This window comes from Sorex fumeus, unplaced genomic scaffold (assembly GCF_029834395.1).
Source record: "Sorex fumeus unplaced genomic scaffold, SorFum_2.1 ptg000014l, whole genome shotgun sequence".
Classification (NCBI taxonomy): domain Eukaryota; kingdom Metazoa; phylum Chordata; class Mammalia; order Eulipotyphla; family Soricidae; genus Sorex; species Sorex fumeus.
Genome location: NW_026606071.1, coordinates 4,137,396 through 4,281,574, shown reverse-complemented (window position 1 = coordinate 4,281,574; position 144,179 = coordinate 4,137,396). Strand labels below are relative to the sequence as shown.

Sequence of the window (144,179 nt, the reverse complement as noted above, 5' to 3'; positions counted from 1 at the left end):
GTTTGCCTTGCATGCAGCTGTCCCAGATTCAATCCCCAGCATCCCATATGGTCCACCCTGTACCCTGCCAGGAGTAATACCTGAGTGCATAGCCAGGAGTAACTCCTGAACATTGCTGAGTATGACCCCTTCACAAAAAAAGTTTAAAAAATAATAATGATCTCTGTATTTGTTTTATCCAAATTGTTTCCCAAAGTCAGCAACAACATAGTGAGTCAGACCAGGCCAGAAAATGTCTCTGGGGATAGTACAGCAGATTGGACACTTGCCTTGCATGCAGTCAACCTAGGTTTCATTCCTGGCACCACATATGGTCCCTTGAGCCCGCCAGGAGTCATTCCTGAGTGTACAGCCAAGAGTAACACCTACCATCACCGGGTGTAATCCAAAGACCAAAACAAACAAAACCAACAGTGTTGGGGCCTGAGTCATACATAGTACAGTGAGTAGGAAGTTTGCCTTGCATGTAACAGACTCCGGTTTGGTCCCAGACACCCAGTATGGTTCCCCCGGCCTGCCAGGAGTGGTCACTGAGTGCAACCAGGAATAAGCCCTGAGCACAGCCAAAAACAAACAAAACAAACAAACAAAACCCCAGAAAATAAACCTCTGGACCAGAGTGATAGTATAGCAGATAGGGTGTTTGCCTTGCAAACAGTCAACCCCGTTTTATCCCAGGACTATATATGGTCCCTGGAGAAGGACCAAGAATAATTCTTGAGTGGAACACCAGGAGGAAGCCCTGAACACTGCCAGATATGGCCCCAAAACAAAAACAAATTAACAAAAAAACGTTTCCTACTTTGTAAAGTGGGTAAGTCACTTGCTTTGCAGATGGCTGACCCAGGTTCAATTCCTAGTACCCCATATAGTCTCCTGAGCCCCACCAGGAGTAAGCCGTTAGCATAGAGCCAGGAGTAAGCCCTAAGCACCAAAGGGTGTGTCACCTTGCCCTCAAAAAAAAGAGAAATAGAAAAGAAAAAACTCTATCTCTTAAAATTATGCTCTTAATATTCAAGATCAACCAAGTAAAAGAAAGAATACTATTTTCTTACACTGTGAAACAGCCAGTATTCAAGCTTGTTAAAGAGATGCTTTAGCTTCTCATTTTTAGTTGAGGTCCTAATCTCTTAAATTTTGGGTCACAACCCTATAGCTGACTCCTATAAATGAACTTGGAGAATTACACACACACAAAATATTGCTTCAAAATAAATTCATTATCAGTAAATATTTGATTTAAATAACTATTTTATGTGCCCAAAATTATATGAAAAATTTTGTTTTTAGTTTATTTATTGAATTACTGTGGGAAAAGTTACAAAGCTTTCAGGTGTAAGTCATGCAATCATCAAACACATTTCCCTTCACCAGTACTTACTTTTCACTACCAAGAACCCCAATATACACCCCCTCCCACCCTCCCAATGCCTGTGAGGCAGCTGAATTCTAGTTAACACTCTATGTACTTTGATTAGATTCATTGTTTCGACAAAAGGTGCACCATTGTTATTTAGAGTTTACACCCCCAAAATCAGACCTGCTGAAAAGGCATTGTGAAATAATTTGTTTTCTACAGCTGGTTACAAGAACCAAATGGTGGCTATCGTGGCCACGAGATTTTGGATTTCTGATATTTCACTTATTAAGCCTGGAAGTATTTCTGCCGAGAGTCAAATAATTATGAGATTGGTTTCTGTGGCTCTGGAGCCATGGCCGTGCTGGAGAGCCGCTCGTGGGGGCAACTCGTGACCTCAGTAGGGCATGAAGGACAAGCCGGGAATGCCCCCTTTCCCATGAGATTTCAGTTGCCCCATCACGACCGACTCATACCTGGCTTTCCAAAAAGCTCTGAGACGGCCGCCATCTTGCTGTCCAGAGGGGAAAAGGCGGAAGGGAGCAACACCCTTTCCCTTTTGGGCAGGCATGGTGGTGTGTGGATTAACGCATAGTCCATTCACTTTTCTGCCGCAAGCTGCCGGGCTCTGCATTAAGTTCTTGTGCTTCTGGACCCATGGCAGTGCCAGGGAGCCGCTCGTGGGGTGCAACTCCTGACCTTGGTAGGGTGTGAAGGATTAGCCGGGAATGCCCCCCTTCCCATGAGGTTTCAGCTGCCCCGTCACAACCAGCTCATACCTGGCTTTCCAAAAAGCTCTGAGGCGGCCGCCATCTTGCTGTCCAGAGGGAAAAGAAAAATTTCTTGATAAAAAGAAGTCTCAAGTGGAAAGTTTTAGAAGCCCTAGACAACCAAAGTTACATTGAATAGATTCTAAATATACCTAGATATATTTTTAAATGAGTATCAACTTTAGTCTAATGCTTAAATAAAAGAAAAGAGTTGACACAATGTGAACTGAAAAGAACAGACACTGAAACTAGGCCATGGGGATATTATGTATTAAAAAAAAATTTTATATATTATTCCTTTAGGTCTAATTTAGTTCATATGACAGTGTTTTCTACAAAGTCAGTAATATGTTAATATACACACAAGAAAGTTTGAATAAAATCTAGGAAAAATTGTTCATCATTTTAAAAACCCACATGCTTAAAATCAGATAGACCAAATATCCAAGCCTTTGAATATTTCTTCTAACTTAACCCTAATATTTTGATATTTCAGAGGAAAATTAAGCGTGAAAAACAATAGAACTAAAATAAACAAAGTAGAGCTTTTAATTTTATTACATTTAGAGAACAGTAATTAGGCATTTTAAGGGATACTTGAGTTTATTGAAACAATAAGCATTTTCCAATATGTATTCTAAAGTTTGAATTGTGATTTGTATCCAAAAATATGGATTATCTTGAATGATCATTTAGCAATCAACAGCTTTTTGTTAGCTTAGCTTTAAAATCTGCTGCAACTCCCACCAAGTTTGCCGAGCTGTATATTCAGTGGAATGTGTATTTCCTAGTTGAAGATTCTAATATAATACCCTTAAAAACATCAGTTCTGCTGAGTAACCAAACTTAATCTCTCAAAACAAAGCATTTCTATTAAAATAACTTGTTTGGCATGCCATTAGAGTTGTACTATTATTAGTTTTAGGCAAACAGATGTCTTCCTGAATGAACTCCAAGGCAGGCATCTTTTTTTTCTGGCAAGTAGATGATATATTAAATTATATTTTAGACCAGTATGTTTATTTAGCCTTAAAAATAAATGCAACCTTTTAATTCCATTTGATCAAATTTTAATCTACTCTTTACAGTAGGTATGATAAGTTGATTCTTTACAATAGCAAGATAGTGAGATCCATGTTTTCTTATAGATATACTGGCCAGTGTCATAAAATGTTCAAGATCAAAATATTACTTTTGAGAACATCTATGTAAATTCTTATTAATATGAAAAACGTGTTAATACTATTTCTAAATTGTGTTCAGTGGTGTCAAAAATTAAATATCTTTCAACAATGCTACCATTTGTGGGGAGAATGGTGCCACCAGCAGGTCAATCTGTACCTGCAGGGCAAATGCATCAGCAGCCGATTGTGCCTTCAGCCTTCCTGATATCCCAAAATTGCTGCTGTGCCTTTGTCCAGACCTCAACAACTTGAGACCAAGTTTATCAAGAAATTAAAGGACCGAAAGTTATGTATATGCGAGCCACATCTACAAACCATCTCCAGCTCAGCTATATTATATAAGTTCATTTATTGGCATTTTTTCAGAGACCATAAATAAATCTCAAAAGAGATCAAAAGCCACAATTAACCTCAAACCCACGCATGGCTGAACAGATTGGGATAAATCAGAAGGGGATGGGTCAGCCTGGAGCCTGCTTAAGCAGAACCCCTGGCAGCTGCTTGCTCCTACAGTCCAAAATTGCTGCCATGCCCCTGACCTAACTCCACGTCTCAGGGAGGATCTCACTGAGACATAATCTACTGAAAATTCTGGTATTAGGGTTTTGTGACTGAAATCTCCAGGCTTTCTTGGTGCCAGGATGGGCTACCTTCCCCACCTCTCTGTACTTCTGGAAGCCTCAGCAGTCACATCCACACTCCAAACCTGCCACCCAATTGAAAATCTACTCCAGCCTTACCCTCCCGTTAAAAATACTGTATGCCCTGAACAAACACCATGACCTCTTAGTACCTATATTGCAAACCATAATACACAAAAGAAAATGAAGAGAGAGCAAGAAGAAAAGTGCCTCACATAGAGGGAGACTGGGGTTGGGGGGTGAGGTATTGGGGGATGGTGGTAAGGAAACAGGGGACATTGGTGGTGGAAGATGCACACTGGTCAAGGGATGGGTGCTGGATCATTATATGACCGAAACCCAATCATAAACAGCTTTGTAATGGTTTGACTCATGGATATTCAATTTAAAAATTTTTTTACAAAAGAAGTAATGTGGAGTTCATGCCCAATTCAATTAGCTTAATCAGAGGCTGAATAAATACTAGTACTCCTACATTAAAAAAAAATTCTACCATTTTTGAATACTTTTAAAATATACCACTCTGAAAATTTTTATAACATAGAAGCAGAAATTCTTTTTTCCCATTTAAATGTATATTTTAACATTGTTTTCTGCAATAAAATTATTTTTTTAAATTTACTGTCATGTCTAAAGCTAAAAGAAGAGTTTCTTAGACAATTATTTTTCATTATACAGTCTCATCTTTTCCACTTAGTAAAATGACCTACCTGAACAAATGATCACACACCAACATGCAATATTTCCCAATTTCCTTTGGCATAATGGTCCTATGACTGTTATGGTTTTTGGAATAGAAATCAAAGTAAGGTGTGCCACTTCTGGATCATTTCCTTAAAAATAAGTTGCTTTCTCTTTCTCTTTTTTTTAATCTTCTCTTCCTCTCTTCTTTTGTCCTGTTCCTGTAAGTTGCTGACGATAAGCTAGTTTCAGCACTGGGGAACAAAAAATGAACAAACTGAAGGAAAGTAAATTTTTGATTGACTTTAAGAAAAGTAATTTACATTCCTTGAACTACAACTGAAATACTCTGAGAGATAGTTTTTTCTCAACCACTGCATATTTAATTTTCATTGTTAGAACCGCTTAGACTATTTGATAATGTGGTTAATCCATATAATTAACAAATACAATATGCAAATATGTTTCAGTGGTTTCATTTTTGTCTGCTGACTGGTTTAGGGACAGGTATAAATTTCAATCAATATAATTTAGGCCTAGTTCGGCCGTGAGATTTTTATCAGCCTCTCCTTCCTCATCCATCTCAACGCTGCCATATTGGTGACTCCTTCAGGGTCATGGGAATGAGATCCATTGTAATTACTGATTTGGGGATATCAAATATGCAACGAATAGCTTGCCAGGCTCTGCTGTGTGGGCGGAATACTCTCAGTAGCTTGCCAGGCTCTACAAGAGGGATAGAGCCTTTTGGGGTGGCCTCTAATCCCCCTTGTAGGTGTTCCCATGGTTCAAACCATATTTGAACCCTATCAAATATGGTGCAGCAATCCTGGAAATTGGGTATTAAGTGTCTTATGATGTGTTGTGCAGCCACGAAGTGTCCTGGAGCATGGCAGAGGCTAGGTAGTGGAGATAGTGGAGGTAGTGGAGGTCTCTGGTGAGGTATTATCTGGTACCGGTAGGGTGGGTCTTCTGTGCATAATCCAATCCCTGGGTCTCAGGTGGTTGGTGGAAGCAGACTGGGCAGGGTAGGGTGGGGCTCCTGGTTTTAATCCCTTCTTAACCTGTGGTTGGTGGGAGCAAGAAGAGGATCTCTGTCCACAAGTCTGTTGAGCCTGGAGTCCAAGGTCTCAGAGTTCCACTTATCTGGTTCTGTGGGGCTTCACTCGTGGAGAGTCTCTGCCTGAGCGTCCGGAAAGTGTCATGGAGCGTGGTGGCAGCTGGGTAGTGGGAGGTAGTGGAGGTAGTGGCAGTAGTGCCAAAATGAAGAAAGACAAAAATGATTGTCTGTACTTTCAATGCATGTATGCTGGCATCAGATGCATCCATCAAGGACCTGATGCCACAAGCACGAAAGATCAAGTACGACATCATTGGTCTGACCAAGACAAATCGCATCACGCCATTTTCAACACTGGAGAAGTACTGTTCCTTGGAACATGCAACAAAAGAGGCATCAGAGGTGTTGGTCTCCTTGTCAACACAAACTTGGCCATGAGCATTGATTCATTCAAATGCCTAACAACCCGAATTGGACATTACACTTGACTACATGTGACTCACTGCCGGCAGTTTCTATCTTCGTTGTCTACACACCAACATCCAATTATGATGAAGGAGAAATTGAGAAGATCTACATGGAGCTGGAGAAGTTCTATAAAGAAGACCACACCTTCTACAAGATCATTGTCGGTGATTTTAATGCCAAGATAGATCAAGAAGATCAGCCGAAAAACTCCACATCAGGACTCATGGCCTAGAATGGAACGAACAGGATGAGAGACTGTCTTGGTTCATCATGTCGACCAAGACCATCCATGGTAACTCACAGTTCCAGAAGGTCAAATCTAAACGTTGGATATGGGAGCCTCCCTGTGGACGGCTCCACAGCAAAATTGACTACATCGTATTCAGTCGACGGTTTTGCCTGACCGATGTCGCTGTTATCCCAAAATTCCCAATGGGATCGGACTACCATCTCCTTCGTGCAAAATTCTACTTCACAGAGTGGGGAGAAAGGACTGCAAAGTTTAAGAAGAGAGAACTCCCAGAACGACAACCAACTGGGAGCTCTTTGGCACTATTGCAGAAACATGGGAAGATGCCGTCATTGACAACATTGACGAAGAATACAATCCACTGGTTCAGACCTCCATGATTGTGCAAGGAACGCCAAGAGAGAGATAACCACAAAAAAAAAAGCCTTTCTTCAAAAACTCTTGAGCTTCACTTATGCAGGAACCAGGACTCTCACTGCAAACTGCTGGGACTGCCCCAGCACCCAGGTAACCTCTGACTCCGGAAGTCATGCCCACAACCCGCCCCCCAGCGCCATCTTTACAGCACACAGCCACAGAGAAGAAAGGCCGCTGGGGGGCCTCCACAGCTACCAAGAATGCTCCTGGTCCCAAAGAGAGCCGAGATCACCGGGAAGTCCCAGATGAGGTAGGTGCCGCATCCCGTCTCCTCCAGAGGGAACACAGGTGACCATGAGCCTCTACAAGCATAGCTCGCTTATGCAGGAACCAGGACACTTACTCCAAGCTTACGCGGCCGCGCGACATCTTCTTATATATAAAGTGGTCAATGGAAAGTAAATTCTCCAACATTTCTCCCTGAAAATCAGGCTTAACTCTTTTACAAACCACAACACCGAATAGGAAAGAGAGAACAAAAAGGAATGCCCTACCACAGAGGCAGGGTGGGATGGGGATGGAATGGAGGGTGGGAGGGTTACTGGGATCTGTGGTGGTGGGAAATGGTTACTGGTGGAGGGATGGGTATTCAAAATAAATAAATAAATTTAATTTTAAAAATAAAAATAAAAAAAGAAAAAAAACTCGTGCTTATTCGCCAACATGGCTTGGCGCAAGCTTCAGGCAACCGCAAGCAAACGTCCAAGCTTGCAAAGCAGCATAGAGAAGCGATAAAGGAAGACCTCAAAGAGAGAAGAGCAGCAGTGCTGGTAGATGTGGCAGAAGCCGGGAAAAGCATTCGCAACACCTGCCTGTCCTTCACCAACTACAAGACCAAGATGATTGTCCTCTGACGTCCTGATGGATCACTCACATCTTCCAGTAGGGCAATGGAGAAGATTATCCATGACTTCTACTCGGATCTCTTAGATAGCCACATACACCTGCCCACATACCAAATTCCGCAGGTTGGATATGTCGTTCCCAACATTCTCCCTCCCGAAATCCGACACACCATTTCGTCGATAAAGAAAGGAACAGCACCTGGCCCAGACAAGGTCAGACATGAACACCTGAAGAAGCTGCCATCAGTACTCATCAATACCTGTCTGAATGCAAGTTTCCATCGCAATGGAAAACCAGCAGGACTGTACTACTATTCAAGAAGGTAGACATTCACGACATTGGCAACTATCACCCGATCTGCCTATTGTCTGTCATCTACAAGTTGTTCACTTGAGTCATCCTGAATAGGATTGGCAGAACAGTAGATGAAGGACAACCATGAGAGCAAGCCAGGTTCTGCAAAGGATTCAGCACCATCAACCATATCCACGCGATAACCAAGCTCATTGAGGTTTCTCAGGTGTTCAAGATGCCGCTCTGTCTAACATTCATTGATTTAAAGAAGGCCTTTGATTCTGTTAAGACAGAAGCAGTCATTGATGCCCTAGTCAATAAGGGCGTTCAAACTCAATACATCCGGATCCTCCGTGAGCTGTATTACAGATTCACTACCAGGATCTCACCATTCTACAAAGAAGTGATCATCCATGTAAAGAGAGAGGTTCAGCAGGGTGATACCATTTCACTGAAACTCTTCAGTGCCACCCTCGAGAATGTCATGTGTAAACTGGAATGGGAAGGAATGGGAATGAAGATAGACGGTCGGCAACTAGACCAATTCCCCTTTGCTGATGACATTGTTCTAATAACACCAAACATTAGCCAAGTGGCGCAAATGCTGGTCAACTTCGACCGTGAGTGTGGAAAGGTTGGACTACAGCTGAATCTCACCAAAACAATGTTTATGAGAAACAGTCTCGTTCCTGACGTTCCATTCACTCTCAACGGAACGAACATTTTCGAATGCAACAGTTATGTGTACCTAGGTCGAGAACTCAACATGACGAATGACCTGGCACCTGAGTTGCGTAGGAGGAAGAGAGTGGCTTGGAACACCTTCAAGAGTGTCAAAGAAATAGCTAAGAGGACGAAGAACCTCCAGCTCCGGACACATCCCTTTGTTTCCACTGTTCTTCCTGCATTAACATATGCCTCAGAGACCTGGGCCCTATGAAAACAGGATGAGAATGCTATTCGGGTCTCCCAAAGAGGAATCAAAATTTCACGTTTCGAGTATCACATTTCACTCAAATGAGAGAAAGAATCCAGAGTTCCGACCTCTGTCTTTGATCAAGAATCAAGGACGCTATCTCGTTTGTCAAGGCATCGAAAATTAGATGGGCTGGACATGTAATGACATTTGGAGATGGCCACTGGACTAGAACCATTACTGACTGGATTCCAGGGGACGTCAAAAGACCGCATGGCTGCCCATCTACAAGATGGTCAGACTTCTTCATCAAGACCCTGAATGATTGGTTTGAGGCTCTTCATGTTCCTAGAACAAACAGACACCACTGGGCTACACTGGCCGCAACAGGGATGAATGGAAACGTTACTGGTGCCCACTCAAGCAAATCAATGATTAACAGGAAGTCAAGTGATCAAGTGATAATTTAGGGAGAATCACCTCTATAACCAATTCTTTTTTGCAGGTATATGAAGACTTCAGATCTACTAACTCAACATATGGTACTGCACTCATAGTTATGTGTTTTTATTGCTGAATATATGCCCATGCCCAAACCAAGCCCTTAAAAGTTCTAATAATTAGACTTTTGTTGCTATTGTTTAAACTATCAGCAAAAATACTATCTATTTCTGAGCTTAGAGATACTAAGTTTTACATCAAAGCATATTACAACTTGGGGAGCTATCTTCGCCACAGAGTAGTTGATAAATTCATAAAAAATAAATGTCACATACAAACAAAAAGAGGAGAAAGAGAAGTGTCGTAATACTACTTAAGTTCCTACATTCAGCTGTATTTCAGCACTTATATTCAGAATATAATTAGAGATATATTCATACTGGGAATCCCATTTTTATGACCAATAAATACCCACTTTGCCCACAATTAAAAGTTGTATTTCTATAATTTTCAGTAAAATCACAACTAAAACATCTGTTGGTTATAGCTATTATATTTGACAGAAAACATCATCAACAGTTTTAACTTAAACATAGCTTTTAATTTCAAAATAATCCCCATATTTCCAAGAATGTCAAATGGAAATTATCATTAATCTACTTATTCCACGTGATCATTTTAGCTTATGAAAAGCTAAATATGTAACATTTTCAACTCAATGATATTGAGTGTAATTAGCACTACAATCTATTACTGCTCTACAGTTTTCAAAACACAGAAAATTTTACACATCGCAAAAAAACGGTTTCATTTCGGTATATAGAATGTAATTAAATGGCATTCTTGTTTTTTGTAATATATAGCAACTCTATACCTTATTAGGGCATTTGCCTTGCATGCAGCCGACCTGGGCCAACCTAGGTTCGATTCCTCCGCTCCTCTCAAAGAGCCCGGCAAGCTACCAGGAGTATCATGTCTGCACGACAGAGCCCAGCAAGCTCCCCATGGCGTATTCCAAAAAACAGTAATAAGAACACTCACAATAGAGACGTTACTGGTGCCCACTCAAGCAAATCCATGAACAATGGGAGGACAGTGCTACAGTGCTACAGTGCTACAGTGCTACACCTTATTTTAAGTAGTGAGGTAGGAATTGAAAAAAAAAAAAGAACTTTCAAATAGAACTTACATAAACAAATTATAAAACTAGGAAACTATGGATATTCCACTGAATATGGAGTGAACTAATAAAATATAAATTAAAACATACATATTTTAAATTGGCAGCTCAAGTTCCACCAAACAAAGACTCAGCAGTTTTGGCTACCTCCACTCATTCACTACCAAGTCATTAATAAATAAATAAATGAATAAATAAATAAATAAAAATCCGAGCACCCTATGGAAGGCAGGATTCTAAGCACTGAGAGTTTTTACAGAAATAGGACACTAATAAGTTCTTATTCCATTAAGAAGTTTTCTGGGGGCTGGAGAGATAGCACAGTGGGTAGGGCATTTGCCTTGCACACGGCCGACCAAGGTTCAAGCCCCAGCATCCCATATGGTACCCAGGGCACGGCCAGAATTCCTGAGTGTATGAGCCAGGAGTAACCCCTGTGCATCGCCGGGTGTGAACCAAAAAGAAAAAAAAAGTTTTCTGGGCTTGGAGGGACAGCATAGCAGGTAAGCACTTGCTTTACTGTATTTATCCCCAGAATCCCATAAGGTCTCCTGAGACTAACAGGTGTGATCTCTTAATGTAGAGCCAAGAAGTCCTGAGAAGAGCCAAACAGTCAGGTGTACCCTTCCCCTGACTCCTACCTCCACCCCCCCCCCACACACACACACAAAGTGAGTTTTCTTACATTATTGAATCTCCTCACACTATTTAATGTCACATTATCAAAATAATGTCACATTATCACATCCACCAACTGGCCCCCTGGCGCCGTGTAATCCCATCAACGGCCAAGATTCAGAGACTATAAAACCCAGCTCCCGGAAGAGAACAGCGCAGAGTCTCCTGCCCCCACGCCTGGCTGTCCTCGCCAGGGCCCCTTGGAGGGGAGCGGGTTGAGTTTTCCTCCCCGACCCGACCTGGGCTCCGGCAGCCAAAGACCTCCAGATCAAGCCACCACCATGCTGAGACCACTCTCCGCACACATGAAGGTACTGACAGAGGGACAAAGCCACATGGGTTCCGGGGCCGAGATCTCCAAGCCTACTCGAATTGGGGCTGAGCATCCTCCATCCAGATCCTCCAAATTCCAGTAGGCGGGGGTCACACCCACCAACTGGCCCCCTGGCGCCAAGGGCCAAGATTCAGAGACTATAAAACCCAGCTCCTGGAAGCGCGCGGCCGCATTTGCGGCCGCACGACATCTCATCATCTCATCCCTACTTTAGACAAACTGGCAAACTACGGAATGTAACCTGCCCACACAGCAGAGTCTGGCAAACTCCCGTGGCGTACCCAATATGCCAAATACCAGTAACAATGAAGGGTCTCATTCTCCTAACTCTGAAAGAGCCTTGAATATGGCACTTTCTAAAAAAAATCTCAGGGCTAGGACGAAGAGACGTTACTGGGGCCTGCTCAAGGCAATCGACGAATAACAGGATGGTTGTAATTGTGATTGTAATCAAAATAAGAGTCATGAGTTCTCAAGACTTAGCTTTTTCTCAAAAGCTAGTTTCAGACGGTCTAACCCATTTGGACAGCAGATATCACAGAGATCTCTGTCTATATCCTCTTTGCTACTTAAAATCTGGAGACAGGAATGTCATAATATATCAGTTAATTTATGCCAGCATAAATCTTAAACTACTTTCATATGGTCTAATTTCCATACAACTCAGGGCTTCTTCAACCTAATTAATCACTTAAATCACTTAACTTCCCTTTAGTCGTCGATTTGCTCGAGCAGGCACCAGTAACATCTCCATTTGTCCCTGTCAAGTGCTAGTGTAGCCCAATGGCATCTGTTCGCTCTGGGAACATGAAGAGCCTCAAACCGATCGTTCATGATCTTGATGAAGAAGTCTGACCATCTGGTAGGTGGGCAGCCACGCAGTCTTTTGACATCCCGTGGAATCTAGTCGGTAACAGCTCTAGTCCAGCGGTCGTCTTTAAATCTCATTACGTGACCAGCCCATCTGATTTTTGACACCTTGGCAAATGAGACAGCGTCCCTGATTCTTGATCTCGACGGATGTCGGAACTCCGCATTCTTTCTCTCATTTGAATGAAACGTGATATTCCAAGCATAGCTAATTATCAACCCTAATTATCAACATTTTTTCATTCTCCAAAACTTTCCCTTTGACCTATTGGAATTTTTATGTATTGTTAATTAATTTATGCAATAATAAACAAATATTATTTATAGACAAGACTGTGTTAAGCATAGATTTAACTATTTAAACTGTCCAATAAACTTTAGTTTCTTAAGCTTCTAAGTTTTGTATGCAAAACTTTCATACAAGTCTCCAGAACCCATAAGCTCAGGAATAAACCCACTTCTGCCCTAACACATTCAATTGTCAGAGAAGGAAAATAATCTTTGAATAAATTATCCAACATTAATCAGCATGACACTAACCTAATTGATTATTGCTTGTATCCTTAAAGGAATATTAATAAAGTAGATAATTATACCTTTTGTCTCTAAGTGGTTAAATGTCTTTCATAGCCCATTGCGAAAAAAAAAAAAAAAAAAACCTGACCAGAACCCCAAATTGCAGATGTTTTCTACAAACTCATTACTGCCATTCTTTTTTTTTTTAATTTTTATTAGTGAAACACCATGAGGCACAGTTGTCGACTTACAAATTTTTGTGCTTGGACCTCGGTCATACCATGATCAAATACCCATCCCTCCACCAGTGCCCACCTTCCACCACCAAGGATAACATCCCTCCCCCCTCATTCCCCCCTGCCACTGTGGTAGGGCATTTCCCTTTGTTTTCTCTCTCCTTTTGGGTGTTGTGATCAGCAAAAGAGGCACTGAGTGGCAAACATGTTCAGTCCAGTCTACTTTCAACCTGCATCTCCCCTCCTGGGAGGATCCTCCAAACACCCTCCATTTGGTGCTCCCTTCTCTATCTGAACTGTCCTTTCCCCTAGAATACCCGGCTGGCCTCTTAGCTATGGAGTAATCCTCCTGGTGCTGATCTCAGCTATTCTTGGGTATTAATCTCATACTTTGTTACTTTATATCCCCCAGATGAATGCAATCTTTCTATGTCTATCCCTCTCTTTCTGACTTATTTTGCTTAGCATGATACTTTCCATATTGTACCACTTGTATGTAAAGTTCATGACTTCATCTTTTCTAAGAGCTACATAGTACTCCATTGTGTAGATATACCAAAGTTTCTTTAACCAGTCATCTGTTCTTAGGCACTCAGGTTTCTTCCAGTTTCTGGCTACTGTAAAGAGTGCTGCAATGAAATTACTGCCATTCTTTTACTGTTTTTTTTTTAGGCCACATCTGGCAGATCTTGGGAAGCTATAATGATAGAGACTAAAGGAAAACAGGCAGGACAAAGTTAAGGATATGTTCCTAATCAAAGGAATTACCCTGTAGGGAAGGTCACAAGGGAGTTCTCGATGGTGCTGATAACATGGATGACCAAGGCCCTGCTGGATCCTGACACCAGAAGGTAATCAAATCTGCATCCTCTCCCCTGTTTTCACAGCCCACATTCTTGAAGCATAAGACAGAAATGTTCACCCAACCACCTTGGTTAAAAAGGTATAAGAGCAGAAGGGTCTCAGCCTTTCCTCAGAATCCCGCTGTAGAAGACCCCTCCCAAAATCTGGATGTTTCCCTAACTTACTCTCCCATCCTTTCTGTTTCCCCTAACTAAAGTTTTTTGCTGAATTCAGCCATTCTCTCTCTCCTGCCTCTTGCTTTCAATTTTGACTTCTTGAGGACAAGAACCCGAACATATGCACCTGCAACAGCGATAAAGGGTTCTGGGGATTGAATCCAGGTCATCTGGGTGCCAGGCAAGGACCCTAACCCACTGCGTCTTCCCTCCAGACACCACTTTACTATCACTCTAATGTGAACATTTTTGTTTTCTATTTCCTTGATACGTGTTAACATCAAAGCTTAACTAATTTAACAAATCCTATTTAAAGGGTAAAGTAAAAATGAACATTTAATAGACAATTATAATACAAGAATACATTTTTAAACTTAACTTTTACATCAGACTTGAAAAGATGACATGAGTAAGCAGTCACTAAGCATTTGTTTTTTACAGTCCTCTGCTGACACCTAGTGGAAGAAAATCAGGATTGCAGAGGTGTCAAGCACTATAAATTTTCACATTTAGAATAATAACCATCTTGGCTATTCTTGGGTGTTAGTCTCCCATTTTGTTACTTCATATTCCCCAGATGAACTAATTCTTTCCATGTCTGTCCCTCTCTTTCTGACTCATTTCACTTAGCATGATACTTTCCATGTAGTACCACTTGTATGTAAATTTCATAACTTCATCTTTTCTAACAGCTGCATAGTACTCCATTGTGTAGATGTACCAAAGTTTCTTTAAGCAGTCATCTGTTCTCGGGCACTCGGGTTTTTTCCAGATTTTATCTATTATGAATAATGCAACAATGAACATAGAAGTGCAGCCAAGTACCAGGAGGTTTACTCCATGACTTGGAGGCCAGCCGCACATGCTAGGGGAGAATGCAGCTCAGATAGAGAAGGCAGCACCAAATAAAGGGTGTTGGAAGGATCCTTCCAGGATGAGAGATGCATGTTGAAAGTAGACTATAGACCGAATATGAATGCCACTCAATGCCTCTTTTGCCAACCATAGCAACCAAAAGGAGAGAAAACAAAAGGGAATGCCCTGCCACAGGGATGGGGTGGGGTGGGGGGATGGGGGGGTGGGAGGGATGCTGAGAGCATTGGAGGTGGGGAATGGGTACTGGTGGAGGGATGGGTACTCAATCATTGTATAACTGAAACCCAAGCACAAAAATTTGTAAGTCTACAACTGTACCTCATGGTGTTTCACTAATAAAAATTTTTTAAAAAATAAAATTAAATTTAAAAAATAGAATAATGACTAGATACATATGCATGAACAAAAATAAAATGCCATAAATATGTCAATCACTCCAATTTTAGTATATGTGCTGCCGAAGCACACAGTGGTAGGGCGTTTGCCTTACACGCAGCCAACATGGCCGACCCGAGTTAAATTCCTCCGCCCCTCTCGGAGAGCCCGGCAAGCTGCCAACAGTATCTTGCCCGCAGGGCAGAGCCTGGCAAGCTACCCGTGATGTATTCGATATGCCCAACACAGTAACAACAAAGTCTCCAATGGAGACATTACTGGGCCTGCTCGAGCAAATCGATGAACAACGGGAGGACAGTGACAGTGACAGTAAAATATGTCAATTATAATATGGTCTTAGAATCAACTAGGTAAGAAGTTAATTAAAGCAAGTGAAAGGAGATGCTGTTGTTCCTCAATAATACCTCACCAAATTCCTTAAAAATTACATTACTTACAAGTAGCCATCTACTTGTGGTAAAGCACAAGTGGTCAAGCACAAGTTCAAATGATGGAACTCTGAGTTTGACCCCCTAGAACTGTTGCAGGTGGTGAGATAGGGGGTCCTGGTGATGCATATTGGGGGAAATATGTATTCGGCTCAAAGGCCTTTGAAGTCTTCAATCCAGAGAACCATTGAGATACGGATTTCCAGGCCCGGGACACAATGACTTCCTGGGAGATGAGGGTTGTGTGCTGGAACTAAGGCCTTGCCAGGAACAAGAAAAGAAGACCATCAACTGCTCCAAGCTCACCACTACGCTATGCTGTGACCAGCGATGTTGTTCCAGCTATAGCCACTGCCCCTCTGCTTCTCCTTTCTCCATCCCCAATACTTTATTTTGATTGATTCATTTTTATTTCTGGGTCTCTTTCTCCAACTTCTTAATTTTTCCATTTACTTCTCACCTTGAAAGTTCAGAGTACAGCTAGTAGGGAGCTTGCTTTGCACACCACGGCCTACCTGGGTTCGATCCCTGGCACCCTATATGGTCCACCAAGCCTGACCAGGAGTGATTCTTGAGTGCAGAGCAAGCTCTGAGGGAGGACCCCTGAGTGTCCACACACATAAAAAAAAAAAAGTTCACTTTTTTCTCACACTGCCCACTTAATCACTTAATCACTTAACTTCCCGTTAGTCGTCGATTTGCTCGAGCAGGCACCAGTAACGTCTCCATTTGTCCTGTCAAGTGCTAGCGTAGCCCAATGGCATCTGTTCGCTCCGGGAACATGAAGGGCCTCAAACCAATCGTTCATGATCTTGACGAAGAAGTCTGACCATCTGGTAGGTGGGCGGCCACTCGGTCTTTTGACATCCCATGGAATCCAGTCTGTAACAGCTCTAGTCCAGCGGTCGTCTTTAAATCTCATTACGTGACCAGCCCATCTGATTTTCTACACCTTGGCAAATGAGACAGCGTCCCTGATTCTTGATCATCGACGGATGTCAGAACTCCGGATTCTTTCTCTCATTTGAGTGAAACGTGATATTCCAAGCATAGCTCTTTCTATTCTTCTTTGGGAAACCTGAATAGCGTTCTCATCTTGTTTGCGTAGGGCCCAGATCTCTGAGGCATATGTTAATGTAGGAAGAACAGTGGAATCAAAGAGATGTCCCCGGAGCTGGAGGTTCTTCGTCCTCTTAGCTATTTCTTCGACGTTCTTGAAGGCGTTCCAAGCCGCTCTCTTCCTCCTGCGCAGCTCGGGTGCCAGGTCATTTGTCATGTTGACCTCTCGACCTATGTACACATAGCTGTTGCATTCGGAGATGGTCGTTCCGTTGAGAGCGAATGGGGCGTCAGGAACGAGACTGTTTCTCATAAACATTGTCTTCGTAAGATTCAGCTGTAGTCCTACCTTTCCACACTCATGGTCAAAGTCGGCCAGCATTTGTGCCGCTTGGCTGATGTTTGGTGTTATTAAAACAATGTCATCAGCAAAGCGGAGGTGGTGTAGTTGCCAACCATCTATCTTCACTCCCATTCCTTCCCATTCCAGTCTTCGCATGATGTTCTCGAGGGTGGCACTGAAGAGTTTCGGTGAAATGGTATCACCCTGCCGCACCCCTCTCTTGACATCAACAATCACTTCTTTGTAGAATGGTGAGATCCTGGTAGTGAATCCGCAATACAGCTCACGGAGGATCCTGATGTATTGGGCTTGAATGCCCTGATTGGCTAGGGCTTCAATGACCGCTTCCGTCTCAACAGAATCAAAGGCCTTCTTTAAATCAATGAACGTTAAACAGAGCGGCATCTTGAACTCCCAAGAAACCTCAATGAGCTTGGTTATCGTGTGGATATGGTCGATGGTGCTGAATCCTTTGCGGAACCCGGCTTGCTCGCATGGTTGTCCTTCATCTAGTGTTCTGCCAATCCTATTTAGGATGACTCGAGTGAACAACTTGTAGATGACAGACAATAGGCAGATCGGGTGATAGTTGCCAATGTCATGGATGTCTCCCTTCTTGAACAGTAGTATGGTCCTGCTGGTTTTCCATTGGGACGGAACTTTGCATTCAGACAGGTAGCAAGTGAAGAGCCGAGCCAGTGTATTGATGAGTACTGACGGCAGGTTCTTCAGGTGTTCGGGTCTGACCTTGTCTGGGCCGGGTGCTGTTTGTTTCTTTACCAACGAAATGGCGTGTCGGATTTCCAAAGGGAGAATGTTGGGAATGACATATCCATCCTGTGGAATTTGGTATGTCGGCAAGTGGACATGGCTATCGAAGAGATTTGAGTAGAAGTCATGGATAATCTTCTCCATTGCCGTTCTGGAGGATGTGATGGATCCATCAGGACGTCGGAGGGCAGTCATCTTGGTCTTGTAGTTGGCAAAGGACAGGCGGGCGTTATGAATACTTTTCCCGGCTTCTGCCGCATCTACTAGTACTTCTGCTCTTCTCTCTTTGAGGTCTTCCTTGATCGCATCTCTGCACTGCTTTGCGAGCTCGGACATTAGCTTGCGGTTGCCTGAGGCATGCGCCAAACCACGCTGGCGAATTAGCTCAAGAGTTTTCGAAGACAGGCGATTTTTTGTGGCTATCTCTCTCTTGGCGTTCCTCGCACATTCATGGAGGTGCTGAACCAGTCGATCGTATTCCTCGTCAATGTTGTCAACAATGGCATCTTCCCATGTTGCCGCAATAGTACCAGTTGGTGGTCATTCTGGGAGTTCTCTTTTTGAACTTTGCAGCCCATTCTCCCCGCTTTGTGAAGTAGAATTTTGCACGAAGGAGACGGTGGTCGATCCCATTCGAAATTTTGGGACAACAGCGACATCGCTCAGGCAAAACCATCGATTGAATATGATGTGGTCTATTTCGTTGTGGAATCATCCACCGGGAGACTCCCATGTCCATCGTTTAGGTTCTGCCTTCTGGAACTGTGAGTTACCATGAATGGTCTTGGTCGACATGATGAACTCAGACAGTCTCTCACCCTGTTCGTTCCATTCTAGGCCATGGGTCCAGATGTGAAGTTCTTCAGCTGATCTTCTCGGTCCTATCTTGGCATTAAAATCACCCACAATGATCTTGTAGAAGGTGTGGTCTTCTTTATAGAACTTCTCTAGCTCCATGTAGAACTTCTCGATTTCTCTTTCATCATAATGAGATGTTGGTGCGTAGACAACGACGATAGAAACTGCAGGCAGTGAGCCACATCTATTCAAATGTAAATGTCCGATTCGGGTTGTTAGGCATTCGAATGAATCAATGCTCTTGGCCAAGTTTGTGTTGACAAGGACACCGACGCCTCCAACACCTCTTTTATCGCATGTTCCGAGGAACAATTCTTCTCCAGTGTTGAAAACGGCATGGTGAGATCCGTGCCTTCTTATCTCGGTCAGACCAATGATGTCGTACTTGATCATTCGTGCTTGTACCATCAGGTCCTCGATGGATGCATCTGATGCTAGCGTACGTGCATTGAAAGTACAGACGATCATTTTTGTCTTCCTTCGTTGTGGCAGCCTAGGTCGGCCTTGAGATTTCGTCGGCCTCTCCTTTCTCATCCTTCTCAATGCTGCCATGTCGGTGAAGCCTTCAGGGTCAGGTGAATGAGACCAGTTGTAGTTACTGGTTTTGACATATCAAATACACAACGGATAGCTTGCCAGGCTCTTCCGTGCGGGCGGAATACTCTCGGTAGCTTGCCAGTCTTTCCCGAGAGGGATAGAGGCTTTTGGGGCGGCCTCTAATCACCCTTGTAGGTGTTACCATATTTAAGGTAAAGGCCCTCCCGTTGATCGTCGATTTGCTCGAGCGGGCCCAATAACGTCTCCATTGGAGACTTTGTTGTTACTGTGTTTGGCATATCGCATACTCTCTGTAGCTTGCCGGGCTCTCCGAGAGGGGCGGAGGAATCGAACTCGGGTCGGCCATGTTGGCCGCTTGTAAGGCGAACGCCCTACTGCTGTGCTATCACTCCATAGCACAGCGGGTAGGGCGTTTGCCTTGCACGCGGCTGACCTGAGTTACCATATTTGAACCCTATCAAATACGGTATGACAATTCCGGAAGATGGGTATTTAGTGTCTTATGATGTGTCGCGCAGGTCCGGAAAGCATCCTGAAGTGTGGCGCCGGCTGGGTAGTGGAAGTAGTGTCAATTAAGTGATTAAGTGATTAAGTGTGGTACTCTTTATGAGACTGATGTAGGCAGGTAGACAGGGAAGGCCCCCTCCCGAAGCAATGACAAAAGCCAGCCCTGCAGAAAATAGGAAAACAGGAACTAAGGCTTAATAAGACCCTCACCTGGCTCCAGCAACAGACCCAAAGAAGCTCCTGAAGGAACAAAAGGCCAGGAAAGGAATTTCAAAGAAGACCACCACCACTCCCATCCTCCCTGGTAACCTCCTTAGCAACGGACTTTTACCGGGAAGAAGCCTCACGTGGGGGCAGGTTGGAGAAACCCTATAAAGGCCACCTTGAACAAAGGAAGGGCACGCATATGCTGCCCGAGCCCAGGTGCTGCTTGCGCCCATGTGGCCGAGCACATGTGGTGCCTGAGCACATGTGTCACCCACATCTCCCCTCTTGAGATGTGTACTTTCATGCTTTTCTGTCTAATGCTAGGATTTGTGTAGGGGCTCTCTGCCGTTGGAGAAGCCTGTGTTCTCTCTTGAGTACGTTACTCTCTCTCTTTCTCTCTCTCCCTCAATCTCTCTCTCTCTCTCTCCTCCCCGCCCCCACCAGCACCTAAAAATCCTCCAAATAAAATCTATTTGTTTCACTGCTTGTCTACTCCTGAAATTCCTTTCTGCGAGGCGAGACAAGAACCCAGTAACCCTGGATCCCGGGTGGCAGAGGCAGGTGGGGAGAAAGTGACCGTCTTTCTCCTCCCCGCTTCACATAAGTCACCCGTGGGGCCCACCGACATCAAGGCCACTGTTTAGTATTGACTCTCCTCAGAGTAAAAATATGTAGCAAGTTATAATTACATTTTACATTTATGTACAGCATTTTTGTTCTTGAACCAATAATCATTTAGAAAATGTTTATTTGCCTCTGTTCCCTAGAAAAATTTAAGTCAAAGTTTATATGCAAGTAGACCACTGGAGACTAAGAGTGCAGGAACCCAGCAATAAATAAAGGAGAAAGGGGCAGGATAAGAGTGCAAACAAATATAAGAAGACATTTAAGTTGTTTAACTAGTCTCATATAGTGCAGTAGTCCTGTTGTCTTCCAAAAATCGGTATTTCAAAGTGATGTTGTCTGGGAAGCAACTTATCCATCAGATCTCACCCACCATCCCCTTTGTCTCACCAGGATGTTAAATTCCTAACATTTCTGAGCTACCCCAACCCCAGCCCCAGTTCTTCTAGTATGACTTGTTACACTGGTTTTAGCAATGAAAGTCCTACTTCCTGGGCAGTCTCTGGCAGACCCCAGTCTTTAATCACCTGAGGACTCCTCACATCTGCTAGCAATAGGTCAGCCTTACGGGTGGGGGTGGTAGGCAGATCTCAGGTCTCAAGGTACAGCCTGAGATGAGGCTCCTATCAGGCCCTCCAAAGCATAATAGCCAAGATCACTTGGGAGGCCATGAAGGAAGTCTAGCATGCTTTGTTTCTTAATTTTCTCTCTCTCACTGATTTGATCTGAAACTGAGGGTTATATTCAAAATTGACTAAAAATTTTTGTATGTCACATATTTTTTCAATTTCATCTTGAAAACACAAATCTGGGATTTTCTGATGAGCTCTTGTCTGAACTATTTTTCCCTGCAGTCTTTCTGGGCTTGTATTTTTTACATTAGTGATATTCTGCTCAATTGCCTGTATTGTGCCGCTGTGTTCTAATGGAATACTCGCCCCCATAACTATCTGCAAAGGTGTGACAATTGGAGGAGAGCAAGAATAATTGTTTTTTAACACTGATTATCTGAAATTTTTTTTCTCTAATTTGCATGCTACTATTTGGCTAGATATGACTAAAGATTTGAGGTATTTTTTCCTTAGAATTACTTTATGTCTTATTGCTTTGGTATTGTTGAGCAGAAGTAAAAGGGAATTCTAATTCTATGTATTTTAGCATCTCATTATTATACACAGAGAAGGTGAGAGAGAATTAGAGAGGGAGGAAAGGAAGGGAAGAATCTTCTATCCCAATTATTATGAAACTTCGCAGTCAGCCTATGGTGCTGAAAATATCACTATACAGCTCCACTTATGCACGTATACAGAACGGCATACGGAATGTTTGCACCCAACCTATATATATTCAAGGACCAGAGTGGTGGTACAGTGGATTAGGCAGGTATTTGCTTTGCATGCAGCCAACCTGTAGTTTGATCCCTGTCATCATATGGTCCCCCAAGTTTGCCAGAGTGATTACTGAGTGCAGAACCAGGAGTAATCCTTCAGCATTAATGGGTGTGGCTAAACACACACACACACACACACACACACAAAACCAACCTAGATATCCACCTCAGCAGATGTATAATATCCTGATGAGTCCTCTCCAATCATTTAACTCCTGTCTTAAAATTTCAGCTAAAAAGAGAACTGAAAGGTCAGAAATAATGTACAATGAAGAGTGAAATATAAGTTGCATATTGAGTATGTGCCAAAGCAAACAAATGGAAAAAATAAAGATGACAAAGATAATTTTAAAAAAATTTTTTCAGCTAATTTTTCTGATTTAGTTAGGAGGTTGTTTGTTTTAAGGGCCACACATGGCCATACTCAGGGGTTACTCCTAGCTCTGCATTCAGGAATCACTGGTGGCAGTGCTTGGGAAGCCATATGGGATGCCAGAATTGATCCTGGATCAATAGTGTGCAAGGCAAGTGCCCTGCCCACTGTACTATCTATCATTTCAACCCCTTCTGAATTATTTACTGTGTTCTTCTTTACCTTGGTCTTTCTGTAACTTAAAATAATTATGTATTATACCACTTGTACTGCCTCAGAATATTATTTTCTAAGTTTAGTGTCTTTTATTACTGGCAGTGGTTATTTGACTTGTTAATTTTTCTTTGAAGGTAGATTTCCTCAATTCTTAAAATCCTTCTAACTTTCCTTGTGTCATATTTTTAAATTTTTAAGTTTTTCTCTTAAATAATTATTATCGTGTCTATTTTTATTGTTTGAATACTTTTTCTGAAAAGCTTATGCAAACTTTTCCTTTGTGCAAATTATCAGTTTTTTTTTTCTGTTACATCTCCTTTTTTGTTAAACGTTTTGATTTTAGATAGTTGATCTAAAGCCTACCTTGGGTTTCTAATCTTTGGTTAGCAGCTCATGTTTAAGGAGGGTGAGGGAGAATCTCAGTATCCAATGCAGCATTAATTCAAGAGAACTGGCAAGACCATGTCACAGTCAGGTAACTCCTTGTTAATCCTCAGGTGTATCATTAATACTTAGAACTCTTATGTTAGGCTGGACAGAGTGCCTCTTCCTTCCATTGTCTGAAATAGTAATGTAGAAAGTGACCTACTTTATCTTTTCTTTAATACACAAAAGTATAACTTTCTTAGTTCAAATTTTTATCATGGCTTTTTATTATCTTTTTAATTTTTTTATATTTTGAGTTTAAATTATTATTCAGGCTTGCTTTTCCAAACCTGTGTTCTCCCTTGAATATGTATTCCAATCTCACTCCAGCCTTCATGCTGTTCAAAGGAAATTTTGTTCAATAAGAACTATCTTGGGGGCTAGAGAGATAGCACAGTGGGTAGGGCATTTGCCTTGCACGCAGCCAACGCGGGTTCGATTCCCAGTATCCCATATGGTCCCCTGAGCACTGCCAGGAGCAACTCCTGAGTGCAGAGCCAGGAGTAACCCCAGTGTATTGCCAGGTGTGACCCAAAAAGCAAAAAAAAAAAAAAGAGCTATCTTGGGCGAGCAGAAGGGTAAAAAAAAAAACTATTTTGCTTCACTAATAATAAGAAAAAAAATATTTAAAGTGATTATTTAATGGACCAGAGTGATAGGACAGCAAGTAGGGTATTTGCCTTGCAAACAGCTAATACAAACATCCCTGGCATCCCATATGGTCCCCCAAGCACGCCAGAAGTAATTCCTGAGTGGAGCCCTGAGTATCATGGAGTGTGACCCGAAAAGCAAATAAATAAATAAATAAATAAATTTTTTTAAAAAATTTAAAAAGCAGGGAGTATGATACTGCCAGCAGGTCAATCTGTACCTGTGAGGTGAGTGCATCAGCAGCCTCATGGCACCGTCAGATTTTCAGATACCCCAAAATTGCTGCTGTGCTTTTGGCCAGACCCCAAAAACTTGGGGCAAAGTTTACCAAGAAAGTAATTGGCCAAAAGTTAGGTATGTGGGAGACACACCCACAAACCACCTCCGGCTCAGCTATATAATTGGAGGCATATACTCTCTGGTTCCTGATTGAACTGCTTAACGGCCATGATACCAGAGACTCAGAAACGAATCTCAGAACCCAAAGGCTTTTGGCAGAAATGTGTCCTGTTCCTACAGTAGGTTACTGACGCTGGGCCACTCCAGGTGGGAATAGGTCTCATGCCTTGACCTGTTCCCCCTGGCTGCCCAGTGACTGCCATCCTCCAGAGGCCACTGGGCAGTCAGATTTGGGCCTGCAGTGACGAGACACATGGGGCCTCACCTGATGGGGGTGGAACTGGCCCTTTCTTCCACATCCCAACAAGACCCTGAGTCGCCGCCTACAAAGAGCTCTCTAGCTCCTGATCAAGCTGCTTAACAGCCATAATCCCAGAGACTCAGAAACAAATCTCGAAACCCAGCAGCTTTTGGCAGAAATGCATCTTGACCACATACAAGGTGGCTGCCGCCTCAGAGCTTATTGGAAAGCCAGGTATGAGCCGGCGGTGACAGGGCAACTGCAGTCTCTTGGGAAGGGAGGCAGTACCAGCTCGTCCTTCACGTCCTACCAAGGTCATGAGTAGCCCCCCACAAGCGGCATTTTGGTACAGCCATGGCTCCAGAGGCAAAAGGACTTAATCCAGAGCCCGGCAGCTTGTGGCAGAAAAGTGAACGGACCATGTGTTAAACTACAGCGCCATGCCTCCCTGAGAGGGAAAGGGTGTTGCTCCCTTCCGCCTTCCCGCTCCCCCTCAACCCTCAACCCCCCATCCCCCCGGCAGCAAGGTGGCCACTGCCTCAGAGCTTATAGGAAAGCCAGGTATGAGCCAGGGGTGATGGGGCAACTGCAGCCTCATGGGAAGGGGGGTGGTACCGGCTCATCCTTCACACCCTACCGAGGTCACGAGTTGCCCTCCACGAGTGGTTCTCCGGCACAGCCATATCACTAGATGCACAGAAACCAATCTCGTGATTATCTGGCTCTTTGCAGAAATCCAAAATCATTGTATGATTCTCATAACCAGCTATCGAAAACAAAGTATTTCACAACGCCTTTTCAGCAATTCTGATTGTTGGGGGGGGGGGGGGAGGAAATTCTAAACAATAATGGTGCAGAATTGGGAGGGATGGGGGGGAGTATATTGGAGTCCTTGGTGGTGAAAAATGAGTACCGGTGAAGGGAAAGGTGTTTGATCATTGTATGACTGAGACTTAAACCTGAAAGCTTTGTAACTTTTCCCACAGTGATTCAAAAAATATAAGAAGAAAAAAGTAAAAATTAAATTAAAAAAACTTTTAAAAGCATAGCTGTGATCAGAAATAACAAGGAAAAAAAGACAAAAAAGCAAAACAGGGGCTGGAGCGATAGTACAGCAAGTAAGGGCATTGGCTTTGCACGTGGCGACCAGGTCCGACTCCCAGAATCCCATATAGTCCTATGAACACTGCCAGGAGTAAGTCCTGAGTAACCCCTGCATATCGCCGGGTGTGGCCCAAAAAACAAAAACAAAAACAAAGCAAAGCAATCGTATAGGAGAAAATAATGTTAATGAGTACATAAAATAAACCAGAAAGTTTTTTAATATAAACCAAATACATACAAAATAAACCAAATACATACTTTATATTTTATGTAAAACACACATTAAATTTTAGAATTCATAGATAAATTCAAAATTCTCTAAACTCAGAATAGGAGGGCTGGAGCAATAGCACAGTGGTAGGGTGTTCACCTTGCATGCAGCTGGCCCAGCCGAGCTGGGTTCGATTCCTCCGCCCCTCTCGGAGACCCTGGCAAGCTACCGAGAGTATCTCACCTGCACGGCAAAGCCTGGCAAGCTACCCATGACGTATTTAATATGCCAAACACAGTAACAACAAGTCTCACGATGGAGATGTTACTGGGCCCACTTGAGCAAATCAATGAATAACGGAAGGATCGTGACCGTGACATTAGAATAGGAAATTAGCAATACATTGAACATAAATGGTCTTCATTACTACTTAATCTTTCCTCTTACATTTTGTAATTTTTAAGTATCTTACTACCATTAGGGTTTTTTCCCCCTTTATAGAACTCTTTTAAGCATTTTGTGAAAGACCAGTTTACTGGTGATGAATTCCTTGTATAAATAGCATTTCATTCCTCCTTCAAATTTGAGTTAAGTGGGTAGTCTTTTTGGTTGCATGGGAGGTCTTGTCATTCAGCACTTAGTATATGTCATGTCACTCTTTTCTGGCCTCTAGACTTGTTATGAAATCTGTTATGATGCTATGTTATTTTATGGTGTTATGGGGTAATATAAGTGTGAATCTTAGCTTTACTCTTGTTCATTTGGGGATTCTTTTTATCTTTGAATACTGCCATTTTACTTATAACTTATCTTGATATGCATAGGGATTTATTTTGTTTGGGTCTTTTTGAGCTTCATGTATTTGGGTGTTTAACTTCTTTCTCAGCCTGGGGATATTCTCAGCAATGTTTTCTTAAAACAGGAATTCTGGCCTTATCTCTTCTCTTTGTGGAACTTCTATGATATAAATGTTCTTCCTCTTCATGTTCTTCCCTATACTCATACTATTATCCTATTATCGTTATCTTAATTTTTTCTTCTTGCTGCTCTTTCTTGTTTTTGTTTTTGCTTATGGGGGTGGTGCACTTGGAGTTGTAAGTGGCTATTCCCACAAGTGCTTAAGTATTGTTCCTGGCAGTGTTCAGGGACCATAAGCAGCACCAGGGGTCAAACTGGGGCCCCTGCATAAGGAGTAAGCCCTCAACCTATTAAGCTATCTTCCCTTTTGGTATTTTTTGGTAATTCCCACTACTTTAACTTAGAACTCAATAATTCAATATTTGTCTTTAATTCTACCATTGGTCCCTTTATTAAACCTTTTCTAGTTAAGCTACAACATTCTTTGTTGTATTTTTTCCTACTTTATACTATAATTTGTCGTTGTTGAGATTTTCTTCCACTGCTCTTTTCATTTCATGGAGCACTATCTTAAAATCTTTAGGTAGCTTGTATGGCACTATTGTATTGTCAGTTCTTTGCAGACCTTTGTCTTGATCTATCTGAAAAAAAAAAAAAAAAGAGGTTCCCAAACTTTGACTTACCACCCACTTTTTAGATAAAAATCACTCAGTATTGCCTTAAAACCAACAAATTGCACCTCCCTCCAATTGCACCTGAGATCTCTACCAGCCATACACCACCCATAAATTCCTGGTCTCTTTTGTAATTTGTCAAGATAAATTAGAATGCTTCCACTTTTTTACAATATAGCATTCACATTTGCTATGACGCCTACCACTTGTCTGTAATCTTTTCATTTTCAAAAATACGTTGCTATTGTGTCCACTCATACTGCTGTACTTGAGGATTCCTGCCTTTCCCAGCACTCTTTTTACATAACTTCAGTGAGGGGTTGTAAGGTACTTAATTATATTCATATTTTAATTGACAAAGCAACAACTTTTTATCATCTCTATTCATAAAACAATTTTGTTTGCCTCCTGGACCACTAAGAAAACCAAAATATATTGTCACCCAGCTCGTAACTTTTTCAGTACAACAAAACCAAAGATGATCTCTACAGAGTCCAGTTATCTACTATGCATCTAATTATCTTAGCTACATTGTAGATCACAATAAGCTAATGACAGCATACTTAAGTTTTGCGTCCAAAAATATGATTTTGTCATAGGCTAATAATTGCTCGGTCCTTTGGCAACTAGGTCATACTAACAAAATTTTTGTGAAGTCTACCTACAAATAAAAATTGTTATCAACTTGTATGTTAGCCATGGGCATTAATGTTGAATTACTAATAAACAGCATCTGGTGTTAAATATATATATATATACTGTAAAATAAATAAAATATTCTAATTGCATAAGTGTAATATATGCTCAAAGTGTAGGTCTAAGATTATAAAAAAACAAGCTTATTTATTAATGACAAGATGCTATATTTTCTATACTCTAATTTGTCAAATGACTATCAAAGCCCTTATTTACAAATATTATATTATAAAGAAACTTCATGACAACGAGGATTTATTTGGGGGAAGGGTGTAGGAAATTGCCACAGACAAGTCTAGACTAATGTATACAAGCTTTTATATGTGTCTTCTTTACAAAGCCTACAAGCACCATGATCAACAGATTTTAACCTGGTATACACACACATAAACCTGTTTCTTTAGATTTGCAAACATGGTGTGTTTTTATTTATACTCTTACAACGCTATCCTAAGGATTACCCTGAGTAGTTGTCATCTTCTTCTCCTTCTTCTTCTTCTCCTTCTCCTTCTCCTTCTTCTCCTCCTTCTCCTCCTTCTCCTCCTCCTCCTCCCTCCTCCCCTTCCTCCCCCTCCTCCCCCTCCTCCTCCCTCCTCCTCCCTCCTCCTCCCTCCTCCTCCTTCTTCTTTTCTTTTTTTCTCCTCCTTCTTCTCCTTCACCTTCTCCTTCTTCTCCTTCTTCTTCTTCTTGGAACACAAAGTCTGAACCCTTGAGAACTGACATACCTGTCTTCCACTGGCATTTCTGCATATTTCTTCTTGTGTGTTACACAGGGCAGGGAACCAAAAGCTGAAGCTTCCTGTCATCTGCAGCTCCCTGACACCATGCCAGACTTTAGCATACTTCCCACACATACTTGCCCCAGGTGTTCTCACCCTTCCCAACCACATCTCATTGTTTCAATCTAACTTGTACATATTTACACACACACACACACACACACACACACACACACACACACACACACGCACGCACTTTGGCAACTGATATCTTCCAGACATCTGTTTCTTTTCTCATCACCCCCACAGCCCCTAGGAATTCAGCTCCATTTTTCCATACAATTTCAAGATCTAATACTTCTTTGGTCTCACTTTTTAAATTTATTTTGTTTTGCTTTGGGGTAGGGAGGGGGTCACATTCAGTGGTGTCCAGGGCTTATTCCTGGCTCTCTTTATTGATCATGACCCCTGATGGTACTGAGGCAACCTTACCAGGTAAGGTGCCAGGGATTAGAATCAGAATAGACTAGATACAAAGCAAGCACCTTAAACCCTGTGCTCTCTCTCCAGCCCAAGATCTGATAATCTTAACCCAGCTTTTCATATTTTAATCTAGTTTCTGTCTTTCAAGACTAAATTGTGTTGCTAAAGAAAATAAAATTAACAAGTCATTTATAAACTTAAAGTTAAGGTTTATAAAGATTAGGTTTATGAATCACTTGTTTCTAACACCATTTTTCTTTTATATAAACTTTAGGTTTATAAATCATTTGTTTCTAACACCATTTTTCCTTCCCTAAAATCAAAAGTAACTTGAAGGGAGGTATTGAAAATCTAAAAGAGACATTTAATTTGGTTTAATATTTGCATAATTAGCACTTTCACACACTTCAAAAGATTATGTAAACATATGGGTAGTCACCTGACTATAAAAATGTTTTTAAAGTCTTAACTGACAGACACATAAACAAATGTCTTACAGCTAGACTGGAGTTCTGTCAAGCAATCTGTGCTTTCTCCTTTTAATTTCTGTGTAATCTTGAATATTGCTATACCTTTCATCCCCAAATGTAATTTATGAACCTATATTCAGTTTTCATAATATCTATTGTCTTCACCATGTGATCTTCCTGGGGGGGAAATGGTACTAATTTCTCATGGAGCAAGAATTATTCATTGTAATAAGTAAAACAAATTTTATGCAGCTTCTTAAACTTCTCTCAGGATAATTTCCAGAGGATAGGTAAAGATGATGATTATGAGGAAAGAGGGGAAATGCAGAAAAAATAGAGGGAATGATGTTTGAATTAAGTGCCTTCCAGCAACCCACCCTTTATTTTGTTATACAGGAATTGTAGATTGCCAGTAATATATTTTGAGGTTATAAACAGTGAACTATTAATAAAGGTAATTGAATATATAATGAAATTTTACTTTAATGAGGTGGGTCTTTTGTTGGCTTGAGGACCACGGCCTGCAGCTCTCAGGGGCTATTCCTGGCTCTGTGCTCTAGAGTGATACTTGGCAGTGGCTCAGGGATGCTGGGGATAGAACCTGGTCAGCCACATACAAGTAAGCACCTTAACCCCTGTAATATCTCCTCAGTCCCTTTAATGAGGTGGTTTTTGGTTTTCTGGCTTTGGAGTTTGGTTTGGAGGCTACACCAGTTGGTTTAATAAAGTGTTCTTATTTTTGGTTTTTGTGTTTTGTTTTGGGGGCTGCACTCTGTGGTCCTTAGGGCTCACTCCTGGCAGTGCTTGGTGGACCACATGGGCTGCCCGTAATCAATCCCAGGTTGGACATGTGCAAGTCAAATGCCTGGCCCGCTGAAATCTCAAACCCCTTTAATTGATTTTATCTCAATGCATAATGGTTTGCTTTAACATTAACACCATTAATGAGGGCAAAATGCAAGTCTGTATAGTTGGAGCTTGGGATACACTCGACGTTGCTTCGGACTTACTCCTGGCTCTGTGCTCTGAATGGGGCTGAGGAGACCTTATGGGATGCAGGTCGGTCATCCACATGCAAGGCCTTATTCACTGCTGCTGCTGCTTCTCCTCCTCCTTCTTCACCACTCCCACCTCCCATCCCCTCCACACATGCCCATAGATTCTCCCTGATTGTGCACAGGGAATGTCTGTGTATTATCTTTCACATCAACGATCGCGCTTGGTTTTCTGGCAAAGATGATGAATCATCACAAGATTTTGGCACCCAGAGTAACCAGGCTGGGCAACTATCTCAATACACACGACTTCAAGCTGCTACGAGGAAGCAGCAAAAGAAAATTAATTGACAGTATGTCCTGGGCTGCCAGTTTCTGTTAGCCGTTGGTTTTCACCAACGCTTCTCCTTACTCAAAAGCCTCTCTTGGAGCAGTCCAGTAGGCGTGTGAGTTTGGCGGCAACGACATCCACCCGCACCTTTGTCTCCAGCGCTAGCTCGGCGCAAGGCACGCCGGAACTCACTGAACAACACCGGCGTCACCCTGGCAACGGGCGCACGCGGTTGTCATGGAGACGGGCGCTGGCGCCAGCTTCCCCAAACGGCCGCCTACGGCAGCATCCCGGCAGGATGCTTCACCGAGGCCCCAAGGCCTCGGACAGGAGAAGACATTTGAGCGAAATCCTCAGCTGGCACCAAGACCAGGCGTTGAGCAGTAACATCTACCTGCTGCGGGAAATGGGACCAACCGGCTTCCTACTGCGGGAGGAGGAACCGGAAAAAAAGAATTTCCGAGTAACTACCACCAAATGGGCTCAGCGGGCTGTAGTCTCCTGGGCCCGCCCCGGGGTTAGCCGCCAGAGAAATCCCCGCGGTGCTACTCCCCACAGGCGAGAGTTCCAGATTCTAAAACTGGGCAGATAGCAGAGGATTTGCTAAAAGTATTTCGCTTCTGGAGCTAGGACTCCAACTCTTGCTTGATTGTTAGGCACTAAAGATCGAACTACTTCCTAGCAATCTAGCAAAAGCAGGGGACAGCTGTGTGGTTTGTTTTAGGCGCATCTTTGCATACCTTCCTCGCACTCTAGTCCTATAACTTGAAAGACATGAAAACCCAACAGTCTGTTTTTATAGCAGAAATATTCGCTAAATAAATTGCACTGATTTTTTTTTATTTACCCTTAAATCACTTTGAAGCTATAGCAAGTCATTTTTTGTTTGCTTGGGGGCTGAGCCCTGCAATGCTGGGGCACTACTCCCAGCTCTGTCCTTACTCCCTTGCAGTGCTCGCAGACACCAGATGAAACTGCAAGCACTTGGCCCTTGAGCTATCTCACCCCATAACAAGACCCTATTTTATTTATTTATTTATTTATTTTTATTAGTGAGACACCATGAGGTACAGTTGTAGACTTACAAATTTTTGGGCTTGGGTTTCAATTATACAATGATTAAATACCCATCCTTCCACCAGTGCCCATTTCCCACCACCACAGTCCCAGTATCCCTCCCACCCCCCCATTTCCCCCCCCCAGCCCACCCTGCCTCTGTGGCAGGGCATACCCTTTGTTCTCTCTCTCCTTTTGGGAACAAGACCCTATTTAATAGTGATGTCTTAAAGAGGTTTTGATAAAGGAAAATTCTTTTAAATTGTATAAAAAGATAATTGTTTCATATTAATATATTGCACTCAGCACTAAAATAATTAGTCCAGTACCACCTCCCAGGAGTGAATTTGGAAATTTTTTACTATTATGCATTTGAGGGTAAGGGAGGAGTGAGTGTTTGATGTCACACCCAGAAGTGTTCAGGACTTAGTCCTGGCTCTGTGCTCAAGGATCACTTTTGTCAGGGCTCTGGGGACCAACAGTATGAGTGCTGGGTATCCAACTGTGTCCATGTGCAAGTCAAGTCCCCTACTGCAGTATTATTGCTATGGCCCCAGTGTCATACATTTTAAATAACATTGTAATACTATGTTTAATATCACTTTGCACTGTTGCTTGTAACATACTAAATTGTTTCACTCAATACATTTGGTGAATAAAATTAAACTAACCAACTCAAATGCAAAGAATTAACATGCAGTATAAAAGATTTCTCCACTGCTAGGGAGAATTTCAGTGAGAAACTTCTATATTTTTTATGTTTTTAAGATTAGATTTTTCTAATTTGTAAGGATGTAATATATTGCATGGTGCCTGTAGTTAATACTGTATTGCATATTTGAAACATTCTTCAAAGTTCTGGCCACACAAAAATGTGTCTGTGTATAATGACAGATATTAAATAGACTTGAAGTGGTTTCATAACATGTACAAATATCAAGATATTATATTGTAACACATGGAGCTAATATAATGTCATATCAATTATGCCTCAGCAAAAATAGATACAGAGGTTTCATCTCCTTAAAAAAAAGTCTTACTTGACCATGCAAGCTGTTGACCAGGCAATGAATATGCAGGTGAAAAATCAGACTGAATCAAGTTAAGATATTCCAACGGGTAAGCAGCATTCAGGGGTCTCCTAAATCTATTAATCCAGTTCTCAGTTAACTTAATTTTACTCTAACTATAAACATTAATTGGAGTTTCAAAGATTTTATTTTTCTTTTAAAGGTTTTTCTAGGAAACCCTCATGTTTGTGATTGTTCCACATTTTTGAAAGAAAAGGAACTCTGTAAGCATATATGCTGGTAAGTGATTCTGTAAGAAAAGTCTTCCACAAAGAAATAAAATTATGTATATTACACCTTTTGCCCCTTTGTTTTCATAGTTTGAATGCTGCAAGATAAGGAAATTTACTCTTGGAAAAATAAAAACTGGGGGTGATGTGTGTGCTAGAGGGAGCATAGGAACACTGGCGGCAGGAAATTGACACTACTAAGTAGAACTGGTGTTAAAATAGTATATTCCTAAAATTCAACCATCAACAACATTATAAATCATGTTTCTTAATTAATTTTTTTAAAATTAAAGAAAAATATAAGGGTAAAATGGTTATATCTTATCAAAATAGTTTCTGGTATTTTCTTTCTGAACATTAAGTTTTACGTTGACAGACTTGCCTCTATATGTTTTGAATGTTTTTAATCAGAAAAATTATTCTTACTATGTACAGCCCAAGACTTTTTCTGTTGAGTTTAAAATATTTTCTTTAGGGCTGGAGCAATAGCACAGTGGGTAGGGCATTTGCCTTGCATGTGGCCAACCCGGGTTCGATTCCTAGCATCCCATATGGTCCCCTGAGCACTGCCAGGAGTAATTCCTGAGTGCAGAGCCAGGAGTAACCCCTGAGCATCACCGGGTGTGACCCAAAAATCAAAATAAACAAATAAGTAGATAAAATATTTTCTTTAATGTTAGAAGCTATTTGTAAGAAAATCCCAGGAATTAGTTATTATAATTTATATTCAGTTTGAACCAAAGTAAAGTAAAAGTAAAGTAAAGGCCCTCCCGTTGATCATCGATTTGCTCAAGCGGGCCCAGTAACGTCTCCATTGGAGACTTTGTTGTTACTGTGTCTGGCATATCGAATACGTCACGGGGAGCTTGCCAGGCTCTGCCGTGCGGGCGAGATACTCTCGGTAGCTTGCTAGGCTCTCCGAGAGGGGCGGAGGAATTGAACTCAGGTCGGCCATGTTGGCTGCGTGCAAGGCAAATGCCCTACCCGCTGTGCTATCGCTCCAGCCCAGTTTGAACCAAACTCACTTTATTTTATTTCCATATATTTATACCAACAAATCATTATTTTTAAAATATCAAGAAGTAAATGAGGGGCAACTTGCATTTCAATATTTTTTAAAAATTAATCTTCGGTATTTTCTGTTAGCATTTGATTCCTAATAAATATTAATACAATATATTCAACTTTTATCATATACAGAAATAGTCCTCTTATTATATATGGTTTTTATTCCTCACAGATGAAACATTTGGGGAAATTATATCAAAAAATATGTTTTAAATATTCATGTAGATCATTTCAGTGTTACTATAGATTAATCAAAGCATGAAAATTTCTGTTCTTATTTTTGTACTGATGTTTATTTAATCTAACTCATTTTTTACTATGTTTTAGCCATAAAATAAATGTAAATATAATTTACTATTTAATATGCTATAGCTTATAATGTTTAAGTGCAAATTTAATGTGCATTTTATATTTAAAGCCATAGTACACTTTAAATGTTGATGATTGAAAAGATTTTTTTCTGTCATACATTAAATGGTATATGTTTTGAAACTGTTAAATTGGTCCTCTATCCAAATAATTATTTCATTTTCAAAAATAGAAAACTTCTAGAGAATTTTAAGGAGAATATTTGAAAACCTAAATTCCCTCACTGTTTCTATAAACAACTCTAAAAACAAACAAACAAAAGCTCACATTGATTTTTTTTCTGGGAAGTCACTTTACTGCATATGTCTTTGGTTTCCCCTTATCATACTTTTCACATATGCTATTTTAACTATTTGTGATTAAAATAGAAAGTTAATGACAATTTAAATGTATTTATAAACACTTTTTAAGCAATATAAATTCCATAATATTGCTATTCCTTTTCTAAAATTAAAGCAAAACTATATATTTTAAAGTTATGTCAAAAAATGAAAGTTCAACTTTGTTTTCTACCTGTGAATATTAGGATCTTACTGAAAAAATTCAAGCTTCCAAGAACTCATGAATGTAAGTTTCTTTTCATTAACTGAACTTAATAGCATCTTTAGGAACTTTTATTTATGCTTTCTTAATTTTTACAATTTAACATCTATCTATAGCTAAATATGTTATGTAAGACAATTGTAATGTTCTTTTTGTATACCATATTTTGTATACCATATTCAAATTCATGAAGCAGTAATTTAAAAGAAGTGAAACAAGACAGGTTTTTCAGTAGAAAAAAACTACCTAGTATTCTAAGCAAAGATTCACAGTGATTTCTGAATCTAAAATATTTTTAATTATGAGAAAAACAGAATAATTATTTGACAGTAGAAATAGATATTGGGATCATGTAATTTAATGCATATTTTTTAAATTAAAACTTAGTGTTGGTGATTAAGCTGAGTTTTGAATCAGACATAATTAGCACTTGTCCTCCCGTTGTTCATCGATTTGCTCAAGTGGGCACCAGTAATGTCTCATTTGTGAGACTTCTTGTTACTGTTTTTGGCATAGTGAATATTCAATGGGAGCTTGCCAGGCTCTGTCTTGCGGACAGGGTACTCTCGGTAGTTTGCTGGGCTCTCCAAGAAGGGTGAAGGAATCAAACCCAGGTCAGCCACGTGCAAGGCAAACATCCTACCTGCTGTGCTGTTGCTCCAGCCTAGACATATAATTATGAACTTAAAATTCTAAAGTCTTCAAAAATAAAAGAAATCAAAATAATTTTACACAGATCATTTAGATTTACATATTTTGTAATAAAAATGCTGTCATCATAGAAGTGTCCCCCAAATAGTCTCTCCTATTACATTCCCAACTTTCATAGCAACATTTCCTTTTGATTTACTTTCCAAAGTTAGAAGCAAAAGTATTCTCCTTGATTTTTGCTCTCCTCTCTTCTTTCTTGTATTTTAGAAATCCTATATAGTCATTCTACAACTCAATTTCTGTTAACCTTGACAACTCTCAACATTATCTCTCCATCCTCCTTCCTTTGTTCAACCTTCGACAGCCCTTAGACTTACTGTATATTGTATTCTCATTATTGTCTATGCCTGCAGTTTGTTGCTTTCTCTTTTCACACTGTTGAGAAAAGTTTTCTCTAAGATGTCACTTAGTCTCCAATTTATTCTTTCACCCACTCCTTGGGCTGAAGCAATAGCACAGCAGGTAGGGTATTTGCCTTGCATGCGGCCAACCTGAGTTCAATTCCTCCGCCCCTCTCTGAGAGCCCGGCAAGCTACCGAGAGTATCTCACCTGCACGCAAAGCCTGGCAAGCTTCCCGTGATGTATTCAATATGCCAAACACAGTAACAAGTCTCACGATGGAGACATTACTGGGCCCGCTCAAACAAATCGATGAACTACAGGAGGACAGTGATACAGTGCTACCCACTCCTTACAAACCCGATGATTAGATTGTATGACTATTTCCTTCTCTGTATCTCCTTTTTATTTACCCAGAATGTTCAAATCTTCTCCAAAGTCATAGTTATTCTCTGCACTATTGTGTATAGTTTTATCAAGCTTCTTTACTAGGACTTCCCAATAGCATGTCATGTCATTTGAGGGGGCTGGAGAAATGACAGGGAGGAGGCAACAGCCTAAGTGGGAGAATAAGCATTCAATCAGGAGGTGGAGATGGGTGCTGAAAGGTACCGTTGCTTAAAACCCTATCAGGAACACTACTGTAAACCACAGTGCAAAAGTTTATTACTATTGTTTTTTAAAGTTCCTCTCATAGAAGCAGGCTAGTGGGTGGGAAGTAAATGGGGGTGGGGGTGAGGGTGGGAGATAGCCCAAGGGAAGTAAACACTGGCTAAGGGATCCGTGTTGAATCATTGTATGCCTGAACCCAATCATGAATAATAATTTCACAGTTCTAATTTTTTTAAATAAAAAAGTAAGATATGTGAGCGACATGCAATTTTCTAGTTATCTATATAATTTAAAAGTTTTCTTTTAAACTCAAGAAATTAATCTTAAAAAGTCAGTTTACAATAGGGTTTATACATCTTAGAGGTGTTATGTTACCACACTGTCCACACCGGAAGTGTCAATAAGCTCCCACAATCAAAGTGCCAATAACCCTTCCTCACAGGCCACAGGATCTTTCTCTTCCACTTTTTTCTCTCCTGACATCCTTAGGTAATTTCAGTTTCATAGTCAAGAGTCCTAGGGTTTCTTTTCATTGGGTATCATTTATTTCCTTATTTTGTTTCTCTGTGAATGAGATCATCCACTTTTTGTCTTTCACCTTCAAATTTACTTTGTTTAGGACTAGTGAGGGAATTCTAGGGTAAAATGTGCTTGTCTTGAATATGGCCAGCTCTGCTTGATCCAGGGCTGGAGCGATAGCACAGCGGGTAGGGCGTACGCCTTACAAGCAGCCAACATGGCCAACCCGAGTTCGATTCCTCTGCCCCTCTCGGAGAGCCCGGCAAGCTACTGAGAGTATTGGATATGCCAGACACAGTAGCAACAAAGTCTCCAATGGAGACGTTACTGGGCCCGCTCAAGCAAATCGACGATCAACGGGAGGGCATTTACCTTTACCTTTACCTGCTTGATCCTCAGAACCACATATATTTTTCTGATCACAGAGCAAGGAATAGCCTTTGAGCACTGCTGGGTGTCGCCCAAACACCACTCCACACAAATAGCACATTTATTTGCTTACTGTGACACCAATTAATTCCATCCATGAAATATATATTATACACACTTGTTCTCTGTCCACTAATTAGATAAGTGGTTGTTGCCAGGAGTAGAATTCTGGTTCCTATGTTACATTTATGTTTCTCTGTTGTTTTGATGTTGTTATTCTTAATTTATTTGTTTGGGAGTCACACCAGCTGTGCTCAAGGCTTAGGGGTCACTCTTGTCAGGCTCAGGGGTCCATATGGGGTGCTAGGGGTAAAACTACAATCAGAAATTAGTCTTAATAATACATTTAAATTTAATCCAATTTATAAAATATTATCATGTCAGTAAAAAGATTAATTTTAAATTTGTTTTATTGATATTTAAATTAGAAATTGACAACATTTAATGAAAAGTTATTAGTAGCAATTTGAATCTTTTATAAATCAATTTTTCACCTTTAGACCTGCATATCAAGTATTTCAAACAAAAATTTACTATGTTGATTGAAATTCACTATGAGTATAAAGCACACACATGCTGCTCCATGGTATTGAACACTTTGGTGTGGAGAGGTGAAGTAACTGTACATCAAAATTAACATTAACACTATTGTAAACTGTAACCCAAACTATAATAAATATTTTTTATAAATTTGCCTATGGTGAGGTGGAGGAGGATGAAGTGGGTAGGGACACTGGTGCAAGAATTCAAGTTATTAAGTATGGAGTTGGAATATTGCATGCCTGCAATTTTTTTAATTTAACTTTTATTAGTGAAACACCATGAGGTACAGTTGTAGACTTACAAATTTTTGTGCTTGGGTTTCTATTATCACTTCACTTAATCACTTAATCCCCGTTATTCATCGATTTATTCAAGCCAGTAACGTCTCCATTCATCCCGGTTGCGTGCTAGCGTAGCCCAATGGTATCTGTTCGTTCTAGGAACATGCAGAGCCTCAAACCGATCATTCAGGGTCTTGACGAAGAAGTCTGACCATCTTGTAGGTGGGCATCCACGTGATCTTTTGATGTCCCATGGAATCCAATCAGTAATGGCTCTAGTCCAGCGGTTGTCTGTAAACCTCATTACGTGTCCAGCCCATTTGATTTTTGATGTCTTGGCAAATGAGACAGCGTCCCTGATTCTTGAGCGTTGACAAAGATCAGAACTCCGGATTCTATCTCTCATTTGAGTGAATCATGATAATCCAAGCATAGCTCTTTCGATTCCTCTTTGAGAGACCCGAATAGCGTTCTCATCCTGTTTTCGTAGGGTCCAGGTCTCTGAGACATATGTTAATGCAGGAAGAACAGTGGAATCAAAGAGATGTGCTCATAGCTGGAGGTTCTTTGTCCTTTTAGTTATTTCTTTAATGTTCTTGAAGGCATTCCAAGCCGCTCTCTTCCTCCTGCGCAACTCAGGTGCCAGGTCATTCATCATGTTGATTTCTCGACCTAGGTATATATAACTGTTGCATTCAGAGATGGTGGTTCCGGGAGAGCACAAGGCAGTCTCCTACCCTGTGCCTGAATATCCTCGCCAGGGCCCAAACAGCTGAAGACCTCCAGGCCCCAGCCAAGGCCATACTGAGGCCACTCTCCACACACTTGGATAAGCCTCAGGCATAACAGAACTGGCAGAGGAACCCAGGTGTGTGGGACCCGGAGTTGAGATCTCCAAGCCTGCACGGTTTGGGACTGGACCTGTCAGTAGCTAGACAGTTACACCCTCCAACTGCCGTGTAACCCCAACAATGGCCAGGATCCAGAGATTATCACAACAAGCTCCCGGGAGCGCACGGCCGCATTTGTGGCCGCACAACTATTTATTTACTTTTCTCTAAGTTTTCAGGGTACCTCTCAATGGTTTCTATTATACAATGATCAAATTCCCATCCCTCCACCAGTGCCCATTTTCTACCACCACAGGTCCCAGTATCCCTCCCACCTCCCATACCCCCATCCCACCGTCTGTGGCACAGCCTCTGTGGCAGGGCATTTCCTTTTGTTCTCTCTCTCCTTTTGGGTGTTGTGGTTTGCAAGAGAGGCACTGAGTAGCAATCATGTTTGGTCTATAGTCTACTTTCAGCATGCTTCTCCCATCCTGGGAGGATCCTCCCAATACCCTTTATTTGGTGCTCCCTTCTCTACCTGAGCTCCCTTTTCCCCTAGCATGTGTGGCTAACCTCCAAGCCATGGAGCAAACCTCCTGGTACTAATCTCGGCCTGCCTGCAATTTTTATTAACAGAATTACAAACTATGGTGTCTTGGGGAAAATTACACTATTACAACTAAAAAAATAAGACTTGTGTTATATTGCAAATAATTTTTAGTGTTTATATTGAAATGCATGAGCACATGAAGAACAAAAACTGTTGATAGTTAAGTTATGACATTTTAAGGAAAATGTGAGGGAAAAATGTATGGAGATGAGTTAGGAAATGTGAGATCTAATATACTCCGCTCCAAAGTAGAACACTTACAATACTATTACAATACTATTTCTTTCTTCTTCTTCTTCTTCTTTTTTTTTTTTTTGGTTTTGCTTTTTGCAATGCTCAGGGGCTACTCCTGGCTCTGCACTCAGGAATTACTCTTGGCAGTGCTCGGGGACAATATGAAATGCCCAGGATTGAACCCAGGTCGACTGCATGCAAGGCAAATGCCCTACCCGCTGTGCTATCACTCTGGCCCCAACAATACAATTTCTTATAAAGATAGAGGAATGGAAAAAAGTTCACAATTTAAAGAATATGCATATCAAGGGTGCAGACAATATTATTTCTTGTCCTTTTCAACAGGATTACAGACCAAATATATGAAGAATAGGTCTATCAAAGATACTCTGGTGGGCATATAAAACTCTGTCAGGAAAAAAAATTAAATGAGGCTTTCTTTCCTACTATATTTTCCTTTTTTCATCAAGCAAATTAATTACCTTAAACTACTGAATTATCTCAATTTCCTCATTATGTATTTGCACACATTTCTGTTAATGTCCTTTTATGTTGACAAGATATTTATAGATAAGTGATCAAAATGTTATAACACCAATCTAAGATTGAATGTTATCACTACCACTATCCAAAACCCTTGTATGCAGTTTGCAGTGACATTTTTTGTCAGTCACAAAAAAGAGATCTTTTTATAAATGACTGAAAAGAATACCAGAAAGTGGTAACTCTTAATGCAATAATCTAACCAGAACTGTCTTTCATAGTTCAAGGAAAATTCTTTCAGTATAAGTTGTTACACTTTGGCATCTCTGATGTTGCTCATGATTTTTAATAATTCACATTTTTTTTTACTAGCTGCTTTGCAGTTAGGTCTTGTGGAAGGTGAAATCAGTGACTTGCTTCGGGGGATACATCAAGTCCAAACTCCTGGACAAGGAATGAAAGAGGAAAACATGCCTGTTGAGGAAGATGGGTATATCAAACAGAAGGAAATTGGTTCAGATGATATCTGCTCTATTTGTCAAGAAGTGCTTTTAGAGAAAAGACTTCCTGTTACATTTTGCAGGTGATAGGCTTTTTTCCTTTTCAGTTTAAAAACTTATAAAAATTTTAAATTTAGTATATAATTGACTGGTATGAGACATACTGATAAGAGAAACAACACAAGTTATAATAGCATATTTGTAATCAGTTGGCTTCCTTTTGTTAATGACATGTATGTTATTATTGTTATATGTATATTTTACTCTAAATATGTCTGCAGTACATTTGGTTTGGTTTTGGATCACAACTGACAATGTTCAGGGGTTACCTCCAACTCAGTACTTGTGGGACCTTGTGGTTCCAGAAATTAAATCCAGAGTTCTCATGTGCACTCTGACTCTTGTGCCATCTCCCCACCAATCATACATCTTACAGGTGAAAATTAAAGCATAACTCCACTTTGTAGCTCTCTCCACTTGAATTTACTAAATCAGGATCATTTCCTTTTTTGTGTTTTTTTTTCACATGTTAATAAATGAAATGATGTAAAGTTTTCTGAAATTAAAGATTATCTTAAATTATAAAAATTCCTTAGTTTTTCAAAATTATCTCTTTAAACATAAATGAATAAAAAATTCACTAATATCCAAGTATTTATTGAGAAGATCATTCATACTATATTCTGCAGCACTGTAAAGTGAAACATGTAAAGAAGCATGTTGGACTTGAGCAATTATTTGATATAGAAACTCTTTATTCTTTTTTTCTCTCAATTATTTTTTGAAGATTTTTATCAACAATATAGCTACTGTAGCTACCTCTGTTGCATATTTTAAAGTTACTCCCTATTATCCAAAATATTTTTCTTAGCAGATATGATATTTATGGAGAGCTACCATATACTACTATGAGATTTCTAGAGAAATAAGACACCCCCCCCCCTTTTTTTTAGTGAAATACCATGAGGTACAGTTGTAGATTTACAAATTTTTGTGCTTGGGTTTCGATTATACAATGATCAAGTACCCATCCCTCCACCCGTGCCCATTTCCCACCACCACGGATCCCAGTATCCCTCCCACGCCCCATCCCCCCCCATCCCACCCTGCCTCTGTGGCAGGGCATTCCCTTTTGTTCTCTCTCTCTTATTGGGTGCTGTGGTTTGCATAAGAGGCAATGGGAACACACCCCTTTCTTAATGATGAAATTTTTGTTATTATTTTCCTTCTTGTTAAGACAATATTTTTTACTTTAAAGATGACAATTTTGCTAATGGGAAAATATTTTGCCACCATTCTCTTAATGGGGGGAAGAAACTTGGGGTTTTTGTGGAGACTTTTGTTTCTGTTTTGTTTTGGGTCCACGCCCAGTTGTGCAGGACTTACTTTTGACTCTGTGCTCAGGGATCACTCCTGGCGGGGCTCAGGGGACAATATGAGGTTTGGGGGATTGAACCCAGGTCAGCCATGTGCAAGACAAATGCCCTACCTCCTGCACTTTTACTCTTGTCTCAGGAATTTGTTTTTATTCCTATTAAATAGAAGATAGATGAACATATAGATAAGATAGTATAATGAAATGAAAATTATTTCAGAATCAATTTACAGCAAAATTAAAATGATGGTACAGAAATATTTTTATATAAATGTATATCATTTTCTGTATACAAATGATAAACTGAACTTTATTTCCAACAGGTTTGGCTGTGGTAATAGTATTCATATAAAATGCATGAAGATTTTAGCTAGTTTTCAGGAAATAACTTCAAAGACTAGCATGTTGAAGTGTCCTCTGTGTAGGAAAGAGTTTGCGCCACTAAAGCTTATTTTAGAGGAATTCCAAAACTCTAGCAAATTTGTGACCACAGCAGAGAAAGAACGACTGGACAAACATCTTGGAATTCCCTGTAATAACTGTAAACAATTTCCAATTGTGGGGAAGTGTTATAAGTAAGTGTCATCGGTAAATTTATATTCATTTTTCTTTTTCTTTTAACTTTAGAAAGCAAGGCTATAGAACAACATTCATTTGCCCTGCTTCTTTTTTCTATGTATACTCTTTGCCATAAATTATAGTTGCTGATTTATGACTATTAGATTGGCGACCTATGCCAGCTTAGTACCCTAAGAACTCCCAGTTGTTTTATTTTTTTCATTACACTCTGGTATTGGCTTTGCAGTCCAGTTTCCACTGAAAGTCTGAATTGGCATGCTAACCTCCCCCTGAGAGCTGGACACAGGCTTTGTTGCTCTGACTAGATGAATTTCCTAGCTGAAAGCTTTGCTAGAGTACCAACTCCCTGTAACTATCTTCAACCATTATTGAGGTCACTCCCACAACCTCATAGATCTCCTCTACAATCTTCAAAAACACTAAGATAACAACAGCCACTAAATATGTTGTAATTTATTACAGTAGACTTAGGGAAATTAATACAAGGTGAGATCAAATGGGCCTTGCCATATCTGCACATTTCCTGGGAGCGATAGCACAGCGGTAGGGCGTTTGCCTTGCACGCAGCCAACATGGCCGACCCGAGTTCAATTCCTCCGCCCCTCTCAGAGAGCCCGGCAAGCTACCGAGAGTATCTCGCCCGCATGGCAGAGCCTGGCAAGCCACCTGTGATGTATTCGATATGCCAAACACAGTAACAACAAAATCTCCAATGGAGACGTTACTGGGCCCACTCGAGCAAATCAGTGATCAGAATTATTTGCCAATAATCATGAAAATAATTAGATTTTTTATATGTTTGGTGTTTGTATTTTTAGGTGTACGAAGTGTTTAGAATATCACTTATGTCAGAAATGTTTTGATAGCTACAACCATCATTGTCACGCATTTACATTTCGTGAGGTACAGTATCCATCTTGAATATCATATGATGTTTATATTTGTGCTGTTGTAAGTCTAAGTAAAATGAATATAAGAATAATAATAAATGGGTCCAGAGCAATAGTACAGTGGGTAGGGAGTTTGCCTTGAATGTGGCTGACCCGGGTTCGATCTCCGGCATACCATATGGTTCCCCAGCACTGCCAGGGGTAATTTCTGAGTGTAGAGCCAGGTGTGACCTCTGAGCATCGCTGGGTGTGACCCAAAAAGAAAAAAAAAAGAATAATAATGAATAATTTAATGGAACAGACTGATTTGTTTTTAATGAAAACCAAAAAGTTTTAGAACACTTTTTCATAGGACTGTGTGAGACAACCAGTTCTCACATTAACACTGTATAAATTTCAACACAGTAGCATGATGATATACATATTTTTTTCTTTTTGGGTCACACCCAGCGATGCAGAGGGGTTACTCCTGGGTCATGCACTCAGGAATTACCCCTGGTAGTGCTCGGGGGACCGTATGGGATGCTGGGAATCAAACCCAGATTGGCTGCATGCAAGGCAAATGCCCCATATAAATTTTTAAGTGCAGCAATTGTGGTCATCAGATTTGAAAGTACAATTTAAAAATAGTTTCAGCATTATAAATGGATTTAGCATATTGACAAACATGTCTAAGATTTATCAACAATCATGATGATAAATTTAATTTCTCCAAATGCTATATAATAATGCTACTTTCTATTTAGAACCCCAAACAGAAAATTTACTATTACCAGTATTGATTAATTAACATTTTACTTGAAAGAATAAAGTTACTACGGGCCCAGAAAGATAGTACAATGGGTGAATAGTATTTGCCTTGCATATAGACAACCCGGATCTCATCATGGGCACCACATGAGATCCCCTGAAAACCACGAAGAGCGGTGAGTGCCAGAGTCAGGAGTAAGGCCTGGACATAGTTGGCTATGACCCTAAAACCAAAACTAAAATGTAAAAGAATAAAGTTACAAAAAGTTGGGGATGTTGCTCTTGTGGTAGAGCTTGTCTCACATGTATGAGGCTCTGGCACAAAAGAAACATTAAAAAAATTCTAGTAACTGGGTAATAGTATATTAGACTCAATAATAATTTGTAAATTATTTTGTGTAGTTAAATGTAGGGCCGGAGCAACAGCACAGCAGTAGGGCGTTTGCCTTGCACGTGGCCAACCCGACCAACCCAGGTTCAATTTCTCTGTCCTTCTCAGAGAGCCTGGCAAGCTACTGAGAGTATCTCACCCGCACGGCAAAGCCTGGCAAGCTACCCATGACGTATTTGATATGCCAAACACAGTAACAACAAGTCTCATAATGGAGACGTTACTGGGCCCGCTCGAGCAAATCGATGAACAATGGGAGGACAGTGGACAGTGGACAGTTAAGTGTAGGCATTTGGGGGGTCAGCGAGATAGTAAAATTGGTAGAGCACTTGTCTTGTACACAGTTGACATGAGTTCAATCCCTGGCACCCTATATAGTTCCCCCACCAGAAGTGATCCTTGAGCACAGGGTCAGGAATAAGGCCTGAGCACTGTTGGGTGCAGTCCCAAAACCAAAAATAAAGGCATATTTTAAATGAGGTGTAGTCTTTAATATTATAGATATGTAGACTACTAACTTTGGTCCACAAAATTAAAATTTTCATGACTTGAAGCTAACATATACATTTTACATATTTCAGAAGAGAAATCAAAGATGGAGATCACTAGAAAATCTGTCTGATGAAATTACAAAATATAGAAATGTTAAAAAAGATATAGAAGAAAAGATGCCACATTTTCAAGAAAAAAAAGAGTAAGTTTTTCAGAGAAACTTATACTTCTTATATGATTGAATATTTAAATTTTCAGTTTGAGTGATTTATATTCATTTCATTAGCAAATATATATTAAGCGGTCATATACTTCTAACATTATAGGATGAAGATGAAGAGAAAACTCTGCGGTCAAACTATTCACTATAATCCTAACAACCACCAGTTGGTTATGTGACTCATAATTTCTGAACTTCTCTTTGTTACATTTTCTTCTTTTGGTTTTGGGACACATCTGGTGGTGCTAGGGATTACTCCTAACTTTGACTTTATAAAGTGTTCAGGGATCACTCCTGGCAGTGCTCAGGGGACCACATGGGATGCTAGAGATTGAACCTGACAAATGCTCGCAAGGCAAGTGCATTACCCATTATACTAGCTCTCTGATCCATCCTTCATCTTTAAAATAGGGATGATTATAAAGCCCAGCCTCAGAAAAAAATTGTGAATTATGAAATGAGTTAAGTAACTGATTAACTTGTGAGATCACTCCAGGGTTCCTAGAGGCAATGACTTCAGATACTAAATTCTGACAATGGCAACAGACCTAAAGCTCCTCAGAGAATAGTATAGATTAATAATTGACCTTTGGCTAGATTCAGAAACATGGGTTGTCTTGAAACATTCATGGATGGTTTTGGAAACTTATAAAGAGAATAAACTTTGTTTCTGTTTAAAGAGCTTGTGTATGTTGAGTTTGTTTCCCCCTGAAGCTATATGTTGCCAGGCAAGGTTTGTCTTCCCTTTTATCCCCCTTAACTGCATGACAACTTTTACCTCTATAAAATCACTGCTTGCCTGAATAAACTTGTCATTTGACCACCAGTCATTGTCCTGCAATTATTGGTTCCCAGTCACTTGCCAGTATTCATGTCTATGAACTCTAACAGTCACAGACCAAGTTTAAATGGCCCTTCACACCCAGGTACTCTGTCACCGTGGAACAGTAACAAAGAAAAGCACTAGATTCATCTGCTTGACTAATGTGAGGGGTTTTTTTTTGCCTGTGGTATTGAGTACTCCTCATTTGTAAACAAATATGACCTTTCTTTTCTCTCTGGTTATTCTCCTTCAGCCAGGTGTGCACGCCAAAGCACGTGGTCAAGTCACTGCCTCTCTCACTCATCACGAAGAAGAGTAAGCTGCTTGCACCAGGATACCAGTGCCGGCTTTGTTTAAAGGCATTTCATATTGGTGAACATACAAGATTTCTACCATGTACTCACAAGGTAGAGGTCACATCATTTTAGTTTGACTTTCTCATAAGTCCATTTTTCATAAATCAAGTATCCACTTCTTAGTTGTACCTTATTTGTACTATAAGCAGAGATCTTCAAGTTCAATCCTACATGTAGAAGATCTACAGCACTTTGAAAAGGCAGCCATGTATCCTAAGGATGAATTTTTATTAACTAGGATTTATTTTTGTATATACTATCCATCTGCTGGAGCGATAGCACAGCAGGTAGGGCATTTGCCTTGCACATAGCCGGCCAGGGTTCTGTAAAATCTTATCACGCCGAAGGTTGTGTGTTCACGGGCTCACTGGATGGCACTGTCTCACCGCCTGCGTTCGGTGCTCTTGAGCCGCTGTGTGTGGCCTGGATCAGAACGGCTGTTGGCCAAGGGCAGACGGAAGAAGAAACGAGGGTCAGGCCGGTCTATATCAATAGCAGTTTATTCTAATCCTCTTCACTCCTGTCTTTCTCTGCCTCCTTCTCTCCTGGGCCCCAATCTTTGAACCTCTCTCCTTCTGGCTCTGACTCTGGATCTCTGGAGCCCGAGCTCTCTCGCTTCTGACTCCCTTTCCGAGCTTACGTCTTAGTTTATATAGCAGTCACATAAGGCGGTGACATAAAGGTGGGTTGAATACTGACGAATCAACAAAGAGAGGTAAGACCACTCCTCCAGGAGATTAACTCAAGGATAAAATCTCATCTACAGAGATTACTTCAGATTACTAGGAGATCCACCCAAGGGTGGGATCCCAACAAGGGTGTGTTCTTCCCTCAATTAGTAATCTACTTAAATAGTTGTAATAAATCTACTTCTAATATTTCTAGCAATGTCATTCTGTATGAGCACAGTAAGAGATATAAATTTAGTTTGGTTCTTCCTGAGAACATCTCACTATACAATTCGCAGTCCTCAGGCCAGGTTAATCTTCCTAGCTCCAGCAGGGTCCTAGTCTCATTGTTACTTACTTTTGGATCATGACAGCATTTGTCCTTGATCATGCCCTCAACTTATAGTTGAGTATCGTGGCTCTTTGGCCTGGCCCATTTCGATGCCAGGGTAGCTCACTGCTTGCCCTGGGTCCATTCAGTCCCTCGTCGGGACCCTGCTTTTGGGGTGCTAGGAACTAAGGGCAACTGAGTCAAGAAATCAGATGCCCAGGAGTAAATATTATTCGGAGTCAATCAACTCCCAAGTTACAAAGCATAATATTAACTGTCTTCCTGTGTCCACACAGAAAGGACATTGCTTACAAGTTCAGTGTTCTTAGATGGGTGTGACCTGACAAACCTAAGCTACCTGAGGAAGGACAAAAGAGTGTTATCCTACAGGGTTCGATTCCTCTATCCTTCTCGGAGAGCTCAGCAAGCTACGGAGAGTATCTCGCCCGCCCAGCAGAGCCTGGCAAGCTCCCCATGGTGTATTCTATATGCCAAAAACAGTAACAACAAGTCTCACAATGGAGACGTTACTGGTGGCTGCTCTAGCAAATCGATGAACAAGAGGACAGTGCTATATTGTCCATGGGCTGGAGAGATAGCACAGCAGGTAGGGTGTTTGCCTTGCACACGGTTGACCCAGGTTCGATTCCTCTGTCCCTCTTGGAGAGCCCAGCATGCTACCAAGAGTATCCCACCTGCACAGCAGAGCCTGGCAAGCTCCCTGTGGTGTATTCAGTATGCCAGAAACAGTAACAACAAGCCTCACTTTGTGTTCTTGGAGCGAGCAGACACCGTTGGGCTACACTAGCATGGGACAGGAACAAATGGAGATTTACTGGTACCCGCTTGAGCAAATTGATGAACAACGGGATGACAGTCCCACAGTGCTATATACTATCCATGAATATAAAGTGGCATTTTAAGTTAGATTATTTTACATCTTTAAATTATTTACTAGAAAAGCTTATAGAATATAAACTTTCAGTTATATTTTTGTGATTTTGAGGATGGAAGATAACATATATTTGATAAAAATTTATTGTTTCAAAAGAAATTAGTGGAATCAAACTCTAAAGTTTTTAGTTTAGGCTAATTTTTAGTTGACAGTGAGGTGGGTTTTTTTAATCTGAAACAAAGCTACTTCAGAAAACTAGGGATTTGGAGACCCTGTAATACCTGGTAAATTTTCCTCCCAAATATGTGATTTATTATTTTATATTATCAGGGACCAGAGCAATAGCATAGCGGGCAGGGCATTTGCCTTGCACGTGGCCGACCTGGGCTGGATTCTTCTGACACTCTTGGAAGCCCAGCAATATACTGAGAGTATTCGGCCCGCACGGCAAAGCCTACCAAGCTACCCATGATGTATTCAATATGCCAAATACAGTAACAACAAGTCTCACAGTGTAGACATTACTGGTGCCCACTTGAGAAAATTGATTAACAATGGGACAACAGTGCTGTGTTATCATCACATTAATTTTTTTCAGATTTATTTTTAAAATTGTTAGTTTTATTCATTAGAAAAGGTGAAATGAATCATGTGTAAGCTGAATTTTAACAGCATTTCAAAATTATATTTATGAGCGTTTCTATATTAATGTTAAAAATGGGCGTCAAGGGACTGGAAAGATAGAACAGCAAATAGAGCATTTTTGCCTTGCCCACTGCTGACCTAGCACTGGCATGGACTCCTAGCCTCTACCAGGAGTGAGCCTTCAACAGAGAATTAGGAATAAGCCCTGAATACTGCTGGGGGGGGGGGGGGGGGGAGGGGGTTCAAAATAAAATGATAATAACAACAAAAAAAGGAGAAAATGGATATCAGTACATTATCAATTGTTTTTTATTTATTTATTTATTTATTTATTTTTGCTTTTTGGGTCACACCCGGCGATGCACAAGGGTTGCTCCTGGCTCTATACTCAGGAATTACTCCTAGCAGTGCTCAGGGGACCATATGGGATGCTGGGAATCGAACCCTGGTCAGCCGCGTGGAAGGAAAAAGCCCTACCCGCTGTGCTATTGCTCCAGCTCTGATATCAATTGCATTTTTTTAATGTAGGAGTACTGCTATTTATTCAGCCACTGATTAGCTGATTGAATTGGGTACAAACTCCACCTTACTTTTTTTTTCCATTTTTTATCATTTTATTTATTGAATCACCATGAGAGCAGTCACAAAACTTTCGACTTTAAGTCTTGGTCATACAATGAAACACCCATACCTTCACCAGTCTCGATTCTCCACCCCCCAAAACCCCAGTATATCCCCATCCCACACCCTCCCCTTACTTGTGGGGCAGATGATTTCCACATTACTCTCTATCTACTTTGATCGCATTCAATATTTTGACACCAGACCCACCACTTTTTGGGACTTTACCCCAACACTCAGATCTGCTGAAAAGGAAACAAACAATTTGTTTTATATTGCTGGTTATGAATAACATATGATGTCACGTAGTTGCAGTAGTGGCTGTGCGATTTTGAAATTCCGAAATTTTAACAATTAAATATGGAGGGATTTCTTGCCCAAACCTGCTGAGTTCCGAGATTTGTTCCTTATCATGGCCGTAAAGCAACTTGATCAGGAGCCAGAAAGGCCTTTCATGGATGGCGACTCGGGGTCTTGTTGGGATGGGGAGGAAAAGGCTGGCTCCACCCCCATTCCATGCGGCCCGCCGTGTCGCATCACTAAGGGCCCAAACCTGACTGTCCAATAGCCTCTGGAGGATGGTGGCCACTGAGCCACCAAGGGGGAGCAGGTGGAGGGACAGCACCCTTTTCCCCTTGGGGTGGACCGGCAACAGTAACCTGCTGCTCGGTGTGGACGCATTTCTGCCAAAAACTGCTGGGTTTTGCAATTTGTTTCTGAGTCTCTGGGATAATGGCCATTAAGCAGCTTGATCAGGAGCCAGAGAGGCTGTTTGTGGGCAGCGACTCGGGGTCTCGTTGGGATGGGCAGGAAAGGGCCAGCTCCACACCCATCCCATAAGGCCCCACGTGTCTCATCACTGCGGGCCTAAAACTGACTGTCAAATGGTCTCTGGCAGATGGCGGTGACCAGGCCGCCAGGGGGAATAGGCCAAGGCATAAAACCTATTCCCACCTGGGGTGCCTCAGCGCCTGTAACCTACTGCAGGGACTGGACACATTTCTGCCAAAATCCGTTGGGTTTCGAAATTTGTTTCTGAGTCTCTGGGATCATGGCCATTAAGCAGTTCAATCAGGAACCATAGAATATATATATATATATATATATATATATATATATATATATATATATATATATCTGAATATAGCTGAGCCGAAGATGGTTTGTGGGTGTGTTCTCCCACATACCTAACTTTTGGCCATTTACTTTCTTGGTAAACTTTGCCCCAAGTTTTTGGGGTCTGGCTAAAGGCACAGCAGCAATTTTGGGGTATCTGGAAGTCTGAAGGCGCCATCAGGCTGCTGATGCACTGGCCTCACAGGTACAGATTGACCTGCTGGCGGCACCATACCCCCAATCAATTGCATTTTTAAGTGAACCTTTTCAAACTATTTTTTATAAGACTTAAAATAAATTATGATTATCTTCTATTTTTGTTAATTAGTTTTAGCAGTAACAAACAGAAAATTTGTATAAATAATATACTTTATAAACAGTATAACAGTAGCACATGTTAATTTATAACTTTTTTTTAAGTTTCATAGGAAATGTATTGACAGGTGGTTATTCTACAAGTGCAATGCATGCCCTATTGATGGACAAGTTATATATAATCCTTTAACCTGGAAAGAAACAACAGTGAATGGACACTCACATCAGTCTGTTTCAAACACAGATTTCACTCATCTGACAAAGCAGGAAGAGCCAGAACTTTTTATTCCTGGTACTGGATTAGTCTTAAAACAAAATAGACTTGGAAATTTACCTCACATACCTCAACATGTATCTGAAAAGTTGAATATACCTCAAAGTCCCACAGATACTTATCAGAATGTAAGTATAGATTATCTAAATCCTACCAAATTTCAAGAGACAATTTCAAGAAAATTAACCTATGAATATAAAATTAGCCAACATTTTCCCAGATATCTCCAAGACTTACCTACTGCATCTTTTCAACCATTTCTTCCTTCTATTGTTCATAAGAAAACCAGATGTCCTAGTGTAATGAAAAATCCACGTATAAATGAAAAATTCCACATTGGTCAGAGCCAGAAGACCACCAAAGAATGTACTGACCACAATCCAAAGAAGACCCCAGGTAGTAAAATAAAAGAGGACAGCAGCAGGAAATCAAATACATTGCTTTCAGAAGATTTAGACCTTACCATCAACTGGGGCAAAACACAAGTTAGCTCAATTAAAAAAAATAGTAATCACGTGGGGAAAATCAGACAGAAACTTGGCCATCCATCAAAAAAACCAATATCTCACTCTTTAAATACAAATACTAGTGAGATATCGTTGATATTGGAAGGAGTTCAGTTATGAAAATACATTATTGATTAACAGGAAATATTTGAATATTGGACATAAAATATTTTATTAATAGAACATAAAATTGCTATAACTCTTAATAGAAAGATATAGAATTACCTATTGTCATTCTGCCCACTATCTAAACAACATGTGAAGGAGATAGCCCCATTTCTTATACTTAAAACTTTCTTAATGAGTATGTCCAGTATACGTATTATAACTTTTACATATGCCTATAGACTAATTAAAATAATTATTTTATTAAACATACATTTTATTTCATTCATTACTTTTGAATATTTCATTTGATATCATTTTACTGGTCTTTGAGATACAGGAAGTGTTTGAGTTGCACTGCAGTTTTGTGGGATTCTCTTGAAACTTTCCTATATCTAGTTGTTTTCCTTATTGACAATAAAAAAAAGTCTTCTTTCAGCAATTCTGATTGTTTGGGGGGGGGGGATTCTAAACAGTAATGGCGCATCTTTTGTCGAAATAATGAATGTAATCAATATATAGAAGAGTTAAGTAGAAATCATCTACCTCACAGGCATTTGGAGCGGTGGGGGGGGGGCAGGTATACTGGGGTTCTTGGTGGTGAAAAATGAGTACTGGTGAAGGGAAAGGTGTTTGATCATTGTATGACTGAGACTTAAACCTGAAAGCTTTCCAACTTTTCCCACAGTGATTCAATAAATAAATATAAAAAGAAAAATAAATAAATAAATAAATTAAGGTAGAGTTCATGCCCAATTCAATCAGCTAATCATTGGCTGAATAAATAGCAGTACTCCTACAAAAAATAAAAATTTAAAAAAAAAGTCTTCTGCCAGAATCTTGGCTTATGTCTCAGAATAACTAGAATAACTTTATTACTGTTGTTGTTTCTTTGAGTTTTGGGGGCCACTCCCAACTGTGCTCAGAACTTGCTCCTGGCTCTGTATTCAGGGATCACTCGCTGTGCTCGGAAGACTGTATAGGGTGTCAGGGATAGAATCCAGGTGTGCTGCCTGCAAAGCAAGTGCCCTACCCATGGTACTATCTCTCCACCCTCCAGAATAAATTTCAGTTTTATCTCTGTCTGCTACCTTTTATCGGTTTCATATAGTTTCAAGGATACAAATCTTTTACCTTTTTGGTTAAAATTAATTATTTTGGTGAAGTTTGTTGGCATCCACAGTGGAGAGATACAGTCCATTCTTAGTATAGTGCCTTAGTACTCTTCTGCTTTAGTGCAAATGGGGAGAGGGATAAAGCCTTGGGGAAGGGGATAATTAAAAAGTTCCCTTTAGGACCCTCATTCACTGTGCTTGGGGATCATTCCTGGCAGGGCTCAGAGACCATATGGAAAGCAGGGGATTGAAACCTGGTCAGCTGCATGCAAAGCAAAGGCCCTACCAACTGCACAATTGCTCTGGCCCTTATAACCTATTTTTATTGCAGAGCTTAATACAATAGCCAGAATATGAGAACAACCCAAATGTCTAACAACCTATGAATGGATAAAAAGTTGTGGTATATACACACAATATAATACTATGTAGCCATAAGAGGAAAAAATCATGCAGTTTGCTTAAACCCAAATGGCATTGAAGAATATCATGTTAAGCAAAAGAAATCAGAGGGAGAACAAATATCAGATGTTCTCACTTATTTGTGGTATATAGAGAAACAAGGCAAGGGAATAGAAGGTATCAAATGTTGGCAAATCCTTGTTCCCAAATTACAGAATTGAGAATGACAAGAAAGGGGAATGTGAAGGGGAAAGAAAAAGTGGACTAAAGATAACACTGGGACCTTTTGGGCTCTTTGATGGTGTTGATGTGAGATAGCACATTAAGAATATCTCTTATAATTTAATTAAAAAGCATCAAATAAATAACTTTATTTAATGTTGCATCCTACTGCAGATGTCACCAAACTTCACTAGTGACTTTCTTGTTTTCCCCCACCCAAATTTCTGGGAGGAGCATCAGCAGACTCTTTCCCGTAGAAGGTGAGGTGAAGGGATAACTCCATTTCTAATGACCATGAAGTGGTCTTTTTTTTACCCTGCTACCTCCATTAATGGAGAGCTTCCAGCAATTTCTGGAAAGCCACAGTTGATGATTGAGGAGTCTATGGTCTTGAAACATAAGATTTTGCTCTTCTTCTATGGATTTGATTCTGTAGGACAGAGGAAAGCTTCTACCCAAAGTTTCAGAACATCTTACAAGTTTTAGAATATGCACAAAATATTAATGAAGAGATTCAAAAAGAATTTTGGGAACAGATTTCTCTCTCACATTCCCTTTGTTGTGATGCTGGAGTCATGCAATCTTGGTTGTGTGTAATTAAGAAACTTTGCTGTGGCATAGAGAATCAAACATGGCAGAGCTCAGATCAAATATGTGAACGTTTTCAAAGCTTCCCACCTACAACACTGGTACTCTCCACCAAGTCATATGCCGGGACCCCTTCTTGAAACACTCTTTCCCCCTTGAAGGAAATGGTGTATCTAAATATGTTTAAATTATACAGAAAAATTTAGATGAATAAAAACCTAAAGAGGAAACTGTAGAGGTGAGTGATGTTTTAAAATCATTGGCTTCACAGCCCCCAGAGTGGGAAACCCCTCCTCCAACAGGTGTGTTGACCCTCCTGGCTGTGCCTAGCCCCCTGCCTCAACCCTGGCCCCCCAATCAAAGGGAAGCACCTGCCCCAGCATTTCACACAGAAAGACCCTTCCCCACCAGCTGCCGCCCCCAAAGCACCAAACCCATTTTTCCACCAGATGTGTGGACCCCTATCATTGCATCCCTGCATCTACCAATCACGGCATACCTTAAAAATCTCTAACCACAAAACCATGAGGACGCAAAGCGGCCATGAGAAGAAGTTGCTGTGTCTAGAACCCCCATATTAAGCACTAGTTAACCCAGGCATCACATATCTTTACCCATCAATAAGCCATGGTAACACACAAAGATAACCCCACTGCAGGGGCAAAAACATATAACAACACGGGGTAAAACTTCAAAACACAAAGGTCACAATGGTAAAACAATGCAGAAACTCATCAGGCTTAATGATTGAAGTTGCTAGTCCAGATGAACAGTAATAATGAACTAGATAGCTTCTCAGATCACTCGATCACTTGACATCCAGTAACTCATCGATTTGCTCAAGTGGGCACCAGTAACGTCTCCATTCATCCCTGTCATGTGCTAGTGTAGCCCAATGGCATCTGCTTGTTCTAGAAACACAAAGAGCCTCAAACCGATTGTTCAGGGTCTTGACGAAGAAGTCTGACCATCTCGTAGGTGGGCGGCCATGCAATCTTTTGATGTCCTGTGGAATCCAGTCGGTTATGGCTCTAGTCCAGCGATCATCTCCAAATCTCATTATGTCTCCAGCCCATCTGATTTTTGACACCTTGGCAAATGAAACAGCACCCCTGATTCTTGACCTCCACTAACTCCACTACCCAGCCACCGCCACACTCCAGGACACTTTCCAGATGCTCGGGCCGAGACTCATGCATGAGTGAAGCCCCACAGAATCAGGTAAGCAGATCTCTGAGACATCGGACTCCAGGCGCAACTGACCCAGGAACAGAGATCCTCTGCCTGGTCCCACCAACCACAGGTGACCAAGGGATTAAAACCAGAAGCCCCAACCTACCCTGCCCTGTCTGCTTCCACCAATCACTGGCGACCTAGGGATTCCACACAGAAGACCCACCCTACCGGCACCAGATAGTTCCTCACCAGCAGACTTCCACTATCTCCACTACCTCCACTACCCAGCCTCCGCCACACTCTAGGATGCTTTCCAGACCACGCAGCTGCTTTGCGGTTGTGGGACACATCATAGGACACTTAATACCCATCTTCCTGGATCACCACACCATTTTGATAGGGTTCGAATATGGTTTGAACCATGGGAACACTTGCAAGGGTGATTAGAGGCCGCCCTAAAAGCCTATATCCCTCTCAAAGAGCCTGGCAAGCTACCAAGAATATCCCACCCGCATGGCAGAGCCTGGCAAGCTATCCATGGCGTATTCAATATGCCAAAACCAGCAAATACAATGGGTATCATTCCCCTGACCCTGAAAGAGCCACCAATATGGAAGCATAAGAAGGATGAGGAAGGAGAGGCTGATAAAATCTCAAGACCAAACTAGGCTGCCAAAACAAAGAAAGACAAAAATGACTGTCTGGACTTTCAATGCACATACGCTGGCATCAGATGCATCCATCGACGACCTGATGGTACAAGTGCAAAAGATCAAGTACGACATCATTGGTCTGACCAAGACTAGAAGGCATCAGTCACATCACACCGTTTTTGACACTGGAGAAGAACTGTTCCTCGGAACATGCAACAAAAGAGGCGTCAGAGGCATCGGTGTCCTTGTCAACATGAACTTGGCCATGAGCATTGATTCATTCGAATGCCTAACAACCCGAATCAGACGATTACACTTGAATAGATATGGCTCACTGCTGGCAGTTTCTATCTTCATTGTCTACGCACCAACATCCAATTATGATGAGGGGAAATTGAGAAGTTCTACACGGAGCTGGAGTTCTATGAAGAAGACCACACCTGATACAAGATCAGTGATTTTAATGCCAAGATAGGACTGAGAAGATCAGCCAAAGAAGTCCACATCGGGACCCATGGCCTAGAATGGAATGAAGAGGGTGAGAGACTGTCTGAGTTCATCATGTCGACCAAGACTATCCATGGTAACTCACAGTTCTAGAGGGCCAAATCTAAACCTCTCAGATAAAGAATTTAAAATGGAGCTTTGAAGGATGTAGAAAGAGCTCAAAGAAGAAATGGGTTTCACTGCTGATAAAATACAAGAGGCTATGGAGCAGAAGTGAGGAAAATACAAACAAAAATACAAGCAGAAATGACAGACTTAAAAAACTTGGTAAGTGAAATGAAAAACTCAGTGGAGGGCCTCAGCAATAGAGTAACAGCTGCTGAGAATAAATCAGTGAACTCCAAGATGATATGCAGAGACTCTCCAGAAAACAGCAGAAAATGGAAAAGAGCCTCAAAATAAACCAACAGATATCAAGAGAAAATCAGGATGAAGCCAAGAGAAATAACATAATAATCATTGGAGCCCCAGAGGGACAGGAAGAAAATCCTGACGAAGAAACTGTCAAAGACATAATTACCAAGACATTCCCAGAGCTGAAGAGCACATGCAATCAGATTCAGGAGACCTGAAGGATAGCAGCTAAAATAAATTTAAATAAAAATACTCCAAGACACGTCCTGATCAGAATGACAAAAACCATAGACAGAGATAAAATTCTGAAAACAGCTTGTCACTGTCACTGTCCTCCCGTTGTTCATCAATTTGCTTGAGTGGGCCCAGTAACATTGTGAGACTTGTTACTGCGTTTGGCATATTAAATATGCCACAGGTAGCTTGCCAGGCTTTGCCATGTGGGCGAGATACTCTCGGTAGCTTTCTGGGCTCTCTGAGAGGGGCGGAGGAATCGAACTCGGGTGGAATTCAGGTCGGCCAGGTTGGTTTTGTGCAAGGCAAACACCCTACCCGCTGTGCTATTGCTCCAGCCCCCCAAAACAGCAAGATCTAAAAAAGTAATTATTTATAAGGGAGCATCCTTAAGATTCACTGCAGACTTATCCGATGAAACCCCAAGGGCCCAAAACCAGTGATGGGATATAGTGAAAAAAAAACTCAATGAAATAAATGCCTCCCCTAGAATACTTTATCCAACCTGACTCTTATTCATATCAGAAGGAACAATACACAGCTTCAAATAACAATTCAGGAACTTCATAGCCTCAAAACCATGGTTACAAGAGCAACTAAGCGGACTACTTTAACACAAGACAAGACCCTCAAATACACCAAACTTTGGCAGAAAGATGAGACAAAACCCCATAACCATAATCTCTCTCAATGTCATTGAGCTAAATGCGCCAATTAAAAGACCCAGAGTGACAGGATGGATCTGAAAATTGAACCCAACATTTTGCTGCCTGCAAGAAACACATTTGAACAACAGAGCAAACACAGACTTAAAATGAAAGGATGAAAAACAATTGTACAAGCAAACAACTCCCTCAAAAAAGCTTCGGTGGCCATACTAATATCAGATCACACAGATTCAGACTGAAGGTTACAAGAGACAGTGAAGGGCATTTCATAATGATCAAAGAATCTGTATCTCAGGAAGAACTCACACTCTAAAATATATATGCACTTAATCAGGAATCACAAAACACTTAAAACAACTGCTCATAGACTTGAAGACACTGATAGCAACACAATAATAGTTGGAGATTTCAACACCGCTCTATCACCTCTCAATAGATCAACCAGACTAAAGCTCAGCAAGGACATACTTTATCTGAGTGAAGAAATGGAAGACATGGGCATAGTAGATAAGTATAGGACATTTCATCTCCAAAAAGCTGAATACACATTCTTCTCAAGTGCATATGAGAAATTCTCCAAGAGAGACCACACGCTGGGCCACAAAACATACCTCCATAAAATTAAGAGGATAGAAACTGTGAAATTGTATCAACGATCTTTTCAGATGCACTGAAAATAGAAGTGAATCACACACAGAAATGGAAAATCAAATTGAACACCTGGAAATTAAGCAACTGACTACTGAACAATGAGTGGCTTAGAAAGGAAATTAAAGAGGAAATAAAAAGATTCCTGGAGATGAATGAGTATGAAGACACGAGTTACCACAACCTACGGGACATGGCAAAAACTGTGTTAAGAGAAAAGTTTATTGCTCTACAAGCATTCCTCAGGATGCAAGAGTGAGCCCACTCACAGCTTAAGTTCTTGGAGAATGACCAACAAAAGGAGCCCAAATCAGTCAGGAGGAAGAAAATAATAAAACTTATAGAAAGCATTAATGACATGGAAACCCGAAAAACAATCCAAAAGATCAATGAAACCAAGAGCTGGTTCTTTGAGAAAATAAGATCAATAAACCACTAGCAAGACTCACAAGGAAAGAGAGAGACCCCTAATAAACAGAATCAGAAACGAAAAGGGGGACATACAACAGAAACCACAGAAAGTCAAAGGATAATCAGAGATTACTTTGAGAAACTTTATGCCATGAAACAAGACAACCTCAAAGAAATGGATACATTCCTGGACTCCTATAATCTCCCAAAGTTGACCCAGGAAGACTTAGAATACCTGAACAGACCAATCATTATCAAGGAAATTGAAATAATAATCAAAAGTCTCCCAAAAAAACAAAAGCCCTGGCTCAGATGGATTCACTAATGAATTCTTCCAAATCTCAAAGAGAACTTACTCCCCAATTCTGTTCAAGCCCTTCCAAGAAATTGAGGAAACAGAAACACTTCCAGTTTCTATGAGGCAAATATCACCCTCATACCAAGAGCAAACAGAGACACCACAAAAAAGAGAATTATAGGCCAATATCCCTGATGAACACAGATTCAAAGATCCTCAACAAAATACTAAGCAAGTAGAATCCAACGACTCATCAAAAAGATCATACACCACAGTCAAGTAGGATTCATCCTACAGATGCAACGATGGTTTAACTTCTCAAGTCAATCAACATAATACACCATATCAAAAGAGGAAAGATAAAAACCATATGATCACATCAATAGATGCAGAGAAGGTATTAGACAAGATCCAGCACTCATTTATGATAAGAAAGCTCAGCAAAATGGGAGTCAAAGGAACTTTCTCAATATAGTCAATCCATCTATCATAAGCCCACAGCAAGCATTATTCTCAATGGGGAAAAACTAAAAGTCTTCCCTCTAAGACCAGGAACAAGGTTGCCCACTGTCACCACTTCTATCCAATATAGTATTGAAAGTACTTTCCATAGCAGTTAGGCAAAAAAAAAAAAAAAGATATCAAGGGCATCCAGATACGAAAGGAAGAAATCAAGCTCTCACTGTTTGTAGATGACATGATATTTATACTTAGAGAATGCTAAAGCCTTTACCAAGAAACTCCTAGAAACTATAGGTTTGTATAGTACAGAGGTTACAAAATCAATACACAAAAGACCATGGGTTTCCTATATTCAAATAATAAAAGAGAATAAAGATTTTTTTAAATCCCATTCACTATAGTGACTCAGAAAATCAAGTACATTGGAATCAGCTTAATTAAAGAGTTGAAGTACCTACACAAAGAAAACTACAAAACACTACCTCAAGAAATAAAATAGGATACTAGGAAATGGAGACACATTCCCCTGCTCATTGATTGGGAGGACTAACATTGTCAAAATGGCAATACTTTCCAAAGCTTTATACAGATTCAATGCAATCCCTATAAGTATACCCATGACAATTTTCAAAAAAATAGACAAAACACTCCTGATATTCATATGGAGCAATAAACCCCCACAAATAGTTAAAGCAATCCTGGGGAAAAAGAAGATGGGTGATCACCTTCCCCAACTTCAAACTGTACTACAAAGCAGTGGTAGTTAAAACAGCATGGTGTTGGAATAGAGACAGACCAGCAGACCAATGGAACAGAGTTGACTATTCTGACACTACTAGCCTTTCAAGTATATGATCACTTAATCTTTGATAAAGTATATGATCACTTAATCTTTGATAAAGAAACAAGAAATGTGAAGTGGAGCAAGGAAAGCCTCTTCAACAAGTGGTGCTGGGAAAATTGGACAACTATATGCAAAAAAAATGAAATAAGACCTCTGACTAAAGCCAAGCACAAGATTCAGATCCAGATGGATTAAAGACCTTAGTATCAGACCTGAATCCATAAGGTACATGGAGGGAAATGTAGGCAGAACCTTCATGATATTGAAGTTAAAGGCATCTTCAAGGATGAAACACCAATGACCAAGCAAATGGAAAAAAAAATAAACAAATGGGATTATATTAAAGTAAGAAGCTTCAGCCTCTCAAAAGAAACAGTGACCAAAATACAGAAAGCCCATGGAATGTAAAAAATTATTTACCCAATATATATTATATTCAACCCCATCAAAAAATGGGGAGAAGGAATGAACAGAAACTTCCTCAAAAAAGAAATACAAATTGCCTAAAGGCACATCACCAATCATCAGGGAGATGCAAATCAAAACAACAATGAGATATCATCTTATACCACAGAAACTGGCACACATCAAAAAGAACAACCAGTGCTGGCGCAGATGCATGGATAAAGGGACTCTCATTCATTTGGTGGTGGGAGCACCGACTGGTCCAGTCTTTATGGAAAACAATATGGACATTCCTCCAAAAACTGGAAATTGAGCTTCCAAATGACCCAGCAATAGCACTTCTTGAAACATATCCCGGAGATGCAAGAAATACAGTAGAAATGACATCTGCTCCTGTATGTTTATTGAAGCACTGTTCACAATTGCCAGTATATGAAAAAATTCCAAGTGCCCGAGAACAGACGACTGGTTAAAGAAACTTTAGTATATCTACATAATGGAATACTATGCAGCTGTTAGGAAAGATGAAATCATGATATTTACTTATAAGTGGATGGACATGGAGAGTATCATGCTTAGTGAAATGAGTCAGAAAGAGAGGAACATAGAATGACTGCACGCATTTGTGGAATATAAAGTAACGTAATAGGAGACTAACACCTAAGGACAGTAGAGATAAGGGCCAGGAGGATCACACCACGGCTTGGAAGCTGGCCTCACATGCTGGGGGAAAAGGCAGCGAGGACAGAGATGGAATCACTAAGTAAATGATGGTTGGAGGGATCACTAAGGATGTGAGATGTGTTCTGAAAGTGGACTATGGACCAAACATGAGTGGTCTCTTAGTACCTGTATTGAAAACACCCCAAAGGAGAGAGAGTAAGAGGGAATGTGCCTACCATAGAGGCAGGGGCTGGGAAGGGATAGGAGTGGCAGGAAGGATACTAGGAACATTGGTGGTGGAGAATGGGCACTGGTGGAGGGATGGGTGCTTGATCATTGTATGACTGAAAAGTAATCATGAAAGTCTGTAGGTCTGTACCTGTATCTCAGGGTGATTCAATTTTAAAAAATTTAAAAATAACAAAATAAAATCATTGGCTCCATGCAGCGGTGCCTGGTATTAAGGTGGTAGCCCACCACTAAAAATCACAGTGTTGGGTTAAAAAAAAAATAAGTCACACCTGATGATGTTCAGGTGTGACTCTGTACTTAGGGATCACTCTTAGCAGGGATTGGGAATTTATGGAAAGCCGGAGATAGAACCCAGGTCAGCTCCGTGCAAGGCATATGCATGCACATGCACACATACACATACACACATACACACACAGAATAAGCAATTAGTATACATAATAGGGGCAGGGCTAAAAAGAAATAAGAATAAGCAGATTCTAGGGCTAGGGTTTGTTGATCAGAGTGCTGGCCTGTAAGAAATCCTAGGTTTGATTTCTAGCACTGTATAAAAAGAAAAAAAAAAATGAAAATGAAAATAAATCCAAAACAACTGAGGTTCTATCGATTCCTGAATGCTACATAATAGGCTCATGAAAACATTTTTTTATTCATCTTCAAGGTTTGATGCCAAATCATCTTAGAGCCTGAGCAATTAACTGACTTATGAGAGTTAATATGAAGTATGGTGGCAAATTGTATGACAGTACTGAACAATACAACTTCAATCCTAAGGGATCCCCTACATACCAGAATTATTCTCTTATTCTCTAGTACAAAATCATCATGGAGAGTTCTGGCATCTCAAGGCTCAACACTTACTGCTATCGGTGATACCTATCTGATCCAGTTCCAACAATCAGCTTCTATGGGACCTGATCTTTGCACGTGCAAGGCACCAGATTCTATCCCTGGAACCATGTACCACACTCCAGTATGTCAAGCTGTGGTTCTTGTGATTCTCAGGCACTGTCAAGGAAAGTCCTACAACATTTTTTTAAGGACAGAGATATAGTTCAGGAGTTGACATGAGTGGCTTGCACACAAAACTTCAGTCCAACCCTTGGAATCATATTTGGTTCGCTGAACACCACCAGGAGTCACTTCTGAGCACAGAGCCAAGTACCACAAGGTGTATCTCCAAAACAAGAAAAAGAATATTGGTCTAAGGTGATAGCTTGAAAATTGGAGGAAGTGCCTTGCACGTGCAAGGCCGTGAGACTGATTCTTGGAAAAACATTTCAAACACATAGGACCACTAGTTGTGACCCTGGTAGCCCCAGCATCTCCAGGCCTGAGCAGCACTTTTATTAACAGCAAGTACTAAATGATAACGCTTGTTCCTCCCTAGCCAAGTATTAAAGGAAGTGGTCCTTGGACCCTGAGTACTGTTAAAAAAAAAAGCATTCTTTAAAGAGTAGTGATGCCTTTTATCTAAGAATTGTCAACTGTGGTAAATTATTGCCTAGCCTCTTTCTGCAACCCCTTATTTCTCAGTTGAGACACATAAAAGATGGACTAAACATTGTCAGCTTCATATGTGGAAACTGACTAGAAATGTGAAATTGTATTCTTAGTTGCATTGACCCTCAAATTCTCCTGAGTTTTTCAATATAGAAAACATCTAATTTAATAATGAAGCAATAAACTTATTTTAAATAAAATTCTACTTAGAAAAATTGAGTTATACCCAATTCTTGTTTGTGAAGTAAAACAGTTTTTATTGAAACTTATTTAAAAAGATGTGAGGGGAGATAAAGAGAGAAACATATATTGAAGAGAGAATACAGGCTTCTCCAGAGTATAAATAAGCAAGTGAAGAAACAGAAGCCAGAAAGATAGGTTCAAGGGGCTGGAGTGATAGCACAGTGGGTAGGGCGTTTGCCTTGCACGCAGCTGACCCGGGTTCAATTCCCAGCATCCCATATGGTTCCCTGAGCACTGCCAGGAGTAATTCCTGAGTGCAGAGCCAGGGGTAACACCTGTGCATCGCAAGGTGTGACCCAAAAAGAAAAAAAAAAGAAAGATAGGTTCAAGGGAGAGCAAAAGCTTGAAGAGTAAGCTTGAGTTAAAACCAACCTGAGATCAAAGGTAACAAAGGCCATATTTACAATATTTTAGAGACAAGTCACTTTTCCTTTGAACTTAAATATACATTATTTGTAACACTGAAAGTAAAAAAGAATTTTAATGTCATCAAAGAAATTATATTCAATAACATTAACAAAAACATTATTTTTGGGTCATCTACTTTTATCTCTAACTTGACACAACCACCTAAAATCCTACAACTCTCTATTGCCTGTATCAAATCTAATATTTGATGTGCAAGTCACATAACTCACACCTGACCCAGAGTTGTACAGGAAATCTAGATGACCCACCAACCTATGGAATTTGAAATATTCTTTCATTCCTTCGCTAGTCACTGAATTTCCCCAATACTTAATCTCTTTCACTTAGTGTTTATTACAAATAAACATTATAAAATAATTATCAGCAAAAATTGCTAATATTTTTAAAAGTAAATGCTACTAACTAAACCTTTCTGTAAGTATGCAAATTGTTTAGCAGTATAATGAGATAACATGGTTTCAAAATAGATATTCCTGAATATTAGGAACAAATTGAAGCATATATATATATATATATATATATATATATTTCTACATAAAACAATAAGAAAACTCTAGAATAATGTATGGAAATATATAAAGTTAATACTCTGAAATACCTACTCCATATTGTTTAATAGCCACGATTATGCTTTTTAGTATCATCTTTAGGAAAGTCTTAAATAAGCTGCTCAAACACAGAGGCTCTTGGGAATGCAATTATCTGGGCTTGTTTTGATTCAGACTGTCTGCAGTTAGTTTAGTGTCTTAATAAAGTCTACAAGGATTAGAAGCAGTCAACATATAGATTATGAAACTTCCAACCTGAAGAACAGGAAAAAAGACAAAATCATGAGGAAAATTGAAGACATCCCTATAGTATTATGAGATTATTATTTACAACCACAGCAAGTACCAGGTTTGAAAATCAGGAAAAACGGGACTCAACTAAAAAATTGTTTTGTCACTTAAGGTGAAAATATGACACATTAATTCTCAGCATGTGAACTTTCCCAGTAGAAGAATAATCATCATCTATAGATAATGAAGTGTTACTGCAACTGTTATGACAAACATTACAGAAATTTTTATTCTGGGGGTCGCATCTGCGATGCTCAAGGATGACTGTTGCAGTCTCAAGGAATAGTATGTGGTGCTGGTCATCAAATCCAGGGCCAGCTGGTGCAAGGCAAGCCCCCTGTGCGCTGTACTATTTCTCTGGACTCAACTGCAGAAATTTTACAACGTGAGCTTTATGATAAACTATTTTATTTTTATTTATTGGTTTGGGGAGGCACACCTGGCAGTACTTAGGGAACCACATGGAATGATGGAATTGAACCCTGGTCAGCTGCATAAAATTTAAGAGCCTTACTCATTGTAGTATTTCTCCAGCCACTAAGAAGAAATATTTTAGAGAAAAAAAATAGCATAAATTCTCTATGAAAAATTCAGATAAAGTAAATTAAGCTTAAAATTACTTGCAGCTAAGTATATTAACTTTTTTGTATTTAACACTAAATTGTAATTGCTTTCTACATCTAGAGATCAATTACATTTTTTTCTCTAGCCAAATGCTAGGATTTCTGTTATTTTATTGAGTTGCTATAGTTAAACTGCTATTTAAATCATTGTTTTATCATTGCAGAGCTGCTATATCATTCCCTCAACCACTGTCATATGGTTCTTTCCTAAGCTGTTTTTATAGAAAAAAAAAATAAGCCAAGAAAAAGAACTTCATTTTTCCCAAAGAGAAGCTCAAAGTAGAAAAAAAGGAAAATACAGCTTTTAAAAGGCTGGAGCGATAGCACAGCGGTGGGGCGTTCGCCTTACAAGTGGCCAACATGGCCGACCCGAGTTCGATTCCTCCGCCCCTCTCGGAGAGCCCAGCAAGCTACCGAGAGTATTCGATATGCCAAACACAGTAACAACAAAGTCTCCAATGGAGACGTTACTGGGCCCGCTCGAGCAAATCGACGATCAACGGGAGGGCCTTTACCTCGAGCAAAGAAGCTAATCATTCCAATTCTAAGGGCAGATTACTCACAATTTTATCCCAGTTGGTATGAGAGCAAACTGAGGGAATTAAGTCTTCTCCGTGTAACATTTATGGATAGATAGATGTAACTCTCTATGTTTTTTCTATCCACCTATATATATCTATATAAAGATAAAGCAATTCAGCAATAAAAAGACAAGAAATAGCAGGAGGAGAAGGCAGCTGAAATAGAGAAGGGATCACGAAGAAAATGTTGGTTGGAAGGATTGGTCGGGAAGGGTGTGCTGAGAGTAGATAAAGGATCAAACATGATGGCCTTTCAGTATCTGTATTGCAAACCCTAATGCCCAAAAGTAGAGAGTATGGGGGAAATTATCTGCAAGGGAGGCATGGGAAGGGTGGGAAACGGAGGATATACTGGGGAGATTGGTGGTGGGAATGTGCACTGGTGGAGGATTGGATGTTAGAACATTGTATGATTGTAACTCAAACATGAAAGCTTGTAACTGTATCTCACTGTGATTCAATAAAAAAGAAAAAGAAAAAGAAAACAGATTTGGCCAATAAAAAAAAGGCCTGATTTTCAGGGAGAAACGTTGGATTATTTACTTTCCATTGATCACTTTGTATATAAGGAGATGTCGCGCGGGCGCTTATGCAGTTTGGAAAAAATGTCCTGATTCCCGCATGCCATAGCTATGCTTGTAGAGGCTCATGGTCACTGGGGTTCCATCTCGAGAAGGCGGGATGCAGCACCTACCCCATCTGGGACTTCCCGGTGATATTGGCTGTTTGGGACCTGGATGCCCTGCCACAGAGGTAGGGTGGGATGGGGGGGGGGGGAGGGATACTGGAATCCATGGTGGTGGGAAATGGACACTGGTGGAGGGATGGGTATTCAAAATAAATAAATTAAATAAAAAAGGCAAGAGATGATTTGATTAAATCAAAATAAAGCAACACTGTGGCACACTTTAGCATTTCCATAGTTTGTAATTTGAAAAGAAAATCCCTAATTAGCTGTCACAGTACTGATAGGTGAAGTATTTTTCACTAACTTACCTATTGATCTTACAGGAGACTTTGAAGACAATGCAAAACCATTAGGTTTGGCCACCATGTTTCGGTTATTTGTAAAATCTGTTTCCTACTGCCCCAGTTCTATGTGAGTTTTTGGTTTTCCATGACTCCCCCAGGAACTGTATCATTTCTCTTAAGACTCAAGACTCTTGTAGATGGAAATCAGGCCCTGGAACAAGGGCAGCCAGTGCCTGACTGAAATCAGCAGGGATTTCAATGCCAGTTCTGGGCATCATTTACAGCTTTTGTGAGAGGATTCAGAGCCTTTTTTCCCACTGGAAGTCACCAGTGGTATTCTAGTACCACACTGACTTATGCTTCATAACATGTCTAAAAGATGGCAACCAGGGTAATTATTCTAAAGTCTAAAAATACAAATGCTCTGCACTTACTGTTCAATTAACTGAGCAGAAGAACTCTTAAAGAAAATGTAACATTAATGGATGTATTATTTAAAAGTACAAAAACTAAAACCAGGGACAACCACATCATTTTCTCACTTAGGTATTTTGAAAATAGCATTTTACACAACTTTGTAAAAATGTGAACTTTGGAATATACAAACTACAAAAGAGTTCTATAAACTCAGGTAGCAAAATATATTTTACTAGTGGAAGTGTACTACAAAATAAAATGACTAAGTATTTACTAGATTAAAGGACGATTCAGAGAAAAACATTTCATAATTTGCTCCAAATTAAACAATGCAAGTATCTTTTTAGATTTTATTATCTTTAATGAGCTATTTTAACATTTTACAAATCTTCATATTGTTACAGTTTTCAGCAGTAAATATAGTAATGATGGCAATAAATACACTGAAATTTGAGATTCCTCTGATGAAAGAATACAAAAGATAGAAACACTTAGAAACAGTAGGGCAAAATGTGATCTCTAGATCAGAGATGGAAATTAACAGTCACAATCAGTACAATGCTAGTCTATAGAGAAATATGAGTGAATATGTAATTGTGAGCTTCACCTTTCTAATAAATTTTGAGGGGCATTATTTGACCTGCAGATCCCTAAAACGCTGTAATAAGCATTGAAAGCAGAGGAGGCAAGCACACTAAAAGTGATTTGAAAAATGATTGCCAAAGCAAAGAAGTGCTTTTATTTCTCAACATTTGTGACCTTCGCATATACTCTGTACTACAAAAGGGCATAATCCCTATACAATGCATTATATGTCATAAAAATGAATTTTATAAAGTCTGAAGATCATAATATGTATTCAAAAATACATATAGCTGTGCTTTAGTAAATTAATCCATCAGTTAATTGAGGGATAATTTTACTCTCAAGATATATCCAAAGTACATACAAAGGATCAACAAATGTTAGCAATATGTGACCAAAATTTTCTAGGTTTACATTTGCAGAAAAACTGTTGGTTTTCAATTTAAAAATTTAAGAAAGTTGTGACTATTGTAGGTTTATTATCATTTGGGTTAAGAAAAAGTAGATGGCTTCAGTTTTTTTAACAGTTCTCTGAACTACTCACAAATAAGAAGTTACACGTTTTTGATCATTAAAAAAGATAAATAGCCTATACTTCCCAATTGGATACAGAATGTGCAGTATATAAAAAAATAAGGTTTTATGCTGAAACAACAACACCAAAAAGAAAGACAAAAAAACAAACCCATTTCTAGAAAAGCCCTTGGGGATACAACTTCTCTTTTTGTTTACATGAGAATGAATAAATGGAATGTGGGAATAATATAACCTCTACTATCTGTGTATTTCATGACCAAGCTAAGAGATGCAACATTTTTAATGGTGGGAAAAACAAACACTTAAATTATTGAAGTGCAACATTTTACTATAGCTTCTATCTTCATTCTAATAACTTACCAATATAAAATGGATACTTAAAAGATAAATGTCACTTGCATGCAAAATGCATTGTTCCAACATGAAACGCTGGGTCTCTATTTAATAAAAACTGCACATCTGTTTGACAAAGAAAATGCACATTTAAAAAAGATGTTACCATATCCTTCTAATAAAGCAAGTCTATATCAAAGGCACTTCAGCAGAGCACTAATCCTTAACCTTTCCCTTGTCACTTTCATTCATGTAATTTTAATGCATCTTTTTGTAAATACCAATAAGCCTCTAATTTGGTGCCTTATCACTCCCCACCCACCCCTCCCAAAAGTAAACCTAGGCATTACCCTAAACATTTATATATTATATGGATTGGGTGAAAAGTAGCAAACTTTGCCTAGGTCTTTAAGTTCTTTGGGTTAATGCAGAAGATAGGGATACTATTTGATAAGTTAGATGGCCCAGAAATGATTACAAGAAAAAAATCAGAAGTCTGTCTTGGAGCAGGGATGGATGGGACAGTTGCCTTTAATCTGTGTAAAATTTGATCAAAAGTGACTGACTTTGCTTCCTGTAGCTTGTTTATGAGGCTTGGATCTCCTTGTTGAATAAGTGAGAATGAGAAATAATCTAATTTCATTTTCCCTATGGAAAAGGCTATTTCAAACAATTGTCTTCTTGTAAATTTTTAAAAGTGAATGGATTTTAATGAACAAAAATGATTTCACTTTCAAGCTAAGAATAAAAATTCAGAACTAAGGGGCATAATTAAAATCAGGGGAATAATTAAAGGTGTTCATAACTGAATACAATGATGAAAAACTATGAATACAGTATTTACAAAACTGGAAGGGAAAAAAGTTGAAAAGCTCTATGTGATTTAAAAGAAATATTTTTCTATGAAATTGAACTGTTTTCCTCAAATCTAATTTAAGAATATCAACTAGAAGAACATCTATATATGCCTGGTACTCTGAAGTTATCAAATTTCAAGAAAATGACATTTCTCTGTTCATTAACATTTAAGAAAAAGATGGAAATGTTTCCTTTATCTCCATACTTTTAATATGTGCTCATATTGGGTGTTTCTATTCACTGATGTTTTTAATATCAAATAGCCATTAAATAGCTATAACTTTTATTAAAATATATTTCAACTTATTTTAGACTCTGTTTAATTTTATTTCGTACTGGTAAATTTTTCTTAAAAGCATTTTGACAGTGGGGAGAAGAAAACTGAAAAATAACTTCAGTATTAGATTATTCATTTCTCAGATTTTTAATAAGAAATTAACAGTTCATTCCAGAAAGTTATTTTCAAAAAACAACCAAAAATCTGGGGCTTCCTTCTCTAGCAAAGAAACAGCTTCCTCTGCTTCTTATAAGAGTATGGGATATACTCTTAGGATGATACAAAGTATATATTGTTTATTGTCAAAAAAAAGAAGAGAAAGGAAAAAAAACACTCAGCCTTTAAATTCTAGAATGGTATTGCTCCAGAACATCTATCAAGCTCAAGCATAGGCAAGGGAGAACAGAACAGTAATATTTCATTAGAATATATCTTAAAAATACAGTGGCATTTCTAAACACTTGGCGGGAGTAGTCATTAAAGCAGAGGCAACATTTTTGGGAATCAACTTTAGGAATACACCTTTTCACAGTAAAGAGTTCCTCTGTATTTGTTTTCTTGGATACTTCAGCAGTCAGACAAAAATATTCCTTTGTGTCTTTCTCTCTCATTGCTCAACTACCATGCTACTATTTACTCTGCTTGAAACATGTCTTGGGATCATGAGATTGCTCAGTCTCAATTTCTGTTCATACTGCAATTTACAAGAAGCAAGATTCAACAGCACGACACAGCAGAGACACAGCAGAGACACAGCAGCAACTGGTGTCAATTTAGGGGAATCAGTGGGCGTTCTTCCCGCTTCTTCCAGATGTTAGTCTTGCTATCTCTTTTGGCCAGGGGTGGTCTACCCCGTTTTTTTGTGGGGGATATAGTGGCTTCAAAATCTTCAACATTGCTCTTCCTTCCTGGGGACTCTTCTCCGGGGTGCTCTAGGATCGCTGCACTCCCTCCATCAAGGATGTGCCTTAAGGCTGGGTCCTCAGGGGAGCAGATGGTGGTTCCACTCTCACTGCTACTCAGATCCAAATCTTCTAAGTAAAGGATCTTCGGCTGATGCATGCTTTTGATGAAAGTCTTCTCTCTCTCGAGTTTTCTACTCGAGTGATGTTCATTCATGTCCACCCCAGAGTCCAGACTTGTATCGTTACTCTGGGTTCTCTTGCCCCTTTTCAGGTCTATGAAGGAATGTCTCACTTGGGCGACTGGCTTCCCGTCGAGAGAAACAAACCAGGCTCGGGGATGTGGGGAGGGTTTTCCTTTGGACAGTTCCAGGAGGGTCTGCTCTGAAATTCCTTGAAGTTCTGACGAAAAGGGGGTCATTACGACAGCTTCGTTTAGTGTTCCTGGAACAGAGACAGATTCGAGTAAGCTGTTCGAATATCGGCTCCAATCTGAAGTTTGGGATGGCAAGCTCTGCTGACCTTCAAGTGGGTTGTTCTCTTCCCTGGCATCTGGGGGCTGAGGATGCATTGGCATTTTGGGCAATGTCTGGGTAAAGTTCTCTCTATTTACTGGTTCCACCAACTGGCCATAGACTAACTGTCCCTTCCTTGGCAAAGTAGCTGACTTAGCAGTGTGTAAGTGCTCTGGGGTGGAGAAAAGGTCAGATGTTTGAAGGATGGCAATGGGCTGGCTATAGAGATGCATAAGCTGCTCAGGAATGTGGGAACGCCCGTACACCTCCTCATTACCTGTAAGATACCGCTTTTCCTCTTGAGTATCACTTAAAGATGAAGATAGATTGCTATTAATATGTTTAGGCTGTTTAGACCCTAAACTGGGTTCCAGAGATTGTGCTGGGTTTCTTGAGTAATTACTCTGACTGACTGACAGAAATGGAACATCTTCATTATAGATTTTAAAACTGTCCCGAGTTTTCACCACAGACACTCTTTCTTCAGCTTCTGTCTTTGACATTTCCTTTTTTTGAGGACTATATGAGTTTTTGGCATTGAATAACTGTGACTTGTCCTCCGTTTTTAATGTAACTTTAACTGAACTGATGTGATTTATATGTGTGGTTGATGTGGTCTGATCTCTCTTGAGGACCTCGAGTTTAGTGATATTTCTTTCTCTTTTCTGTGGAGTACCACATTTATCCCTAAAAGAGATGACAAAAGAATTATTCTATATATGTGCATTATATAGTTTGCTATTTTATTGCTAGCATGTACCCATTTTATTTCAGAGGTTTTTAAAACAGTTGATTTCTACAAATTATGCAATGACACACAGAACTACCAACATGCTATAATTTTTTTCTTTGTTTCCACACAGTGATCAATATTATTCTTACCTGCAATAACAAAGAAGGATGGCAAAAAATCCGATGACAATAACTATTGTTCCTCCTAATATGGCCGTAAGGAACACTGTGTGGTAGGCAGTAATATCCTTTAGGTCTCCACTTTTACCTAAAACTAAATGATTCAATAAAAACAAGGAAAATATATTATTTAAGGTCCTATCCGAAACATGGCAGGTATGTGGACACACTTTTCTGTGCTCGAGTCTCATATCGGGATTTCCAGTGGGTGAAACACACTTTCCCAGACTTCCTATACTCTGCAAAACATGAGTTCTGAAAATAGCTTGCATGGTATGATCTCCTAGGAGTTGAACAGTATCTGAGGAAGCTGCTCTTTCTTCAGACTTAGAATGAGAAAAAGTTGAATGGCTGGGTTCATCTAGCCCAATCATCAGAAAAATGTAAGAAGTCAGCAAATGTCTGAGATAGCAGATCTGTTTTTACTATCATGATTCTTACTATTACAATTGCAGTATGTTGAAATGAGGTTGTGAAAGAACTAAAATATGTGATGCTGGCTTTTAGTTCAGAGAGTGAGGACTTATCAGATGAGAGTGAAAATGGTAACCCAAGCTGTGTGGCAGTAAATATAATTTGGGGCAAAAAAAAAAAAATGAGACACACAGTTCTAATTTAAGTTTTGTGTGAAGACATTCTGATATAGAATGTTCGTAGAAAGAACTGGCCATAAGTAGCAACATTTGATTAAGGAAATTTTAAAGATATATTCAAAAACAATTAGTCAGAGTAGAAAAGGACTAAAGCAGTAGAGAGAATCCAAAAGTTCCAAGACTTAAATGTTGCAACATCTTCTGGCACCATAGAATGTGAACCCAGCAGTGGAGGTAGTATACATAGCCACACAACGCTTAAAAGCCTAGCTGAAATAAAAGCTGGCTATGTGCTGGGATGAGAAGTATGTATAATTATTCTGCAAGCTACCTGTAATGTATTTGATATGCCAAACACAGTAACAAGTCTCACAATAGAGACGTTACTGGGCTCGCTCGAGCAAATTGATGAACAGGAGGACAGTGCTAGAGGACAGTGCTACAGGAAAATGAGGGCCATTGGGACAACTAATCATTAGTAATCTGTTTCACAATCATAACATAATCATAACATGCCATTTTTTTTCTTTTCTTTTTCTCTCTCTTTTTTGGGGGGAGCTTGTTTGTTTTGTTTTGGAGGCATACCTGGTTACGCTCAGGGCTTACTCCTGGCTCTCTGTCCAGGGAACGTTCCTGGCAGTGCTTGGGAAACCATATGTAGCACTGAGAACTGAATTCAGGTCAACTACATGTAAGGCAGGTACCTTACCCATTGTACTATCCCTCCTATCCCAAAGCAAGTGCTTAACCTCGGTACTATCTTTAGAGCCCAAGACTTCATCTTACAAAATGTATACAACAAGTATACTATTAGTCTCAATTAGATTCTAATAGAATAATAAGGTAATGAGATAACTGATTTTTTGTAATCTATGCGGTAGATAGTCCAGGCACAAGGTTCTTTATCAAAAATTTCTGTAAGAGACTAAAGATCACAAAGTCTCAAAATATTTCTGAAATTATGCTTTATCTACTCCACAACTACATGGAAAAGAAGTTGAAGAAGCAATACTGTAGTTATGCACCCAACTTTGAAGCCAGAGTGACTGAAGTGTAATCTTGGCTCCAACAGTTTATTTCCATGTGGTCTTGGGTATGCATCACACCTAATTTCATCGATTATGAAAATTTAGTCCACGTTAAACCACACCATTGTTACTGCTAAATCAAATTTCTTCAAACAAAAATAAGGGTAAAAATTCTATTTATACATTTATATTCAGGATCCAGAACAAAAGAATAAAATTATATTGTAACTTGGTGAAATTTACCTTCTGCTTCTAGCAATATATATGAATGTTTTCACAGAGTAATGCTACCAACTATTACTCTGAAACATTCTAAGAGATTTCATTTTTAGAAATAAAAGCTGATATCTTTAGAAAATTACAATATTTTTATCAAATATATTTAGAAATTCACATTTTAAAACATTAATAAGTGAGAGATTACTTTACTCTAAGTGTAATAAATTGAAATCACCAGGTTATAACTACTCCCCAGAACCCATTTTTATTTTTCAGTAACAATTCTTATCCTGAAACTGTTAGGGAAGGGATCATCATATTCAAGTCATAGCGAGTTAGGGATCATAGGAATTTAGGGATCATCATATGTGAATTCCACAATTTTAAAACAAGAAAATTAAGACTCATATGGGGAAGGATATTTTCAAGTCACCAAATAACTGGAAAAACTAAAATGAATTTTTAAAAGCATTACTAAACAGTATACAATCAAACTTAAATTCCAATTTATTTTGATACTCGTTCACACAAAATATTTTTCAACACATAAGTTAAAGCAAAACTTCTCTTTCTGAAAACTCAGTTTTTATAATTCAGAGTCATCTTACCTTATATAAACTATTATTTCTAGTATATTCTTATAAGAAATATGCATCTCTATAAAATTGAAGTGCTTCTTAGGTTATCTTTGTTGGAAATGAAACAGCTTGGGTTTGGTTATATTGAATAATTACTAAATATGCTTTTTCATCAATATTTCACTACAGTTGCAAATCTAGAATAAAATGAGGTGAGACAGCTGCCAACACTACATGACATTTTATGTCATGAAGAACAAAAGTGACTGGGCTCAGGTTTCTGAATAAATAATGTCATAAGCTCTAAGTTCAAGGAGAAAACATTCCTTTCGATTATTTCTGGTGAATTGTTTATATTTCCCTTATTGAAATATTAAATTTTGAACTCACTGAAAAAAATTATTGGTTTAAAAAGACTCAGTTTAAAAGAAAGAAAAAATTTTAAAAAACTTTTAAAAGCTTTCAAGTGATTAACTGGCAGGAATGATACAGTCAGATGACAGGATGCTGTAGACAAATGCATGTGCACTGGCATTTACATACTGGATCAGAGGCTGACACCTAATCAGCATGAAATACTCAAAATGTAGCTTCTCCTCTGCTGGGAGCCAAGACATTTAACTTAAAAATAAATCTGTCTGACACATGATTAAAGGCAAATGAATGAAATAAGCAATCAACTCTAACATTCTCCTCAAACTTTGTTAAAATGCACAGATAGTTACTCTTTTTGTAAATATACAAGTCCACAAGATAAGGCCCATCAAAAGCTAGAGTAGAGCATGTCTTGCACTCAGCCACCCCAGTTCATCCTCAGTAGCTTATATGATCCCATGAATATCTGCGAGGAGTAAATCCTAAGCACAGAGCCAGGAATAACTTCTGAGCATCTCTCAGTATGGCCCAAAAACAAACAAAAAAGATAAAAGACAATTCCGAGCAGAAAGAAACCAGAGGTTAGAACTTTGTTTTAGCAAAGCCAATACTAGAGAATCATAAAGCAACTCCATTTACACAAACAGACACTAGCAATGCCATAAAGTAGAAGCAACCAGCCCAGACAACAGCTAAGGATCTTCTTTTTCCTAAGATTTATTGGATAAAATGTGCAATATCTGAATACATTGAGAGACTAACAGAACTTGATGATTGTAGGATTTCCTTAGTACAAACCACATAATTTGATAGCATGTTAAGTCAAGGAAAAAATGAAACCTTCATATTCCTAGAATATGATTATCATCCCTAGTATTCAATTTTTGGATTTTGTCCACTTTTGGGGGCATGGGGGTAGGGTGGTGGTTTTAGGTCACACCCAGCAATGCTCAAGAATTTTTCAAGAATTACTGCACTCAAGAATTACTTCTGCAAATGGTCCATGGTTGGAAGCCTACCTCAAAGGCTGGGGAAGAGGGCAGTTGGGATAGAGAAGGAGGGACCATTATGACAATGATGGTTGGAAAGGATCTCTCTAGAAGGGAGATGTGTGCTGAAAGTGGGTAAAGGACCAAACATGATGGCTTCTCAGTTTCTACATTGCAAACCATAATGCCCAAAAGGGGAGAGAGAGAGAGAGAGAGAGAGAGAGAGAGAGAGAGAGAGAGAGAAAGAGAGAGAGAGAGAGAGAGAGAGAGAGAGAGAGAGAGAGAAAGAGAGAGAGAGAGAGAGAGAGAGAGAGAGAGAGAGAGAGAGACAGAGACAGAGACAGAGACAGAGAGAAGAAAAGTGTCTGCCATAGAGGGAGGCCTGGGGGGGTGTGTGGCAGGAAGAATATGGGGGATATTGGTGGTGGTGAGAAATGTACATTGGTGGAGAGATGAGTGTTGGAACATTGTAAGACTGAAACCAGATCATGAAATCTCATGGTGATTCAATTAAAAAAAATTTTTTTTAAAGAAGAAAATAATTACTTCTGGCAGTGCTCAGAATATCATATGGGATGCCAGAAATCACACCCAGATCTGTCACATGCAAGGCAAGCACTCTACCCACTGTACTAATAATCATTTACCTGCCTTGGAGGTCTAATTAGCAGACATACCTGACGACCTTCAAGAGATCAAAAGTTGCTGCTATGTTGTGGCTAATCCCAACTCTTTATTGTCTTTTCCTTATAGGCTGATGAAGATGAAAAGTTAGTTTGGCCTAAGTTTGGGTCATGAGCATAACCCTTGGTGAGAAAGAGGAGTGGACCAAGAGAAGGCAGGTGATCCCCAAATAAATACTGGCCGGCCACAAGGATAGAAAGTGTAAATGTGGCAGGAGTCACAGTATAGGTAAATAAATGTCAGTGCTTAAAATAATATCAAGATCTGTTGATACCAATTCTAGATGATTACTTCAATTATTTTTCTATTTCCTTTTTGTTTTGTTTCTCTATTACCTCTAGTTCCTGGAACTGGAGCTGCTATCCAGTAGCCCAAATATGGAGCATCATATGTCCATATTAAATGATCATTATACTCTTTCACCATCCCCAGGCCATGGTTTACCCAAGCACCTAGAAAGGAAAGAAAGAAAAATATACCACCTGGTTAATTAGAATCTACAGATTTTTAGAGCTGGGAACATATTAAATACATTACAGTACTTTTTTCAAAGATCATGAAAACTGTGCCATGGTTATTATAGGAAAATAACAATCAAATTATAATATAGATCAACAGACTATAAGCAATGCTTTATTATTATGACTGGCTGCACTGTCCTCCCATTGTTCATCAATTTGTTTGAGAGGGCCCAGTAACATCTGCATTGTGAGACTTGTTGTTAGTGTGTTTGGCATATCGAATACATCACGGGTAGCTTGCCAGGCTTTGTTGTGTGGGCGAGATACTCTCGGTAGCTTGCTGGGCTCTCCGAGAGGGGCGAAGGAATTGAACTCTGGTCTAAAAAATAAAATTATCACAATGAACTATGAATGTATGCATGTTTAGGGAAATCATGACTCTAAATAATGCTAAAATTGTATTGTTGAGATGCCTTAAGAATGTCAGGGTAAAGTGTCTAAACAGAAAGACAGCAGCGGTTTATCTCTCCCGCCGCCTGCATTTGGTATTCTCAGGCCGCTTCCCCCACCCTGGGGAGGTGGATGGCAATGGGCAGATGAAGGAAGGAAGGAAGGAATAAGGGCCAGACTGGTTGGTGTCAGTTGCAGTTTATTCCATTCCCATCTCCATTCTCCTCTAATTCTCTTCTTGTTTCTTCCTCCCCCATGCTACTTCATTCTCCTTCTGCCTCTGGAATCTGGATCCCCCAAGCTAACTCTTACAGTATAGTTAAATCCAAATGCATAAGGCTTACACATAGGTGTGATCACAATCAATAGGGGTAAAGTTCTTTCTTTCAGGGGATACTTCTTCTAACCCATTCAGCAGGAGGGCCCGCACAAGGGTGGAATCCCTGATAAACCTAAGCTCCTTGTGGCAAGGAAGAAAGGACAAATCAATTGTTATCCTACAGTAGAGGACCAGATAGTAGAACACCAGGTAAGGTGCTTGCATTGAATGTGGGAGACCTGGGTTCAATCCCCTGGCATCCCATACGGTCCCTGAATACCTCCAGGAGTAATTCCTGAGTGCAGAGTCAGGAGTAATCTCTGAGCATTGACAGGTGTGGTCCCAAATCAAAAAATATATTTTTTTAAAATTAATTTTTGTCGTAGCCGGGTTTGATTCCTTCACCCCTCTCGGAGAGCCTGGCAAACTACTGAGAGTATTTCGCCCGTTCGGCAAAGCCTGGCAAGCTACCCATGATGTATTCGATATGCCAAACATAGTAATGAGTCTCACAATGGAGACATTACTGGGCCCGCTCGAGCAAATCGATGAACAACAGGAGGACAGTGCTATAGTGCTTTTTAAAAAGTGTGAGAGAAGGGAACTCAGTGTTTGAAGCACTGTCTTGTAAGAATATGGAGTTTGATCCCTGGTGCCACAGCATGCACAAAACATGGTTATTTCATCTCTACTGAGATTGCCCTGCCCCTCACCATAGCCAGGTGTGTACACAGCCCGGCCATCACAGCATCAAGAGATGGATGCGAGGGGCATAAATACTGAAGTGAATTAAAAACTCGTGAAATTCAAAGGCAGCAAGAAGGAGTTATTTGTCGCATGTTCTAAAATATGTTGCATGGCCTCATTAAAGTTTTTTATTAAATATTGTTTGGTTCTAGTACTGTTGGCATACCTCTTTTAAAAGTAAATTTTTTTAATTCTATCTACTCCAATAAAATGTCATAGATGCAAAAAATGTACTAAAACACATACTTGATTAAATTTAGCTTAAGAAAGTCATTTATATAAGTTTGTTACATATTTGTACTTGGTTCATTTGTTTATTGTAATGATGTATCTTCAATTTATAAGAGAGAATAAACTAATGGAAATGAATTTAAATTAAAAAAAAAAAACTTAAAAGCAACAGGTTAAACATCACACAAAAAGTAAAAAATTTCTGCCACTTGTTGATGACTTTGTCATTGAGACAATTTGGTTTTCTTTGTTTTGTTTGCTTTTTGGGTCACATCCAGAGATGCTCAGGAGTTACTCCTGGCTCTGCATTCAGAAATTACTCTTGACAGTACTCAGAGGACGACCATGTGATCTGCCAGAGATCAAACCCAGGTCAGCAATGTGCAAGGCAGACGTCCTACCCACTGTACTACTGCTCTGGCCCCATCATTGAGACAATTTGGACTCAGAGCAAATGTGAGATAGTGTATAAATGCTTTAAAATTACTTAAAAAGTATTTTAAGTGTTTTAAGGGATATGGAGATAGCTGAACAGACTGAAGCACATACTTTGTATGCGGGGGGCCTCCGAAGTGACTTCTGACCACTAGCACTGAGCTGGAAGTACCGCCCATCCCACTACCCCCACCCCCCAAATACAAAAGGTTTTAAAAACAACCCGTTTAAAATAATAGGACAAGTGAAAACCCACTTTTGTTTTAAAATACCAGATCTTAGAACTCTCAACCCACTGATTTTCAATAGGATGCTGTATAATTTGATCTTAGTCTCCTGTTCTTGGACAGCACACTTAAAAGCCTAAGCATGCCTGTGTGGTAAGATCCAGAACTGTGAAAGCAAATGTGCTCCAACTAAACAGAGTTTGGTACTGAAATGATTTGTGGTAAGTCCTTAAGAATGGGAGCTAATTGCTAGACTCACCAACCATATGATTAGAGAGATGAAACTTTCAGCCTCATTTCTCCAGAGGCACTGAAAACTAAGTCCAAAACTCCCTGGTTAAAGACTTACCCAGCCAAGACTAGAGCAGTGAGAACTCCATAAAAATGCCTGAACTTTCAGGGTTCCAAGAGTTGAGCTGATAAATATGCATGTGCTGGGTGGCAACGCAGCACATCCATATTTATCAGCTGTTTTCCCATGAGCAGTTCTACCAAATTTTTGACTCCAGAGAGGGCCTTAGGAACCTCTCCAGCCAGTCAGAAGCTCAGATGACAAACAAATTAAAATTTAATTAATAGAGGGGGTAGTGTTGTAGGACTGAGCCCTTAAACTTGGGGAACTGAGAAAAAAAAATTTTTTTTAATTCCCAGCATCCCATATGGTCCCCGAGCACCTCCAGGAGTAATTCCTGAGTGCATGAGCCAGGAATAACCCCTGTACAACGCCAGTTCTGACCAAAAAAAAAAAAAAAACTCACCACCTGGGGAACTGGATGCTAACACTTGTAGACACTATATGAACTATAAGATACCCAGGCAGTGTCAGAAGCTAGTGTGGAAACCAACCAACCAATCTGTATTTGGTAACCAGAAGTGCGGTACTGTGAATAGAATAGTGATGAGAAGAGTTCTTTCTTAAAGCTACCATTATAACTTCTGTCATTTCTACTTTCTCTTAAAATCATAGATAGGTAAGGTTATAGCCTACCTACCATAACGAACATCTGTTTGAGTTTTAGTTTTACTCCATAACCTTCTAGTTACAGTGAAATCTCTTTGGTGGTATCTATTATTCCCTGTTATCAGTCCATGTGATTAAGTTCCAAGAAGAAACCTAAAACTAAAAAGATCTGTGCATTTCTCTTGCAGGCCCTGAAGACAAGAGCCAGAATAAGTGTACAAAGTCCACTTTATGGCTGCAGTGAATCCAAAAGCTTAGCAACAGTTACTAAGAAAAGACTGATTAAATTTTAATCTGCACAGGAAATTAGAGCACCTACAGCCTTCTTGGCCCTGAGGAAATAGATGAGATAGGAGAGAAAATAAGTCCTGTGAAAGCATCTACACTCAGTATCATGCCTCACCAAGTCAGTCTACCCATAGACTTCAGCTGTGAATTGACTGATCATTTCCTTTTAATTTTTAACATTGGAGTTCAAGAATAAGACCAAAACTTTAAATATAAGTTGACATTATCCATCACACTATCATAACAAAATCATAATTTAATTCAGTTTATTAAGAGATTTTTTAAAAGGAATGAGAATGTGAGTAAATAATTCTTTTTTTTTTTCTTTTTAGGTCACACCCAGAGATGCTCAGGGATTACTCTTACCCCCTTGGCTGTGAACTCAGGAATTACTCCTGGCAGTGCTTGTGGGATGATATCGGATGCCAAGGATTGAACCCGGGTCGGCTGTGTGCAAGGCAAATGCCCTACGTGCTGTGCTATCGCTCCAGCCCATTAATTCTTTTAAAAAAGTATATTGTTAGCACCCCCTCTCCAACCATAGTTGCATTATTTTAATCAAAATGAGACAAATTTTGGTCATTGACAAAGAGCTTAAAATTGTTATATTACTTAGTGCTCTATTTAGCTACTAAAGATAAAATGTTCAAGTAAAATATTCTGCCTTGCTAATAAAAAAACAGACATTTAATTACACCCTAATAAATCTGAAATATTTAAATAAAATATGGAAACATTTTCTAAGATAAAATATTCAAGGACTGGAGAGATAGTACAGCAGTACGGCCACTTGTCTTGCATGTGGCTGACCCAGATTCAATCTCTAGCAATACATATGCTCCCCTGAACACCGCCAGGAGTGGTCTCTGAGCACAGTCATATGTAAGCCCTGAGTACTGCTGGGTATGAATCCCTCCAAAACACAAAATGTTTAAAACAAAGTAAAACATTCCATTCAAAACCAGGGTACTTTCACCTAGCTCACATACCTGTGTCCATATCAAATGTCCAGGCGGGTATGTGATCCCCTGCATTTACATCGCTTGTATGCAGAAGGGGAAGAGACATTTGAATGGAGCCATCCACCTTTAATTCTTTTCCTCCAGAATATATTTTGACACATATTGCAGCAAGAGGACTCAACTCAACACTTTCAATACCTAAAAAAAAAAAAACAAAAAACCAAAAAAACTCAATTTATTAATTTATTAAAATCTTACACAAAACACAGGTTCTGGTTGCGCAGTAAATTCTATAATACTATATTTATTTTCTCTATTTCACCCAGTCTAATAAATAATATTAGACTCTGGATCATCATCAAGTTTAAGGATGTAATCAAAAATCTATCATAAATAAATGTAGGGTATACTCGCCCACACAGCAAAGCCTGGCAAGCTACCTGTGACGTATTCCATATGCCAAACACAGTAACAATTGTCACAATGGAGACGTTACTGGGCCCACTTGAGCAAATCAATGAACAAGGGGAGGACAGTGACAGTGATACTCTGCAAACTAAAATGAACCTGTTCTCCCACTATTCATCGATTTGCTCAAGTGGGCCCAGTAACGTCTCCATTTTTTTGAGACTCGTTGTTACTGTGTTTGGCATACTGAATATGTCACGGGTAGCTTGCCAGGCTTTGCCGTGCAGGCAAGATACTCTCGGTACCTAGACGGGCTCTCCAAGAGGGGTGGAGAAATCAAACCTGGCTCGGCCCGACTGGCTGTAAGCAAGGCAAACGCCCTACCACTGTGCTATTGCTGCAGCCCCAAAAAATGAACCTAAGAGATCTAATTCTGTAAGTCATCTAATTTAAAACCATGATAAGACATTACTTAAAAAAAAACCCTCCAGAAAGCCTATTTGTTTCATGCTCAAATAAAGGATCTATCACATCCCATTATCAACACAAATGTGGACCTAAAATATCTTTCTCCCTCAGTTCTCTAAGAATTACCAATGTACTAGGCTATACTCTTGATTAATACTGATTAATACTGTAAAGAATACTGTAATACATGATTAATACTGTGAATAATTTAAATTTAGATAAATTTAGATTTTATAGTATTACTTAGACCAAAGTTTGAAGAATATGGCTTGTTTGTGTCCGTATGTGCATATGTTGTGTAAAATATGGGAAAGAAAGAATAGAGACTACACTGTTTTGACAAGGATTAAAAGATTTGATTGCAGAATTGATTGCATACGTTTTTCCGTATTAGGATATACGTATATATTCTTATTACTCAGAGAGAGAAAAAGGCAGAAAATGTTTGTTTGCTTATATGGTTAGGGACCACCCAACCATATAAGCCATGTGCTCAGGAGCTACTCCTGGTTCTGTTCTTGCTCCTAGAAGTGCTGTGGGAATGTGTTGTGCCAGGGATCAAACCTAGGCCTCAAATTTTAACTTCTAAATGCACTTTATAATTTGAATGTTATATTATTTATTATATTATTATCTTCTATTACATTCTTCCATTATATTCTATTGCATCAGTTCTTCAATTATATTCTTTATATTTTCCTGTTATATTAATATCTTCCTTATTAGCTCCTTTAGATTTAAAAAAACAACAACAAAAACCTGTTGGGAGTCAGAGAATTCGATGTGCTGGAGCACATGCTTTGCATGCAGGAAACCCAGGTTTGATCACTGCTGCATTGTTCCATGTGGAGCAACCCCTAAACACACAAAGTTGAGAGTAGCCTCTGAGCTCTACTACGTCTGGCGCTCCCCTCCCCCCAAGAAAATGAAGCAAAATTACTAAATACATCCTGTAAATACAACTTTTCTATTTTAAATTAATGCATTCAGAAGATGTTGGTATAATCTTTCTTTCATCAGAAAAATGGGCTGGAGCGATAGCACAGCAGTAGGGCATTTGCCTTGCATGCAGCCAACATGGCCGACCAAGCTACCGAGAGTATCTCGCCCACACGGCAGAGCCTGGCAAGATACCTGTGATGTATTCGATATGCCAAACACAGTAACAACAAAGTCTCCAATGGAGATGTTACTGGGTCCGCTCAAGGAAATCAATGAACAATGGGAGGACAGTGACAGTGACAGTGACATCAGATAAAATAGAACTGATTACAATACTTCATCACTAAATGCCTCAAATATGCTGTGTTCTCTTCCTTCAAAACTTAAATAAATGTCAAATGTCTAAATAACTTAAGCAGCATTTCATGAGAGATTTAGCAGTTGCCTACATATGATTATACACTGTATAAAGATTCAACAGTACCTGATCTATTGGGAGTAATTCCAGTTGTATAGAGAAAATTGTCCACTTTCAAAAACTGTTGTAGAACAGTAAGATAGCCTGTTACATTGTTAATGTGGTGGTTGTCCGGTAGTTTAATTAAGGCTTTTGAAAACTGAACACTTGGTTGAGATTTGGCATCTGGAAAAAGAAAGCCTCATTAACAAGTAGACAAATACCAAATACATCATTGGTCATTTTACTTTATTTATTTTTTCTTGCTTTTTGGTCACAACTGGTGATGCTCAGGGGTTACTCCTGGTTCTGCACTGAGGAATCACTCGTGACAGTGCTCGGGGGACCATACGAATGCTGAGAATCGAACCTGGGTTGGCCGCGTGCAAGGCAATCACCCTACCCGATGTGCTAACGCTCCAACCCTGGTCATTTTACTTTATTTGAAGCAGTGACTATTTATATATCTAGCTAACACCCTGTAATCATTACTTAATTTAACTAATTTATTTATTGGATTTGGCTCATCTGGTGGTGCTCAGAGCTTATTCCTGACTCTGTGCTCAAGGATCACTCCTGGCTGGCTTAGGGTCCCATAGTGAGTGTGGTAGTAATGAACTTGGATCTGTGGCATTAAAGGCAAGTGTCCTACCCACTGTACTATCTCTCCTCCCCACATGATTATTATTTTAAATTTGGAAATGAATGGCTGAGTAATCTTCCTTTATATCACACAAGACATTTTCTTCTCACAAACTGTTTGATTCTGCTGTCCAGAATTTCTCTGCCCCTTTCATAAATTTCACTCAAGAAAACCACCATACACTGACCATTTTTGGAACACCTGGGCATTATTTCCGTAACAGTATTACAGTTAATGAAATATGCCATAGTGGGAATAATCAATCAAAAGCATCTCATTATTCTCTTGACCGTAGCAATATGTTCAACAATGCGTTATGGGACAATCAAAAGTAATAAAAGGCTATGAAGTTTTACTTGGACTTATAGGGAAGGCTTTTCCCATCGGAGATATCCAACCTGGAATAACACAAATCATTTGTGTTATGCAAAAGTCAGAGCTGGTTTGAAAAAATGAGACATCTGATGGGAATAAGAATGTAGTATATAGAGAGGGGCCAGAGCAGTAGTGTAGCTGGTTGGGCACTTGTGCAGATGGTCAAACCCAGTTTGATCCCAGACACACCATAGGATCCCATGAATATGCCAAGAGTGATCTCTGAGTGCAGAGCCAGGAGTATTTTTGAGCACCAACTGAGTGAAGCCCCCAAACAAACAAAAGAATCAAGAGAAAAACTAGATCAAGTACTGCAGCTGAAGACCCGATCGGGCCAATTTTAAATTAGTTCAAATCCTATTCTCCCTTATTATTCAAATAATTGGTAATGGCCTCCTTTGGGTTTAAGCTAGCTTTGAATTGTTTTTAACAACTGGCAACAAAATGCCTTTGATGATATCCAACCATACTTAAATAGGTAGATTTCTTTCTCAGTTAACTAAAGGTATATTAAGGGGCTTTAGCCTTGCACATAGCATATTGGGGTTTAATTCTGTTAGCCCTCACCAGGTGTGATTTCTGAGCAGAGAGCCAGAAGTAAGCCCTGAGCACTGATAGGAGTGGTTAAAAAATAAAACAAAACAAAAAAAACACTTCCAAATGCCATGCACTCTATTTATAAATATTATATCGAATTAATAACTTTGAATTAACTATACTCTAGGGTAATTACTGGATTAAAACTTTAAAACTTTAATTACTGGATTAAAACTGATATTGATATTTCATCAATATATTTTAATAAATCAAGGACAAATTCTTAAATCATTAAAATAGAAAGTATCAAGTGTAGGACAACACTGTTTTGTTCTTCCTCAGGCAGCTTAGGTTTATCTGGTCACACCCATCCCAGTGCTCCCATTCTCTTCTTTATTTGTAACTACTTCTCTATGCTCTCTTCCCCAGTTAATCAGTTTATTCCCCTAATCAGTTTCTGTTAATTTGTACGGTGAGATCTTTCTAGGACACTGAACTTATATTGATATTGTAAATTAATATTACCTTTCTCCTCTCCTTAATGTCTTTTGAATAGTTTACTTTAAAGCTTTTGTATCGATACAAGAAGACAATTAATATTATGCTTTTGTAACCTATGTAACCTAGGATTTAATTGGCTTCGAATATCATTCACTCCTGGGCATCTGCTCGCTGTTGATATCAATTTATATTTAATGCTTTAAAATGTTTATGTTATGATCAACACTGATTAGTAAAGAAGCGCTTTTATATAAACATTCTATCAATTTACTTAAAGAAACATACTTGCCAATTCAATTATCAATTTACTTATTAGTTAAAAAGAGTTATACTTACCAGCTAATTTTCCAGTTATTAAAACAGTGTCTTCAAAGAGCCATATATTTGCTTGGCTTTGTGGAAACAGTGAAAGGGTCACTGATGAATATACTGTGAAATATAGCAAAATTACAATATTTAAATGTGGAGCCAAAAAAAGAAAAACAGACAAATACAATTCTGATCCAGCAGGTAGGAAATAAAATTCAAGGTAGAAAATAAAATTAAGATGGAAAAGCAGTTCAAAACAAAGAATGAATAAATGCAAAATATAGTTGCTATAAACTGAAAGATTTACAGCATTGTTCGATTTTACTGAACTTTCTGTCTTTTATGTATCAGTTTGTACCAAAATAACTAAAAATGTTCTCTAACTAGGCTCTGCCCTGCGGGCAGGATACTCACAATAGCTTGCCGGGCTCTAGAGAGGGACAGAGGAATCGATTCCAGGTCGCCCTTGTGCAAGGAAAACGTTCCACCCACTGTGATATTGCTCCAGTCCAGAAATTCATGGGCAAGTTAATATTATTAAATGCCCTCTACTCTATAGAGATAGGCCCTCTACTATTTCTCCTGATTGTAATTTCTTCCTAGCCTACTCTACTTTTTTCAGTTTTTCTTGTAGGTTATACGATATAAGTTTTTCTAAGACTGAGATCACAAACACTCTTTTGTACCTTCCCATATAAAGATGCAATGCTCTTATACAGTACTCAGGAGGGTGAGGAACCCTATGCAGAGGGTTCCCATTATTCCTTGTATGCAGTAATAGCTTCTCAAGTGAGCTGGTGGTTGAATACGAGGCCCTGCAAATGTTCTGCTCAATAACCTGGTGCCAGGATATCCCCAATTACCCTGTCAGTGCTTGGGCCTGCATCAGAAATGCACTGGGAGCTACATGATGAAGCAAACTAACTAGTGCTGGCAGCATGCCTTGCCTATACCTTTACCTCTGTACTCTCTCTACAGCCCCAGTTATACAAATCTTAAAGATGGACATGTTTTCTTCAAACTGCCACACCTCCCTAACCTTCATACACAATTCATATGTATTCCCAGTTTCAATTTTCCAAAACAAGATATCCCCCAGAGTAGATGGGAAAAGCATGTATGTTTATTTTCCATGCTTACTTGGCATTCTTCCAGTCTTCCAAGGCAGGGGTGTCATTACGTAGCCATCCTTGTATGCAATAATGGTTAAACTGAGTCCTAATTTATAGGGTACTCTTATCAACACTGCGCCATTATTTTTAGTTACTACAGAATTTGTCTTTGTGTAGTTCACAAATACTTCGACAACTGCTTGACTCAGGTACTGACGACTGATTATGTCATTCACCTGGACCTTCAGCATAAATACAGACACTGGAAGAGAAAAATGTCAGAAATTGCAACAAGTTAGGCAAGTTACTATGTTGTAAAATATCAGATATCAGAATAAAACTTTTGATACATTTAGGAAATATTTATGCATGGATAGATGGATAGAGCTGTAAAAAGTTTTCTAAAATGTACCATTCTTTTAAAAAACACTATTAATTTATATTAATAAGACATATGACAATCCTTTTTCAAAAAAAAGAGAAGATTTGAGAGCAGCAAATAAAGACAATTCTGTTTTCAGGAAAATATATTTTGCTTTGCCTCATTTTCACTTTACCATTAAGTTATGTGGTTTTAATAATAATTCAAAATGTAGTAAAAATTATTCAACTATTTGGAAACAAATATTTGCATACAGTATTTGACAATGGGCTAATATCCAAGCTAGGTAAGGCACTTATAACACTCAATAACAAACAACATATCAGATCAAAGATCAGATCAAAGGGAAAAAGATCAAAGGGAAAGGGGCTGAACAGACACCACCAAGAGGTGGCCAATAGGCACATGAAAAAATATGTTACTGTCTATTGTCAAGGAATAGAAAACAAAGGATACTGAGAGACCACCTCACACCTGTGAGAACAGCCTATATCCATAAAGGCCAGAAATAATTGTTGGTGGGAATGTGGAGAAAAGGAAACCTTCATACGCTGTTGTTGGAGGGATAAGATAGCTCAAGGGTTAAGGGTCTATATCCGGCATACACAAAGACAAGAATTCACTCTCCTGAACTGCATGTGTCCCTAGCACTGCTGAATATAGTCCTGGAGACCCCTAACACAACTAGCATGACGCTGGTAGACCCTAGAACAGCAGGACTCAAGTAGCTCTTCATACCCAGCCCCAAGCACTGAACCTCCCGGCCCAGCCCAAGGCACTGCTAGGGAAGTCCTACCCGCCCCATCACAGACACACACACACACACACACACGCACACACACACCAACCTCACCAAAGACCAATTTACTGAACTTTTTGTCTTTCATGCAGCAGTTTGTACCAAAATAACTGAAAATATTCTCTAACTAACCTCAGAAACAGATAACACTTGTAGCACTGTCATCCCACCGTTCATCGATTTGCTCAAGTGAGCACCAGTCACGTCTCCATTGTGAGACCTATTCTTACTGTTTTTGGCATATCAAATACACCATGGGGAGCTTGCCAGGCTCTGCTGTGTGGGTGGTATACTCTCAGTAGCTTACCAGGCTTTCCAAGAGAGGTGGAAGAATCGAACCCGGGTTGGATATGCGCAAGGTGCCCTATCTGCTGTGCTATTGCTCCAGCCCGTTCTTTAATTAAATTTAAAAAAGTAAACAAATTAAATTGAAAAAATTGAAAAAAAAACTTACCTCAACTAATAAAACATTGCTTTGGTCCCTCTAATTAGCATAAGATTTTATACCCTTACTTAAGCAGGGTCTGCATCCTTTTGTAAGATGCTAAAATTATAAGGATATTCATGCACCACTTAAAGAATTAAAGGGTGAAAAAAATTGGGGGGGTTTGGGGGTGGCGGAGGAGTACTGAAGGTAAATAGATAGAGGGGGCCCTGGCCAAGAGTTTTTTGGAAATCATAAAACTTAAGGAGAAACCACTCTTCCCAGAAGTAACTCAAAGGCTTGAGGACCTTCATTCCTGTGAGATGCAAATTCAAAGCTCTAAGACAAGAAGATAAAGGGAGACCATAGATAAGGGTGGACCTGGGAAGAAGAAGGAAGAAAAGGAGAAGCCACAGGAGAATCTAAAGGTCCTGATATGAATATGAATGAACCACCAGGAGCCTAAGGCTTTCCTGGTGACAACACCCAGATTTTCGGTAGGCACAGAACTCCAGGCCAGGACAATTAGGAGAAATTGTATATAACCTTCCTTCTTCTAAAAGTCATTCTTTGTTTTTAACCCACACTAGAGAACTTGTGTTCTCTCTTGAACACCTTTTTTCTCTCCTTACATCTCTCTGAATTTCTTTCAATAAAAATAATTTTGATTCCAAAGGGCCAGAGCAATAGTAGGACAGGTAAGGCACTTGCTTTACAAGCAGCCTACCTGGGTTTGACCCTTGGCATCCCATGTGGTTGTCTGAGCCCCACCAGGAGTGATTCCTGATTGCATATAGGAGTAAGCCCTGAGCAAAGCTGGGTGTGATACCTCTCCCTTCCACTCCCCCCAGAAAAGCCTTACCCTATTTTGCTTCAAAAAAAAACCCCAAAACCTAACAAAAACCAGATGATGGATGCTTAGCTCCTTTATTTATTTTTGTTTGTTTTTTGGGTTTTTTTTTTTTTTTGAAAATAGAGGATATGTTTTGGTTCCAAATCACAAAATATTTCTTTAAAATTATCAAAATTCCATTTACTGTAAATAGCAAAACATATCAAGATAATTATGTATGGGGGGAGTGAAGAATGATATTCAGGGGAAGATTTCAAACTCCTCTAGCAGTGTTACTTAAATAAGTTACTCAGTTACTTAGACCTCAGATTCCATTTGCTCATCTATAAAATCAGGGGAATATAATTATTGTGGCGTAACTAGATGAAACTGCAGTAGGCAGATAGGTAGCTACCCCACCCCCACCCCGCCCCATTTGCCTACTGCACTTTTGGAAAATGGTAATTATAATGGTAATTCTAATAACTTAAGGGAGATTTCCTAGCCCTGAAGTAGCCCAAAGGCATGAAGACCAAATCTTGAGCTCTTTGGAGAGGAGAAACAGAGAAACTGAGGTACCGCCCAGAGGAAAAGAATCCAAGGACCCACCCAAAGCTGGACCCCTCAGAAGCAGAGAATATAAGGCTTTCCTACAGTTTTTGTGGACAACCAGATTGACTTTCATAAATGCAAAACTCCAGAAAAATCTATTTGGAAGCACTGTGTAAATGCTCCTTCAAGGCCCACTCTTCATGTGCTCATTCTCCCCTGAACAAGTATCTCTCTTCCCTCAGATCTCTAAATAAGTTTCAATAACGATGTTGCTTCACCATTTTGCCTCTTCCCTAAATTCTTTTCTATAAAAAAAAAAAACAGGAACCCACCCTGCCTGTGCCCAGGTTCGGACTGACCTGCTGTAGGCCAGGCATTTCCCCCAAGATCTGGTGGCTCAGGTGGGTGAGCAGGAAGGTGGAAACTATCTTCCTGAGTCTATCTCTCACATGCCCCACTTTACCAAGCCACTGGCAACATAAAGATGCACTTTACCAAGATGCACTTTACCAAAGATGCACTTTACCAAAAAAAGATCACGTACTTAGCTGAGTGTTTAGTTATCATTTAATTATTAATAATAAAAAAAATTAACTTCCCCATCAGAGACCACTTCAAACTCTACATCAACACTGAACAGCACTATAGCTACCAAATTGATGCTGTTTTATCTTGTCTTGGGCATTTTACTGCAAAGAGAGCCACTGCAATAATTGCTCTGTCCCCGAGTAAGGCACCGTTCAGAAAATTAGAAAATAGTTCTCTTCCTTCCAAGAATTCAAAAGTAAAGTTAATATTATCCTAACACTATTCTTTATATATTTAAGTACAAGAACATTTTTGGAATATGAGAGTTCATGAGTCAGGCACATCTTTAAGTGCATCAAATCTATTTACTCTTCAAAACATGTGTGGAGACATACTGTTTTCTTCCCTTTTCTTGGGGACAGGGGATGGGGGATAACTGGCAGTGTTCAGGGCTTCCATGTGACTCTGCTCAGGGGTCACACCTGGCAGTTCTCAGAGGACCATATGGCGGTCCCTGGGATTGAACCAGTTGGGCCACAAGCAAGGTCCTGGTCCCCCTTTTTCTTTCTTTCACATTTGATAACTACAGATTCAAGTGCTTCTAGACTAGATCTGGCCGACCCACAGTGAACAGAGCATGAACTCCACTTTTCAAGGCTGCACTGAGACAAGAGGCCATCCCCATGACTTGGTTGTAGCCTCAAAAGCAGCCGAGAAGCAATACAGTGGGCAGACAGGAGAAATGGAAAAGAAAAGGGAGAATTTGGGTCCTGGGCATCACACTTGAAAATAAGGTCCCACAAATCTGCTTTTAAAGATATTACTTTCCAGCACAATAATCTCACATGCATTAATATGTAAATATAGAAATAGATAACAAAACCAAATAGAGATCATATTTCTGCTTTCTCCAACTTCTGAACAGAAGTCTTGTGGGATCATTATTACCATTACTTTAATTACATCAGCAGCATAACAGAAAACGACAACTAAGCCTTGGGCCTTAACTCCAACCATTCCTGGAGTTAAATGTTTTTTCCTCATATCATCTGTTCAACCCATTACTAGATTTCACTGAAGATAAGCAAAACTCAGGTTTGCAACCATTTAAATCAAAATAAGAAGATGGGTTGTGAATACACAGATTTTCAAGGCATGCAGGATTGTATGGATTCTATCACAAAATTTTCAGTACACACTTATAGACTATCAAATGCATGTTACTACTGAAAAAAACCAGAGAGTCTGGCCATATATGCAAATTCTCCTTCAGGTGAGCCCACAAACAATGCTAAATTCATTCTGACAGCATGTCACAATGACTGTCAAGGTCACAGTCCTAAAAATAATTCCAGGGATGATTGCAGTGGCGGTTGACAATTTCAATTCTTAAATAACATCAATTTAAAAAGACCAAAAAAAAATGTGAGCCCACACACACCCAACCAACCAAACTGACTATTATTCTTATTGTTTTTCACTGTTGATGCACTTATGTTATCCGTTGACAGCCAGTCCTGGGGTCCTTTTCAGGGTGAAAGCAGAAGCTGGGTTCCATGGGGTTGTATTGCAAATGAAGTGACCCTGCCACCCACCCTTGTCTCTCCAAACCAGGAACAACTGAACTAGAGCTTTCACAGTTTCCCATTTATCTATGACCTCCCGGCTCATCCCAGAGGACAACGTGAAGTCCAATTCACAGCCTGCCTCCACCCGGAGCCCAGGAAACTATAAATAGCCAGTGGTGCCACCCCATTTCTGAGAAGCCTTTCCACAGTTGACTCAGCAAACGGTGAAGTACTACACTAGGTTTCCCAATCAATCCAGCTTTTAAAAACTCAGTTCTGGTGAGTAATTCTTTCTACATCAAGAGCAAGAACTTATCAAATGAAGGAATTTATCTACTAACAAAATCATGATCTCCAATATAAAAAAGTATAATTTTTAGGTAAAAAAATAAATAAAAATAAAAATCTGGTATAATGGACTCCCCAGACAAGCATATTTAAATAGTTTCTCTTAGTATAAAAAACTGAAGTTTGGGGCTAGAGTGATAGTACAGTGGGTAGGGCGCTTTCCTTGCCAACCCAGGTTCCATCTTTAGCATCCCACAGGGTTCCTGGCTACCCCCTCAGCACTTGTCGGAGTGATTTCTGAGTCCAAAACTAAGAAGTAACCCCTGAGCATGGGAGAGAGGAAGGGAGGAGAAAGAAAGAAAAGGAAGGGAAGAATGCAAGTTAAAAAGAATATTCCTCTAAAAGCCTGGTCCCTAATCCCCAAAGTTTACAAAACCAACAGCAAATAAGTAAGTAAAGCAGGTCACAGAGTCAGAAATCGAAAATAGGAATAGAGAAAAATAAAGGCACATCGTTCACTTTCTCTTGCACTATGAGCTCCTCCCCACCACGCTTCCTAGCACTCCCTTACACCATCCTGCTCTCAGTGGGGCTCTGAGTCTTCCTGCTGATATGCAAGCTCCATCATAATATCTGCTGCTGGCTTCTACAATGAGCACCTTAAATGATAAAATGATACAGAGTAGAGCTTCTTTTTGTTTTGGGGTTCCCCTGGACAGTGCTTTGGGCTTACTCCTGGCTCTAACATTCAGGGATCACTCTTGGCATGTTCAGGAGACCATATGAGGTGCAGGGGATCAAAACCTGGTCAGCTCTATGCAAGGCAAGCACCTTCCCTGAGGCCCTGATACCTGATATTCTTCTTTTTGATTTTCAGGTCATACCTGCAATGCTTCCTGGCTCTGCACTCAGGAATTACCCCTGGTGGGTACTCATACAACCATATGGGACACCAAGGATAGAACTGGGTTGGTCACCTGCAAGGCAACTGCCTTCCCGGCTATATTGTCACTCCAGTCTTTCCCTGATAGTCCTATTCAAACCAAATATGCTGACAATGGTTCTTTAATCATCATTTTCAGGACTGGAACTCAACTAAGAATATTTAGAATTTCATTGCTCAAAAGTTAGTTTCAGGGATCCTCATGGGTTTTTGTTTTTTGAGTGATAAAAACATTCCAGTGTGAAGTAATTTTAAACTAAATTCATTTAAAAAAAAAAACTCCATATTCCATCTGCTTCATCCTTACGAAAGTACCACTGCCAAAGGTGCACACTAAAATCTGCTGACATTCCACAGCTGAGGTGGAGGATAAAATGTTTTCTAATCCAAAATGGATGATGTCATTTTTTTAAAAGTATACCCATGATGCTAATTTATAAATTTCATAAGAAAATTGTAACAAATTCAGGAAAAGACAGCCTTAAAGGTCAAGTCTTAACTATTAGTCTCCCTGTCTGACGGATTCCCTCCTATATTGATAATCTATAGTTTAAATTGCTAAATAGACACAGGGATATAGGAGGAATGCAGCCTAACCAGTAGGGACTAGCTAGCTTAAACTGAAAATCAACAACAAAACATAATGGTCATAGTCGTTCTCTCTCTCTCTCTCTCTCTCTTTCTCTCTCTCTCTCTCTCTCTCTCTCTCTCTCTCTCTCTCTCTCTCTCTCTCTCCTCTGTCTCCTCTCCATTCCCTCTCCTCTCACTCCCGCTCTCACACACACACACACACACACACACACACACGTGCGCGTGCCCAGAGCTAGAAACTTGATGTTCAATTTCATATTAATACACATACACAAGACATTCCCCTTTTTGCGGCAAAGTATTGAGACTGTAATTGCACAGGTATGGGCCCGAGAGATAACAGGGATTAAGGCAGCTGCATGCAGTTGACCCTGGTTAGATTCCAGGCACCACATATAGTTCCCTAAGCAGTGCCTAGAATGATCCCCTGAGCACAGAGTCAGGAGTAAATCCTGAGCACAGATGGGTATGGCCCAAAAAACAAAGTTAGTTGTTTTCATTCATAAAAACCTGCACAGGTAACAAGATCAACACATGATTAACAGTTTGTGACTCAAAGTTCTCTACCTTGCATGCAGCCAACATGGCCGACCCGAGTTCGATTCCTCCGCCCCTCTCGGAGAGCCCGGCAAGCTACCGAGAGTATCTCGCCCACATGTCAGAGCCTGGCAAGCTCCCCCGTGATGTATTCGATATGCCAAACACAGTAACAACAAAGTCTCCAATGGAGATGTTACTGGGCCTGCTCGAGCAAATTAACTACAATTCTTGAAAAGTTTTAGAGATTTGTTTCGCATAAAATGTAGTTGTTTGTTTCTTTCCTCCTAACTAAAGCTAAGAAGAAAATGCTCTGCTAAATGTCTGAGCTTCTCATCTTCATTGCAGAGTTGGTTTGTCTGCTTTAACCCCAGCACAAGCAGAAGCAAAATGGCATAAAACAAAAACAGTGGCTGGAGAGATAGTACAATGGTAAAGGTGCTCTCCTTACACGTATTACACGCAATCATGTTGGCCTCAATCCCTGACACCCTGTATGATCCCCAGGGCACCATCAGGAGTTATCCTTGAGTGCAGACCCAGGAGTAATCTCTGAGCTTTGCCAGGTGTGGACCAAATCCCCACTCCCCTCAAATAAATAAAATAAAACTGGAAAAAACAACAGTGTCTACAGAGATTGCGCAGATGTTAACGTGCGTCACTTTCATAGACCCTGGTTTGATCCCTGGCACTGCCATATGGTCCTAGGAGCTGACCAGAATTCATCCCTGAGTGTGGATCCAGGAATAAACTCAAACAAAACAACATCAAAACACAGCAAAATAACTGCTCACCTAAGTGCCTGGTCACAGCAAGAAAAGAGACCTACCAACTCTTCATGCCAGTATGAAAAGAAGGGTCATATGGGATTGCTTTTCTGTGCCTTAAAAATCAGACTTACAATCCCTCTAATGTCAACAGCTGACTAAGGTGACAGCACTGGAAGCAAGAAATAGCGAAAGCCCTTGAGAGTCCCCTCACTAGTTCTCCAACAAACGCCCACTGGCATTTAGACTGGGCAGAATCTGTTACTGGATATATGATTTTCAGGAAGTAGTGTTTCTATCTCCATAAACTACCGACCGTTTCCCATTGTATTTTTCTGCTTTCCCAGGCACACATTTTCTTCTCTGCTGTTTAATTATAATCATTATTTCTTGCCGACTTAATCTTCTTTTCAGTATGTCACCACTGTTTTAAAAATAGTTCAGTATCAAATGATTTCAACAGTACCCTTAGAAAACATAGAATCTAATTGTTGAAGAAGACAAATAAAACTAAAATACACATGGATGAATGAGCAAGGTTGCTGAGGAAGCTCTAACTATCTGCACACAATCAGAAGTGAGCACGACTAACTTTCCAAAGGACTAATAAATGGGTATTAAGAAATATTAGAGTAGACATCATTTTACAGTTTCAGTAGGCTACAGATAGGTAACTCAAAGTCCAAAAAGGATTAATGACATACTGCTATTTACTTGGATGACAGTTAATATCGGAAGTGGGTGGACTAATAAATTACAAACCACTTCCTTTTGAAGGGAATTTGACACTATCTTATTATTTTGTTATCATATTGTAAGCTACAACTGTGCTCTGAAGAGATGCGACCTTATTTCCCCATTTCTCTAGTACAAAACCTAGCCCTTTCTTTTTCATTGTTTCAATCATCTAAGTAATTAAGATAACAATATTTAAGCATGAAATAATTTCATTTTATAAGCAATTTTTTCTGAGAAATGCTAAAAATATGCTACATATTCAGTATTCTTACCCAAAATTGGTAATAACAATAAACAATTTGATGGTAGTAATGGTTTCAGAGTAAAAACTTATACCCAAACTCATGAAGTTGTCCTGTTTGTCATGTGTCAACGACACCTCAATAAAGTTATTTTTTAAAAAGCAGATGAGAACATGGATTTAGGGTTTTTGGAATCAGCTGACACTCTTATTTTGAAAATAGACAGAAAGCAAACATTTTAAATTAAGATTTCCTAAGGAACTGACCATTCATCTTATCATGTTTTCCACAATTTGACAATCCGATCTACTAGAGCAGAAATATTGTAGCAAGAACTCAAAAGATGCTAAACTCCTGCTGATGACCCTTACTGGGGTCAGTCAGAGGCCTATTTCACTCCCCACCCACCACTTTTATACAGTAATAGAAATCTTAGTTTAGAGCAAGCTGTCCAAACACCTTAAAATGAAAACAGAAAACATCTGGTTCCAAGCTTAAATGTCTACATATTTTAAATATTTAGTAGAAACACAGCAGTGCTGGTTTCACTAAAGAGAATATTAATTCCCAACCCTTAAACCTGGCATTCAAAATAAGTCTGCAACAGACTCCCCTTTTCACTAAAACAAACATGTTCTTACAAAGGTGGAAAACTACTGTCTGACCCACTACCCATTCTTATAAAGTGTTATTGAAACACTTCCGTATTATTCAGATATGTATTGCCTAGGGCTTCTTCTATTACAAAAGCATATACACTATAAAGACAGAAAACATTTGCAGGACTCTCCTTTATACACCGTTAAAGGGGTCACTGGTTGCTGATCAAAATCAACCTGCTCCCCTACTACATTATTCATTTCTTTCTTCTATCACAAGAAAGAAAATTTCCTCTAAGCCCTCTTTTCATGTCTCTCTGTCTTCTAATCCATCCTTCAAAGTTAAACTCAAATGACCCCTCTTCAATTAATCTGCCCTTATTCCAGACAGATGAGATATTCTCTACTGACTGATCTCACAGCACCTGGAGTATGTTTCAGAATATATTCAATATATATTCTGGAATATATTCTACTGTTTGTTTACATTTGTCTTCTCCATGAGAATAAGCTTCTTGATAGTCATATTGACTGATTTGAATTCAACCTTGTAATCTGCTGGATTACTAAATACTTTGAATGCAGAGTCTAGATGAATGGCACAGGGCGGGGGGGGGGGGGCTGGGGGGGGCGGGGGGGGGGGAGGAGAAAGAAGAAATAAAGAGGTAGAAGAGAAAAGAGAGGCTGCAGAGATGACACAGCGGCTCCACCCCTAAGCCCCATCAATGTGATCCTTTGGCACAAAGCCAGGAGTAAATCCTAAGCACTGCCAGATGCACCCCGCACCCCCCACCGTCACCGCCATGAAAAAAATAAAAAGAAAAAGGAGAAGAGATCATAGAGTGCGGCCTATAACTAGGGGAAAAAAACAGTAACTGTGGAATTTCCACAGATGTTACATGAAATTAGACCACACTTCTGACTCCAATACGTAGTTAAAATTTTGTTTTGTCTGGTTTGAGATAACACCTGGAGGTGTTCAGAACTTCCTCCACCTCTGCACTCAAAGATCACTCCTGGGGATGCCAGGGATGACACTTGGGCCTGTGACATGTAAGGCAGGTAAGTGCTCTGCTCACTGTACTATCACTCTGACCCATATTTAGCAAAACTTTTAACATAAATTGCCAGTTGAGAAATACTTTTAATACTGTAATATTGCTATATTACTATTATATAAATAATTCCATAGAGATATATCATTTATTTTGCTACAACTACAATAAGAAAGTAATAAAGATTCCTTTTTTTGAAATTAGTACATTTCCTTTTGCATAAGAATAATTATTTTGGGAATTTTGATGAGAAAATACATAAGTGGCAAACCTTGCTAAATAAACTACAATTGTGTACACTACTGACAAGTCATATTATATTTTTTCTCCCAGGATACTAGCACAATTTTCCCGTTTTATTGAAAAAGAGGGCTAGATATTTACAAAAGAGGACAAAAAAGGAGCTAACAGAGAAAGGACCATTTTATTCCACATTCTGTAAAGCAGAGTGGATGAGGCTTTAATAGTTTAAACTTTACAATATTTCTAACATGGACACAGTCTCCTTTTTTTCAAAGGAATAAAAGGGTCTGAGTTTCGTTTTAACTCGTAGATAGAAAAGCTGCTTTCCACTGCTTACGAACCAGCTAGGATCCAAATTCTCACTGGCCTTGGAGTTTAAAAGTTAAAAAGTATTCTCATGTTTGAAACAAAAAAGCAAATGTATGTACTAATATTCATTGCAGAGAGAATTAAAACTCTAAGAAATTAAGAATTCTAATAAAAGACACATTTTCCCCATTAGGTCTGGAGACTCAAGACAACGTGATTCATGAAAACTATTGAAAGGGTAACAGGTGACCTCATAACTTAAGGAGGAGGACACTGCAGACAAACCAACAGAGAACAAAGGAGAGCGAGAAAGCAGAGCCATTAGTCTTTGGACTGCATTCCTTCTTGTCTACCCAAAGGCTATTTTTCCTTAATGGGAATAAATCAACCTGATTCAAGTTCCTAAAACATTGTTCAAGGTCATTCTATAGGTATTTTCATCCTGGGTTAGAACCACTTATAATTATTCACTCACAGACTCACAAATCCATTAAAATAAAATTATCAGGGATAATGTAATTGATCCTTGAACAGGCCGAGTAAGGGGAACTAATCATCCCATCCCTGTGCAGTTGAAAATTCCTGCATAATTTTTGATACTTAAATACTAACAACCTGCTGTTGACCAGAACTGTTGATACAGAACTGAACTCACTACCCGCAGTGCTTCAGAGCTTTACGGTCACAGTCACGGTCCTCCCGTTGTTCATCGATTTGCTCGAGTGGGCCCAGTAACGTCTCCTTCGTGAGACTTGTTACTGTGTTTGGCATACTGAATACGTCACTGGTAGCTTGCCAGGCTCTGCCCTGCGGGCGAGATACTCTCGGTAGCTTGCCAGGCTCTCTGAGAGGGGCAGAGGAACTGAACTCATGTATCCTATATTTTATATGCAGTATAGACTATATTCTTACAAAAGACTATATTCTTACAATAAAGAAAATTTAAAAATAAACAAAACACACCTGCAGTTCTATACATTATTTATCAATACCGAGAGTATTCGATATGCCAGACACAGTAACAACAAAGTCTCCAATGGAGACGTTACTGGGCCCGCTCGAGCAAATCGACGATCAACGGGAGGGCCTTTACCTTACCTTTACCTAGTAATCTATCAATACTAGAAATTTATATCAAATGAAGTTTGTAACAAAGTCAATGTATAAATGGATTGACATTTTTCACGAATCACCTGAGTGCAGCAACAGAAGTAAATTATTGCCTAGTGAAAAATTAAGGCTTACTCTTTGTATTGCAGTGCCTGAAAAGCAATGATGTTGGTCACCACATCAATAAGCAATAGACTGAGGAGGAGAAAAGGGCTCTTTTGGAAGCAAATCTGAACTGATGAGAATTGAAGAAGGAATTAGGGGAACTGGAATCTCCCTGAAACCTAGACTTCAATTCTCTGATACTTCTTAACACTCAGCTGAAAAATCATCTCCATGTCACACCACCTGGTCACCACATGTAGTTTCAAAGGAGGAAGTGTTGTTGGGGGTGAGAGAAAATGATTTCTTCTTCCTTCATCTTGATATTTTATAACTCAAATTGACTTATTAGAGTGAGATTTGGAAACAGAGATAAAAAGAAGGCCCATCTGACTGGAGAAATAAGACAACAGGCTAAAAACAAGCTTTACATGCACGAAGCCCAGATTCAATCCCTTGCACCAAAGCAAAAAAAAAAAAAAAAAAGACTGAAAAAGGAGTGGGTTTTTGGGTTTGTTTTTTTTGTTTTGTTTTGCTTTTTTCCCCCCCTGAAGGAACTCAGCAAAGAATTGGAAAGACTTGGGACAAAACTATGAGGTTAAGAAGAGTATGTAAAGGCAGCCTAAAATAAAAATAATTGAGCTGAGTGAGAAAAGGTAAAAAGCATATATCCCTCCTTAGAGGCAAGATGTAAATTTAGTAATTTGTTCAGCATGAATGTGCCAACTGACATCATCCCTCAAGAACACCCTTGTCTGAGGCTGTGCCCCACTTTCCTCTGAGAGCTCAGACCTGCACTGGCCCACAGCAGCCCTGGGAGCTTGTCAGGAAGGTGCCAAACTCCACATCTCTGCGCAGGCAGCCCTTTCTGTTTAAAATTTTCTTCCCCCACATCTCCAAATGGGTCACTTCCTCACTCCATCAGCGGTTCCATCAACTCGACACTTCTCATAACCCCTACACTATCCCCCAAACCCTCCATACTAATGTTTCACAGATCTCGGGACCACTTTCAAGGTCAATGCTTTACCGGAAGTAAACCGCATTCAATAGAAAGTCATAGTTTGTTAGAGTAAATGAGAGGACAGTTGGCAAGAAACAAACAAAATCAATGTATCAGTCAAGCTCACTGGTCAGGCATGGGTTTCCAAGATTTTCTGCTGCTTGAATTACACAGGTCACAAGTTTTCTCCAGCTGTGAGCTATAGAGACATGCCAAGTATGTGATAGGGATGGCCAACGAGGTGTTTGGATCATGAAAATAGATAGATAGATGGATAGATAGATAGATAGATAGATAGATAGATAGATAGATAGATATTGCTTTTAGGGTCACACCCGGTGATGCATAGGGGTTACTCCTGGCTCTGCACTCAGGAATTGCTCCTGATGGTGCTCAGGGGACCTTATGGGATTCTGGGAATCAAACTCGGTTGGCGGTGTACAAGGCAAGTGCCCTACCCACTGTGCTATCGCTCCAGCCCTCTCATCATGAAGATATATTCCTGAAGCACAAAACCTCAGCATAGATACCAGGTGTATGATAAATTTGGATCAATCTTAAAAACCTTAACAAAATGGAATGGGATATACCCTTTGCTCAGGCATATAATACATGAATCATTAGTAATATGAAGAGCATCCAAAGGCCACATAACCCAAGGAAGAAAAACAGTCAAATCTTCTTTCGGACGTCCAAGAACTGAGTAAACAAACTCTCCTCAAATCCTGCTCTTTTCATACTACTTTAGATAACTCACTCAGTGTGAACATTTTCTGTTTCCCTCGATCTGTATGTTAGCTCCATGAAGTTATAAAGTTTTTACTATTTACTGATGTAGATAAATCTAAACCTGCGTTTTCAGTGAATTAATGAATTAATACCTTATTCTGATACTATGATGTGAGACCATTTGCTCAGAATCACTTAATTCAAGAGAAAATGCAAATGTGTGAAATGAAGGAGTTGAGTCTTGAAATGAAGGTTGGGGGGATAGCTCAAGGGCTCACAACATACTTTACATGCAGGAAGCCCAGGTTTAATTGCAAACAGAGCTATGCTTCCCTGAGCACAGCTTAGCGTGATCGCTGAGCACTGGGCTGGGTATAACTCCCGAGTAAAACAACAAAAATTTTTTTTAAATGAAGGGTGAGACAAGGTGTCAGCAACCATTTCTGTGCACACAACATTCAAGTTATAAAACAAAAATCTTTTATTTTTTCCTGCTTTCTTCTTTTCTTCAAAAGGTACGTTCATTCTTGTGATGTTAAAGAACTTCAAAAAATAAGATCAAGGCTGGAGCAATAAGAACACAGTGGGTTTGGTGCTTGCCTTGCATGCAGCCAACCTGGTTAGAATCCTCGGCACCCGTATAGTCCCCCAAGCAACACCAGGAGTGATCCTTGAGCGCAGGACCAGGAATAAGCTCTCAGAGCTTAAAGAAGAAAAACAAGACCAGTACAACCTTTTTAAAAAGCATGCTATATTAAGCTCCATCATTTATTAACTGATCTTAAATAACTGGAAAAACACTGCAGTACATCACGCTCCCTGCCCTCCCACCAAAAAAATAAAGATGGAAATAAATAATACAGGGAAATACAGAAAGATGGAAAGCCTTATCTGAAGAAAACATAATTCTTTTAACATGTAGATTTTTTTTAATCAACGGCTTTTATTGTTTTACAACTCTCACAGAGGAGCACAGATTACAGAATTAGGTAGTCCCCATCATCTTTTTTTGTCCCCTCATGCAAATCCTTATTTATCTGTACTTAAACACATAAATACATTTTAAAGTCACATTATTGATCATAATTTATGTATCACTGAGGTTTTTGAGGTTTTTTTTTAATTGAATCACCATGAGATACAGTTACAAGCTTTCATGTTTGAGTTACAATCACACAATGATCAAACACCCACCCCTCCACCAGTGCACATTCCCCACCACCAATCTCCCCAGTATACCTCCCCCTTTCCTACCCTCCCTCTGCCTCCATGGCAGACAATTTCCCCCATACTCTCTCTACTTTTGGGTATTATGGTTTGCAATACAGATACTGAGAGGTTATCATGTTTGGTCCTTTATCTACTTTCAGCACACATCTCCCATCCCGACTGATCCCCCCAACCATCATTTTCTTAGTGATCCCTTCTCTATTCCAACTGCCTTCTTCCCACTCATGAGGCAGGCTTCCAACTATAGAGCAATCTTCCTGGCCCTTGTGTCTACTGTCCTTGGGTATCAGACTCATGTTATGTTATAAAATAACATAACAAATGAGTACAGTCCTTCTATGTCTGTCCCTCTCTTTTTAACTCATTTCACTAAGCATGATACTCTCCATGTCTAACCACTTAAAAACAAATTTCATGACTTCATTTCTCCTTACAGTTGAATAGTATTCCATGTGTAATGTACCAAAGTTTCTTTAATCAGTTTTCTGTTCTTGGGCACTTGGGTTGTTTCCAGATTTTGGCTATTGTGAACAGTGCGGCAATGAAAATATAGGTGCAGATGTCTTTTCTACTGGGCTTTTTTGCACCCTCAGGATATATTTCCAGAAGTGGTATTGCGGGGTCATATGGAAGCTCAATTTCTAGTTTTTGAAGAAATGTCCATATTGTTTTCCAGAAAGGCTGGACCAGTCAGCATTCCCACCAACAGTGAAAGAGCGTTCCTTTTTCCCCACATTCACTCCAGCACTGGTTGCTTTTGTTCTTTTGATGTTAACACATAGATATTGTAAAACTCATTTAGTGCACTTATGGTTTTTTTTTAAACTAATTTCTATTTAGTGTGAGGGAGATAGCTCAAAGGTCTTTAGTATATGCTTTGCATGCAGGAAACCCTGGTTCGATCCCCAGCTCCACATGGTTTCCCAGCACCACCAAGAGAGATTCCAAATACCAGTCAGGACTAGATCCTAAGAACTTCTATGGGTGATACAGTGGGTTAGGCACTTGCCTTGCACACAGCTGACTCTCAGGTTCAATGCCCAAACCTGCATGTGATTGATCCCTGAGCAAAGAACCAGGAATAAGCCCTGAGAATGGACAAAAGTGGTCCAAAAACAACACAAAAAATCAAAAGCAAACAAAAACTTATTGGGCTGAAGAGATCATTCAATAGATGTGTGCATGCTTAAAAATTGCTGTTTTAAAAAAATAATACTACGGGGGGGGAGCAGAAAGAAAGCACAGAGGGTCGGGCGCTAACCTTGCATGTGGCCAACCTGGTTTGATTCCGCCCCCCACCCCACCGCCATAAGGTCTCCTGAGCCCACCAGGTGTGAACCCTAAGCGAAGAGCCAGGAGTAAGCCCTGAGCCCAGACAGATATGGTCCCAAAACAAAAACCCAAACCAGAAAAGTAGTACTCCCTACGAAATTTTGAGAAGTACATGTTTCTCACTAGGTGTTTCCAATACACTGAAGCTGGTATATGGCAAAGATAAGTCCTTTGGAACACCAGCACTGAAATCTCCCTCTTGTGAATATAATAACAAAAATAAGTCTAGATGTGTTATTTAGGGTTTAATTTCCCCTTTGGGGAGAATTAAGTATGAATCACTTGACTTGGATGAGAGTACTCTTGAGTCTTTTACAATTGAATGACTCAAAGTTCCTGAGCATTCCCAAGTTAGTAAAATTGACAGATGAAGTCTGGAGAGGACAAGACCAGAAGGACAATCAAAATACTATTATTCATGTATTATTATCATAAAGGATTAAGTGCCCCAAACTAAACTGTCTTCAAAAAATTATCCCCCAAAGGCATTTCCCAGCAACTTTCTGGAAAGGATGAAAGATCTGAAACAGCTAATAATTATAAAATGCATTATTTTGACTACACAACTTTAAGCATGAGCATCTGGAATAAGAAAACTTATTACTGGAACCCACATTAGAATCCTACTTTTTTTTCTTTTTTGGGTCACACCTGGTGATGCACAGGGATTACTCCTGGCGCTACACTCAGGAATTACCCCTGGCGATGCTCAGGGGACCATACGAAATGCTGGGAATCGAACCCGCGTCGGCCGTGTGCAAGGCAAATGCCCTACCCGCTGTGCTATTGCTCCAACCCCCTACAATTCTTGAGAATGAGCTTTAACATGTTGATACTGACACATACTACCAGCGCTTCACAGTTGGATGTAATTTAACACAAACTGCAGCACCAGTATTGTGTGAAGTTGGTGTCACTGTGTAGCAACTGGCATGATCATCTCCACCTCCTTCCCACCAAGAGATCCAAGCTGCAACATCCAAATGCCACCATCTCTGTGCCTCATGCACAGGTAGCCTTGTCTTCTCTCTTTAGCAGCAGGATGCTTTCTTCATCATTGTTCTGAGGTGAGTTCAAATTTCATCACGATCATGATTGTAGATTGCCTGGAGCAGGCCCCAGTAACATCTCCTTCGTCCTAGCCCTGAGATTTTTTAAAAAGTGCCATATTAAAAGCTCTTCCAGGGTTAGGAGAATGAGACCCATCATTGTTACTGGTATTTGGCATAATGGGTACACCACGGGGAGTTTGCCAGACTCTGCCGTGTGGGCAGGTTACATTCGGTAGCCTGCCATTTTGTCCAAAGTAATAATGAAATAATGTGTTGCGCGGCCGCGAATTACACGGCGCCAGGGGGCCAGTTGGTGGGTGTGACCCCTGCCTACTGGAATTTGGTGGATCTGGGTGGAGGATGCTCAGCCCCAATCCGAGCAGGCTTGGAGATCTCAGCCCTGGGACTCGCATGCCTTTGTTACTCTGCCGGTACCTTCATGTGTGTGGAAAGTGGTCTCAGCATGGTGGTGGCTGGTTCTGGAGGTCTTCAGCTGCCGGAGCCCTGGTCGGGGAGGGGAGGGAAACTCAACCCGCTCCCCTCCAAGGGGCCCTGGCGAGGACAGCCAGGCGCAGGGGCAGGAGACTCTGCGCTGCTCTCTTCCGGGAGCTGGGCTTTATAGTCTCTGGGTCTTGGCCATTGATGGGATTACACGGTGCCAGGGGGCCAGTTGGTGGGTGTGATCCCTGCCTACTGGCAGATGGAGGATCTGGGTGGAGGATGCTCAGCCCTGATCCGAGTAGGCTTGGAGATCTCAGTCCCGGGACCCTCATGCCTTTGTTCCTCTGCCAGTATGTTCATGCGTGTGGAGAGTGGTCTCAGCATGGTGGTGGCTGGTTCTGGAGTTCTTCAAATTTCATAAACATCTCATAATCAAAGAATATAGCACTATCAGATATTTAATAGTACAGTATCTTGAGTCTAGCAAAGTGGTTCTTAAGTACACAGTTTTCGGAGTTCCTCATCAATGCTGCAGAGAAATTGGGGCTAGTTTTTCCTTCAAATGTATGCATACCCATGTAGCACCTGATATCTAAAGGCAATGAGAATCAAGTAAACCTTCATAAACAAATACCATGTGTGCCTAAAACAAAAGGTAACAGAAGTCTGAATTTGGACTCAAAGTCACACAGGCTCAAAGTCACAAAAGGAGACAAATTCATAAGCATGCCAGGAGATAGTTTAAACCTTCATGTTAGGACAAGACTAATATCTGTAGGACACCACACAAACTCAATAACGATTCAATAACTCAACTCAAACTAATAACATCTCTTGTATGTGAATTTGGGTGAACCGTGATCACTCTGGTTAAAATGCAAACAGTACATGAGAAGTTAAATTGAACAATAACAAGTAAAAAAGTTTGGCAGCTCTCAATCTCATTTCAAGGTCCGAGAAGATGTGAAGTGTCCAATTAAAAAAAAAACCACCATACTTGATAACCTTTCATTATCTGTATTGCAAACCATAAGGCTCAAAAGAAAAAGATGGAGAGAGGGTGAGGGAGGAGGGAGGGTGGGGGGGGGAGTGCCTGACATAGAGCGAGGCTGGGGGAGGCGCAGGAGGGATATGGGGGATATTGGTGGTGAAAAATGTACACTGGTAGAGGGATGAGTGTTTGAACATTGTATGACTGAATCTCAATCATGAAAGCTTTGCAACTGTATCTCATGGTGACACAATGATTCTTTTTTTAAAATCAATTTGAAAAAAATAATTAATTTGGGGGCTGAAGAGATAGTACAGCGGGTAGGGTGTTTGCCTTGCACGTGGCCAACTCAGGTTCGATTTCCGGCATCCTATATGGTCCCCTGAGCACTGCCAGGAGTAATTCCTGAGTGCAAAGCCAGGAGTAACCACTGAACATCGCTGGGTGTGACCCCAAAAAAGCAAATAATAATAATAATCACAGTCACGGTCCTCCCATTGTTCATCAATTTTCTCGAGTGGACCCAGTAACGTCTCCATCATGAGACTTGTTGTTATTGTGTTTGGCATATTGAATACAACATGGGTAGCTTGCCAGGCTCTGCCATGCCGGCGTGATACTCTTGGTAGCTTGCCAGACTTTCAGAGAGGGGCGGAGGAATCGAACTCGGGTCAGCCAAGTTGGCCGCTTGCAAGGCAAACGGCCTACCGCTGTGCTATCGCTCCAGCCCGATAATAATAATAATAATAATAATAATAATAATAATAATAATTTAAAAATACATCATTAAGTATTTGCAAATATGTATTTTACCAATTACTATTAAGTGGTTAAATGTTTAAGTTGCCACAAAAGAAAATTACTGAAGTACTATTGGTACACTCTGTAGAGTTACTTCATGATAAAGAATTCTTTAGCATCTACTATATACATATTCTGTCTATATAATAAAAATACTAAATGCAAAGAACGATAGTACTAAGAAAATGCATAGGAAGTGTTTGAGAGGTCAAAGAACTGTATGATTAACTTATTCTGGATCACAATGATAAGTGAAAAGTAAGTCATTTGAACAATTTCCTAACAAGTGCCTGTTGAGCTAGAGAAATAATGCAGGGCGGGTTTAAGACATTGCCTTGCACTGGCAAGCCCCAATTTGATCTGAGACAGTAAAAATGGCCTCACAAGCACTGTCAGAGGTCACTGACCATACATAATCAGGAGCAGTACTAAGTACTGAGTACTGCCAAGTATGACCCAGCATCCCCCCATCAAACAAAGTAACTTCACTATCTTGTTTACTACTAAGAACACTGACTTAGTAAGACTATCCCCAGAAACAATTTTCTGAAAAAGACATTTAGTACTATAAACATATATAAAAACTTATTTTCTGAAAGATAGTTGAACAAACAAATGAAATATTGACTTTTTTTTTTCTGTTTTGGTATTGCACCCTGTGGTACTCATGGGTTAGTCCTTGTTCTGCACTCAGGATCACTACATATGGATGCTAGGTGAGCTGTGTGTATGGCAAGCCATCTTACCCACTGTATCACTCCAGCCCCTAAAAATCTTCTAAAGCTCAAGATTATCTACTCATAAAATGCTATTACCTTTTCCAGTATCGTCAAGCCTCTGATCTGGGCTTGTGTGTAGATGTTAAAAATCAAATGTGTGTAGATGTTAAAAATCACCGCAGACCCCACCCCAGTCCAATTAAGTCACAATTACTATAGATAGGGTCACAGATAATTTTAATGCACAGCTATGGCTAAGAACCACTGGCCCACAGGAAAAAAAAATACAGGGCGATGACTCAAGGCCTGGAACAGCTGCCTGCATCTGTTGGGCCCAAGTTCAATGGCCCTATAAAGAGTCAATATAGATTATCCTTTTTTTGTTTGTTTGAGGAGTTAATTGGTGAATTTGGAGAATTTATTCACAGTAAATCATAGAGAAAAATACATAAATATATAAATACATGCCTCTCGGCTAGCTACCAAGCGTATCCCGCCCGCTTGGGCACAGCCTGGCAAGGTCCCCGTGGTGTATTCAATATGCCAAAAACAGTAACGATAACAGGTCTCATTCCTCTGACCCTGAAAGAGCCTCCAATCCTTGGGTAAAGATGAGTAAGGAGAGGCTGCTAAAATCTCAAGGCTGGGAGGAAGAGAGACATTACTGGCTCCCGCTCAAGTAATTCGATTATCAACAGGATGACAGTGATACAATGATTCACAGTAAAATACAGTGGAAAGGACCTAATACAAATCTATTTTTCTTTTACTGAATGCCTATTTCCTTGTTCTTTCTACATCTGAAGTATGTTTAATGAAAAGAAACTAGAACTTATTCAGAACTAGGGACACACTTCAGCATGTCTTTCAGAAAAGCTTTGAAACATACTGTAAGCATTTCGTGAGTGGGTAATACCCACTCAGCTGGGAGAATGGCTAGACTTAAATAGAATGAGTTCCAGCATTTTCTCCAATGCTTCTCTGACAATTCAGGAAGTGCTGTATTTTCCCCATATCATCTAGAAGGAGTACCACAAGTAAATAGAAAAACAGGTCCCGCATAGACATTAAGGGCCCAAAACATTATTGGACCACAGAAAAAAATGAGATGTAGCCTATTGTACTAGCAGTTAGCAAATACACTGCCAGGCCTTGGAATTTTTAAGCAGAAGCAATCAGTCTTTTTTCAGTGGAAAAACAAGACGAAATTCAAAGACCTGAATAAAGCAGATGTGACAATGCATACACAGCAGGTGTGAAACCAAAAGCCCAAAAGCCGTAGTTGGCATCACAATATTAAAAAAAAAATTTCAGATGTCTTTTCAATTCAGTTGAGCAAATAGTTACTAAATAAGACCAGACACCAGGTATAGTTTTAAATCAGGTGGGAGCATCATATTTATGTAACACGGTCATTGTGTCAGAAATTGGTATACCTTTCATTTTTATTTTTCTTCTTCCAGGTCCCCCCATTCACAATACAGACCAGGCAAAGGGCCTCAGCTGGGGTGGGGTTACTGAGCCTTCTTTTTCTATACAGTTGGTATAAAGAACACAGCCAGTGATGACCAATAATTGTTACCTTTTAGAGGATATTACTATATTTAGTATCCAGATTCAAATCAGATATAGTCCAAAATCTACTGTGGGAGGAATAGAAAACGGTATGAACCGATTATTAAAGGCATTTCAAGAAAAGAATATCTAAATGAAAGAAAATAAGACTCCTTAATGAAGAAATGTGGGGTGCTTTCAAGTAAGTATTAATTGTGCTTGAATCCAAAAGAACAGATCAATTTTAACTTACAGAACCGAGGCAAGGACACATCTGGAAGAAGAAGCAGCATGAGAAGAGGTACCAAGAGCTTAATGGAAATTAAAGGGAAGGAAAAACAAAATCTGGGTGGAGAAAGACTAATATCATATGATTTCACTCTTACATGGAAGATTAAAAAAAAGGAAAATGAGAAAAAAAAAACCCTCAGTCTATAAACAAAATATAAGTCACCAGAAGAAGAGGAAGATGTGCTGGCAAACCTGGTAACAGGGGTCAACTGCGGAGGAATGGAAACAGGACACAAGTATAAACAAAATGAGTGCAACTGTTTATTTAGAATGGGATCTACCAGAAATCCATATACTATTTGCTTCAGTCATTTTTAAACTGTTCAGAGAAGTTTTGCCTGTTTATTTCTGGCTAACCCCCTCCCCTCCTCACTCCCCCACCTCCCCCCCCCTCCACACACACACAAACACACAGGAGGACAATGGGAAACCATGGGAAAAGCTGAATTCCTTTCCACTATGTCACAAAAGGCTCAGCAGTGTGTGGCAAGGTCTTTCAGGAGAGGTTTGAATAGACTTCTTTAGGGAAGTGTGTAAAATGAAACATGGATAGTGAGAGGCTGGAGGCTGCCATTGAAATCGTTTAGCATCAAGTAAAGAAAGTCAAAACTAGAGAAGAGATGTGGCTGGAGAGATAGTACAGGGGTTAAGGCACTTGCCATAATTATAGGCAAGGATGGCCCCAGGTTCTATCCCTGCCACTGAATATGGGCAAGCCCCACCAGCAGTGATAACTGAGCACAAAGTCAGGAGAAAGCCCTGAGCACAAGAAGGTGTGCCTCAAATCGCCTCCTCAAAAAAACATTTAACAATTATTTTCCTGAACGCCTAATTACTACTCATCAGGGTGCTAAGCACAGTGAAAGGAAACATGACCCAGACTTTCCTTACTCTGTAGTCTAGAAAATCTCCCAATAGGAGACAGCAGTGTCTCATTAGATCATTTCAACTTAGTGCCAAAAGGACTTCAAACCACCAGGTGTAGGGCACCAGGTCAAAGGTGAAAAAGGTACTGGAAGGTTCCTCATAGTGGTGAAAGTGTATCTACTCTCCCGAACAAGTAGAGGTTTTCCAGAGAGAAGAGAATTCTAAGCAGAATGAGCAAAAATGCTGAGCCCTAAGAAAGCCGAGGACAGAAATTGCAGATAGATAGGAGAGTGTGACAAGAAAAGAGAAAGGAAACGATGAAGAAAATCAGACATACAAATAGAAGCATTGACCTTAGCAGTCACCTACTGTCCTGGAAAAGAGACAAAAACAAGCTTTCACTCTGTCAACTCAAAAATTCTAAAATTCTATGATATAGCTCCACTGAAAAGACCTTCCCTCTTTCTAACAAGGCAGTAATTCTTGAATCTGTAATCCCTTTGGAAATCTGATGATGCTATGTTCTCTCTTCACCTCCACCTCATTCATAAAAATTTCCAAGTTCAATGTTCACATGCAAAGCATGTATTCCAGCCCTTTACGCTATCTTCAAAAATGTGTTTCAAGTGCACAAGTAATTTCATTTTCCCCAAGAGGCTGTCTTTGAAAAAACAGACAGCCAGGATTCCAATTCCACTCTCTCCCTTACTGTGTATATGGCTGCGGCCAGAGAGACAGGCCATATGTGCCTGAATTTCATTTATGAAATAAGAACAATAATGACACTAATAAATTGGATGAGGAAATGATTTAACAAACAGACTGCTCACAAAAGGAAACTGACCCTAGTATTGCTAGAATTTGGTATTATTATTACATAATTGCAAATAATTTTTATCATCTAAACAAAAGGTTCTTCTCTTGTTTTAAAGAAAAGCTTGAACTTTACCAACACCTCCCTCAAAAAAATTAACAATAATTTAAATTTATTTAGTTTATTTTGCATTTCTGGAAATCTCTTTCACATTAAAGAGCTTATAAGAAGGTTGTTTATTTCTAGGAAACTAAACAATCATACTAAAATTTATGAATGGATATCTACAAAATAAAGTGAGATATTTACAAAAAATAAAATTTTGATAAATGGTCTACATTTGTGAGCTATCAATGTGAAAAATACTTAATTTGTTTTTAATACTGCTGTTAGGCAAAAATTAATCATACATTAATCCTCATTTCACATTAACATTTTAATTTTCACTCAATTGCTCTGCAATTAGATAGAAAAGTAGTTCAATTAAGAAATTTTATATAATCAACAAATATTTTAGTAAGAAAAATGTTAACACTGGGATAGATCATAACAGTTTCATCAACTGAGTTACAGTATTAAATGTTTTATAAATATGAACTCAATTCAACTCTCACAACCCCATTGTCTTTTAAATTTTTCACTAATATTCTATGATTTCCAATACTATTAGCAATGATTCCAACACCACACCTACCACCAGTGTACCCATGTCCCCTCCCCCTCAAAATCCCATTCTAAGTACTATTCTTCCCAATTAATAAGTGAGGAAATAGGATTCAAAAAAGAATGTTCTCAAGGTGTCTTTGCTAGAAAGTAGTAAATATACTACTGTCACTGTCAGTGTCACTGTCCTCCCGTTGTTCATCGATTTGCTCGAGCGGGCCCAGCAATGTCTCCATTGTGAGACTTGTTGTTACTGTGTTTGGCATACTGAATATGTCACGGGTAGCTTGCCAGGCTTTGCCGTGAAGGCAAGATATCAACATAATTATTAAAAATATTATATTTATTGCATTCACATTACTTAACTATAACAATAATAAAAATACGTTTTTAAAAATTAGTCAAGACTAATGTTGCTTAAAGACATTATTGTCAAGTAGAAAACTGAGCATCTAATTATGCTGATCCAATAATCGCCCACTAAGAAGGATTCAAGAACATTAAATGGGCATGCATATCATCATTTTCTCTAAATCAAAGAGAAAAGCTTAAAGGGAAATCTATTGCAGAATTAGGTATTTTTTTTATTTTTTTTCTTACCCTAAAATCTGAATATAGGTCTCATTGTAGAAGCTATTTAAATCCCCAATTTCTGAAGCAATCACTTCTCAAAACAAATTTTATAAGCAAGAATCAGGACTTCCAGATGCTAAGACTATTCTGTAACCATGGTAAGAGTGCACCACAGAAAAAGCTTTAAAGGTATTTAATCAATATTTGACAGTTCTATAGTGTTAGAACCACAGAAATGGTTTAAAAGTCATTTAACCAATCAATCATTGACAATCTGCCCCAGTGAGCAGCCCTATAAACTAATCAACCACGAAGCATCCAAGCATCAGCCAATCAGGAGAGAGCTCACACTCAAGATTATGCCTTTTCTGGTGATTCAAACAGCAACAAAGTCTCACCCAACAAAGCAGTTTCAATGCTAATGTCATCCCACCATTACACCTCAAAGTTCAAGCCCTGAACTAAATGGTCCCGCTGGGAGGTGGGGTGGGGGAAGCAGGCAAGACCATATTAGGTCAATTCTCTGCTGGAAAAAAAAAGAACCCTGTGCCTGTCAGCAAAGCTCTCCCTATCATTAAACAGGCAATAAAGTCAAGATTTTGCTTGTTGTGTCAGATAACGAATGGCAGTCTCAGTTGCTCAGGTTTTAGCAGATGCTGAACACAGTGTTTCCCACGTAATGATTTTAACATCCTTCCCAGCCTAGCTCTGCATCCTTCACATTATTGCTAGCTATGATATGACACTTTTCTATGGATCATTTCCATTTTGAGAATTTTGAAAGCAATATAAAGTAATTTAAAAGAAAAAATACATATTTAAATTTTAAAAAATGCCCCTGGGCTGGAGAGATAGTACAATGTTAAGGCACTTGCCTTGCACACAGCTGACCAGATTCCTTCTCTGCCACTGTATAATAAGGTCCCCTGAGCACTACTGGGAATGAATCAAAAACAAGAAACAAAGACAAAAAAGATGCACCAAATACAACCACTGACACTGAATGTGAAGATAGTACACTAGTCCTTTGAGCTATCACTCAAAAAAATTCTTGTTTTGTTTTTTTGTTTGGAGGCCACACCCAGTGCTCAGGTATCATTCCTGGTGGGCTGGGGGACCATTTGGAGAGGTGGGGATCAAACCCAAGTTGAATATATACGAGGCAAGTACCCTACTTGCTGGACCATAAAGGGCCTTCAAATTTTTCTAAAATTTCTTGAAGCTTATTAACTTGAAAGAGAATAAAATACAGGTAGACTGTGAAGCCATTCTTCAGATTTAAATGATTTTTGGCACCATGGAGATAGTACAGCATGTAGGGCACTTGCCTAAGCACCGCTGGGTATGGCCCCAGTCAAAGTTTTAATTATTTTATCTTGGGTCTCTACCTCACAGAGCACACAAAAATAAATTGCATGTTGACTAATCAAATATAGTGTATATTATTATAATTACTGTGTTATAATATCATTGTTATATTAAAATAGGAAAATTTTTTTTTCAGTTTTTGGTCACACCTAGTGGTGCTAAGGAACTAATCTAATAGTACTCAGGGGTTTCTCCTAGTGTGGTGTTTGGAATCACTTTTGGAGGTGCTGGGGACCATTCAATGACAGTGAATATGAGCATCCTGCATGTAAAGCAAGTACACTAGTCCTTTGAGCTATCACTGGTCTCAGGGGAAAAATTCTTGTTTCATTTTTTTGTTTGGAGGTCACACCCAGTGGTGCTCAGGTATCATTCCTGGTGGGCTCAGGAGACCATATGGAGTGCTGGGGATCAAACACAGGTTGAATATATATAAGGCAAGTACCCTACTTGCTGTACCATTTCTCCAACCCCAATCAGGGAAAGAATTCTTAAACCAGATACATAAGTGATCAATAAAACTTTATAAAGTTATTTTCAAATTTCCAGGACAACCTATAAAAAATATTAAAAGATAATACTAAAATAAATCTGCCAAAATATACAACTATAAAGAACACTGGTCTAAAGATAAAAAGAACTACAAAATCAGTAAAAAAATTTTCAAAAACTATCCAAGAGAAAAACAGATGATGCATACAAAAAGACAATGCATGAAAAAGTACAACAGACTTGCATGTAGTCGAGCCTGTTCAATCCCCAGTACCACATATGTTCTCCTTAGCAGCGTCAGTAGTAATCCCTGAGCACAAAGACCAGTATAGGGGCCAGAGTGATAGCACAGCGGGTAGGGCATTTGCCTTGCACGCGGCCGACCTGGGTTCGATCCTTGGCATCCCATATGGTACCCTGAGCACTGCCAGGAGTAATTCCTGAATGCACAGCCAGGAGTAACCCCTGAGCATTGCTGGGTGTGACCCAGAAAGGAAAAAAAAAGACAGGTGTAAGCTCTGACCATTGCCAGGTATGATTCTCAAACAAAATAAAACAAACACGGGCTGGAGAGATACAGAGGACAGGGCACCTGCCTTGCACACGGCTGACTCAGTTCAATCCAAGGCATTATGTATGGTCCCCGAGTCCTGTGAGAGAGATTCTGAAGTGCATAGCCAGAAGTAAGCCCTGAGTGCAATCAGGTGTGGCCCAAAATATGTACACACACACAAAACAAAAAGGATGGAAGAGGAAAAGTATGAAAAAGGGTGGACATTTACCTACAACCAAGAAAATGGGAACAATATAACCATTTTTTTTTATTATAAGCACTGTGGTTTACAATGTTGTTAGGGGTAGGTTTCAAGCATAAAATGTTTCAAGATCACACTCACTGCCATTTAGTCCACTTCTTATTCCCAGTGTGTTCATCCTCACCCCGACTCATTATTAAAAATCAATCAGTTCTCAATTTCTGTTGCCTTTGGGCATTTATTATTATTCTCTTCTTTCTTTCTTTCTTTCTTTCTTTCTTTCTTTCTTTCTTTCTTTCTTTTGCTTTTTAGGTCACACCTGGCAATGCACAGGGGTACTCCTGGCTGTGCTAAGGGGACCATATGGGATGCTGGGAATCAACCTGGGTCGGCCGTGTGCAAGGCAAACATCCTGCCCACTGTGCTATATCACTCCAGCCACTACTGTGTTTCTTTGTAACCAGCAGATGAGACATCGTTCTACATCTGTCCCTCTCCTTCTCACTGACTTCACTTTGCATAGTACTCTCCAGATCCATCCACACAGAAGCAAATAGCATGATTTCATCTTGTCTTATAGTGGAGTAGTAGTCCATTGTGTGTATGTGTGTGTTTGTGTGTACATATGTATACATGTACATGTGCACATGTAAACATATGTTCTATGTATATGCATATGTTCTATGTATACACACACACATACCACAGTTTCTTTTATCCACTCATCTGTTCTTGGACACTTGTATTGTTTCCAGATTTGGGCTATTGTGAATTGTGCTGCAATGAACATAGGAGTGCAAATGTCCTTTCTAAATAGGGTTTTTGTGTCTGTGGGGTAGACGCCAATGAGTAGATTTGTTGGTTCATATGCAAGCTCACTTCTTAGTTTTTTTTTCAGGTGTCCGAAAGTTGAGACAGTTGACATTTCCACCAACAGTAAATGAAGTTCCCTTTTTCTCTAGATTCACGCCAACACTGGTTGTTTTTGCCCTTTGGATATATGCCAATTTTACTGGTGTTAGGTTTTATCTCATGGTTGATTTATTTCTCTGATAATCAGTGGTGCAGAAAGCATTTTTTTATATTTTTGTTTGCCAACTGTTTGTAGATAACCTCTTTTGAGAGCAATTTTGATACCTAAAAATGCTGAAAATGTATACACCATAACTACAGTTCTTTTTATGAATCTTGGATAAAGAATACTCATCTAAAAGGAGATATCTACTAAATTGATCACTGCATATGGTATAACAGCAAAGTATTATGTGAAAATTGTCAGTACGACTTATTTATATTATGGAATATTAGGTAATAATTAGACTGAACTAGCAAAATGTTCAATCACTAGATTGAACTAGCCCGGTATCAACAAGAGTAGTGGCTCCCAAGCATGGTATTTAGTGGGGAAAAAAATAACAAAAGAATTATGTACATCTACATATACCTACTATATGTATATCTACTGTAATTTTTTAAAGTAGAAAAATAAATCGTGATCTTCAGGCCAAAACAGTAAAGATATGAGTGTGAAATATCTTTCATCTTTTTTTTTTCATTTTATTTCTTAAATAAAACAAATAGGGCAATGGTCCTCTGAGCACCACAGTAGTGATCCCTGATCACAAAGCCAGGAGTAAGCCCTGAGGGGGAAAAGAGAGAGAGAGAGAGAGAGAGAGAGAATGAAAAGTTGAACTAGCTTGATACAACTGCCAATTTTGACCTCAGACTTCACAGAACAATATTCTAGACCTAATCAATATCAATCAACTGTCTCCATTTAGACACTGTAATGCCCTTCTTTCCTACTGAATAGAAAGAAACCACAATACCAGAGAAAAAGAAAACTTACCTATTTTTCTGAGGTACATATTAAAAAATAAATATCCACTTTTTATGCAGCAGAATTCTGTTCTAAAGAGTGTTTCAAAAAACACTGCATTAATGGACAAAAAAATACTCCCCAGCAAAACAGTCAGGCCAGCAAAAAGAAAGGAGGGGCAGAGCAAAACATTATTGTTTTATGAAGACAATACTATATTTTGTCTTCATAAAAGAAGAAACACTATATTTTCAACACAAAGTTTCCCAGGGGACCACAGCCAATATTCTCTGGTTTATTTGTCTGCTGACAATATACTAGCTCATGTTAAAATTTTCTGGACAAGAGAAAAACTAATAAAAACTACTGTCTGAAAAGGCCCTCCCATTGATCGTCGATTTGCTCGAGCGGGCCCAGTAACGTCTCCATTGGAGACTTTGTTGTTACTGTGTCTGGCATATCGAATACTCTCGGTAGCTTGCCGGGCTCTTCGAGAGGGGTGGAGGAATCGAACTCGGGTCGGCCATGTTGGCCGCTTGTAAGGCGAACACCCTACCCGCTGTGCTATCGTCTGAAATTCAGTCTTATTTAGAGTCAAACTGTCTTTTCAGCAGACCAAAAGGAATCAATGTAATAGTGGAAACTAGAAGCTCAGTGATAAATACCTCACTCTGATTTGACTTTCAAATCTGTTTTGCTTGCTTATTTTAGGTATCACTCTTCAAAGACAAGGCTATTCAAAAAAAAAAAATGCTGAACATTTCCCTCAATTTCTTTTGAGAAGTCTTAAAAGAAAAATGATTTTATTCCACAAATATGCTTTAGTACTTCTTACTACAGAAACATGTGGACTTTTGGCATCAATTTGCAAGAAACACATGAAAACAAATACAACTTGATTTACTAGAAAGTTGTAAAACTAGAGTATCACTATGTCTGTCCACTTACCCAGCCCTTATCAACATAATTTCATATTCTATAATTCGACAGGATGTTTGTGCTTCTGAAGTATTTTATTTACTAATAAGCACTTCTAATAGCAATAGTAATCGATAAGCACTTGCTAACCTACAACCACTCTGATACCTAACAATTCTGCAAGGCAATTCCCATGATCCTTATCTCAGAGGATATTTACTACATTTGCACAGGCCTTGTCCAGGAAAAGGCAGAGCAGATGTTGAACTCCAAGCTCCAAGGCCACCTTTTAAAATTTCCCTTGGGGGAAAGAATCAAATGTCAGAGCACAAAACCCATGTTCTGCCACAAGCACCTCTTTCTGAGCGCTGCCTCGATCTACCACCCCATTTCATTCTCTGTTTCTCTGGGGTCTTGAGTCTCTGGCGTTGCTGACCTTCTTATGTGTCTAAAATTGACCAAGATCTGGCGGCTTCAACACTGCGATCATGAATATGCAGCTCATCACCCAGTTTTTAAGAGTCAAGAAAGAGTCTAATGACTGCCCTCATTATGTTTTTACAGCAAAGGGAATTTTTATTTGATAATTATTGGGGAGCGCTTAATTAAGCACTTATTTGCAATGTAGATTCAGAGATTTGTTTTCATAACTCAGAAGCTCTAGGGCAATATTTTGAGAAGAGAAAAAAAAGCGAATCCTGTTTAGAATTGTAAGCACATCTAAATTGGTGCTGTAAATGAAAAGGGGGGGGAAGATGGTGAGGAAAAGGGAGTGAGAGGCATGAGGTTATCATCACGAAACAGCAACTGATGAAAGTAAGTGCTAATAAGAGACAAAAAATAAAAGACAGAAGTGGAAGGAAACATATGACAAGGAAATGACTCTACAAAGTGCTCCAGATTTAAGAACTATACTTCTATATATTAATTATAATTGTTTGACAATTCTCAATCTTAAAGCATGCATCAACTCTTAATTCCTCTTAATACTATTAGCATTTGCCTGGATCTCATAAATTTAAGAACAAACACTTTTTAGTAATCATGAATGTTGGAGCACCTACCCAGTGGTTAGCAATGATTGGCATAAGGAACAAATACAGCAGTAATCAATAATTGGTATTTAAGCATTCCTTAGCATTCATCTTAATATACACAAACATCCCATGCTGAAAAACCTATATGATTTCACTTAATATTTGCTGAGTCTTAGTCATGCCTGGACATAAAATACACAAGCAAAAATAACTTTGCTCTGAAGAAATTCAGATTACAAGAAGAGAGAAACATAAACCTATCAAAAACATCAGACTAACATAAAAAAAAAAGTCTTGAATATACAAATCTTGAATAAAGAGGGATAAGTGGTCTAAGAAAGTAAAAAAAATCATTGTGGATTTGGAAAGATTCATAGACAAATTAGGCTATGTGGGGTTCCACTGGGCTGAGGTATAGGTAAGAGCAAGGTAGAGCAATGGGTCAAGAAAAGAAAGCAGATTTAAAATTTTTGTGGTTTGAATTTATTGTAGAAAATGACTTAAGATACTTTCATATCAATATATGAAAATCCAATGCGATTTTGCCAAGGTGAAAATGGGAATTTATCAGATCATGGTATTCAAGTCAGAGCTCATCAGTTAGATCACAAGGATCACATCATCAGAGGGATTTCTAGAATGAGTGAGACCAGGAGTGCCACTCATCAGGGTGTAGGCTTCATCTCTTTCATTCACGGACTGACTGGCCTTCACTATGGTGGGAAGCAGGAAGGACTGTCAACAGCTCTCAGGTTTTGCTTCTCCCCATAATTACAAATGGATAGACTAGGACAGTATCACTGTCCCTGCCCCTGTCCTCCCATTGTTCATCGATTTGTTCGAGCAGACCCAGTAACATTGTGAGACTTGTTACTATGTTTGGCATATCGAATACATCACAAGTAGCTTGCCAGGCTTTGCTGTGCGGGCGAGGTAGCTTGCGAGGCTCTTCAAGAGGGGCAGAGGAATCGAACTTGGGTCGAACTTGGCCGCGTGCAAGGCAAACATCCTACCTGCTGTGCTATTGCTCCAGTCCACGGACAGTATAAACAGAAGAAAAGGACCGAGAAGTACAAGGCGATTCCATATATGCCCACTCAAAAACACCACAGGAAGGGCTAGAGCGATAGCACAGTGGGTAGAACGTTTGCCTTGGATGCAGTTGACCCGGGTTCGATTCCCAGCATCCCATATGGTTCCCCTGAGTACTGCTAGGAGTAATTCCTGAGTACATGAGTCAGGAGTAAGCCCTGTGCATTGCTGTGTGTGACCCAAAAAGAACAAAAAAAAAAGCCACAGGAAGAGTTGGTAGTGAAGGGGAAATGACCATGCTGGTCAGTGATGAAAACAAATTTAAAACCTGGAAAAATCTTCCATTTTAAAAAATAATGCGGATAAAACTTTACATACCACCTTAATATAGAACTCAGTCTTAACGCAATGTGGAGGATATGTAAATTTTTTTAAAAATTGGCACAAATATAACAAGACAAATAAAACTGTAAAAATTTGCTACACAAGCTCAGAAAGATAGTTCAATAGGCTGAGCACATGCTTTGCATGCAGCAGGTTTGGGTTCAATCTGCAACATCACACAGTGCCACAATTATTGCCCTTAAGTAACCCCTAAGCAGAGTCTGGAGTAGTCCCTGAGCACTGATAGGTGTGGCCCAAATCAGCCAACCCCCCAAAAAATTATTTGCCATACAGCTCACTGGTTCATTAAGTTCATTAATTCTTTTTAAGTTCTGTAACTCTTCTGCATTGATCACATTATTATTAAACTTGCTAAGAATTATTTTGTCACTTTAAAAAAGTACTTGGAAATACAATGGAAACTATATAATTGCCCACTGAGAGTTTCTCAGATGTTAAAAGGAGCATGCTAACATTCTTAGGGATGACAAGCTAAGCTTTCTACAAGCAAATTCCAAATGGTTCTGCAATATCATGTTTCTATGCATGTATAGAGATAAAAAGGGATAATAAGAGATAGAGCAAAAATCATAAAAAGTGGATCTAAGTGGAGGATATATGAACATTCAATTATATGATTTCAATGTTTCCATTGTATTTCCAAGTACTTTTTTATAGAAGAGTGCAATTGAGAACTGACCCATAGAACTGAGCTCACCATAGAGGGCATAATAAAGAGGGGAGAGGGGCATGAAGGAAAGGAAGACCGAGACTATGGTGGAAGGAAGCAGACACTCTGGTGAAGGATGTGATGTTGGTGTGTTGTGTGCATGAAATCCTATCATGAACAGTATTGTAAATCATAGGGAGGGAAGGGGGAAAGAGGGGAGAGGAGGGGAAAGAGAGAGTGGGAAGCAGGGGAGGGGAGGGGGAAGAGAGAGTGGGGAGCAGGGGAGGGGAGGGGGACCCTAACAGGAGGGAAGAGGAGGAGAGAGGAGGAGAGAAGAGGAGGTGTGGGGAGGAGAGCAGAAAGGAGGGGTGGAAAAGAGAGGGGAGAAGAGCAAAAGAGAGGGGAGGGGGAATGAAAGGGAGGGGAGGGAGAGGGGCAGAGGGGAGGGGAGAAAGGAGGGGAGAGAGGGAAGGGGAAGAAAGGAAGAGAGACCTGCTAGGTAACTAATTCAAACCAGTGGGAGTAGGGGACTGGACAGAGAAGATGGCAGCAAAAACAAAACAGAAGGAATCGTCCCCTAAAGTCACTGTGATGATGGCTCAAAGAAGCTGGCAAACATAGAAGAGGAAAAAGATTCTAGAAGGGAGTGGGGTGGTTGGGTTCAGCATCTTTCATAGATTTACATACTGGCACTTGCATGTAACGAACTGTTCACATTCTGAATGGTCGTGTGAGTTTTGAGATTCACTGTCTCTGAATGCCCCTCTCCCCCCGCCCCGCCAGACTCCATCCCACATCAGCACCCTAAACAAGGAGGAGAGGCGAGAACACAGTGCTAGAGCCAGAGGGAGCACCGCCACCGGCAGCCCATATGCTCCCTGGAGACGCCACCTGTTTCAGTGTGTCACAGAGCCCGTGCCTAAGAGTCACAGAACCTCAGGAATTTTTAAAAATGCAAAAGCTGCATGATAGCTATACCTAGATAGCTGATTAAAAAAAAAAGAATCCCATTCATTTTCATTAGCAAAATCCAAGCAACTGCTCTACACAATTACATTTTTCAAAATTTCTCTGCCTTGTGGTTGGTGTGGAAATCCAGGGGAAATGGAGACTGCGGAATGGGAAAGTAAAGAAGCCAAGCTATTTTCATATTAGACTGTGAAAATGAGCAAGCCAACTGACAGAAATTGATGGAGAGCATAAAAGGAAAAACCAAGACACAGCTGATATATTAATTAAAACAGCAGAGTTTTTGTAGGCGCTAATATCCCACCATTTTAGTGTCACAGGAAGCATCAGTGCCTGATACCAATGTACATGTCTGAACTACTAGCAACTCACAGTCAAAACCGACAGCAAGTGGTTTATGTTTTGAATTATGCTTTCAACTTAAGAAAGAAATCAGAAAAGTGGACACTGGGAGAAGTTCATTATTATCTTTTTCTATTCCAGAAATATGTAATACTGAGCAAAAAGAAAAGGAAAGTAAAAATAATTATAAAGAATACTAAAGTGCGGGTAGGGCATTTGCCATGCACAAGGCCGACCCGGGTTCGATTCCTCTGTTCCTCTTGGGGAGTCCGGCAAGCTACCGAGTACCCCGCCTGCACAGCAGAGCCTGGCAAGCTCCCCATGGCATATTCAATAAGCCAAAAACAGTAACAAGTCTCATAATGGAGACGTTACTGGTACCCGCTAGAGCAAATTGATGAACAGGACAGTGCTACAGTGCAGTGCTACTAAAGATAAGAGGAAGCAAATATATACTGTTGTCACAGAAGTAAGCAAAGATCTAAATCCAAAGAGAGTGAATCTTTCCTTCTGCTTTGTTGCAAAACTTTCAAGCTAATTCTAAGTATGCTTTCTTCCAGGAAATAAGTCAAAATTACTTCCCCCAAACCTGTTTTCCACAGTATCCTAGATTCCACGCCCCTCCCCGACATAGCACTTATTCCACTCTATTATCACTTGTGGTCTGTTTATCTATGTCCCTGCTGGGTGTTCTCTGCAATCAGTGATGAAGTGCTTGGCAAATAGCAGATATGCAATGAGCTTTGTTTTAAAAAAGAAATGAAATCAATCACATTAGGAATTTCACATGTTATGGTTAGTCTCATATACAAACTCACATATGTTGTACTGAATTCAAATAACTACCAGTTCCTCTTCCCATATGTTTTTTTTAAATTTTTTATTTTAATTCTATTTTTATAAAGTAGTTCACAATATTTGATTACACTTAATATTTGAACACCAATCCCATCACCATTACACCTTCTCACTACCATATTTTGGATGTTTCCATCCCGAACCCCAACCCTTGCAGCAAAGCAGAACTAAGATAATTTATTTTGTATTGTTTGTTATGAATAAAGTGTGTAAATGTTATTGTATTTCACCCAGGGGCCATTAAGCCCACCTATAAGAGACTACAAATATATGTCCATATATGTTTTTTAAAGTCTTCCTTCCTTCCTTCCTCCCTCCCTCCCTCCCTCCCTCCCTCCCTCCCTCCCTCCCTCCCTTCCTTCCTTCCTTCCTTCCTTCCTTCCTTCCTTCCTTCCTTCCTTCCATCCCTTTCCATTCAGGACTTACTCCTGGCCCTATGCTCAGGGATCATTTCTGATGGGTTTGGGGGACCATATGGGAATCCAGGCTGGCTTCATGAAAGGCAAATTCCTCACATGTCATCTACGTTGTTCTGCCCCAAGCAGAACAATTATTTCTTGTTCCAAAATCTTAATACTTTAGCCATTTCAACCCACAAAAGCCTACAACCTTTGTCTTCCATAAGAGTATACTCATACACACACATGCGCGCGCACGCACACACACACACATACACACACCAAATACACACTGCTTTTCTCTCAGTGAGCTCAAGCATGGCAATGAAAGAAGATGCTATTCAGTATATAAATATTAATCTTCAGAGTCATTCATTTAAAGAGAAAAACAATTATTACACCTGGCCTCATCTGGTTTTCAATCTAAAGGTGATAAATATATGTAAATAAAGAGATGCTAAGCTCAGATCAATTACAGACCTCGAACAATTACAGACATTGAACCACAAAGAGAGCAGTGACATAGGTCTCTACCTCACACCTGAAAGACAAAGAAAATCTTTTGAAAAGTGACATTTAAGCTAATGCCTGGGAGCCCTGAATGAAATTATCCAATTGACGTACGTACGTGTGTGTGTGTGTGTGTGTGTGTGTGTGTGTGTGTGTGAGAGTTTGAGAGAGCAACAGACAGACAGACAGAGACAGAGACCAGCTAGTGAAAAGACCCGTAAGTATAAAATTCATCACACTTAAGGTTCAGAGATCTGGAATGTGCTGATGAAGTGGGTAAAGGGCAGGAGTTAATACTGTACTGGTAAAACAGGCAAAGGCTCAGATATAATGTTAAGATGTTTAACTTGGCGATGGTGGTGATGGGAGGTATGGGAGCGTTTGTGGGAAAGAAACTGGGGACATTGGTAGAGGGAAATGCACACTGGTATTGGAGCATTATATAATGAAATTCAATCATGAACAACCTTGTAACTGTGTATCTCACTGGGAATCAATAAATAAATAAATAAAGATGTTCAACTTGGTTTTCAGGGAAGTCTGGTCAGATTTGTACTTAGAAACATGGGGCCAGAGAGATACTACAGCAGGTAGAACTGCCTTGCATACAGACAACCTAGGTTCAAATCCCAAGCCCCAGGATCCTATATGTCCCCTAAGCATTGCCAGGAGTGATCCTGATCACAGCTTGGTGTGTATCCCCCCCCCACCCCTAAAAATGGCACCATGGTAGAGGTGTGGGGAAGATCCCCATGATTTACTCTGGGAAGTATAAATTTTAGAGGTACAGAAATAAATCTAAGGAGACTAGTTAATGTGCTAATCTGAACTGGCACCCAAGAGTATTGAGAGATAGGTACAGGGTCAGTGAAAATGAAAAAATATTAACAAAAGGAAATACTTAAGAAAGCATTCAATGGGTTTTTGTAATTGGATAGATGGAGAGAAAGGTAGAGAAACTGGCAGGAACACAGCATGCTAGGTCTTCTGGTGGATTGTTTGATCACTGGAGATTCCTTGGTTTTTAATAATTTTAAGCACTGTAGCACTGTCCTTCCGTTGTTCATCGATTTGCTCGAGCGGGCCCAGTAACGTCTGCATTGTGAGACTTGTTGTTACTGTGTTTGGCATATCGAATACATCACGGGGAACTTGCCAGGCTTTGCCGTGCGGGCAAGATTTTAAGAAAAGTTAATAATCAAAGGGTGGGCAAAAGCTTGAAACTTCCAGTAACAAGACAAATGAATTCCAGATCCAAGTATAAACTGAACATGGCAACTTATAATTTGGGGCTCTTTTCTGTTCTTGTGTGCCTGTGTGTTCTAGTGGGTATGGTAGGAAATCAAGTTTTAGTCATGATTAAACTGAGATGCCTGTTATCTAGCCACACAAAGAGGTCAAGCTAATTGGTGGCTAGATGCAGGACTTAGCTAAGTTCCAAACTGTCTTAAGTATAGACAGTGTTTAAAGCACTGTGAGGAGAGAATGAGAAGAGATTCAGTAAATGAAAACTTCTAAAACTTTTAAAAGCATCATATGCTTAAGAAAACCTGAATGAGAAACTCTGCATGATAAACTATTCCCCTAGAACACATAAAATTTCCATTCTGCTATTCATTCTTTACAGCATGTAGCATTTCCAACAGAATCACTTATTTGTGAAACCAGAAAAGGTGTAAGTGAAAAAGAGATTAAGGAAAATATGTGCCTCACTGAGTGTACAGATGTTAATTCTGAAAGCCTGGGGACAGCATCGGTGATGAAGATAACAAGTTCAGTCACAGACTTACATCACTATACACTGTGATGTTAACCCCAAAACCGTTTCAAAGACCAAAGATTAGTGATTGCTTCAGCATGATGGGTTTTAATAAAGCCCCTTTTGGGGGACTTAAAAACAACCAGGGTGGGCCCTCATCTACTAAGATTCACTAATTCATTATAATCAGCCCTGAAGGGATTTGATGACTCACAAAGACATCAGAGCCCTTATTAAGATTATTAACTTAATCGCAGAGACCCTGTCTTTCAGGGGAATTAAAGAGCCAGGATGCAAAGAGTTTCTGTGCTGACTGCCAAAAAAAAAAAAAAATTCTGAAGGTTTTTATCTTTCTTTTTTTTTTTATTTAGTAAGCATAAGGTATGTTGCCTGCTGGTTAACGAATAAAACCTGGACATAAAACAATTCAGAGTGACATGATTCATCCATAAAAAGACAATCTATTTTAGTAGCTACTTTACAAATGGAATGGAAAAGTCAAAGGCTAAAAGAATTAACCAAGATATACACCACCTAAGCAACCTGAAGCTTCTTTAAGAGTTATAAACTTTCTTTTTTTAAAAATTTAGATAAAAGACCTACAAATTATTCAGCTATTCTATAACATTAGAATAAGGGAACATTTATACAGTGAAGATTTTTTAAGATGACTTTTTTTCTAAGTGGCAAGTAGTACTACAATATCCTTTATATTGTGATATGTGCTGATAGAATACTTAGAAGGCAATTTCTTACTCATTCTCATTTCAACAGCCTATAACTTCAAGTAATCTTAGACTTGATTCAAAGAGAAAATTCTTGGGAGCTAGAGCAATAGCACAGCAGGTAGGGCGTTTGCCTTGCACGCAGCTGACCCAGGTTCAATTCCCAGCATCCCATATGGTCCCCTGAGCACCGCCAGGAGTAAATCCTGAATGCCGAGCCAGAAGGAATCCCCTGTGCATTGCCGGATATGACCCAAAAAGCAAAAAAGAAAAAGAGCGAGAGAGAGAAAATTCTTGGTTTTTTAATTGTTGCATAATTTCAAAGATAATAGACACTGTTTCACTACAAATCGTTGTGGGAGGGACCCAGAGAAGTTGCTCAGTGGCTTTGCGTGCTCACCCTGTTGACATATGGTTACAAATTCAAATCCCTGATGTCTCTTTAGTGATCCTGGCAGCTGTGTGTCTGAGAGCCCCAGCTCTGATTTCTGGCTGCATCACAGCCATATGCATGAAACAGCACAGCCAGGGGTTCAACCACTGGCAAGCACCAACAGAGAAAATAATGGCACCAGAGAGATAGTTAAAGCAGGTAAGGTGCTGGCTTTGTATACAGCTGTACCGGTTTCAATCCCCAGCACCCCATATGGTCCCCAAAGTACCAGGAGTAATTCCTGAGCACAGAGCCAGGAATAAGTCCTAAGCATCACTAAGCGTAGTCCGAAAGAAAAAATACATGTTTGCCACATCCAGGGATATAATCCCTGGTGAGCACATGTGTGAGCACCATGGCAATTCCCAAGGAGTACCACGGTCATAAGTTATGTGTTCCAACTAGAAGTACGCTATGCACAAGCACTACAACTAATGGAGTGCAAGATTTTTTTTTTCTTAAGACAAAACTGAAGTACAACAATCGACAATACTAGTAACTGTTTAACTTTTAATTATTCTTTAAACTATCATGCTATGAAAATTATTGAGGGGAAAAAAACAATTAAAATCTCACTCGGGTATAAATAAAGATTTTGAGGGATTTTTGTTTTTGGTTTGTTTTGGTTTTTGGGTCACACCCAGCTTCACTCAAGGCTTACTCCTGGCTCTATGGTCAGGGTTCATTCTGTTGGTAGCTGAGGGACCACACGTGATGCTGAGGATCACCCTCATGCAACGCAAATGTCTTAAGCTCCGTTCTATCTCTCCAGCCCTGAAGTTAATTTTAAAAGATAATTTCTGTGCAAAACACTGAACTTCAACCCAAAATATTAATGGGCATTATCAACTCAACTTTAAAAAAAAAAAGAATATATTTCATGTTAATAATAATGAAAGTAATTGCCATTTCCCCAACATCCTCTATCCTAAATGAAATGGCATTCCAGGCCCAAGTGAGCTACCTATAGTCTCACAGACATCATTATATCATTAACTGATGACAGCTATAAACAAAGTAATAGTTTAGAAGGCACAAAATCTGGTATGTCTTGAACATATGGGTTGTATATACATATACTCCAAGCAAGAGGTCTTTCCCTGAACAATCATCAAAGCAAACAACTGTTTTCCATTGTTATTGTTGGTTTTTGTTTGGAGGCTATCCACAGCAGTGCTTGGGGCTTACTCCTGGATCTATACCCAGGGGTCACTCCTGGAGAGGTTCCAGGGACCATATATGGTGCCAGGGATTGAAGCCAGATCTACCACATGCAAGCCACTCTCCCTGCCTACGGTGCTTTCTCCAGCCCCAGAACCATGCTCTACAGCTTTTACTATATATCACTATAATACACAGCTTTCACCAATAACAGATGGAAAATACCATCTTCATTTTCCAGCTAATGTTATTTGGACAAAGAATATTGACACATTACATTAAGCCAAGTGAATGAATGACAACAGTACGACAGCCAACCTAGTCAAGACAGAACACTGAAAGAGAATCAAGTTCAATGTTTTAGGTATTTGAGGGAAGAAGAATTGTGTTTCATAAAAATATTTGGTATTTTCTATTCAATCCCATTAAGAATATTTTAAAAATTACTAAAATAAATGGGACTCAAATTCAATACAATTTCATTTGTTTTCCAACCTTTAATCAATACCAAAAAAAAAGCTTCCTTGGGTTATTAAATCCTGAGGAAAAAAACCTCATAATGACCCCATTAGGGAATGTGATTTTTAAAGCCTAAATATTTTAGGTAGAACAATAGAAATTTCTTCTGTTGATTTTAAAACTTCTTGAACATAAAAAGTAAATAAATGCTTTGATGAATATAAAGTATTTTAACATTTAATAATGTTTTTAATTAAAAAGTATAAAATCAAGTTACTTGAATTTAATAAAAAGCACAGTAATATTTTCATTGAATTCTATTATTTCAATTAATTTCATTATGTGAGGTAGGTCCCAGCTATATATAATATAGAAAAAAAATATTAGTTACCATAAAAGATGAAGATCAGGGGACTAAATTGAGGAGGCATAAATTAGGACAAATGAGACACATAAGTTGAGTTTCAATGATGCATACCTGAAACATAATGCTTATATAAAGATAATACAATTAAAGAGAGCACAATTCTTTTTTTTAAACTTGGAAAAAATTAAGTGAAAAATCTAACTTCAAAAGTATTACCCAATGATTCCGCTGGTTACTTGAAAAGGGATATCAACCCAGAGGATTTAGACAAAGAAACTCTCCTTTGCTGTTGGTGGGAATGCGGACTGGTTCAGCCTTTTTGAAAAACAATATGGACATTTCTCAAAAAACTAGAACTTGAGCTCCCATTTGACCCAGCAATACTACTTCTGGAAATATATCCTGGTGGCCCAAAACCACAAAGCAAAAAACACCATCTGCACTCCTATGTTCATTGCAGCACTATTCACAATAGCCAGAATCTGGAAACAACTTGAGTGCTCAAGAAAAAAACTATGCCGCATCTATACAATGGAATACTGTGCAGCCATCAGGAAAAATGAAGTCATGAAATTTGCCTATAAATTATAGACCGGGAGAGTATCATGCTAAGTGAAATGTGTCATAAGGAGAGGGACAGATACAGAATGACTGCATTCATTTGTGATATATATGTATATATCACATAGCACAGCGGGTAGGGCGTTTGCCTTACAAGCGGCCAACATTGCCAACCCGAGTTCGATTCCTCCGCCCCTCTCGGAGAGCCCAGCAAGCTACCGCGAGTATTCAATATGCCAGACACAGTAACAACAAAGTCTCCAATGGAGACGTTACTGGGCCCGCTCAAGCAAATCAAAGATCAACGGGAGGGCCTTTACCTTTTTATATATCACATATATATACATACACATACACACACACACATACACATATATACACACACACACACACACACACATAATATCACGTAGAATCTCCTGCCCCCGCACCAGGCTGTTTTCACCAGGGCCCCTCGGAGGGGGGGCAGGTTGAGTTTCTTTCCCCGCCCCAAGCATGAACCCCAGCAGCTGAAAACCTTCAGAACCCAGCCACAGCCATGCTCAAGACCACTCTTCACACACTTGGATGAGCCTCACACATGAAGGAACCAGCAGAGGAACCTAGGTATGCAGGACCCAGGGCTGAGATCTCCAAGCCTGCTTGGAGGGCCTCCTCCACCCAGATCTCCCATTTTTCACTAGCTTGGCAGTAATACCCACAAACTGCCCCTGGAATGATGTAATCCCATCAACAATCAAGATCCATAGACTATAAAACAAAGCTCCCAGAGCGGTACAACCTCTTATAGTCTAGCCCACTAATGTACCTAAAGTTGCACAAGTATTCGAACATACTTGCTTGTATTCTCTCATACACATTCTCTGTCCCTCTTGGAGAGCCCGGCAAGCTACCAAGAGTATCCCAACCATATGGCAGAGCCTGACAAGCTCCCCATGGCGTATTCGATATGACAAAAACAGTAATAATAACAAGGTCTCATTCCTCTGACCCTGAAAGAGCCTCTAATAAGGCACCATTGGGAAGAACAAGTAAGGAGAGGCTGCTAAAATTTCAGGGCCAGGATGAATGGAGATGTTACTGGTGCCCATTGGTTCTCTGAGCTTTAGAAAATGTCCCAAAGGGGAGGAAAGGCAGGAAAAAATAATGCATGTCATTCTTATGTACATTTTATATATATATATATATATAGAGAGAGAGAGAGAGAGAGAGAGAGTGAGTGTAATATCCATGGTCAGGGATAACAGGGGTTAGGAGGACTGGTCAATGGTCAGATCTAACCACAAGTGTATGGGAGGGGCTGAGAGTAGAGAGACAGAAGAGACCAGTATAACAATAATAGCTGGGAATGATCACAGTGGACAAGATCTGAGTGTTCAAAGTATGTAAAGGGATATTCCTGATAAGCTTTCAGTATCAATATTGTAAATCACTATGCCCAAAAGGAGAGAGAGTGACAGACAGACAGACAGACAGACAGACAGACAGACAGAAAGACACAGACACAGAGACAGAGAAGGAAAAGTGCCTGCCATAGAGGCAGGCAGGTGGTAAGGAATGGGGGGTAGTGGGAAGGAACCTGGGGACACTGGTACTGGAAAATGTACACTGGCAGAGTGATGGGTGTTGGAATACTGTATAACTGAAATCCAATCATGAACAGCTTCGTAAGTGTCTATCTCACAGTGATTCAATAAAAAAGTTGAGAAAAAAAAAAAAGAATGAAGCAGCTTCATTTACCAGAACGAAAACTAGGGGAAAAAATAAAAATTAATTAAAAAATAAAACAAGAACTAAAACTAAAAATAATCTAAATATACATCATAAAAAAGTAGTAAGTTTAACTGCAGTTAATTCCATTAACTCATAATGGAATACAGCCTAGCAACAAAGAATATGTATGGACCGGAGAGATCACAAGTGCTTACGGGGGAGGTAAGACGCTTGCATGCAACCGACATCAGTTGGAACTCCTGGCATCATGTATGTTCCCCTGAGCACCACCAGTAGTGACCCTTCAGCACAGAGCCAGGAGTAACCCCTGAGCACAGCTGGCTGTGTCACAAAAACAAACATAAAAATTAAGAAATTAAACAACCCAACATAGATGAAACTTAAGGAAATTAGACTAAATTTTTAAAAAGAGACACAAAAGGATATACCTTTTAAAATCTAATTTCATGATATCTTTTTTCATATTTGTTTGGTTTGGGGACCACAGCATAAGTGCACAGGGCTTACTCCTGGCTCTGTATTCAGGGATCTCTCCTCACGGGAGGGGGTGGTGGTGCCAGGAATCAAACCCAGGTTGATTTGCATGCAAGGCAAGTGCTCTACTTCCTAGACTATCTCTATAATCCCATGATTTCATTAGTTTTAGACAATGAAAAACTAATCTATGACAAAATCAATGTGAACAACAGTTGTCATGGAGTGAAAGCCAAGAACTCATTGGGATGAGGGAGCTTTGAAGAATGATGCATGTAAATGTTACATATCTTAATAGGATAGATGACCACATAGGAATATCCACTTGTCAAAGTCACAAAGATAGACACATTTCATTGTAAGTACATTTCAGTGTACATCTTGCCTTCTTCACCCACCCATAGCAAAATCCCCACATCATGAAATTGGCTGGAGAAGTGAGTGAAAAAAAATTGCAGAATTTAATCTTCATTAAAATTCAGTGATAGGCTCAGTCCTTTAATACTATTTTGCTTACTTTTTTGTATTGTCACATACAAATAAATTTAAGAATTTTCTTAAATTAAAAAAAAATTTAAAGATAATTATCAGTGAGAAACTCTGGCGGTATGGTGCTGTGAATCTTATACACAGAAGTGTTATAACTATATTCCCTAAATCCTACAGCATTATTAACCAATGATAAATGTCAGTGAAACGTACAATAAACATTTCTACCATAAAATTATACTCCACGGACAAAAGCAGTAGTACAGTGGGGAAAGCATTTGCACTGCACACATTTGCATTACATTTACATTGCTAGGGTTTGATCCCCAGCATTCTACAAGGTCCTCCAAACACAACCAGGAGTAACTCCTGAGGATCACCGCGTGTGACCTAAAAACAAAAATATATATATATATATACCCCATGAAGCTTTCTTTATATGCAGAAGATGACATTTAAAGAAGTTTGTGGAGCCCCCTGTGTATTTCACATGGAAAATTTTAAATCTTGAGCACATTATTTTGTCCTGCATCCTTCATTCTTCTCCCAATATGCCTCCCATCTAAGGAATCATCAGAGGGAATATAATATGGTTGTCTCAGCTTTTGCCAGCTCTGAAATGAATTCTTCCCTGGTCACTCAAAATACTTACTTCTAACAAATACTGGTGCAGATAGAGAAGCCAGAATGACAGCATACACTGTACTGGAGAAAACAGTGTTTTTTACAAGTTAATGAAAATTGACTTTCCTTAAACTCTAATTTTTTAATTTCATATTCAACTTTTTAAAGCCCTACTTCTTAAATTTTCAGCAATACAAAGAGACATAAATTTTCAGAATCAAAATACAGAGAATACTAAACAAGTCAAAGGTTAATTCTCTACTATCCTCTATGAGTTTCAGCAATTGAATTAGTGAACAAATCTTATTTTAAAATTTGCTTGAAAAAAGTCCTACAGTTTTTAACACAACATAAAGAACTAGATATATCAGAGAGATGCAAAAAATGAAGTAGGGCTTAACTGCAGCTGCTTAAATGTACTTGCAAATGTTAATACTAAATACTCTAAGGTCAAAGAGGATTATAAGGACAGTTGAATAAGAATCTTCTTTAAAGAATAAATAGGGTTGGAGCAATAGCACAGCGGGTAGGGCATTTGCCTAGCACGCAGCTGACCTGAGTTCAATTCCCAGCATCCCATATGGTCCCCTGAGCACCGCCAGGAGTGATTCCTGAGTGCAGAGACAGGAATAACCCCTGTGCATTGCCGGGTGTGACCCAAAAAGCAAAAAAAAAAAAAAAAGGAATAAATAAATAGACTCAAGAGTTGGTATTGTATCAAGAGCTTCATCATCAAAAACACGATGAAGAAAAGACATTTACACTGCTATATTCATTGAAGCATTATTCACAATGTATGCAGAGACCAAATCATGAATAACTTTGCAATACATGGTGACTCAAATTTTAAAACAAAATCTGTAAACAACCCACTTGCCCAAAATCAGATGATTAGATAAAAAAAAAACTATGGTATATACATATAATGGAATATTACCCAGCTATAAGAAAAGATAAAATCATATAATTTGCTGCTATGTGAATGGATCTGGAAAGTATCATATTGAGTGAAGTTAGAGAGAACCAACAAAATAACCTGTTTCATATACAGGTATAAAGAAACATGTAGGGGAATAACAAATACCCAATGGCAACAGAAATGAGAAACATGAAAAATGTCCATAGTAGACATTTCTTGCCTTCCTGGGGCTAGAGCAATGGTAAATAGTATAATGGGTAGAGTACTTGCCATGCAACTGGCTAACCTGGGTTCAATATCTGGCATACATATGATCCCCAAAGTGATCCCTGTGATCCCTGGCTCTGTGTTCAGGAGTGATCCCTGAGCACAGAGCCAGGAGTAAGCCCTAAGTACTGACAGGTGTTGCCCAAAACCTCAAAAAATTAAAGTCAAAAATATTGTTAAAACGTCCCTGTCATACATTAAGGAAGGAAGGAAGGAAAGAAGGAAGGAAGGAAGGAAGGAAGGAAGGAAGGAAGGAAGGAAGGAAGGAAAGAAGGAAGGAAGGAAAGAAGGAGTGCTTGTCATAGAGGTAGGCTGAAGGGTCGGAGGGAAACTGGACACTGGTGGATGGAAGTAGGCACTGTGAAGGGATTGGTGTTGGATCATTGTATGCCAAAACCAAATCATGAATAATTTTGTAATTCTATGGTGATTAAAATTTTAAAACAAAACAAAAAGAACTGGTATCAAGTAGTCCTCTCAGATAAGTAAAACACTGAAATTACCAAAAATCAAGAACTTTATTTATATACTTTAGTAACATATAAATATTTCCACCTAACACTATTTTTCTATATCTTTTAATAAATTCCAATAAATTCTACAAATGTCAAAATAGCACCTACTCAGAAGTTAAAGATGATCCTTGATGCTAACTTAATAAATTTGCTCCTGCCTTTGGCTGGAGCAATAGCACAGTGGGTAGGGCCTTATACGTGGCCGACCCGGGTTCGATTCCTGTGCCCCTCTCAGAGAGCCCAGCAAGCTACTGAGAGTATCTCACCTGCACGGCATAGCCTGGCAAGCTCCCCGTGACGTATTCGATATGCCAAACACAGCAATAACAAGTCTCACAATTTGTTATGAGATGTTACTGGTGCCCACTCAAGCAAATCGAACGGGAGGACAGTGCTACAGTGCTACAGTGCTTCATACAACAAATGAATGTGGACGTGTATGTACCAAATGAACTTCTAGGTACTAGAAATTCAGCAGCGAGTTCATGCCCACATAGTACCTACATTCTACAAGAAAGGAAGCTTATAAAGAAGTCCTGATGATTTGCCCGTGGTAGGATGCTTGCTCTGTTTGAGAACTGGATTTATTCCCTTGTGCCACATAGGTCCCTAGGACCCTGCCAGAACTGATCCCAGAGCACAATCAAGAGTAAGCCCTGAAGACAGCTGGGTGTGGCCCCCAAACAAAACAAAACAAAAGCTGGTAGTAAGTACCTGAGAGAGAATCAGTAAGAAAGTGCCTGAAGATTAGTTCTATATGTGGCTCTCTCAGACCTCTTAGGAAACCCAATGATGTTCCAGAAAACCACAATGTTCAGGCCCCCTGCCAGAACCCACTTGCAAATAGAAGAAACAGAAAACTAGTGTGGTGACAGAAGAGTAAGTCAGGGTCAGAGCTGCAACACCCAGGAGTAGGGGGAGCTTAGACACTCCTTGGTAGGCCATTTTCCAGATTAGGCCATCTAGTGTAGGAGAGATGGGAAGTCACCTAACTGTGGCAGAAATGATTCTAATTAATGCCCTATAAAAGATCCCTGATATATGAGAAACAAAGGCTAAAGCAGGATAAACAGTTTAATCTAGACATCACAAAAGGCCTAGAGGAATATTTCAACTTCATGTGTTTGTAAGTCTGTGTTATCTGACTCTGTGTTCAATAACTAAGAGATCCACCCACCGAACTGTTCTCTTGTTTGTCATTGACTTGGAGAGACAGGGTTCTATAGAGAGTTCCGGAGGGAAAAGCAAGAGACCTTATAGGTTGCTTTTCAGGCTGATTCACTTGACAGTGCTTCCTTCATCTCATTTAATCTAATGTGTAATTAAGACAAAAATCGCCAGTTTCTCAACAACCTTTTTCAAAAATACTCCCTTACAAATATGGGAATGGGATGGGGTGGGGGTAGGGAGGAAATGAACCGCAGACAACAAAAATTTCATAGTATAGCTATTCATAACTCATAATAACCTATGAGTAATCAAAATCCATTTAACTAATATTCCTTTTGTTGTTGTTTGGGGGCCATCCCCGGTTTTGGGCCTATTCCTGGCTCTGGACTCAAGGATCACTCCTGAAGAGGTGGGGAAGTGGGGAGCTAGCAGGTGCTGGGGATCTAACCCAGGTCAGCCAAATGCAAGGCAAGCACCCTATCCACTCTACTATCACTCCAGCCCTTAACTAATACTCTTTTTAGAAATTAAAACATACTCCAAACCAAAAATATCTATCAATTCTCTCCCAAGCTGATATTTCAAAATTAAGTCATCAAATTCCTCTCTTAATGAAGACAGATTCTCAACCACTCTCTAAATTTCAAGTTTAGCAAATTGCAGGCTAACAGCATGCTTTTGCCAAAGCATGCTGTTAGCACTTCCAGTTATAAAAGAGGCAGGAAAATCACAACACTACATACCTTTGAGGACTTTAAGCCACACTTGGGGTGTTATTAATTGGTCTAAGAGAGTGTCAGAAACACATGCTTCCCAGCACACTTTGGTGATTCCATCCTATGCTCAGGGCACTCTGATAAATTAAATCATTCTGGCTGTGTCATGAGTCCCAGCTGGTATGCCTGAGTACTGCTCTTTGATGCAGAACAAGCAGCAGAAAATAAACTGCTGACGCCCCCTTTTCAAAATCGCGTTTTCAAGATCTTATATGTAGAAGGTAAGTAAAGCAAGATTTTAAACAAAAGCAGAGGTTAAAAAAGAATTCACTTTGGTTTTGCAGACTCACTAGCCGGGAAACGGTTGGCTTTTATTCCTTTACAACAGGCAGCATCTACAGCTGGAGGGAACCTGGGTGGGGGTGGGGAGAGGCAATTAAAAGGGATAATCCACCCTTTTGCTAACCAGTGGTGCTTTCATGGGCAGCAGAGGGGGATAGAGGAACCAGGCAGAAAGAAACTAAGGGACCAAGAGCCCCGTACAGGGCATTTCCCCAGCCTCACCAGACAGTATCAACCATATGCCTCATTAAGTTACTAACAAGTAAGGCAATTCTGTTCGCTGCGGCCAGGCTTTTGCAGCGCTCACATCACTACAGACCCTCTCACCAGTCAGCCTCTCTCTTTCCCTTCCAGTATAGCTCTTTCTTCAGTTTCCATTTTTTTTTTTCGTCTAATTCTGCAGAAGGCAATTCTTGCCAACTGTCTCCAATCCTTTCCGGGTAGCAGAAGCGATAGAAATAAATAATAAATCAAGATTTCTTTCTCCGGGATCTAAATTTAAATATTGCAGGCGAGGCGAGATGGTGAAAAAGGGGTGTGTGGGTGTCTAAGGCAAGATACATATTTTTTTCTTTTTTTTTTTAAATGGGTTGAGGGGAGATAAGAGAACAGCATGCCTACAGGATTTGAGAATTGAGAGTGTACAGTATGGGTATGGGGGTGGCGGGGCGTGGGGGGAGAAGGTGAGAGGGAGGGAGCGAGAGAGAGTCATTCCCAGGGCAAAGGGGAAGAATTGAGGGGCAAATCAAAAAGATCAGTCACCCAGTCGCTCACCCCTATCCTGGACCCCTCCCCGCCACTGCAGCGCCGCGCGCTCCCCGCACCCAGCGGGCAGCTAGATGCCCGCGCGCCGAGCGCAGCGCCGGGCGATGGGGATGGGCAGGGACCGCGACGGTCCGGCCGCGCTCGGGTTCCCGAGCAGCCCGACGGCCGCGAGACCTACCTGGAGCAGGGACAGTCGCGGATGTCCCCGGCACCTCCGGCGGCACCTCGGGCCGCTCCTCCTCCTCCGCCGCCGCCGCCGCCGCCGCCGCCGCTGCAGCCGCCGCCGCCTCCCGCTGCCGCTGCTGCTGCTGCTGGATGAGGCTGAGGTCGGAGCGGCTGAGCTCGGCCCTGGCGGCCGCGGGCACCGGCCGCGCCCTCAGCAGCACGGCGGCCAGGCCGAGAAGCAGGGTGCAGGGGACGCGCCGGCGCAGCCTCGCCATGGCCGGGAGCCGCGGGGACGCGGCGGCATAGTGCGGGGCCGGGCTCGGCTGCGCGCGTCTGCCCGCACCCGCTCCCGCGCAGGCGGGGGTTAGCAGCCCCGGCACGTGATGCTCGGGGCGGGGCGGGCGGCGGGTGGGGAGGGGTGGGGGGTGAGCACCCCGGCACGTGACCTTGGGGAGGGGCCAGCCGGGGCCCAGACGCCCCCCGCCAGCCCGCTGCTTGAACTGGTGCCGGGGGTGGCAGCTGCGGGTGCAGGAAAAAAAGGAGAGTCCTTCACACACACCCAGTGCCTACTGATGCCTCAAGAAATTCTGCAGAAAGTGCGATGAAATTACCCGCAGCTCACTCATAGTGGAGCAGGTGGTACCCCAACTACCCGCCTATGGTATTGCCCAGGCACCCATGGCGCCAAAGTCTATCTCTCAAACAGCAGCTTCCTAGCATCATCTTGCTAGCATCACGGCCGTCGTGGGTTAACCAGACTGTAAATTGCAGCGCTCCAGATTTCTACTGAACTTTTTTATTTCCTGCTGAAGCGGGCATTTTTTTCTATAGCATGAAATAGGAATAATTTTGTTAAATTGGAGAATGCACTTTCCAGTTGTTGAAATGTTATTTTACTCAAGGTGTACCAAATACTAAACTGGCGCTAGCATTTAGTGGAGATGTGGGAAGGATGTGCCAGGATCTCCCACCTGTTAGAGCAGAAGGATTTTTAAACACGTTCTAATCTGGGGTGGCGATGGCAACTGGAGAAATGCTGCAATGTGACGGACTGCACTGAGTCAGAAGAAATTAACAATGTGGTTTAGGAAACGCTGGGGGAAATGTGTTTTAAAAAAATAGCTCTACGCGTAAATTGGAGCAAACCAGCTTGAAAAAGCAAAGGTATTTGTGGCACAAAGCCTAGAGTTGTTTCATGGCACAGTGTGCTTGGAAAATTGAGATAATGGTTGTGACAGAATGAGTGTTTTTAGACGGAAAGGAGTGAAGACCAGATCATTAGAAACAAATAACAAACACTTCAGTAGTGCCAGACACTGCTGAACCATATATTAGCAACTGTAATAATCTCAGATGCTATATAAGGACACTGAAATTTAGAGTGCAAGTGATTATAAAGAAGTGAAGATAATTAGTCAGGGAAGCGACTTGATGCCAGTTTGCATTATGCAAGAATCACTTTGCTTCCCCTATGGAAAATAGACTACAGAGGGGCAGACCGGAGCACAGAAAGTGAGTTTAAAGGTGTTTGCAAAAGCCCTTAAGGAGGTACCCAATATTTGTAAGACAGAAACAAGACAGGGAAAATTCAGTATACAGACCAGATTTAACAGAGATGGTTGTTCAAATGGGAATGGGAGAGTTTGAGGAGTACACAAATTGCCAGATTGAGATTGTGATGTCATTAAGATGAATTGATGAAACAAATTTCAGACCCTATAGAGACCACACTCTACACACAGGCAGTTGCAGTGCCTTTACATTTGAAAGCCCATGAAACTTTATACAGTTTGAGTGAGGGTAATCTGACTGGTATGTCTCATATACGGCATTGTGGATTCAGCTGATTTGACTGATTGGCTGGTTTCTTTCCACTCAGCATTTATATTTGTGATCTTTCCATTTTGCAACTTGCTAGAAAAAAACTTCTCAGTAGTGTAAAATTATCCTTTACTCAATGGTAAAGAAATGGTGCCTATATAATCATATGTAGAAATAACAATAGGCATTTTACAAACATTACCTCTTTCCTTCATCAAAGTGATTCTACAAATTAGTTCTTAACTGTTCTTTTTTATGTTATTTTTTGCTTTTTGGGTCACACCAACAATACACAGGGGTTACTCCTGGCTCTGCAAATAGCAATTACTCCTGACGTCGTCCCTAGGGGTACTATATGGGATGCTGGGAATCAAACCGGGCTGGCTGTATGCAAGGCAAACGCCCTACCCACTGTGCTATTGCTCCAGTCACCTCATTGTTCTATTTAGTAAAAAAAGAAACACTAAATACCGAAAGGGTAGTGTCTTTCCTAAGGAAACACTAATTTCACATGGCTTTTCCTTTCGGCCCTGTCTGGAACCTCTTTTTTTTTTAAATGAGCATATGTTGCTTTTTCAGTGATTTTTTGGGGTCTGGGGTGGGGGAACTATATAGGTGGGACCAGGGATTTAATTCAAATGAGTAAAGCACATAATTTGCACGTGTGAGGCCATAGTTTCCATCCCTGCACACTTGGCTCCTGCACACCACAGAACATGGTCCTCCAGAACCACCACAAAAAATAAATAAAATAAGTTCTGTTAACTACAAAATTATTGAAGAAATGATGTTAACATGAAGTTCCTCACACTGAACAACATTGTTCATGGCAGCTTTGCCTTGCCCATGTACTTAAAAGTTACTGGAGAGAGGCAGCAAGCAGAAAGCCTTCATAAGTCTCTCAAGCTGTTTTTGTTGCATTTTCCTCCAACTTACCTCCACTCCTGGAGAGAATAAAGGAGAAAATGGAAACAGCTCCAAAAGGCTGACTGGCATATCAGGAAGAAAGGAATACTGCCAGAATTTCTGTCATCTTGGCATGTGGTGGACAAATCATCCTGAGCATGTTAGAAACTGGCCTTCTGGAGGTACAGCTCCAAGGGATCCCAGTCGAGAGGTGTCAGACCCTTCAGTACTATGGACTGTTTGTGAAAAGAAATAAGTTTTGTCACTTAAGATGTTTTTACATGATTTTTAAATGCTTCATGATTCATATAGCTTATGTTCAATTTCTGTACAATATTCAAAAGTCAACCTCCACTACCTCTGCTACCCAGCCACTGCCACGCTCCAGGATGCGTTCCAGACCACGCAACACATCATAAGACATTTAATACCCATCTTCCAGGATTTCCGCACCATATTTGATAGGGTTCAAATGTGGTGGTTTGAACCATGGTAACACCTACAAGGGCAATTAGAGGCCGCCCTAAAAGCCTATATCCTTCTCAGAGAGACTGGCAAGCTACCGTGAGTTTCCTGCCCACACAGCAGAGCCTGGCAAGCTATCCACAGCGTATTTGATAAGCCAAAACCAGTAAATGCAATGGATCTCATTCCCCTGACCCTGAAAGAGCCACCAATACAGCAGCATTAAGAAGGATGAGGAAGAAGCTGATAAAATCTCAAGGCCAAACTAGGCTGCCAAAACGAAGAAAGACAAAAATGACTGTCTGTACTTTCAATGCACATATGCTGGCATTGGATGCATCCATCGAAAACCTGATGGTACAAGCACAAAAGATCAAGTACGACATCATTGCTCTGACCGAGACAAGAAGGCATCAATCACATCATGCCGTTTTCAACACTGGAGAAGAACCGTTCCTCGGAACAAGCTAGAAAAGAGGCTTCGGAGGTGTGGGTGTCCTTGTCAACATGAACTTGGCCATGAGCATTGATTCATTCAAATACCTAACAACCCAAATCGAATAATTACACTTGAATAGATGTGGCTCACTGCCAGAAGTTTCTATCTTTGTTGTCTATGCACCAATTATGATGAAGGAGAAATTGAGAAGTTCTACATGGAGCTGGAGAAGTTCTATAAAGAAGACCACACCTTCTACAAGATGATTGTCGGTGATTTTAATGCCAAGATAGGACCAAGAAGATCAGCCGAAGAACTCCATATCAGGACCTGTGGCCTAGAATGGAATGAACAGGGTAAGAGACTGTCTGAGTTCATCATGTCAACCAAGACCTGTAACCAAGTTACCGTGGTAACTCACAATTTCAGAAGGCTGAATCTAAACATTGGACATGGGAGTCTCCCAGTGGATGGTTCCACAATGAAATTGACCACATCATATTCAATCGATGGTTTTGCCTGACCAATGTCGCTGTTGTCCCAAAATTCCAAATGGGATCAGATCACTGTCTCCTTCGTGCAAAATTCTACTTCACAGAGCAGGGAGAAGGGGCTGCAAAGTTTAAGAAGAGAACTCCCAGAACGACCACCAACTGGGAGCTATTTGGCACTATTGCAGCAACATTGGAAGATGCCGTCATTGACAACATTGATGAAGAATACAATCAACTGGTTCAGCACCTCCATGATTGTGCGAGGAATACCCAGAGAGAGATAGCCACTACATTGTTAATCATCAGGGAAATGCAGATCAAAACAACAATGAGATATCATTTCACACCACAGAGACTGGCCCACATCCAAAAGAACAAAAGCAAACGGTGCTAGTGCAGATATGGCGAGAAAGGGACCCTCCTTCACTGCTGGTGGGAATGCCGACTGGTTCAACCCTTTTGGAAAACAGTATGGACAATTCTCAAAAAATTAGAAATTGAGCTCCCATTTGACCCAGCAATACCAGTCCTGGGAATATATCCCAGATAGGCAGAAAAGTATAGTCGAAGTGACATCTGCACTTGTTTGTTCATTGCAGCACTCTTTACAATAGTCAGAATCTGGAAAAAACTTGAGTGCCCCAGAATAGATGACTGGT

General features: G+C 40.0%; 2 protein-coding genes and 1 pseudogene across 3 annotated transcripts; 1 reads left to right on the top strand and 2 right to left on the bottom strand.

Moving 5' to 3' along the window:
- The first annotated feature begins 31,320 nt into the window (after nucleotides 1–31,320).
- ZSWIM2 (zinc finger SWIM-type containing 2) lies at nucleotides 31,321–52,948 on the top strand. The gene is made up of 9 exons (XM_056111889.1): nucleotides 31,321–31,485; nucleotides 33,312–33,388; nucleotides 35,342–35,382; nucleotides 41,323–41,533; nucleotides 43,149–43,400; nucleotides 44,223–44,307; nucleotides 46,017–46,129; nucleotides 47,224–47,377; nucleotides 52,023–52,948. The coding sequence occupies exons 1-9, from the start codon at nucleotides 31,321–31,323 to the stop codon at nucleotides 52,815–52,817; spliced, it is 1,893 nt and encodes a 630-aa protein (XP_055967864.1). The 3' UTR covers nucleotides 52,818–52,948.
- An 18,548-nt stretch (nucleotides 52,949–71,496) lies between these two features.
- FAM171B (family with sequence similarity 171 member B) lies at nucleotides 71,497–139,757 on the bottom strand. 2 transcript variants are annotated; one of them, XM_056111649.1, is made up of 9 exons: nucleotides 139,409–139,757; nucleotides 88,558–88,791; nucleotides 87,445–87,537; nucleotides 85,080–85,238; nucleotides 82,805–82,975; nucleotides 78,032–78,148; nucleotides 73,201–73,324; nucleotides 72,596–73,005; nucleotides 71,497–72,247 (listed from the first exon to the last, which is right to left on the bottom strand). In XM_056111649.1, exons 1-9 carry the CDS (start codon nucleotides 139,668–139,670, stop codon nucleotides 71,670–71,672), a joined length of 2,148 nt encoding a protein of 715 aa, XP_055967624.1. In that variant the 5' UTR covers nucleotides 139,671–139,757; the 3' UTR covers nucleotides 71,497–71,669. The 2 variants fall into 2 exon arrangements, with proteins under 2 accessions (XP_055967624.1, XP_055967623.1); XM_056111648.1 differs by having other exon boundaries at nucleotides 71,497–73,005.
- LOC130021207 (uncharacterized) lies at nucleotides 110,896–111,012 on the bottom strand (annotated as a pseudogene).
- Nucleotides 139,758–144,179: the final 4,422 nt, after the last annotated feature.

Excerpts from the sequence above, each read along its gene's own strand:
- ZSWIM2 (XM_056111889.1), top strand. The coding sequence starts at position 31,321 with ATGCTTCACCGAGGCCCCAAGGCCTCGGACAGGAGAAGACATTTGAGC. Across the intron at positions 35,383-41,322 it reads GCTTCCAAGAACTCATGAAT|CTGCTTTGCAGTTAGGTCTT; the intron begins GTAAGTTTCTTT and ends TTTTTTTACTAG. Across the intron at positions 46,130-47,223 it reads CATTTTCAAGAAAAAAAAGA|CCAGGTGTGCACGCCAAAGC; the intron begins GTAAGTTTTTCA and ends ATTCTCCTTCAG.
- FAM171B (XM_056111648.1), bottom strand. The coding sequence starts at position 139,670 with ATGGCGAGGCTGCGCCGGCGCGTCCCCTGCACCCTGCTTCTCGGCCTG. Across the intron at positions 87,538-88,557 it reads GAAGACTGGAAGAATGCCAA|TATATTCATCAGTGACCCTT; the intron begins GTAAGCATGGAA and ends TATATTTCACAG. Across the intron at positions 78,149-82,804 it reads GACATTTGATATGGACACAG|GTGCTTGGGTAAACCATGGC; the intron begins GTATGTGAGCTA and ends TTTCCTTTCTAG.